The following is a 144,179-nucleotide window of genomic DNA, read 5'->3' on the forward strand; positions in this document are numbered from 1 at the left end:
TTGAAATTTGAAGCACATTACCACCATCCTCTCGCTAAACAACTTGTAGACCAATAATAATAATAATAATAATAATAATAGTATTGACGTGGCATTGATCCATTATTAATGCCGTGCGCCTCGGTAATAATAATAAGCCGCGTTTTTCTTCCTTCTTCCCAAGATGCACAGTTAGATATATAGATATATAGATAGATAGATAGAGAGATTAGATGCAGTGTGCTTGTTTTGCAGTGAGTGCTGCAAGCAGTGGTAATAATAATCACTTCCTATATTTGGTCCGCTGAAGCCGAACCGAGACCTACGTTTTCAGGCGGACCAGAGTTCGCCTGTTTGGTCCGCGGACCGAGTTCGACGCGCATTCACACAGACCCGAAAAACCGGACTATCGAATTCTGGTCCGAAAGTCCGGACCAAACAGCCCCTGTGTGAAAGCGACCTTAGACCTTTATTTCAGCTTGTAGCCACTAGATGTCGCACTAGAGCACCAGTGTGTCATTTATTCAACCACGTGCATTCCATGTGGGGAAATGGGAAGTAAGGAGGGGATTATGCACGCAACCATCAGCGTATTTAGACCACTATCAGTAGGGCACGTGCCCTACTGATGATCATCTGTGCCCCACTGATTAAAAAAGATTTTTTTTTTTTTTTTTTACAAATGTTTTTTATTTTCCCTTTTTTAACATGATCAAATGATCATTTAACATGATCAAATAATTATTATAATATTTTTTACTTCGCTTTGAAATATTATAGTGAAATATTTTGCACTGCATTTATCTTGTTGAAATCCTCCAACAGGCTCTTTTTTGTAAGTTGACTGGTTTGCACACCAATAATACAGTGCAATAATAGAATAGTAGAATAGATAGTAAAATTATGCAATAGAATGGCCAGAGTAAAATAGTGCTACAGTACAATCAACAGCGGGGTGTATTAGAAGGCTATGAAGAGGTACGTTTTTAGCTTATTTCTGAAAATATTAAGAGATCTAGCTTCCCTAATGTCCATAGGTAGTGTGTTCCATAACTTTGGTGCATAGTTAGCAAAGGCTGCATCCCTGATTTTCTTTAGACTGTGGCTTGGAACCTTCAATATACCAGTGTAGATGATCGCAATGTTTATACTTTGTATATAAGGAGGAGGACCTTGAAATCAATTCTAAATGTTACCAGAAGCCAGTGTAGGTTACTTACTTGTAACTTCGGGTTTGATCCAAGGAATAAGTTGCCCCATATTGCTCTGTAACATTTCTCTTTTTGTTATAGGACCGACTAGTAGGATTTCAGTTTTGCCCTCATTTAATTTTAGGAAGTTGTTCGTCATCCAATTTGTTTATTGCTAAGAGACAGGCGGAAATGGAGTTTATAGCTGTGTGATAATTTGGTTCAGCGGAGATGTACAATTGTGTGTCATCTGCGTAACTATGGAAACATACATTGTGCTTTCTAATGATGTCTCAATGTTCAATGTTCAATGCAAGTAAAGCACTTTAAACTTTAAGTATGACTAAATGCTTTCTTGACTATATATATATAGTAACTGTTCCAAAATGCATAGATTTCTATGTATTTTAGGGGTTTGGGTGGCTAGCTCTTTTTAATATAAATGTCAGATTGTTTTATTTATTTCATAGATTTCTATGCATTTCAGGAGTTTGGGGGGCTGGCTCCCCAAAATAATTAAATAACATAACCCTAACCTAACCCTAAAACCGAAATAAAGTTAAAAAAAAATAGTTACAAAATCCACCCATTTTCGCCCACAAACTGGCCAAAACCGGCCAAATTTTTTTCATTGTTTTTGGTGCCCTTCTGTGCCCTACTGAAGTGCTGGGTCTAGATACGCCCCTGCACGCAACATGTAATTTTTTTTTATAAATGATCATTTAATGAATACATTTTTTGGGGGGGGAAAGCAATCGTTTTATTCCACACCTTTCTAAAAGCTCTGTGGATGTATTTATCTTTTAAAATGATTACGTACACATTTTTATCTATAGCACCTTTAAATTAAGTGTGACTTGGACCTTCTTTAAGTTTCCCTGAGGTATTCTAAATGTTGTATCATTGTACAAAGGAGACAGACTTAAACTACTTTCCTATTGAACCTCATCCCAAATATCACCCGTTTGTATGATTGAAGACTCACACAGTTAGTAGTAGATAGAGGGGGGTATCATGCACCCCTCCGGAAATATACTTCTAGAAGACTTTCTAGAATGGAAAAAAGGTGAAAAAAATTATAGGCTATGTTAACAAGTTGTCAGTGTCCCATGTATCATATGCAAATTAAGGACGCAATTATCAAAAAAATTACAAAAAACAAAAGTTTCATGATTCTCAGCCAATATTGCAGATAACTGAACAAATGAGGTGTCTAGACCCATGTTTTGAGGGTCAAAGATCACAATAACACTATCCCTAGAGTGATCACATGTTTCTATGTAATTTGCCTATGCAAATCTGTGCAGTCAATGCAAAATAATCACATTTTTACCAATTAGTTGAGTAGGAAAGCGGATACTATCATGCACCCCCTGGAAATATATTGTTAACCAGTGTTTCTAGATTGGAAACAATGTGTAGACAATGATAGGCTATGTTAAAAATCTGTCAGTGTCCCATGTATCATTTATATGCAAATTAAGGACACGATTATCAAAAAATCGCAAAAAGATCAGTTTAATATCTCTCAGCCAATATTGCAGATAACTGAACAAATGAGGTGTCTAGACTCATGTTTTGAGGGTCAAAGATCACAATAACGCTATCCCTAGAGTTATCACATGTTTCTATGTAAGTAGCCTATGCAAATCTGTGCAGTCAATACAAAATAATCACATTTTTACCAATTAGTTGAGTAGGAAAGCGGATACTATCATGCAGCCCCTGGAAATATATTGTTAACCAGTGTTTCTAGATTGGAAAAATTTGTATAAAATGATAGGCTATGTTAAAAATCTGTCAGTGTCCCATGTATCATTTATATGCAAATTAATACCGCCATCGTCAAAAAACTAATGTCGCTATTTCAGCCAATATTGCAAATAACTGAACAAGTAGGTTGTCTAGACCCATATTTTGAGGGTCAAAAATCATAATAAAACTATTGCCAGAATGATCACCTGTTTGTGGCTAGCTAGTATGCAAATTAGTGGCACCTTTACAAAGAATAAAGCATTTTTACCAATAAAGACGCATCATATTGTAGAGATGACTGAACAAAAAAAGATGTGGACTCATGTTTTGAGGGTTAAAGATAGTAATACAATTTCTGAAGTGGTCACATATATCTCTGGCATGCTTATATACAAGAGTGCTGCTTTCAATGCCATTTCTGACGTAGGTCTACATGTATGTAATACGGTAAATACGTCCTCTGTTCTGGATATCTTCTTTGTTGACACAACATTCAAGTATTTTTTTCTATTTGTATTTTGTGCCCTAAACTACTAATCATCATCATCACTAAAACAATTGTCAAAGTATATCTCTTCGATCTCCATCTCTTCCTCTGCCTCATCACTCGTACTCTCCATCCTCCTCATCCATGTTATTTTTTGTTATATATACTGATGATCCTCCTCTACCATGTCAGCATGACCAACCTCTCCATATAGTGATGATCCTCCTCTACCATGTCAGCATGTCCAACCTCTATATAGTGATGATCCTCCTCTACCATGTCAGCATGACCAACCTCTCCACATACTGATGATCCTCCTCTACCATGTCAGCATGACCAACCTCTCCACATACTGATGATCCTCCTCTACCATGTCAGCATGACCAACCTCTATATACTGGTGATCCTCCTCTACCAACATGACCAACCTCTCCATATACTGATGATCCTCCTCTACCAGCATGACCAACCTCTATATACTGATGATCCTCATCTACCAGCATGACCAACCTCTCTATATACTGGTGATCCTCCTCTACCATGTCAACATGACCAACCTCTCTATATACTGGTGATCCTCTACCATGTCAGCATGACCAACCTCTCTATATACTGATAATCCTCATCTACCATGTCAGCATGACCAACATCTCTATATACTGATGATCCTCATCTACCATGTCAGCATGACCAACATCTCTATATACTGATGATCCTCATCTACCATGACCAACATCTCCAGATACCTTGATGAACCTTCTCCGCCAGCATGACAAGCCTCTATATACTGATGATCCTCATCTACCATCTACTTGGGGGGGATGCGGACCGGAGGGGGACTTTCGTCTTGTCCCCCATTTTCAATTCATGATACAGCACAGCTTGAATACATGCACACCCTGATAAATAGTTTTATTTGGTTCTAACTAGATTTAATCTATTTTTTTTTATCTCTTGTTTTTCATCTCCTGGGCCCTATTCCCCGTACCTGGCTAACTGAGTTAGCCGGATAATTTTCAGCATAGCTTGACTTAAGCCAGACATTTCCGTTCCCCGACGTCGGGTTTTCTAAGTCGCTATGGCAACAGATCGAAAAGTTTGAACCTGCTCCGGAGCAGGGTTTAGTTCAGTTAGCTGGATGAACCATGGCCACACCCTCTCAAAGAAATGCCAGCTCGCTTCCTGAAATAATTATCACAGTGTAGATCTGCATTATACCATTCTGAATTATGTTTTTGGGCTTCGTTTTCCTAGAGGGGGCTTTTGAAATGTTAAATAATAGACCTAAAATGCTGATAATAAATCATATTCAGCCTATAGATTTACTTTGTCCTAAATAATGCACGTCATAGTTATACGGATACGGCGCTCGGAGTCGCGATACACACTGCATGTGGTTATTTTAATAACGGCGCATTGCAAATGTGAATCCCGCGGGGATATTTTTAATGAATGAAACCTATCGGGCGTTTGGCTCTGATTTGTTTCATATTCTCTGCTGTGGATGTATTTGCTTAACGGAGCGCCCGGATTGTGTTTCATTCAAGCATAAATTGAAGTGTCTATGCGTGGACTGTGGATTATGAATTACAAGGAATCTGAATCTGTGGATTGTTGAATTGTATCACTGTCACGTTATTGTGATATTGTAACTGGGATTAATCAATTCAATGCATGTATGGATTATGTCCGAAACAGATTAAAACCTGATTAATAGTGAAACTGTATAGCCGGCTCCAAGCCTCTGACACGTTATTTCGGGGGTTGCGCCTTGAAAACTGTGTTTATATATAAAGTACATGATACCTAAGTCGAGCGCATACAGTACAGATATCCTCATAAGCATCTATTAATTCGTATCAATTAGATACTCTTTGGGTTTGTTATCTACTTATTCTGAAAGAGTTTAACTAATTATTTTCGCTAGCAATAGATCTCATTCGATTATTCATTCCATTAAGCCTACTGCCATCAGGCACATTTAAAGAAATATAATCTGATTGATTGGGGTAATGAGGGACTTAACATTAGCCTATAGATTATGCATTAACAAGTCGGAGAGGCTATTGAGCTGTACTGTATTGTACCCATTCTGCAATCTGTTAATAAAGTTTTAAATCAATCAATCAATCAATGCCGTTAGAAAATCAGGATTTCTGCGCTCGACACCTGCTGTCTTTTCAGGTGAGGCGGCCGTGCGCAATGATCCTGAGTATCAAGTCTGGTTAGAATTAACGAGACTGAATCCACCTTCGAGGAACAGGGAAAGCGCGGATTCAAACATCAGGTTAATTGAATCTGGATAATGGGACTTTTGATCGACTTAGTTGAACCAGTTACGGGGAATAGGGCCCTGTTTTACATTTCTTTTTATTCTATGATACATGTTTTTCTCTTCTTTTTTTGTGATCAAATATATATATATTTTTTCAAACATGAAACAACAACACAGTGCTCCCCTGTGACTCCACGTTCACGGTCAGTAAGGCAGGCTGTTCGCCCCTCGTCATCAAAACAAATCCCAAACCGCTGAAATCAACGCAAACTCTCCTTGCGACAGGGTTTATGGAAAATGTGGTAACATGATAGAATAGAATAGAAATCCTTTGCCTAATGATAATTAGGCTACCAATTGTTTCGGTAATGGTCTCATTTGTTTACTGTAATTTTACCAAGTTATCACAACCACTCTGACAATGATATGTATTTTGACGAATATTCTCCTCTTAGTAGCTTTAATTTGCACATAGTAGGGTGTGTGAAGTTCCATCTCTGGAAACTATATTAAAATGTATTCCTTGTAAACCTCTGGGTTCTCAATTCCATAAAGTCTTACAGCAATCCTGTGCATATTTGACTTTTGTTGCAAAAAAAATTATCTGGTTATGTTTTCTGAAATTATCATAGTATTGAATGTTTATAAATATGTGATATGTATACTACTGTCCTGTGAGGTCCAACTGTTACTGTATCGTGTGTCAGTATAATAATAATAATACATTTTATTTGGAGGCGCCTTTCAAAACACCCAAGGTCACCTTAACAGGGCATAAAAACAGAACAGTCAAGATTAAAACAATGATCTTGGTAAAAGTGTCAGTGGAGTTAAAAACAAGACAATGTAAACGTATGAAATATGAAACAGTGGTACACAGGGTGCAGTTATAGTGAGTATGCCCAGTAAGCAAGGCAGTTAAAAGACAAGGTTAAGAAAAGAATAAGATAAACATAGTATAAAAAACGGTGAAGTTAAAATAACAGACAAACAAACAGCAGGGGGTATTGGGCAGTGATTATAGTGAATATGCGAGTTTGAACAGATGCGTTTTCAATTGTGATCTGAATGATGAGAGTGAGTCTGACTGTCGGTGTGGGGGCAGGGAGTTCCAGAGTCTGGGAGCCGAGCAGCTGAACGCTCGGGCACCCATGGTACTGAGGCGTGAGCTGGGGATGGATAAGAGTCCAGTAGAGGATGAGCGGAGGGTGCGGGAGGGGGTGTAATCTTGGAGGTCAGTGATGTAGGTGGGGGCTAGATTGTGGAGGGCTTTGAAGGTGAGTAAGATGTTTTTGAAATCAATCCGGTAGTGCACAGGGAGCCAGTGTAGTTGAATGAGGACGGGGGTGATGTGGTGGGATGAGTTTGTGCGGGTGATAATCCTAGCAGCAGAGTTTTGGATGATTTGGAGTCTGTTGATGAGTTTGGTGGGAAGGCCGGTGAGGAGAGCGTTACAGTAATCGATCCGGGATGTGACAAATGAGTGGACCAGGGTTTCTGTATTTGATTGGGACAGGGATGGGCGGAGTCTGGAGATATTACGGAGGTGAAAGAAGGCAGCCCGGGTGGTGTATTTGATGTGTGGTGCAAAGGAGAGGGAACCGTCCAGAATGACACAGAGGCTTTTGACTTGGGGGGAGAAGGGTACAGGGAAGCCGTCGATGGTGATGTTTGGAACTGGGGTGTTTTGTCATTTGGTGAGGGTGGATTTCGAGCCGATGAGCAGGGCCTCAGTTTTACTGCCATTTCATTTCAGGAAGTTTCTGCTCATCCAGCTCCTAATGTCCTCAAGGCAGGTGGTGAGGGAGGTGGGGGGAAGGGCAGTGGTGGGTGTGGAGGAGATGTAGACCTGTGTGTCGTCTGCATAGCAGTGGAAGTGGACCCCATGGTGACTGAGGATTGTGCCCAGGGGAAGGAGATAGATGGTGAATAGGAGGGGACCCAATACTGACCCATGGGGGACACCCAGTGAAACAGTTGAACACCCTGACTTGTGGGTCTTGAGTTGAACAAACTGTTGTCTGTCAGTGAGGTATGATGTAAACCAGGAGAGTGCGACACCAGTGATCCCAATGCCAGCCAGGCGGTCCAGGAGTATTGGATGGGAGATGGTGTCGAATGCCGCACTGAGGTCGAGGAGGATGAGGATGGTGAGAAGTCCAGAGTCAGCTGCACGGAGGAGGTCGTTGGTGATTTTGACAAGGGTGTTGTGGGCGGAAACCGGATTGAAAGGGTTCGTGGAGATTGTTTGTGTCGAGGTGGGATTGCAGCTGTGTGGCAACCACCCTCTCAAGGGTTTTTGAGATGAAGGGAAGGTTGGAGATGGGCCTATAGTTATTTAAGTCGGCTGGGTCAGCACCAGGTTTTTTGAGGATGGGGGTGATTGCAGCCAGTTTGAGAGTGGGGGGTACGATTCCAGAGGCGAGGGATGAATTTATTATGTCCGTGATCATGGGTGAGATTGATGGCAGGCAGGCTTTGACGAGGGTGGTGGGAAGAGGATCGAGCTGACAGGTGGTGGTTTTGGCTTTACGGATGAGCTCTGAGATGGTGTATTCTGATGCTGGGGTGAAGTTGGAGAGGGAGCTGATAAAATGATGGCCGGTGGTGATCATCCAGGGTGGATCACATGGGGAGGTGCATGATGAGGCCAGCTGTAGGTGAATGGTATTGATTTTGGAATAAAAAAATCGCTGAAATGCAGTGCACTGCTCAGTGGAGATTTCTGGAGGGAGGGTTTGAGGTGGGTGGAGTAGGTGGCTGACTGTGGAGAAGAGGACTGTTGTTCCCTTTACCAGTGCTGATGAGGTTGGAGTAGGAGGAGGATTTGGCAGTGTAGAGAGCGTTCTTGTAATGGTGGAGGTGGTCAGAATACATTTGGGTGTGAACTGAGAGACAGTTTTTTTTGCACAGCCGCTCCAGTCGACGTCCTGTGGTTTTGAGCTGGCGGAGGTCAGAGGTGAACCAGGGGGCGGAGTGGGTAAATGAGACTGTGCGAGTTTTCAGGGGAGCCAGGGCGGTGAGGGAAGAGGAGAGGCAGTTGTTATAGTGATTCACCAAGTCAGCAGGGGATGGGGGAGGGCTGGGGTAGGAATTGATCAGGGTGGTGAGATCTGTGAGTTTAATATTTTTAATATTTCTGAAGGAGATGTGCCGTTGTTCTTTGGTTTTAGAAAGGGGGGCCTGAATGTCGAAGAGCACGGCTTTGTGGTCGGAGATGGGGAACTCAGTGACAGCCAGGTTAGTGGGAGTGATACCAGTGCAGCAGAGTAAGTCCAGTATGTGACCTTTGTTGTGTGTTGGGAGGTTGACATGTTGTGTGATGTCTAGGCATTCCAGGAGTGAGGTGAAATCATTTGCAAAAACATTGGATGGGTCGTCAATGTGGATGTTAAAGTCACCCACGAGAATAACAGTTGGGGACTGTATCTGCACCAATGTCACCAAGATCCGTCGCTCAATTACTGGACATTTAATGTAATGCAGGGAAATAACAGTGATTTGATTCTGAAATATTATAAAGCTGTGCTTGATTCATTATTTGTTTGGAGCAAATAATCAAGACGTGTTTGTTCTCTTGACTCTTTAATAACAGGTGATTATTCACTGCTGAACAAGACATTCTCTTGACTCTTTAATAACAGGTGATTATTCACTGCTGAACAAGACGTTCTCTTGACTCTTTAATAATAGGTGATTATTCACTGCTGAACAAGACGTTCTCTTGACTCTTTAATAACAGGTGATTATTCACTGCTGAACAAGACGTGTTCTCTGACTAATAACATGTGATTATTCAATGCTGAACAAGTCATGTTCTCTGACTAACAGGTGATTATTCACTGCTGAAACAAATCTCTTTTCTCGAATGGGATAAAACAGCATTTGGTGAAATAATATCAAATAAATAATTGTAACAAAGCACCACAATATTGATCAAAGGCATGAATGTTGCTGCATGTGATGCAAACGACATTCACTCTCCAGCATACTGTATACAGCTAACAGTTGTAGAAAAGGAAAAAAAACATGTAAAAATAGGATCAGAAGCTAAATCAAAAACAACCACCACATAAAAGCAATACAAGCACAAAGGTGCTGTTTGTAAAGGAGGAACCTTTTCCCTTTTAAAACACATTTGGACTTTAAGCACTTCAGCCTATGGTCATTATTTTTGTTATACTATTTAAAAAATGAGAAATATTGCTGTAATTAACTCTCTCCTTCAAAGTGTTCGCTTTCGCTGGGTCATGCAGATAAAGTCATTACTCAGCTTCCATTCTGGAAAAGCACCAATGATCAAAAATCACACTCAAACCAGTGACGGAAATACAGGAAACAAAACTCAATGTGTACTGAGAACAGACAGTATTCTGTGTTATCTGTACCAAGAACAGACGGTATTCTCTGTTATATGTACTGAGAACAGACAGTATTCTCTGTTATATGTACTGAGAACAGACAGTATTGTGTTATATGTACTGAGAACAGACAGTATTGTTATATGTACTGAGAACAGACAGTATTCTCTGTTATACTGAGAACAGACAGTATTGTGTTATATGTACTGAGAACAGACAGTATTGTGTTATATGTACTGAGAACAGACAGTATTGTTATATGTACTGAGAACAGACAGTATTGTGTTATATGTACTGAGAACAGACAGTATTCTCTGTTGTACTGAGAACGGACAGTATTCTCTGTGTACTGAGAACAGACAGTATTCTCTGTGTACTGAGAACAGACAGTACTTTGTTATCTGTACTGAGAAGAGAACAGACATTATTGTATCTGAAGTTGCTACTGTAAGAGCACAGGTCTACATGAGGGGCAGGGCTTGGCTGGGAAAAACACTAGTATTAATGACTCTTGTCCTCCGCCTGCAGATGTCTAGTAAGTAACACCAGGTGTTTTTTTTTCTTTCTTTTTATTGCTGGTCTTCTCTAAACTAAACAATACTACTCAAAAAATAAATGTGGAGGCTTAATTTAAAGATCAGAGCATCCTTGCTTGTCAATGCTGAATTTAGATGCATGGTTACCGTAGCTTTTCAAAAGTAAAAGTCAAGTATTTTTTAAAGCACCTTCAAAGTGCATAGTAAAATATTTTCCAGGAATTTGTAACTTTTGTAATCATAATAGTAAGAGTAAAATGTCTCAGATCAGTAACCAGTGAAATACATTCAAACATGTACCGTATTTGTAATTCAAGCTATATTTTTTGCATCTATGTCTAACAGTGGAGGGAAAAAGTGGGCTCGGGTATTATGAGAAATGTGTGAAAAGTATTATTACTGTATGGGAAAGTGAGCTGTACATTTATTAATTGATGGAATAAACACTTCAGTCATAAAGTAAAATGGCAGCCTAATGGGTATCGAGTGTTGCTGATGTGGAATTACCCCAAAGGTTCAGCTAGTTAGTGATGTCAGCCAACGCCAGTAATTCCCACTTATTTGGCCCCAGAGCCTCATTAGCAAGGTTTCCTCTCCTTTTCCCATGGTGCAGAGCAATGTTTAACCCTTTCACTACAGAAGGTTAACCTTTCACTACCACACTACAGAGGTGTGGTAGTGAAAGGGTTAACCTTGAGCCGTACTGTATTGTACCCATTCTGCAATCTGTTAATAAAGTTTTCAATCAATCAATCAATCTGTAGTGTGGTAGTGAAAGGGTTAAACCTTTGTCATGTGGCGGTGAAAGGGTTAACCTTCTGTATTGTCGCAGTGAAAGGGTTAACCATTTGGTAGTGTGGCAGTGAAAGGGTTAAATGTGCATGCTTCCAATATTTTATTCAACATGCAGACCACTTTGGCAATGATTGGACCGCAAGGTGTGGAAGCATGGCCTTTGTCTAGCTGCGCCCCGTTATCAAGTTATTTGGTTCATTATTTGGTTATTTTTACATACCACTTATGCATGTGTACTTTGGATATCTACCAAATTTGGCATTGATAGGAGAAGAGGGGAAAAAAATACCAGTTTACAAAAGAAAAGCAAAATGGCAGAACATTTTATATTGTGAATAATGGTCCAAAAATCTGTAGAGGACGGTTTGATGTGTAGCGAGTTTTAAGACAGTGTAGGAGTTATGGCTTTTTAACATTTAAATAGTGTCTCCTGATCATAGACCTCTGCCTCTGAATGTTTAGTAAAAAAATAATACATTTAAAAAAGAAAATAGGGGGGGTAAATAATTAATAATACTTATATTTAATAATATCATTATTATTAAAATAATATTTTAAGATGGTGGTCCCCAAATGTTACAAGGGTAAAGGGTTTAGCAAATAAAGTAAAGAGATTAAAGTGAGAGGGTTCCCATCTACACAGTACAGCCCATCAGAGGACAAACTCAAAACACAATGTTGCTTCTTCCTCATTTGAGATTAAATGGTGGCATCACCAAAGAGGTTCATATTTAGGAAGAGGGATATCAGCCGCCAAACTGAATAAGAGGCGATGTCCTTACTGAAAACTCAATGCATGTCATTCAAAATGAATGAGGCGATGTCCTCACTGAAAACTCAATGCACGTCTTTCAAAATGAATGAGGCGATGTCCTTACTGAAAATTCAACGCACGTCTTTCAAAATGAATAGGAGGCGATGTCCTCACTGAGAACTCAACGCACGTCTTTCAAAATTAATAGGAGGCGATGTCCTCACTGAGAACTCTACACAGGTTATTCAAAATGATTAAGAGGCAATAGCAATCAACTGCTTAATTATCAGGGATTTCAATATTGTAAATTATATTCTCAATCTGATGTAAAAACTAGCCAAAACGTTAGCCTTGTTGTCTGTTAATCGCCAACGGTGAAATATGTCACCATGCAACAAGAACCCCTTTTAAAGAAGATCTGTTTCAATATGTTTCTATGCAGCCAGCAAGTTTCATGCCTCGGTTCCTCTGTGTCTCAGTTTTAACAACCACATCTCTGGGTACTTGTTAGTGTCACTTGAGGAAAGGTCATGGGGTCACCAAATTCACTGTGAATCAAAGTAGAAAGTAAAGTTTAATAAAAAGCATAATAAATAAGAATAAAACTTGACAATTACAATAGGTGCCACACACTTTCAGTATTTGGACCCCAATTGCACCATAAAAAAAAAAAAAAAAAGCACATCACTCATGAGGTCTGGTGCTACTGTAATTGATGTTGCATGAAGAAAGGCATTTGAAATAGAAGCCACTTGAGCCTGAAAGAAAAGGATGAATGTCAATAGGTTGGTGGAAACGCTCATAGTAAACTTCACGATCTGACATCGGTGTTGTGAATGAGGCCTATTTTCTTTCCTAAAGTTGAGTGTTCTGTAATGCTGTCAAACATGACGTCTAGGTCAGGGGTGTCAAACTCATTTTCACAGAGGGCCACATCAGCATTATGGTTGCCCTCAAAGGGCCAAAGACCGTATAAATGTTAATGTAATGTAAAATAAATGTAGCTACTCATTTACATATTGTTAAACATGTTGTTTCTGTATTTATTACTTATTCAAGTTATACATATTGCATATGCATTTGCATAGATGTAAAAATATATGTTAGCTTATGTTATTTTAACAAATAATTTTAGTTTATCAGAACCCCATATTACTCCATCAATCAATGATCAAACCATTCAAGTAAATAACAAAGAAGAATATCATCAAATACAAGCTATGACATTAAGTTTGTTCAAAACCTTTTTGTCACAGTCAAGAGGGGCAGAACTAACACCTGTGAGCTGCAAAGAACACGTGGGACAGATGTAGCAGATGTTACAAAAACAAATGGCTGCACACAACCTTGCAGAGGCCATACATCCAACTAATGGAAGATAGTTTAATTAACTTTAATTAACAGATTGCAGAATGGGTACAGTACAGTACAGCTCAATACACACAATTGTTAAGGGGATGCAGACCAGAGAAAGACTTTCGACTTGTTTACATCAGGGTCCCCCATTTTCAATTCGTAATGAAATTGCTATTATGTGTCTGCATGAACACACAACTGTAACTGTACTCAAAAATAACAAAATAAGGGTTGTCTCAGTTCACAACTATATTGGTCAAGTTTTGGGTGGGACTTGTTTGCGTCCCTACAGCTTCTTATTCAATTGAGCGAGATGCTCGGTTATGTCACACAGCCAGCTTGCATCTGACAGTTCAGACAATATTTCTTCAACCCTTTGTTACCTATTCCGCCTGGATCTTTTTTGTATTTTGGGCTGTAAAATTGTCAAAGAATGTCTGAGGAGTAAGTGCTTTTGGCTTTTTTCCTTTGTTACTTCATCAATACCTCAGATGTTCAACACACATGTATGTGTAAGAATGTGTAATAACTAAGGCTGTCAAAGCTTTATTAACGCATTAACCCACAATTATTTTAACACCGCTATTTTTTAACCCAAGATTAATGTAAAAAAAAATATATATATATACATTTTTTTTAACCAGAGCTCTTGGGGGGCCACATCAAATGACGTGGCGGGCCGCATTTGGCCCGCGGGCCGTGAGTTTGACACCTATGGTCTAGGTAAAACAGCCCTGTTTGGCGCTTTGTTTACATGTTGTGTTTTGGTCTGATGTGTGAGTAGGAGTTTGAGTGGGGAGAAGGTTGCTACTGCTGGCCACACCTGCAGGCTGGAGAAATTCAGTGTAATAAGATGCTAAACTCCAACCAACACGTCGGATCAAAACAAAAAATTTAAACAAAGTGCAATACCAAGCACTAGGGCTCTTTTGTCTAGAGGTCGCTATTTTAAGACATTACAGATTCTACCTTTATGGAATATGGATATTATGTCTTTGCCCTAATGGTCGCGCGGGAGGAAAGGTCACAGCCAGGGTCACTCAAATCAATAGGGTTCTTTCCCTAGGGATCATGAATGCAAATGTGAAAATATTCAAATGAAAGCTATTCGAGAGATACATTCATTTGTAAACTGAGTTTGGCCTCATGGTGGCGCTAGAGGAAAGGTCACGGGGTCACCAAAATCAATGGGGTTTTTCTATTGAAAGCTACTGGAGTTCACACATAAGTTAGCATCTGCAGCATTAACACTTTCACTGCCACATGACAGAAGGTTTACTATCACACAACCGACGGTCGCCAGTAAAGGGTTAACCTGTCGTGTGGCAGTGAAAGGGTTAACCGGCTGTCGTGTGGCAGTGAAAGGGTTAACCTGTGTATTGTCGCAGTGAAAAGGGTTAACCGTTTTGGTAGTGCGGCAGTGAAAGGGTTAACCTTTTGCTATAAAAAAAAATCACAACAGATTTGAACAGATGAGATGAGTAGGACAATGTGAAAGAGGTCCGGTAACCACCATAGCCTCAATACTAAAGTTTCTCTGTGACAGTCAGGGAAATTCTGTGAAAAGACCTGTACTGTACCTCACTGGCCGCCACGGTTGTCAATCACACTCATGTGAGAGAGAAGAGAAGATCAAGACAGAAGACGCAGTGCACAACAACAAGGTATATACTGTAACTATGAGAAAAGCTTATTTCAGTGTTAAAAGGGATGTATTTGTGCATTTGATCACAATTTGGCATCCCTCGCTCCCTTAGTATCCACAGTACAATGATGTTATAATTCAGTCACAAATTGCTTATTGTGGAATATGAATGTCATACGTATAGTTTTTCCAGCTTCAGCTGTATCAGTGTTTTAGGTCACCCTCTCGGAGCACAGGCAACTCTCAGTATGCTGAGGGGGCGTGGCCTTCTGTTCACTTGACAAATTGATTGGCCCATCAGTCACATCTAGCTGCTCTGATTGGCCCATCAGTCACATCTACAGTAGCTGAGTGACAGGACTCTGAGCAGGAGGAGTAATATATATACTATAATACATGTTTGATACTACTACTGTGCTGCAGAGTCCTCTCACTCAGCTAGATGTGACTGATGGGCCAATCAAAGTAACCTGTGTATACTATGCAATATTTCAAAAGGTATTTGAAATGTTTTGATTCTGTTGATATCCAGGGGGATAGAGATCAAATAGCTTTAGTCATAAACAACAGCGGCTCTAACATTTTGGGTAATTCTATGTCAACATACCTTGTTATAAAAAAAAATGTGAGAACATTGAAAAACACAATTTTCATTGTACTGAATCTTTAACCACACATGGTTGATGTCTGAATTGATGTCACCCAGCAGTAAGATAGAAGGGCTTAGGACACTGAGGCCAAGGATCATAGACGGCTCGCTCAGGACCTCCAAGCAGACGTTGAGTTACAGGTCCTGGAGGATGTTAATTGCATATATTTTGCAAGTCTATGTCAGAGTGTTGTATGTTAACCGACTCCTACCCCATTTAACATCACTACATCAGTACACAAGGTGTAAGGTCTTGTATTACTTTTACGTTTGTCTTGCATTGTTGTACCCCACTCACCAGTTTTGCATTGTCATTGTATTGCTTTAATGTAAGACACTTGGAAAAAGTCAGTAAAGAAATGTAACCATATGGACTAAGTAAGGTAAGTTCAGAATTCTTTTTACATTTAGGCCCATTTTCTACTCAGCGATGGATGTGTTTCATCTGTAAATTCCTCTCAGCTCAATCCATACTGTGCTTCACACTAGACACCACTGAAGTAATGGGAACACTTTTGTCCGTTTAACACATTGGAAAGTAGGAAACAGGGCTAGATGTTCAAAATTGAACATACCATTTACCCTTGGGGTCATTTGAAGCTACTGTATATTATTATTATAATTCAAGCAGAGGCTTAAACGATGAATGAATAAATTAATATATTTGCATGTTGATATATTTTATTAAATTAATTGGGTCACCTGAATATCTGTCTAGCTTACAGCCAGCCAATCGGCTACTGGGGATTGCGTAGCAACATTTGAATACAAACAAGCACCCCATGGCTATATAATGCCCATTTGCTCAGTCTATGTTTGATTCGTTTCATTCAGCAAACCATAATGATGTCTACACTACACGGAGTAGAGATGCGCACCTGCCTTCTGGATCCCATGGCTGATACACATCCCTTCTGGGTTTGGAACATGCCTGATGCAACGTCAAAGATCCCAAGGTCTGCAGCCACAACTCCGCTCTGGTATGGGGGTGGATGCGTTGGCATAGAAACTCTGGCCTCAGGTTCCCCCCACCTGTCTCTCAACAAGGTCAAAGAGCCGGACAGACATTACACAACATGGTATGATGGGGGATGTAGTACATCTGGTGCCCAGCACACCATGGCCAATAATAGACCACTGCACTTCCGCGTTACATTGAGCTCATTGAGGAGAGGGCAGGGGGAGAAAATTAATGAATGTGGATGAGAGCCTTGACATTAAGTGGTTGTAGCTACGGCTGTGGGGGTGCTGGATACATGATCCAATAGACCTTTATACGCCTGCGTCTCCTGAACACGGAGAGACCAATCCCAAATCGATGGGCACTTTCTCTGCCGAGCTATAGTCACTTTTTCGCACCTACTCCCGAACAACGCATGCGCAGATTGATGAACCTAGACTCTGTGGGCAATCTGCGCATGTGTAGTTCGGGAGTAGGTGCAGGAAAGTGACTATAGCTCGGCCGCGAAAGTGCCGACCGACTTTGGAGTGGTCTCTCTGTGTCCAGGAGACTCAGACGTATAAAGGTCTATTAGATAATGTCTCCAGCACCCCCACAGCCGTAGCTACAACCACTTAACACATTGACCGCCGGGCATTGTGCCCATCTCATACCCCTCTGCCACCGTTAAAAGCCTATGGAGATGTTTACCTTCTTTGCAGGGCTATAACTTTTTAAATTTGATTGCTATATTGACATTACTATGGCCCATTCAACATCGATTATCTATCGTTCAGGATGTGGGAACGTTATACTTTTTCATTCATACATTGTTGTGTTAATACCTTCGAGAATATAAGTAGGTTTTAAATCTTTTCTGCTGTAATTCCAAAAACGCTAGTTATAGGCCCAAACACAGATTATCGATTGCCGTTTCTTTCCCATACACGCTATATTAAAAAATTCAAATGTATATGATTGGTATACATTATTAGTAAGGGAAATATATGGAAATCTGCAAACTAAATCCTTACCAATCAATTTCTTCACTAATGTGTTTGTAAAGGTGTGTAGTAAGATGTATTAAAAAGTTGAAGTTGAAATCCTGTATGTTTTTTCGTAACAACTGCTCAAAGTCGAGGTACCGAATACCGATTTTCGAAAAATCTAAAATGTTCTGTTTGGCCTTGGGTAACTTGTGAGGGGTCAAACTAGGGGGTTTTCATGATTCTGAGTTGATTGCAATAATTTATTTTTCATTAAAATCATTCCTTGGTTGAAAAAAGGCCACGCCCACTCTTATATTTATATTCTAAAGTAGCTTTATTTGTAGTTACAAGTAGTTACAAGTGCTGATCACTTCAGGAGTCAATCTCTGAGTCTTCTCCAGACTCACCACCATCATGGCCACAATTCTTGCATGAAATTCCTTTACAGACTCCACATGCTGAGATGCACTTAACGCCATTCCTCTTGCAGCTGCACCGCCGGTTGCTGCAATCTCTGTTACAGTTGCAGCTTGTGAACTGCAGTAGCTCCTCAGGAGCCATGGGGTCTAGTGTTGGGACTGGCTCATAGCCATGTACACCTAATGTCCATCCATAGTCACTGGGGTTCAGAGACACACTCTGCTGACCAGAGTGTATCGCCCGGAGTGAGGAGTAGCTGGTCTTGTGTCACAGAAGAGGCGAGGTCAGTAATGGGAAGAAATGTGATGGTGTCCCTGTCCTTGTTCTGTTGGTGAATGGAAGAATCTTCACTTCAGCTCCTCTCAGGATCTTAGCTCTGTCAAGTGCCTTCAACTTCACTCACAGCTGCTGTCGTCTGGGGATCTGGCAAAGATGGTGCTGGAGAGGTGACTTTGATCCAACCCACTGCATGGAAAGGAATGTTTCCCTGAATAGAGACAATTCTTAAATCTATATTGTCTCCGACAAACTGAGTGAATACATTGGTTGTTTCCCCAACCTCCATGACCACCCGATTGTGATGGCTAGATTCACTTCCACTGGCTATCGTAAATGATAGATCCTCAAGGTCAACCGCAACCTCATCATTGATCTGCTCATCAGTTTCTTCCACAATGGTATAAAGAGTATCTCCATTCCTGTCATTAAGGAAGCAGTATTTGTAGTTTTGTGTCTCGGAATACGACTGTGTATCCCAGCTGGTGTAACTTGTTGAGCATCCATTTTGACCCAAATCTATGATCAAGTTGTATGGCAAGCCCCATCTATGGCAAAACTCCTGATCGAGGCCGACAGGCCTTTATGAAGTTCTGCCCCCAAATGGCTACCCTTTCGTCGGTCTTCACTATTAGCCTCAGGAACATCTGACTCTGGATGTGTTAGGGCAGAGGTTGGCGGAGCCCAATAGCAGAACACAGGTGGAGAGAGAATGGAGCGTTTTAGGTTGGCTTTAATGTTTACCCCCAAGCAGACAGGTTTACAACATCAGAATGTGCAACAGGTACAAGAATGTGCAATGGACGAGAGCAGGTGCACTCCTTGTGCAGCACAGGGTGTCCAGGTGGGAGGTGTACCAGAGCGGTGGTCCTGGGCACAGAGAGAACAAGATTAGGACAAGTTATTTCAACAAGGATAGAGTAGCAAGGCTAGGGTTTGTTGTCGTACCTAGGAAGTTAGGTTAACACTGTGACGAGGGTAGAGCAGGATCCGTGGGCTGAAGTAGTAGTTCGCTGACGAGGGAATCCATCACAGCCGTGTCAATTAGTGTCCCACTGGCAGCGTGGGAATCCTGGGGTCGGATGCTGCCCATACAAGGGTGTGAGAGGATGAGGGGTGAGGAAGGCTCTCGCCGTGACTATAACAGGATGTCAGTCATACTGTGTGCTGTGGGATATGACTTTGGGTCTAGATCGACCATGGCGATGTCGTTGCATACAAACTTTAGTGCAGTCTTTTATGATCCGAGTCTTCTCATCTCCATGCTCAAGATTAGCATGATGCTCTCACATAATGTTGTCTGTGTCATCTTTGAGGCAGAGCACATCTGCCCTTCTCTCCTGTGATGTGAAATACAAGGTGTCATGGAATTTATCTTGGAGTTTCTTCTTTAGCCAATACTTTGAATAGAGGCTCTTATCTGGTGACAGATCAAACTGCTGTAGCTTTTTGTGGACTTGGTCAAGAGTCATCACCCCATGCTCGCGTTCTGAGTCTAACCAATCACAGAATTCAACAAAAACAGCCTCTCGTTCCTCATCAATTTCTTCCTTTGTCCTCTATCTTCAGTCTTGGAGTAATGGCCACCTGTCTCAAAAAGAGTTTTGCAGCGCAAATGGTACAGGGTTTCTTCTGCCACAAGGTCATTGATCCCTTCCAGACGTCCAACAACTTCAGTGCCCCAGTCATCCCCGCAACTCTGTGCTGTCTTCCGCAAGCTTGCCTTCAGTCTATCGGCAGTCCAATTATCTGGCACTCTGTATCTCTTTCTAGCTTCCTCTGGAAGTTTTGTAGATCTGTGCAGGTTGGTTGCAAAGAATGCATACATTCTTGTACAGAAGCTGAATGGACCATGAACTTGTAGAACTGCATGCAGAAGCTGCACTGAAGTCAGAGCAAGTGCATCTTCTCTTCTTTGCCGACTCTTTCTCTGCCTTTAATGTTTGGCCTGAGTTCTTGGTGACTTCAACAAATCTGTTGTATAAATCATCTTTACACTTTGTGGTACCTGAGTCTTCCTATGTTCTGAGCCTCCTTCAAACGCTCCAAAATCTTAGCATTTTCAACTACTTGTGCTTGTTCCAAAAAAGTAGGGTAGCCTTTAGGAGTTGGCTGTATCAGCCTCTGAGCTGGTGTCTCCGGGCTTTCACAGATGAAACAATTTAGCAAAGGTGGAGTCGAGTCCATCCATACTGCAGCTAGACTAATATGTCCTACAAAGTAGAATAAACATTGTATTATTCAGTCATAATATCATTATTTTGTGACATTAAAGACAATATCATGTACAGTAGATGATTAACATTGTAATAGATATTATTGCAAAGGAAAATAGAAGATCTGCTTCACAGTAACGTTAAACACAAAAGATCCTGTCGGAGACAATACACCACTGTAACCTAATGGGCCAGAAAGCTAGCATTCAAGAAAATAAAATGATCATAAGATTCAGTTTGAGGTGTGTAATACATCATGGTAGTTGGATACAATCATGGAGTAATACATCATGGATTTCACGTTAGCTAGATAACCATGTTGTTGCGCCTAATGTTACATAGCCAACAAGAAAAGTTGACAACTAATCATGGAGTAATACATCATGGATTTAACGTTAGCTAGCTAACCATATTATTGCGCCTACTGTTACACAGCTAAGTAAGAAAAGTTGACAACTTGTACAGTATGTTACATTTCATTACCAAAGTAGTGACATGAAATATTTCAAGTAAAAAATGTAGATAATACTTACATATCAGGCGTAAAAAGCAGTCTGTCCATGATCAAATGAAGGTTGCAAATGGCTTCAGCATGTTAACTCTAAACTTCCTCACTCTGAATGCCAACCAACTATAATAATAATAATAATAATAATAAGTCCTAAAAGGGCAAATAGTAAAGTAATCAAACCATTTTTATGCTAGCAGCGGAAAGGCATTGTGGGGGGGTGGGGGGCCGAGCGGGAAAGGTGGGCATAGCCATTTTTCCACAAAGGAATGATTTTAGTGAAAAATAAATGATTGCAATCAACTCAGAATCATGAAAACCCCATAGTTTGACCCCTCACAAGTTACCCAAGGCCAAACTGAACATTTTAGATTGTTCGAAAATCGGTATTCGGTACCTCAACTTTGAGTAGTTGTTACGAAAAAACACAGGATTTGAACTTCAACTTTTTAATACATCTTACTACACACCTTTACAAACACATTAGTGAAGAAATTGGTTGGTAAGGATTTAGTTTGCAGATGGGTCAAATATCTGATAAAATGCCCTTACTATATGCTTCATCATGCGTGGAGGAAAGGGGGGGGGGGTCGTTTATAATTCCTTGATCATCAGTAACGGCTTTATGTAGTATGGGTGATATATTGATCAGATGGTTTGCAGTGAAATGAATAAACAATCGGGCTGAAAATAACGTTATATTCCCCTTACCGTGGGCCGATGAGACTGGCGGTGAAAGATCCCAATTATTCTATGCTGATCGCCTAGGTCCATTTCCGGTTTGTATGGCGCAATAAATGCCGAAATCATATCGATTATTAAGTTTAGAAAGCGATTCATATGTACTATAGCTTAATTGTTTTCAAACCTCCCTTTTTGATCTTAAACTAGTTTTAAATGCAAAGAAAACTAAATCCATGATGTTCACAAGGGCTCGCTCACAGCCAGTGAATCATGTTCATATCGTTACGCTAAAGGGAGCAACCATAGAAAATGTTTCATCCTACAAGTATCTTGGGCTATGGCTGGATGAAAAGCTATCTTTTAAAGTGCATATTGGAAACCTCACAAAGAAACTTAAACTAAAACTTGTTTTTTTCTTTCGCAACAAACGATGCTTTTCTTTTGAGGCCAGAAAGAAACTTGTTCAAGCCACATTCCTGTCTGTAATTGACTATGGTGACATAATATATATGCATGCTGCCTCTTCAATGCTAAAAAAGCTAGACAGTGTGTATCATGCTTCTCTGCGCTTCATCACTAGTGCCAAAGGGCTTACTCACCATTGTGTGCTTTACCAAATGGTAGGATGGACCTCTCTGTACGTACGGAGGAAATCCCACATGTTTGTTTTTATATATAAGGCCATCATAGGGAAGCTTCCCCGTTATCTTTCCAACCTAATTAGCTTTGCCTCTAGCAGCTACCATACCAGGTCCACAAGATGGCTACTTTTAAAAAAACCGAGAATAAACACTGAACTAGGAAGAACGGCTTTTTCAAGCTTCGCACCTTGGGCATGGAATGGGCTACAGGACCATATCCACTTAGATACCCTGGTCTCCCTCTGCGAGTTTAGGTCTGTATTACATAACTTCCTACAGGAAGAGTGTCGCTGCTTTCTCTAGTCGGGTCCCAGCTGCAAAACTGCAGAGTTACTGTATTGCCCTGTATTTTACTGTCGTACACTTTTACTGTTATGTAGACTGTTCTGTTTTGTGTTTTTATGTTTACGTGTGATGTATTGTGTATTGTGTACATGCACTTTTATTATGTTCTTGTGTGATGTACCGCACATTTTATTGCTGTCTGATGTTTTCGGGTGTTATTGCTGTCATCTTGGCCAGGTCTCCCTTGCAAAAGAGATCTTGTATCTCAATGGGACTTCCTGGTTAAATAAAGGTTAAATAAAAAAAAAAAATAGTGTCTGTCAGGAGTCCCGTAGCGAGATGTGACTGCCGGAGGAATTTCCTCGATGCACCGATGGCACTTCCGGTTTTTGCGAGTGTAACTCGCCCGACCATCCACCAGGCGGCGGTATTAAGCCGTTGCAGTCACATCTAGGGTCCCGCTAGGACATCGGGGGTTGGGTGGATGAATTATGAATGCCATGGCGAAAAAATTAAACATTGATCTCAAAAACGCTGTACAGCGATCTTGGCAGACAACGCATGGCGGGCAATAACGCTGGACAGCGTTTTTTGGCGCTGGATGTGTTAACACAATGGGGACCAGCCACGAGTTAACTCTGGTTTTGGTGCCATGCGTTGTGGACCAGAGCCATGAGTTAACTCGTGGAAAGTTGTTATTGTTTTATTCCATATTAATCACCGTATCAACGTCCCCGATCGACTCTGCAGATCTACCCGCATATGCGTTTTCCGCAACATGCAATACCGGCCAGATCCTCTTAGGGGCGCCATCGCTCCACTGCAGTATCATTGAGGGCGAATGGGAAAAAATATTCTTTTACTGTCTATGGGCGTTTCATATGAGCCTGGATCCCAAGCGAACATCCTCCACCGTTGATCACGGTTCGAAGCGCAGATTTCAGCCTGGAATAATGGGATTTTTGATCAGCCAATGGACATATCGATCTACCAGATGCCGATGAATAATGGGGAAATGCTGCCGGCGATCACATGGGCTGACGGTAGGACACTTCACCCAAATTACAGCCGGATCAGACATTGTTGTAAAACGCAAGCGATCGATCAGTGAATGTGGCTACTTGAACGCACACTGTATTGCTAATCGGCGTCCCCCGCCGCCCCCATTTCATCCATAGATGCTCTGTAATAGTCCGGATGATAAGCAGTTTGTTTTATTTCATTTGTATATATACAACAGAAATGCCGTTCGATATAACGTTACTAGCCTTTAGCCCTATAAATAGCTTTCCAGAAAAGATACGAGACGAAAACTGCGATAAAGCTTATATTCACAACGCTATAAAATGACAACCAACCGATGGATTTTTATTTTCTTTAAGCCATTATGAAGGCACGGTTTATGCACTCAAGTGACAATGGACAGATAGCAATACTATAAAGTATATATATAGCTGTCCAAAAGTACATCTGTTTGTTTACAAAGCGTTGTTCTCCAGCCACATAGATGGCGAGGCCCGGTCGTCAAAGTGTTAATGGCAAGGATCTCATCCACATTCATTCATTTTCTCCCCCCACTCTCTCTGCCATGATTTCAGAATACCGGAAGTGTTGCGGTGGCACATTCCCCCATTCGGAGGGGCGATCATACAGAGAGGAGGGGAGGTGTTACATTATGCAAACTCAACAAGCCATGATTGGTTTGTCCCCAGACCAGAGATTGAGCACCTTTGCGCTGCTGACCAGCGTTAGTTGTACCATGCAATGCACTTCCAAAACATATGCCACAATATGGGATTTTTTTTATAGAAATGATAAGTCTACAGGGATCCATCCGTGGTCATGAAAGAAATTACACAGGCTCCATTTGACCCGATAAGAGGATATCCCTCTTAAGGTTTTATCCTTGAAGCTGGCAGTCCTCCTAGCTGTCATTTCAGCTAAGATAATAATGGATCCATGTACTCCATCAGTCTCTGCTGATAGCATGCTAATCAGGGATGACTTAATAAACCACAAACAGATATCTGTACATAAGAACGGCAATAGTTCCTTTAAGTTGAGGGTTATTACCTTGGATGCCTTCTTGCCCTCATCTCATAGCAATGAGGAGTCTGGTCAGAACAACATAGAGAAGGTCCACTCTAAACAGAGACTGTCTCACTGGTCAGAACAACAGAGAAGGTCCTCTCTAAACAGAGACTGGCTCACTGGTCAGAACATAGAGAAGGTCCTCTCTAAACGGAGACTATCTCACTGGTCAGAACAACAGAGAAGGTCCTCTCTAAACAGAGACTGGCTCACTGGTCAGAACATGGAGAAGGTCCTCTCTAAACAGAGACTGTCTCACTGGTCAGAACAACATAGAGAAGGTCCTCTCTAAACAGAGACTGGCTCACTGGTCAGAACAACATAGAGAAGGTCCTCTCTAAACAGAGACTGTCTCACTGGTCAGAACAACATAGAGAAGGTCCTCTCTAAACAGAGACTGGCTCACTGGTCAGAACAACATAGAGAAGGTCCTCTCTAAACAGAGACTGTCTCACTGGTCAGAACAACATAGAGAAGGTCCTCTCTAAACAGAGACTGTCTCACTGGTCAGAACAACATAGAGAAGGTCCTCTCTAAACAGAGACTGTCTCACTGGTCAGAACAACATAGAGAAGGTCCTCTCTAAACAGAGACTGGCTCACTGGTCATAACAACATAGAGAGGTCCTCTCTAAACAGAGACTGGCTCACTGGTCAGAACAACATAGAGAAGGTCCTCTCTAAACAGAGACTGTCTCACTGGTCAGAACAACATAGAGAAGGTCCTCTCTAAACAGAGACTGGCTCACTGGTCAGAACAACATAAGAGAAGGTCCTCTCTGAACAGAGACTGTCTCACTGGTCAAAACAACATAAACAGAGGCTCACTGGGTTGCAGATGCAGTCTGGCATACTCCAGTTTTGTCCAGACTCCACCGCAATATGTCAGAGCACACTGGAATACAGCCATCTCTATGTCAGTGGTGCCAGGTGCGGGAGTCACTGTGGAGAACATTATGCTTGTCAGCATCACGGTCCTCGCCTTGTCCCTTTGTTAGGTTTTCATGTGACGTCTTTGTCCTTTTCGCATTATGTTAGAGACTACGAAAAAGTTAGGGCGCATGATAGGCTACTGATTTGGTGCACTAGTATTCAAGCATTGAACCTGAACATTTGAGTGTTATTTGCTACACGGCCAACTTGCCTCAATTTACTTGCTACGGCATGCAAGCAATCACTGTGTGGAACATGTCCTGTAGTTTACAACCAGGAAATGTCCCAAGTGAAGTCATAAATAGTGGGGAAGAAATCTATCCATCGAAGAAGAAAAAAAAACAACAGCAATGTTTAATTTATATCAGACAGTGAAGTTAAGCAGAGTTGAAGGAACATCTTGCGCTTTAGCGCCTCCACAATCGGAGGTCAGTGCTCTCAGAATACTGTAGGACAATATAGTAGAAACAGTTCTATGGGCCACTTCTAAACGACTGAACCCAAAGAAGATACTGGAGCACACAAGTCACTTTACTATTTTATTGATAAGGTGTAAGCGATGCGATGCACACTGCATCTTCTTCAGAGTCAAAGAAGACAAGGTTTGCACCTTATAAATAAAATTGAATCTATTGGCCTCCAGCATGGCTGTGTGATGAGAGAGACTGTTTACCAGCCATGCTGGAGGTGGAGTCACCACTGGTGTCTTCACATGTAAAAGGGCCTGCCTAGCACACAGCGTGTTTATCAATCAAGTTCTACTTGAGCTGACATCCTCTGTTACAAAATCGTTATTTGCAAAATATTGTAAAATTATATTTCTCATTGCTCAGTATTGCGTCAATCTGGAATGGGGCTATGTTGGGAGACATGATTTTGCCTAAAATAAAAGTTTACACAAGGTTTGGTATACATGCCGATTTAAATTCCATTGCACTAGCGAAATTGGGCTAACCGATGACTGATGTTGTGTTCAGTATTTAGGCTACACATGTTGCACTGTTTAAAAATAAGACTCTGTGCAGCCTAGGTGATCATGCAGACATTAAGACGCTCTTAAAAATAGAAGCTCTTAATGTCACCATGAATGCATTTATGACTGTTTCTGTCCTCCTTAACAATATGAGTACATTCTAATGTAAGTCTATGCCCCTAACCTCAACGTCAAGTTCATTGTACATGTAACTGCACTTGACTATTACATCTGATTCAGATTCGTACGTATGTTAGCAATTCTTAATGACTAATTGTCTTGTCAGCACTCTGTACTGGGCTGAGGCAGTTGCTCTTGGGCAGAATGGCCTAGCTTGTGCTTGAAAACATTGTCATAAGCTGCAGCAACATTCAGAAGCTATATATTTTATGCAAATTGCACTTTAGAGTGACTTTCTTTTGTGTTGCATTTATGAGTCTTTTGTACGGCCACAGGAGGAAGCCATCGTGTTAGAATCAGATCTTGACCAGCGGCTTCATGCAGCATTTTTGTGAGCAGGAAGAGAGGAGGCTACGGTGGGACTCTAGATACAAGAGAGTCAGACTCACGTCTGTGAAGCCCCACCCCTCTGTGTATCTTATCTGGACCCCTGCTCTATGTTTCAGTGTATCAGTTCAGTAACAGCAGTGCCACATTGCTTAACAGTCAGACATGGCTCAAATGTTTTAATCTATTGTGGACCTGATGGGTGGGCTTTACTGCATCGGGACTGTTCAGAGTGTCAGGTAAAATAACAAATGCCATTTGGTGGACATGATATCCAAAGTGCCTTACAGTACAAGGAGTACATACATTTTAAGCATAGGTTGTCCGGGTGGGAATAGAACCACTAACCTTGGCAGTGCCTTGCTCTTCTCATGATTAGGATATACCGCTGGTAAGTTGGTAAGTCAAGTAAGTTGTGAAACACAGAAAAGCATAATAAAATTGACTCTGGAAGTCTAAAACTTTCTGGCACTCGTCACAGCATCCCATGTGATAAACCCCACCCATCGTGCACCAAACACCTAGTGAGGCTAAAACAAAGTATACAGTATTTGCAAATACCATTAAAGCCCAGATCTGCTTAGGAGTTCCTCCTCGAGAACATGCAAATTAACAATCCAAGCCAAAACAAAAACTAAAACTAAAATACAATCTCTGGTTTTGACATATAATGGTAAAACCTGACATGTAACCAGGGCGGGGAGACAGTAGGACATAGAGGGGATAACAGAACAGTGCCATCTCTCCCAGACAAGGGGAGAATCTTCACATTCCGGCAGGCAAGAACTGGAGCGGAGTGGATGGGCAGCCTTTATTTCTTCCACACGGTGTAGAAAACCCACCTGGCAATTGCTTGTTGAGGAACAGACACAGTTATGTTGTGGTTGAATAATAAAAAAAGGTGGCTTATATAAAAACCACACTCAGAACAGATTTGGACAGTTTCTTTGTCCTTCGACCTGACAACAACGATATGTTGTCCATAATGGTTTAGGCTGCCCTAGAAAGGCAAACAGCAGTAACTGACAGTTTTGACAAAAAAATGAAAGATTCCACTGAAGTAGGCTATGAATTTAGAATTTAGATACTAAAGATAATTAACTTTGGAAGTAAACGTTTGTAGAATTAGTTTCTGATTATGTATTTGTACCATACAATGCCTTAGAGCCAAATGCACTTTCAAAACAAATGCCAAAAATGGATTTCTTTTTATTATAAAGTCTCCAGGTATCTGTCCGTGGTCCTGAAAGCAATGACACATGCTCCATTTGACCCAATAGAGGATATCGCTCTTAAGGTTTTCTCCTTGAAGCTGGCAGTAAACTGAGTTTAAGTGGGTTTAATTCGCAACACATTCGGTTGCTTTGTCTCAGGGACCCCAATCTGAGAAGATTTTAGTAGTTCGATGTGATTTAGTCCAGAATTACATCTAATGTAGCTGAAGAGGCAGCAGTGATGCAAGTAACACAGATCAAAACAGTCACTCTTACACAGTAGCCTATTCTCTCACTGAGCTGTGAAATTGTGAAATTAAACTGTATTCACTGTTTTTCTACTGAGACCTCTTTAAGGAACCCCTGGGGGTCCCAGGATCCCACACTGAGAAGTTGAACCACTGCAATATACTACATCCCTGAATGTAAACAATACAAACATGACCTCATGTGAACACATATGCATATAGTGCATATCATACATAAAATGTAAGACTTTTTAAGACCACTTTTGAACAATCAGGAAACACCTGAAATTAAAAACATATTTCACAGCCATACTGGCAAGAAAAATGTATGAAAGAAAATGACCATGAAATAAGTAATTCCATATGAATTGTTGGGGGGGGGGGCTGATTCACTGTTCATTCAGTTAATACAAATAAAGCTAATTCAAAATACAATTCACCGTTCATTCAGTTAATAAAAAATAAAGCTAATTCAAACTACAATTCTCCGTTCATTCAGTTAATAAAAATAAAGCTAATTCAAATTACAACTAACTAACGACAGAGCAGTCATTATTTCTAAAGAACGGATAGTAAAAGTTGAATAATCTTTTAAAATCTCAACTTGAAAGTGGATTGACCCCAGAAACAATACTCTTGTCGTTATGAAGTGATGTTCATCTGTGAAAAGGATACAGCTCCATGTAGGAGGGAACACACACCACCTGCTTGGAGAAGTCCACGGGGCAGGACAGCTTCCCCAGCTGTGCCTCATACTGACTCAGTGCCTCAGTTAGGTTTGCACAGTTACCCTGAGGAGCCAAAGCAGAAACGGCATCATCAGACATCTGTAGGTAATTATACCGCTGGCCGGAATGGCTTACTACCATTAGTGTTTTCTCGCTTGCATATACCGCCGTGGGCAGTGTTGGAAAAGGGATGTATGGATGAGAATGTGGATCCGCTACGCTAGTATGTGATCAATCCATCAAGCTGCGCTGCACTGTTACCCATAGTGCTAGCTTTGAAGTGAAGCACTAAGGAAATATAACAATAGTTATTACTTAACTCTAGTTGTATGAGTGAGCAGCTTCAAAGCTGCACGCCAGCCAACTTATGAGTCTGACCTGGGTTTGCTGAACAAGTGAACCGAGGTATGGTGGTTAATAGGTGGTAATATATACCCTAGTGGGTGGAGATTTATGGGTATATGATTGGCTGGCTGGCAGTTCAGGGATTTGCCCATAGTGCATAGCTTTGAAGTGGCATGCTAACTCATATAAATAGAGTTAATAACTATCGTTGGCCTAATTTCTCAAGTTCATCCGTCTCCCTATATGTGCGTGTTGCTACGGAAGCGTATGGCTGCCACACCAGAAACAGAAAAAAAATATCAGTATCACGTTATAACGGGATAACTTATTGTTTTAACATAAAACGTTTCACGATATAACGTGATAACTTATTGTTTTAACATACAACTTTTCACGTTATAACATGATAAGTTGGTATCACGTTATAACGTGAAACGTTTTATCTTAAAACAATAAGTTATCACGTTATAACGTGATACTGATCATTTTTTCTGTTTCTGGTGTGGCAGCAATATGCTTCCGTATGTTGCTGTTCATCATCATCTTGAATACAACTTTGGCAGCTGGCTGGTCAAGATTTAACATGAATTTATTTTCACAGCAGTTTAATAGTTGATTTAGAAGCCAACAGGTCAAAAACCTGCCTCACCTGTGTGAAGTATTTCCCACTGGGTCGCAGCACTTTGATTGAGAGATCCAAGATAAGACTCAGGAACTCCCATGTGGAATCTGAGAGATGAAAAAGATTCAGCTTCAGACAAATGAGACCAGAAAAAAAAGTTCTTCATTGAAATGTTTTTGAACCTTTAACATTAGTTTAGTTTAGTTTATTTATTTAGCACATTATTTAAAAACAGTGCTAGGAGGGAACAAAGCCCAAAGGGCTTGTATAAAGTTCCACTCCTGTCCCATCAATGTCCATAATCAAATATGAACGTAATACGTAAACATGGTCAAGAAAAGAACACAAAACAAGATTAGAGACATAAGGCAAACACTATAATGAAAAATGGAAGATAGACAAGGATAGATATCATGTTCAAAACACATCAACAAGAGCCAATAACAAAAACAAACAAAAAAAGTACAAGAAAGCAAAGGAGAGGAGAATAACATATGAAAAATATATAATGAAGAAAAAGAACCAGCAATATTGGTAACACTGTTACACAGGACTAACTTAATACGTTGATGATTCATGATGAAATTAAATGGCCGTTTAATTGCTTTCTAAAGACGGATAAGGAGGTTGTTGACCTCAATGATAAACTTAGTGTTCCAGAGTTTAGGACCTCTAAAACTAATGTTGAATTGATGGCTAGATGTCTGACAGAAAGGTAAGTGGAGTTGATTACTATGCTTTGTTGGATATGAGTGAATTTCTGATGAAAAAATTAAGAAAATATGGCAAGTATCAGGAAGATCTTGCCTATTGTTTATGAACTTATATATGAATGAGCATGTTTGAAAAGCATTTAGTTTGTCAATTGATAATAGTGAATACTTCCTGAACAGAGGTGCAGATGGTTCATATCCGTTAGACTGAGAAATCATCCTGAGGAACCTCTTCTGGATTATGACTAATTTGTTGAGATATGATGGATACGTAGCAGCCCAGACTATATTACAGTAGTTAAGGTAAGGAAATAAAAAGCTATAATACAAGGTTAGATGGGCAGAGGGATGGATCATGGGGCAGACCCTTCTCAATATACCAAGCATCATCATAGATTTTTTGCAGCCATTATCAATGTGGTTATGCCAATTTAAACCTTCATCTACAATAACTCCTAAGATCAGTGAGTATATTTACATTAAAGTGAATTGTAGCAGCAAAATAATAGCAAAAATGGGCAATATAGGTGGATTTATAGACAAGATATAGATGCTGCTCTTTTGCAATACAGGCAAGACATAATTATTGGCTTGTTCAGTTGGCTTGTTCAGTTGGAAAAACTCAAATAACCAAATCAAACCCAATACAACCCTCAGCGCCACCCTGTCGCAGCAGGGAAATAACTGTAATACAGACAGTATAGGTGCATCTTCATCAGACCCAACTCCATTTTCTTTTGTAAAACAGATCAACACTTTGAGTGTTTCCAAATGAATGAGCCACGGAAATCCAAATAAGCAAATACGATTTGTCCTCAAATCGCGCAGCACACGTCCTGGATTATAAACCCCCATTGACTTTGCATTGCAGTGAGAGGGGAGGTGTGGCCAAAGTAGCATCCTATACATAAGCAGCTCATGTAACCTGAGCCAGCGGACCGGCAGATCTCAGCTCTGGAGTGGAGTCAAACTTCCTGCTTATCATCATAAAACCTCCAGAAGAAAAGTCAAATACAGAAGTGTTGAACACTGGCAGTATTCCACTGTATAAGCCTTTCACTACCACACTACATAGAACCCTTTCACTAACAACAATACATAGTTAACTTTCACCTTTGACTACCGGTATATATATCGACTATAGTGATGTATATTGACTATATATATTGACTGTACCTTCTTCTGGCGCTGTGGATATGGGGACAGCAGTGAGGTCATTGATGACATAATCAAAGGTCCTTCCCTCCTGTACGTACTTCTTCAGCACAGGAACACAGTCCTCCACTAGAACCTGCAGCACATGACAAGATGAAAATACAACATCAGAGGGCTGTGACATCATCACCAGGCACGACCAATGTGTTTCCCCTTATTGTCCAGAAAAACCAGACATGTGCATAGTCCACAAATAGAGATGTAACGGTATGAAAATTTCATATCACAATTATAGTGACCAAAATCAGTATAAATGTTCAAGAAGTACTGATACAAACTGAAGTACCAAGTAACTAACATTTTTATTTTATATATAATTACTAGGGATGTCCGATATTATCGGCCGATATTGGCATTAAAATGTGATATCGGAAAATATCGGTATCGGTTTAAAAAAAAAATAAATAAAATTACATTTATATAACCTTTATTTACCCAGGCAAGCAAGTAAGAACAAATTCTGATTTTATTTATTGTCAAAAGTATGCATAATGTTGTGTTAATTCCACAACAAGAGATATGTAATGTTAATTACCTGCAATTATTCCATTTTTTTGGGGGGGGGGGAACCCTGCATATATCGGTATCGGTTGATATCGGTATCGGAAATTAAGAGTTGGACAATATCGGTATCGGTAAAAAAGCCAATATCGAGCATCCCTAATAATTACTATTATTATTGGTGTCGTTACATTATCATTACACACACACGTACACTCTTCTGTGTTGCATTTGAATATGTGCAATGACCCCATGCACAATTGACATAAATACAGATGAGTCTTAACCTGCTGTCGTGTGGCAGTGAAAGGGTTAAGAAGACAGCATAGTAATTGCAGTGACATAAATACAGATACGCCTTCTATGTAGTATTTCTCATATTGGAAGACTTCGACAACTGCTGGATTTTAAATGTGTTCCTGATTTTAAATGTTTCATTGCAAAACAAACCCATGTTGCATGCTGCGCGTCTGACCGTGTCTTGGCGCGATGCTAAACAGTCTAGAGTAGACAGTGTTTACTGTGTTTTTCAAAGTGCGGTAATCAAACCCAGTTCTAATGATAATAAAAATTTGAACAGTTATACGTACCGTCAGGGGATTTTACCGTGGTTATCATTAAAAACCGGTAACCGTTTCATGCCTAGCCACAAACACACAGAATCCTCAATGACGCCTTTTCACCATGCCACCTAATCTGGTCCAATTGTTTGGCTAACCAATTAACTATACAACCTTTTTAAATGGTAACTAGAAGCCACACATGATGCTTAGTGAGAATAAAGTAAAAAGCGGCCTGGGAGGAGGAGAGAAAAATGTGTTTCTGACTAAATGACAGCCATATTGTTGTGTCACTTTCAAATTGATGACAGTGGTTGGATGTCACAAAGTAACACATTACACATGTTTGTGAGAACAGCACCTCCATGTGGTGAAATGAAGAATACTTCACAAGTATTTGAGTCTTGGAAGTATTGATTGATTGAAAACTTTATTAACAGATTGCAGAATGGGTACAGTACAGTACAGCTCAATACATACAATTGTTAAGGGGATGCAGACCAGAGAAAGACTTTCGTCTTGTTTACATCAGGGTCCCCCATTTTCAATTCATCGTAACATATATGACATACATGACATACAGATAGACAGTACTGCTACATCTATACATTTATGACATACCAGATTTGCAATTACAGTACTGTTTGATACAAAAAGAGTCCAGAAAGAAAAAGTATATACATTTGACGTAGAAACTGTACATTGGATTGGGTAGGTGGGGGTGGGGGGGGGACTGTACATTGGAGGTGGTTGGGGGGGGGGGGGTTGGGTAGGAGTGGGGGGGGGGGGGGGGGTAGGAGGGGTGGGTGGGGGACACTGTACAACTGTACAAACAAAACTGTACATTGGATTATTGACAAGACCATACTTGGTAATTTACTGTACATTGGAGGGGGTAGTGTTCGGACATTTACAGGGGCCAGTTTCGAGTTGCAGTCTCCCTTAGGTGTTTTTTGAGAGTGTTTTTGAAAGTGGGTAGTGATTCACATTCCTTTACAGCTTTGGGTAGGGCGTTCCACATTGATGTGGCATAATTGCGAAACGTGTTTAGTCCCTTGTTTGAGCCGAATCTGGGTTTAACATGATTTGTGGAGCTCCCTCTGGTGTTGTGATCGTGGTATTCACTGACCTTTGGGAAGTATTTTGACATGTACATGGGTACCTTGGTCGTGTAGTGTATCTTGTAGACCAGGCCCATTGCAAGTTGCTGTACTCTGTCGTCTACTCTAAGCCATCCTAGGTTGTCAAAGTGGGCAGGGGTGAGGTGGGTTCTAGGAGTAAGGTCAAGCAGTAGTCTGACCAGTTTGTTTTGAGATGTTTGTAATTTTGTTTTTAGCGCCTTTGAGGTGCTTTGGTACCATGAGGTGCAAGCATAGTCGTAGTACCCTTGAATGAGTGCTCCTGCTAGAGTCTTCAGGGTATTCTTGTTTACCAGTGAGGAGATCCGGTACAAGAATCGAGTTCGTTGGTTGACTTTTTTTATTACATTGGATGCCATTTTGTCACAGGAAAGATTTGCCTCTAGGATGGAACCCAGGTAGGTAATATCTTCTTTCCTTGTGACAATATTGTCACCCACTGTAACTGAGAAGCCGTCGGTCTTGCTGAGTTTGTTATTTGAACCGAAGAGAATGGACTCTGTTTTGCCCATGTGTAATGATAGTTTGTTATCAGCGAGCCATATGCAGATTTTGCCTAGTTCTGAGCTGAGGGTTTTTTCAACCTGTAACTTGTTCTTGTCAGAGACCAGCAGGGCTGAGTCGTCCGCAAACAGGAACAAGTTGCAGTCACAAGCTGACGACATGTCATTTGCATAAATTAGGAACAGTAGCGGACCTAGTATGCTTCCTTGTGGAACACCACAGCTTACTGTGAGGGGGGGGATAGGGTACCGTTTATTCCATGTTTGTCATGACCCTTGTTGAGCACTGGGACGATATATAATTAAGACACTGTATGAATCTACATCATACAGTGTATTGATTATCAGCTTGATTTTATACTCAACATGAGGGAAATCTAACCTTTAATTGTGTTTATATTGCTCTTAAAATTGTAATGTTCTTATCAAGAAATAGGCTAATATATATATATATATGCCCCAATCATCTCCCATAGCTTCAACAGCCAGCAGTGGTGGGAAGTGTGTTTACATTCCTGATCACTCCAATATCCAGACCACAAGAGTAATGAGTGACCAGAATGTCTTGTTTCATTACACAAAGTTTCAGAAGTGATTTTGGATTAAACCAAGTTGCGTAAAAGATGCAGTGATGAACGGTCTTTACATTTACATTTAGTCATTTAGCTGACGCTTTTATCCAAAGCGACTTACAAGTTCTGTACGACAGGTCATCAGGAAGGATACAACTCTATCAGCTGAGTAACAATATTCATCAAAGTGTTGCGTGTTACAGTGTAGGTTAGTTTATTAGGGCAAGTGCATGACAGTAAGGTTAGTTAGGGTTAGATTTTTTTTTTTAATTTCATTTCAGATAATGGTTGAAGAAGTGCGTCTTTAGTCGACGGCGAAAGATTGGACGGGATTCGGCTGTCCTAACTGGGGTGGGTAGTTCATTCCACCATTGTGGGGCAAGGACTGAGAATAGGCGGCTTCTCTTTGATGACCCTCCCGGAGCTTGGATAGGAGTAGGTCTAAGGTGGCCAGAAGATGCAGAGCGTAGGGGTCTTGAGGGTGTGTAGTTAGAGACCATTGACCGGAGGTAGGCGGGAGCGGTTCCCTTTGCCGCACGGTATGCTAGGTCGAGGGCCTTGAAGCGGATACGTGCAGCAATGGGGAGCCAGTGCAGGTCCCTAAGAAGTGGGGTGACATGGGCCGACTTCGGTAGGTTTGAGATCAGGCGGGCCGCTGCGTTCTGAATGAGTTGAAGAGGCTTGGTGGCAGTGGCCGGGAGGCCAGCTAGCAGTGCGTTGCAGTAGTCGAGGCAGGAGATGACTGTTGATTGGACGAGGAGTTGGGTGGCTTCTTTTGTCAGGAAGGGGCGGATCCTTCTGACGTTGCTCAGGAGGAATCGGCAGGTTCTGGTTGTCGCTGCGATGTGAGCAGAGAAGTTCAACTGGTCGTCGAGGACAACACCAAGGTTCTTGGCGGTCGGGGACGCGGTCACAGCTGCATTCTCGACTGTGATGGAGAGGTCGGTCAGGGGGGAGGATTTGGCCGGCAGGTGGAGCAATTCTGTTTTGCTTAGGTTCAAGGGAAGCAACAGGTTTTTAAGTACACAGGTGGAGTTATGCTATGCTTGCTAATTATGGTACAGTAGCTAGCAGTGTTATTAACAGAGATTGTCCGAAGGAGCAGTCTGCTAACAAAGATATTACATCAGAGAACAAATATATTCACAAAATAGATCACCATTCAACTTTATTGAACTGCTGTGTGACCAATAAATAAATATCTATGATTACTTCCCCTAACTATTTCTCCATTTTGAACCACCAGAAAACGTGGGAAAACAGTGATTTTGCACATTTTCCAGAAGTACATTCCCTGCCAGGTCTGTAATTGTAAGTGGAAAATGCACTACAGTTGCACCAGAATAATAATATATTTTAATAATGAGCTCTTGCATGTTTTTGGTGAATAATTTAGTACAATTTGAATATCATCTGAACATTTACATTTAATAATACAAAATGTAAATGTCAATATTAATATTCTCTGCTCACCTGATAGACACCTGTCTATTTCTTGTAGAGACTTGGCAAAGAGATCTGGAACAGACCCATCTCAATGAACTCTGTCCGCCGAACTGTAGCTCCATTAGCACTCCACGGCTATCTGGTCGTGGAGGTGGCCTTGCGTTGGTCCATAAAACTTCTATTGCATGTCGGACAGTGAACTCTGAGTCCTTTCAATCCTTTGAACTACAAATCACCATAGTTGGCAGAGCGCATCCATTTTATTGTATTTTAATTTATCGCCCTCCTGGCTCCACTAGTCTTTTTTTAACCGAGTTTACTGAGTTACTTACATCAGTGATTAAGCTGGACAACGTGCTGGTCACCGGTGATTTTAATTTTCATGTTGATGACGTCACATCAAAGGCTGCATCAGATTTTCTCGCGATTACTGACTCTTTTAATTTTGTTCAGCATATTTCGGGTCCTACTCATGTAGCCGGGCATACTTTAGATTTAGTTTTCTCACATGGGTTAAACATTAAGAATGTCAACCTCCAGGATTTCCATCTGAGTGACCATAAGTGTATACTTTTTGATGTTTGTTTTAACTCTGATGTGCTCCCTCATAACCAGATGACGCACAGACGTATAATTAAGCAAAACTCTGCAGATACATTTTCAACATTATTTGACTCTGATGTTCTGTCCAATTGCAACGAGTTAGAGTCCCTTGTGCAGTCTTTTCATGACCAATGTTCCACTATTTTGGACATAGTTGCTCCTTTTAAATCCAGACCTGCCTCCCGTACCAATTCTACTCCCTGGTTCAATGAGTCTATCCGCAGTTTTAGACGTCAGTGTAGAAAGACAGAGCGTTTATGGAAAGCCTCCAAGCTTGAAGTCCACAGGTTACATCTCAAGGAGCTATTGGTCCAGTTTAATGACATGATAAGGGATGCAAGAACTGCATATTTTGCTAATCTAATATCATCCAACAAGGGAAACTCAAGGGTTTTGTTTGAAACAATCAATACTATTGTTGCTCCTATGCCTCCATGTGTACCTGTATATTCTTATACTGACTGTAATAACTTTTTGAATTATTTTGTGGATAAGGTCAGTGGTGTTAGAGCAGGCATCTGCCCCTCATCCCTTTCTGACAGCCTTCCTACCACTGTCTCTCCTCCTCTCACGCTGCTAGACTCGTTCTCTCCAGTCACCTTAGAGCAGGTTTCTATAGTGCTGCACAAAACGAAACCCTCTTTTAATCCCCTTGATGCTGTTCCCTCATCCCTGATTTTAGAGGTCCTTGACTCAATTGGTCCCACAATTCTGTCAATAATTAACCGCTCTCTGGCATCAGGTTCTGTCCCTAGCCTTTTTAAACATGCCATAGTTCAACCTCTTTTAAAAAAGGCTAACCTAGACCCCTCTCTTCCTGAGAATTACAGACCAATCTCCAAACTACCTCCGTGACGCGTTCAAGGATACAGACTGGGACATGTTTGAAGGAAGCGCCAGTGACGTCAGCGAGTATGCTGATACCGTTGTAAGCTACATAACAGTGGCAGACGGCATTGTCCCCACAAAGACGGCGCGGGTTTTCCCAAACCAGAAACCTTGGGTGGACAGCACTATAAGAACAGCCCTAAACTCACGCACCACGGCTTATAACCTGGGCAGAGAGTCAGGAAATATGGAAGAATACAAGGCTTCAGTCTACACTCTGCGCAAGGCTGTTAAACTTGCTAAGAGGACATATGCTGAGAAACTGGAGACACAAATGGCACAAAACGACACAAGAGGCTTGTGGAGGGGACTGAAGACAATAACTGACTACAAAGTCAGCGCCCCCGCAATGGGGAGCGACGACGCCTCTCTAGCGGACAAACTCAACTCCTTCTACGCTCGGTTCGGTGTAGACAGTGTCGCCGCTAGCCCTCTGGCTAGTGACGTCACTGGCGCACCGGCTGTTGTGGAGGGGGGGGGGCAACCGCGGGGGGGCGGGGGCGCTCTCTCGTTGTCGGAACACAGTGTGAGAAGAGCATTTATGCAGGTGAACACCAGGAAGGCTGCAGGCCCAGATGGTATAACAGGACGCATACTTAAGTCCTGTGCAAACCAGCTTGCCCCGGTGTTCACCGCCATATTTAATCAATCCCTGGCGGAGTCAGTAGTCCCTGCCTGCTTCAAGATGTCTACCATCATCCCTGTACCGAAGAAACCCTCCCCAACATGTCCAAATGATTACAGACCGGTGGCACTCACCTCTGTGGTCATGAAATGTTTCGAGAGGCTGGTCAAGGACCACATTTGTGCCTCTCTCCCCAGCGATATGGACCCTATGCAATTTGCATACAGGACAAACAGGTCCACTGATGACGCGGTCTCCCAGGTACTGCACAGCACTCTCTCCCACCTTGACCGTCAGAAGGGGGGCTATGTGAGACTGTTGTTCATTGACTACAGCTCAGCGTTCAACACCATAGTCCCCACCAGACTGGTGGACAAGCTGATCGAGCTAGGCCTGAGCTCCGCCCTGAGCGCCTGGGTACTGGACTTTCTGAGTGAAAGACCCCAGGCGGTCAGGGTGGGGGGTCAGACCTCCAACACCATCACCCTGAGCATCGGGTCCCCCCAGGGCTGTGTTCTAAGCCCCCTGCTGTACTCACTCTACACACACGACTGTGTGGCCAAGTTCAGCTCCAACTCCATTGTGAAGTTCGCCGACGACACGGTGGTGGTGGGGCTGATCTCGGACAACGACGAGAAGGCCTACCGGGAGGAGGTTGAGGTACTGGAACGTTGGTGCCAGGACAACAGCCTGCTCCTGAACATTGGTAAAACCAAGGAGCTGATCGTGGATTATAGGAGAGGACAGCGGGAGACACACACACCACTGAGGATTAACGGGGCTACCGTGGACAGGGTGAGCAGCTTCAAGTACCTGGGGGTCCACATCTCAGAGGACCTGACATGGTCAACACACATAGGCACAGTAGTAAAGAAAGCGAAGCAGCGCCTCTACCACCTGAGACAGTTAAGGAAGTTCAGAGTATCGGGGAAGATACTTCAGTCCTTCTACTCAGGAGCTGTAGAGAGCATCTTGACCGGAAACATCACTGCCTGGTATGGGAACAGCACGGCACAGGACAAGAAGGCCCTACAGAGTGTGGTGCGCTCAGCCGAGCGTACCACGGGTATTGCGCTACCTCCCCTGCAGGCTCTATACAACAAGAGGTGCAAATCCAGAGCCTGCAGGATAATGAAAGACCCCCACCACCCCAATAACAGCCTGTTCCAGCTGCTGAGGTCAGGCAGACGCCTGCGAATTCTAGAGACTAAGACGGAGAGGCTTAGGCTAAGCTTCTTCCCCCAGGCCATCAGAGCCTTGAACAATGAACATCGAGAGACACAGAAACTGAACTATCCACACACAAGTACATACACGACACGCACGCTGAGCACGCTCACACACTAGCAGCCACTTTAACACTCATGCCGCACACACGCACACTTATGGCCAGAGGAAAGGCCACTTAAAATAGTATAACATCAGGAACAGTGTATTGCACTACTAAAGCTAACTAGCATGTCCTATATGCTCTGTAAATACTAATGTACAGATACCGAGATGGCACACCATGTACCTGTTTATTGCACTGTTTTATTGGATTCTATTAATATGTTGTACCACTGTATTTTATTGGATTCTATTATATGTTGTACCACTGTATTGCACATCGTCGCGGGCAAGACCAGCCGCATTTCATTGTATACCTGTATGCCGTGACAATTAAAACTCTTGAATCTTGAATCTTGAATCTTGAAACCTCTGCTGTCCAAGGTGCTGGAGAAAATTGTGGCTGAGCAGCTTCTCATGGTTCTAGAAACCCATAATCTGCATGACCCATTCCAATCAGGCTTTCGGAAATTTCATTCCACCGAAACAGCCCTTCTTAAGGTTACCAATGACATTGTAATGGCTGCAGATGATGGTAAACACTCACTATTAGTTTTATTGGACCTCAGCGCAGCCTTTGACACGGTTGATCATGTGGTTATGGTGCGTAGGCTCAATGATGTGTTTGGGATCTCTGGGTCAGCACTGAGATGGTTCTCATCTTACCTAGCTGATAGAAGCTTTTCTGTGTCAGTGGGTCAGTTCATGTCGGACTCTACCCCACTGTCCTGTGGGGTTCCGCAGGGTTCTGTGCTAGGGCCAATGCTGTTCTCCCTATATATGTTTCCCCTAAGCCAGATTATTAAACGTTTTAATGGAATATTTTATCAATTTTATGCGGATGACATCCAATTGTATTGTTCTTTTAAGCCCAGTGAGTGTAATCGTTTTTGCATTATTAATGAATGCATCGATGCCATCAAGAGCTGGATGGCTGATAATTTCCTTCAGCTTAATGCAAGTAAGACAGAAGCCCTCATTATTGCTCCCGACCACATCATCCCCATTATAAAAAATTCTATTGGACCCTTAGGTCAGTGTGTCAAACCTCATGTGAGGAACTTAGGTGTAATTTTTGATGACTCTCTGTCTTTTAACAGCCATGTCAACCAGCTCACACGGTCATGTTTTTATCAGCTCAGAAACATTGCCAAATTAAGATTTGTTGTTTCTAGAGCTGAAATGGAAATGATCATCCATGCTTTTATTTCATCACGCCTGGACTATTGCAATTCAATTTTTACCTGTCTGGATAAATCTGTGCTAAACCGCTTGCAAATCATTCAAAATGCAGCGGCAAGGCTTTTAACTGGGACAAGTAGGCGTGCCCACATCACCCCCATTTTATCCACTCTACATTGGCTCCCCATTAATTATCGTGTCCATTTTAAAATTCTTGTTTTAACTTTTAAAGCCCTCCAAGGTAGATCCCCTGTGTACATTTTTTATTTACTGCGCCCCTACTCCCCCAGTCGTGCACTTAGGTCCTCCCACCAAAATCTCCTGGTTGTCCCACGGACCCGGTTAATAACAAAAGGTGACCGGTCCTTCCAATTTATGGCCCCTACCCTTTGGAACACCCTCCCCCTTTCTATGCGTTCACTTGACTCCCTATCCACTTTTAAGGAACAGTTGAAAACGTTTTTATTCAGACAGGCTTTTAAATAATTCCTGGTTGTATACGTTGTTTATTTATTTATAATTGTTGTTTTGTTTTTAGTTGCACTCATATTTAGTTATTTAATTGTAACTATGCTTACGATGTGTCAGAATTGTTTTATGTGTAGTGCGTTCATCTCTATGTTGCTATGTTTTACTTCTGTGAAGCACTTTGTGATTTTATCTGAGAAAGGTGCTATACAAATAAAGTTTACTTACTTACCTGATGACAATATCAATAATATATGCTCACCTGATGACAATATCAATAATCTCTGCTCACCTGATGACAATATCAATAATCTCTGTTTACCTGGGCCCTGTTCCTCGTACCTGGCTAACTGAGTTAGCCGGATAATTTTCAGGATAACTTGATTTAAGCCAGACCTGTCGGTTCCCCGACGTGCGATTTTCTAAATCGCTATGGCAACAGATCAGAAAGTATGAACCTGCTCCAGACCAGGGTTTAGTTCAGTTAGCTCGATAACCTGCATGGCCACACCCTCGCAAAGAAATCCCAGCTCGCTTCCTGAAATAATTCTCACAGTCTAGATCCCATTATACCATTCTGAATTATGTTTTTGTGCTTCGTTTTCCTAGAGGGGGCTTCTGAAATGTAAAATAATATACCTAAAATGCTGATAATAAATGTACCTTGTCCTAAATAATGCAGGTCATATATACGGCGCTTGCGAGGTGCGATATACACACTATGTGGTTATTTTAATAACGGCGCATTGCAAATGTGAATCCCGCGGGGATGTTTTTAATTAATGAAACCTATCGGGCGTTTGGCTCGGATTAGTTTCATATTCTCGGCTGTGGATGTATTTGCGCCCGGATTGTTTCATTCAAGCATAAATTGAAGCGTCTTCATGCGTGGATTGTGGATATGAATTACGACGTATCGGAATAATTGAATTGTCACTCACACGTTATTGTGATATTGTAACTGGGATTAAAATGTTTGAAGAGATGCGCTGTTTGATTTGATGACATGGACGTGACTTGAGAAAATGAATGAGCAATTCACGTTTTGATGAATTTGAGAAAATGCATTTATCTGTTCAAGCACTGTTAGTGTTATCTGATGATGAACAAGAAGGTGATAAACATGAGGTGTCACTGGTATAAACCAAAGGTTAATCAATTCAATGCATGTATGGATGATGTCCGAAACAGATTAAAACCTGATTAATAGTGAAACTGTATATAGCCTCCCTCCAAGCCTCTCTGACACCGTTATTTCGGGGGTCACGCCTTGAAAACTTTGGGAACCATGTATTTATATATAAAGTACATGATACCTAAGCCGAGCACATACAGTACAGATATCCTCATAATTTATGAGATTATATTTCTTTAAATGTGCCTGCTGGCAGTATAGGCTTAATGGAATGAATAATCGAATGAGATCTTGCTAACAAAAATAATTAGTTAAACTATTTCAGAATAAGTAGACAAAAACAAGCCCAAAGAGTATCTAATTGATACGAATTCAAATATAATCTGATTGATTGGGGTAATGAGGGATTTAAAATTAGCCTATAGATTATGCATTTAACTTGTCGGCGAGGCTATTGAGCCGTACTGTATTGTACCCATTCTGCAATCTGTTAATAAAGTTTTCAATCAATCAATCAATGCCGTTCGAAAATCAGGATTTCTGTGATCGACACCTGCTGTCTTTTCAGGTGAGGCGGCCGCGCGCAATTATCCTGAGTATCAAGTCTGGTTAGAATTAACAAGACTGAATCAGCGTTCGAGGAACAGGGAAAGCCCGGATTCAAACATCGGGTTAATTGAATCTGGATAATGGGACTTTTGATCGACTTAGTTGAACCAGGTACAGGGAATAGGGCCCTGATGACAATATTAATATTCTCTGCTCACCCGATGTCAATATCAATAATCTCTGCTCACCCGATGACAATATCAATAATATCTTCTCACCTGATGACAATATCAATAATCTCTGCTCACCTGATGACAATATCAATAATCTCTGCTCACCTGATGACAGTCTCCTTTCAGGTTGTCGAGGACGTTGCCACACGTCTTCCTCATATGTGTCCTGCACCCGTCAATCACCATCTGGTCAATGTACACACTGTGTCAAGGCATCACAACCTTAAAACCAGCAAACATACATCTGAAAGAGTTAAAGGGGAATCATGCCCAATCTAAGAATTCATACATATGTATTTGTTATTCCTATGGTCTCAGACAGTGCAAAAATATGAGTGAACACAAACACTCATCTAACTTGTGATGTCATCAGATATAATGTCTGAAGCTGCTCCAGAATTAATTGGGAAAGATGGTGAAGGAGACACAGATTAGTAGATGCACTCATCGTCTATGGAGCAGCTCTAGACTTTATACCTGATGACATCACAGGTTTAATCTCATGTCTCTGGTTCCTGGCTTTGTTAGAGAGTAGCTCATGTTCACTAATATTGATCGACCTTTTGGAATTCTTGGAAAGGTGTTCCCCTTTAATTAATATTAATTTAGTCACAAAAAGCTTATTGTGAAATGTTAATGTCAGGAGTGTAATTGTTTCAGTATTCAGTTTCGTTTCTTATATTTATGATCAGTAGAAATGCTGATGTCTGACCAGCAGAGCTAAAAAGCTGTTTTCATGTAATGGAAGATGTTGTACTACAGATTCATATTAATGTTTTGTAAACATTTTATATAATAATCTCATGTCTCATAATCTCATGAGTCACAAGGTGGCATGACACTTAAATCAAGATTTCATTCATTCATTTACAGATATCCTTGATGATTTTAATGGATGACTGCTGTACAAAGTTACATGTAATTTTTATTGTCAAATAAACTCAATCAAGCCATGAGTCAAAGGATATTTCAACCATGGTGATCATTTTTGGCTTGAGTTTGACAGCCTCAGCAAGGATTCCTCCATCACCTCCTCCTAATATCAGCACCTCCTTCCCTGCGTAGTCCTCCTGCCCGCTGCCCATGATGGCCTGGGTGTAGGGCAGGTCACTCTCAGCCAGGTCTGTCAGGGTTAGAAGGTGTAATCTGTGATGTACTGCCTTTAATCTTTTATTCTCGTAGATCGCTATGAGCGCATTTCATTGAGCTGATGACTAACAAAACACAAAAACTGCAATGGTGTAAAACATTCCAAGTCAGATAATCATGAGATCATCAGTCAGATAATTATGAGGTCATCAGTCAGATAATCACAAGGGGGTAATCAGGCAATCAGTCAGGTAATTATCATGTCATCAGTGATCTAATCATGAGGTAATCGTGAGGTACTGTAATAGATCAAATAATCAATCATGAGGTAATCATGAGTTTGTAATTCCGATCTTATGCTTGCTGTTTTAACTATTGTGGTTCTCTTGAAGTGGCATTTTGAATGGTAACTGGTCATTTTAAAGTTTTAACATTGAAGTGAATGGGCACTTCTGCATCCCATTGCATCAAACTCGACCAATATGGCAGCAAAGTGAATATGGTGAATTGGACTAGACTCAGCAACATCCTCTGTATCCACAATCCATCAGATGAATGAATACTGTATTCATGTTTTCACATTTCTATTAGTATCAAACATTATTTTAAGTTGCATAAAATGTCTATAATATAACAAGTACGTAAAGAGAATTACAGTAATCCCATTGTATGTTATCCTTTACTGCCAAACCCTGTAACTTCAAATTATACCATAGCTAACACATTAAATGAATAATCCATTATATTCCAGAGTCAATGGAAACATAGTTGGGAGAAAATAGATCATTTTACAATAAACATTTATAAACATAACAGCAATATCCTGTAGAAAATGGGCACCCCGTTAATCAAAATCTTGCAGAGAAATGTAAATATGTTTTTCTTATCAACTAATTTAATCAATTGAACTTATGATTATGGCATTATAACCGTCATTAGGAAGGTCTGCTGTGCAATATAATTTGTATGTGGTGTCTGATAACAGATGTTACACATTCACCTTGTATTTATCATTAATTTTTTTTAATTTTTTTAAACTAGCCATCTGCTGTCCGTGAAGATGCAGTATATTCTCGAATGGCCCAAATTCTCATTCCATCTTTTGACCCCGCCTCATCCAAGCCATTGAGTAGTAGTTCATGTTTTTAGTTTGATGAGAATAGTGCCACCGTGAAGCTAGATGACTCAGAACTTGACTCGGGACTCTTGCAATGATAAGGCAAACATTTGTCAAGTTTTGTGGAAATCAGACACAAATGAATTCACAAGTAACAAATCACTTCCTGGTGACACATTTGAAGATGTTCCCAGATTCCACACAGCAAGTTCGGTGAGAATCATGTGAACATGCTATAGGGGGAGTAGGGAAAAGAGTATTTGTCCCAAAAGAAAAAGCTTTATAGGCTTTTTTATGTGTTATCCATGAGTAGCCACATCTCTGGGTGTCAGTTTCATACTGATGGATCAGGATATACACCATTTAAAAGTTCAGTCTGATGGTGGCACTAGAGGAAAGATCATGGGTTAATCAAAACCAATATGCTTCTTCCTCTAGGGGTCATGAATGTGCAGCAGCACCACACAGATGGTGTACTCATTGAATACTCAGTCAGTCATTGAATGAATAATAAATTAATAGATCAATAAATATGTGTACATAGTTTACAATAGAATACATATAATTAATTGGTAGCCTGCATCTCATCAATTCATTATAATTCAATTACCTTGTTTTACTCTGAAATCTAACTGGAAATAATCTTTATATATATTTAATATTTTGCTTGAGCTTGGGCAATAAAGACGTGACATGACTTGAGACTTGTTACAAATATACTTGACTTGGCATTGGCCTAAATTAATTGAGATTTGACTTAAGCTTTAAGACTTAAAACCAACTCTGGCATTCACCTTATACACCCTGCCCACTTCTGGCACTTCTGAAATAGACTTTAACAGAAATGAACAGACTTCTAAAGCTTCTAGACTTCTAGATACAGAAGCTCATAGGATGTTGAAAAGTTTAATCTGCGAGCTGGCAGAGACCCTTTTGCCTAGCAATACAAGGTGAATATACAGCTGCAAGCATGCATTAATAAAGTCAACATTTATTTTTGTACCAGATATTGTAGTGCTATATATACTTACTAACATCTCCATTGAGGATTAGGATATTTCCAAACTGCCGAGAGTGTAAAATCTTTATGTTTTGGTATGCAGAATCTTCATCATATACAATCCGGTCTATATCATACTCCACCAGCCTGCCATCAGCTGTGGGCCAGTAGCGGTCCACCAGGGCACCGCGGGTCAAAGCTGGGAGCCTTTAAGGAAAGTTGAGATAAAAACGTCATTAATTAATAATAAATAATGGTTGTCAGCAGCAGAAACATAAGACAGAAACATATTCAGTTACACAGCTATGTATAAACTAAAGGAACAATCAAGATAAGCTTAAAAAAGCTATTGTTCACACCTAGTACCCGACTGCCAAGGTGTTAATAATGCAGCCAAACTTTAGATTGGATTTTCTCTGACAGAGGGAGACTTGTGCCTCATACTGTAATCTCTCATTTAATCCCAAAACTATTTAAAATGAGTGACATGGATGAAATCGTGCTTTGTATGGGGGATATGTGTTGCCAGATTAGATTGAGAAACCATTGTATCCCCTTCATACATTATATTTAATTATTCTTGCACATCCTGACAACAGAGAGTAAACGTACATCTTCTCAGAGCCTGTGCGCAGTCAACCTCCGATGGACAAAACTACCCAAATTAAAGAAATATTCCTGCAAATTTGAATACCTTTTTTCACAGCATAATATTGGCATTTATGGGATTATGTCCAATAAAAAGCTGATTTGCATGATCACATGGCTTTGTTTAGAAAGTTTAGTGCGCTGTAGTAGTGTAGTGTGAAAGCTAACCAAACAAAAAAAACAATGTTGCAACTTCACCCCTGAATCACACGGGTCTACCGAACTATAGGCGTGAAAGCGATCTTAGAGCACACTCCTACGCAGACGTTCCACTCCTTATGACGTTCCATACTTGTAACATATTGAATAGATAATACTATATTAATTGGCCAGTTACCTTTTTTAGTCTACATTATAAAAGAAACACCAAAAATGAGTTAGATTTATTATTATTTTTTAAATATAATTTCACTTGACAGCATCTGTTCAGCCATGGTTATTCACGGTGTCCATGGAAACAATGATGAACGCAGACATAAAGGTTTGGTTTCCTTACCAAGAAAACATTTCTGATAACTACATGTTTTTTTATTTTATTTTATTTTTTAAATCTTTTAGCTAGCACAAAAGGTATATGAAAGAGTCTCCCCTTTACAGACATGCCCAATTCATTAGTCCCATGTGGTTTTGGGCCAAAACCATGTGTTTTTTCTTTGCATGCAGTACACATTTCTAGCATGATTTATTTTATAATACATTTTTGGAATGGATTGTATTTGTCATAATTTTCCATAGTAGCACATATTTAGAGGTGGTCAGACTGGCTTTGTGATCAGAATCCTACCCTTTACTATCAAAAAAGCAATTTTGCCCCGTCCTGCACAAAAAAAAATTCATCTGAGCCGCAAAACCTATTTACCCTTAAAATGAAGATAAGTGTATAAAGTTGTATATATAGTATTACTGTATATAGAGAGGGATATATGCGCATATAATAAGGCATATATTATTGAAATGTGTTTTCTCTAACGAACACATCTAACGTCACAGTGACCAATCGCAGCCACTCTTATTGTCTGGGACCAAATACGGCCACGCCCCATTCCCAGTAAAAAGTGGGAATCTCTAGAATGGGTTTCAGGCGATGCTGTATACGGAAGTGACTCTCAAGGTGACGATTAGACAACACTTTCTGTTGTCAGTAGATGGCAGCATTGGTTTAAAATTAAAAGGTGAAAATGTTGAAAACTACATGAATACATTTCCCAAGAGCGTTAGCACAGGTCACATGTCACTGGGATGTGTCCATTCTTCGATGTGATCTGAACAGCGGTAAACTATTACTGCGACCTCGGTATAGCGACCGTGAATGGTAAACTAATTATCTTAACAAAAGTGTACTGGTAGCGTTACATACGTTGTCTAAAGGGGGACATATGGTATAATTTAAGATTTTAATGATAATCGGCATATAAAGGACAACACAAAGCATTGTTAATTTGTAAGAAACCTCAATGAAAACGGTAATATTCGCTATTGTTATGAAAATGTGCTAGAATCCTATAAAAATGTGGACGCATTTGGTCTACGTTCCGTTACAGGTGCAGCTCGATGAATTAGAATATCGTGGAAAAGTTATTTCAGTAAAAGCGAAACTCAGATTATAGATTCATTACACACAAAATGAATTATTTCAAGCCTTTATTTGTTTTAATTTCGAGGATTATGTCTTACATCTCATGAAAGCCCAAAATTCTGTATCACCAATAATGTTTTTTAAATACATGTATTTTTCTTTTGTATATAGAAATGTCGGCCTTCTGAAAAGTTCATGCATGTTCACTCAGTACTTGGTTGGGGCTACTTTTGCACAAATGACTGCATCAATACAGCGAAATATGTTGACTTTTCCATGATATTCTAATTTATTGAGCTGCACCTGTATATTTCATATTGTTTCATACATCTACTCCAGTGCGCCGTCAGACAGATTCCGCCGTCAGATGTGTTGCTCACGTGTATTGGAGAGAGGGGCGTTTGTGGAGAGCACTAGGTTGCAAGGGTGCCCTGAACAACAGACAGATGGACTACCCTGATGACCGAAAGCTATATTACTGTCACTTGCCTCTACATAACCAAGGACTGGTGAGTCACCACTGTGGTGTTGCTAACTAGACGTTTGCCGGATTGGCATACGGCAGACCTTGCGTAAAGCCATTCCCCCTCCCTGGATAAAAATCCAGCTGACTGGTGGAAAGTCAATGGGGGGAGATTCCACAGGCTGGCAGAACTGGCAAAGATGGCATGCCAGTACCACTATATACCCGCAACATCGGTACCATCCGAGCAAGAGTTTTTGGACTGATTGTGACCCGACTGCATGCGCTCCCGTCTGACACCCCGGGACCATGTGAATCAGTCTGAGACATGCTATTTATGTTCTATGTAGGCTATCTTATTGCAAAATAATAATAATAGCCTCATTAAAAATACTCTTAGTGAAGTTGGTTGTTTTCAGCATTTAATTTAGTTAGGCCTATGGGACATTTTCATCGAAATAAGTAAATTTTTCATTTTGGTTTATTTATTAAGTTAATATAAAACAGTGTTTAGAATGTTTTTGAGTTTGTTAAATACATGCTTTAGATTTTTTTAAGTGGCGAGTGATGTATTTTTGTTGTTCACCAATTTCTCGCCACATATCAAGCATACAGGTAAGGCTGCATCGTTAGTAGTGAAAGCAAATTAATCTGTCCACGCTGAATTAAACCCTCAATTTTCCTCCGAGACTTTTAGAGGGTTGCCTACCCCTGGTCACTGGTCTAGATACAACCCAGTCCCAATATCCATATCAGCAATGCAAGGAGATGGAGAAGAAAGGCAGGAGAAGGGAACACCAACACAGAGTAAATACAACCCCAGGAGACGCATAGTGGGCATTTTCAGGATAAGGACAAGTGGACCCCTTGCCACTGGATCCTCCATACATGATTAGTGATTACTTTCATTCATTCATTTTATTTTGTTTTGTACATGGGGGCACAGTTCATCTTTGCACAATATCACCAACATTTTTTTTTACATGATACACCCATGGCCGAAAATGAGCAGGATGAAGAAAAATTATCTTTCCTGCCCCCTTCCAAGCTTCATATTTATTTTAACATAACGGTCAGCTCAAGTGCACCTTACAGCTTCATACCATATACTACTAATAATAATATAATAATAATAATTACCATAATTATAATAACAATAATAATAATATTGCTAGATACCCCAAAAAAATTAAGAAAAATAAAACCTGCGTCACAAGCCTCAGATGCATGGAAATGAGAAAAAATAAATAAAACAAAAAATAAATAAAATCAGATACAGAGAAATGTATACCTGCTGTTCATATGTTCTAACATTTACATTCCAGCAGAAGCTTTAAAGGCAGACGTTGAAACCTCAGCCACCATGCTACACCAGCTGATCAAAAGGATCTGGGAGAAAGAAGGAAATGTACCAACAGACTGGAAGGAGGACGGGCTCATTGCTATTATACCCAAGAAAGGAGACCTTAAGAACTGCAACAACTATCGTGGGATTATGTTGCTCTCAACACCAGGCAAAGTGTTCAACCGCATTATCTTGGACAGACTGCGAAAAGGGGTCGATGATGAACTGAGAGAAAACCAAGCCGGTTTCAGGAACGGTAGATCGTGCAGTGACCAAATTGCCACCCTCAGGATCATCATCGAGCAATCCATAGAATGGCACGCACCTGTCTGTCAATTTAATAGATTTTGAAAAGGCATTCGATAGTGTAGACTGCGAGCTGCTTTGGAAACTCATGGCACACTATGGAATCCCAAAAAAATACAGAAGCATAATCAAGAACATGTATCAGGACATTAAATGCCAAGTGTTACATGACGGATGTGCACGAGAACACTTCAAAGTGCTCACCGGCGTGAAACAGGGCTGCCTACTTTCCCCCTTCCTCTTCCTGCTATGCATCGACTGGATCATGAGACAAAGCACAACCAATAAGAAGACTGGCATCCAGTGGAGTCTAACGGAGCACCTCGAAGGCCTGGGCCCTCATTTATCAACAATTCTTAGAAAGTGTTCTATTTTCGTACGTAAGCACAGAATTTAGAATGTGTGTACGCACGGAAATATTGGGATTTATCAACCGTGCGTACACGGGTCCTATGCACACTCCGTGTTGATAAATACCTCTTTGTTCTACCGTCAATGCTCGTGCATGATTATCCATATATGGTAATGAAACACCCCCCATGGGATGTGAAATAATGGACTGACCCGAGCGAACTAGGAGAAACTCCACGAGAGATTGTTCACTGAGGCGCTGTCGGACCAAGAAGACACAACCCGTGTTATGGGATAAATAAAAGGCTGGCGGACTTTGATGTCAGATATCAACGACTCCCTAAGACCATTGCTGCAATTCTGCCTGGACAACTCGAAATACTAATAAAGACTGTTCATGAACCACTGTTTGGCGTTGGTGTGTCATTATAACCATGCTGGAATATGAATGCCTTTATTCGTTTTGTTCGATTGGCTACCGGGTATAATATGATTTGTACTAGAGGCATACAATCTATTTTGTTGTCTGTATTAGGTAGCCTATATGAATTACATATAATAGCAGCCATAGCCTACATTATGCAACAGTAACATGCGCATATATAATAACACATGGCACAGCACTGCGAAGCCTGCATACAGTAAACTAACTTGATCATTAATCTAGCGGTTGTATCTTTACGCTTATTATGAAAACATTAAATAATATGTATAGGCTATAGGCCGTCGCTTTGCATTAATAGCCTATATTCTCAAATGGCATTTAATGGCTATCCTACTACTCGCTATCGGACCAGTATACCTTATATCATATCATATTCATATTCATATCATAGTTTACTCTATCAGCCTACCCAGCATGCAATACGTTCTTTGTTAGAACTCAACTCGTTATTATTTTGTGCATAGATTGCAGAAATACGGGAACGTTTTGATTTATATTAAAAGGCTTTGACATTGTAAAACTAAATATGTGGAATTCTGTAAGCAGAATACAAGTCATATCACCCAATACGATATATGCTCTGTATCCAGAGCATGTATGCTTTTCATTAATTTAAGACACATTTATTGCAAGGGTTTTGTATACACAAACTCAACAAATAACCTCTGTTCTCATTGCAATGCGTTTTTTATTCTTTCTTATGTAGGAAGGGGGAAGAACACTATATCATGGGTGTTTATATGACTTGTATTCTGCTTACTGCTTTGAAATTCCACTTGTTTCGTTTAACAATGGCAAAGCCTTTAAAATATAATCAAAACGTTCCCGTATTTCTGCAATCTATGCGCAAAGTAATAACGAGTTGAGTTACGCGGAGTGCAGTCAGTGCACCCCTTATATTCCGATAACGCTATATAAACCATGCTGCATTCATTCAGAAGGAAATACCTATTATTCCAAATGCTATTTATAGGGTTTTGACCATAATTACACTACTGTACTGTTGCTATTTTACAATGAACTATAATGAATTACGGGGGTCATACAGAACACGTCAGTCAAACTAATGAACGCAAGCTTATTTCCGCGTTGAAACTAATGCATGAAACTGATGAGAGCATATGCCGTCCGTCTGCAGTATAATATTCTACCGCCGGGCGCCAGGTACGCATGCCCTGAGCTGTGCGTAAATATACGCACAAAGTCAAGCACAAGTTCAAATTCATAAGTCCCACACTTTGCTTAGAAATGATCGTACGCACGGGTTACGCACATATATGTGCGTACGCAACGTTGATAAATGAGGGCCATGGACTTTGCGGATGACATCGCACTACTCTCACACAACCATCAACAGATGCAAGACAAAACCCAGCTGCTAGAAACAACTGCAGCTGGACTTGGGCTCAAAATAAATGGACCAAAAACTAAAGAGTCAATAATAAAAGCACAAACCCCATAACCATCGGGGGCCAGACACTGGAAGAGGTTGAGAAATTCACATACTTGGGTAGTGTTATAGCTGTGGATGGCGGGACTGAGGAAGATGTAAGGGCAAGAATAGGAAAAGCAAGAGCAACATTCAACATGTTAAACAAGATCTGGAAAACCCGAAACATCAAACTCAACACCAAGCTCAAAATGTTCAACTCCAACGTCAAATCCGTACTGCTATATGGCTCTGAAACCTGGAAAACCACCACTAACATAATCAATAAACTGCAGACCTTCATCAACCATTGTCTGAGACGTATCCTCAGGATCTTCTGGCCAAACACAATCACCAACATCAAGCTGTGGGAATGCACCAAGCAAGAATCAGTGGAGGTCCAGGAGAAAATGGAGCTGGATTGGGCACACACTTCGAAGACACACAACCACAATAACTAAACAGGCATTAACCTGGAACCCACAAGGCAAGCGAGGCAGAGGAAGACTCAAAAACACCTGGAGAAGAGACACTGAGCAGGAACTCAAGACGAGGGGACTGACGTGGAAACAGCTGGAGAGGATGGCTCAAGACAGATGGGGGTGGACACTTTTCATCAATGGCCTATGTTCCGAAAGGAATAAAAGGCCTAAGTAAGTAAGTTCATATGTTCTCATTGTTCTGTCTTTAAAAGTCTTTTTTAGTTGGAAAATATTTTTATATTACTTACATTATAAAGAGAATTTCAGAGTTTGACTCACACCACTGATATACACACACAGTAACATCTGTTTTAGGGTTGTCCGTGCACACTGATGTTTAAAATGACATTCCCTTCTATGCTCTGTGATATGAGGACCAACCTGTTTTGTAGATTGGCTGGTAATGCTTTACTTTTGGCCTTGTGCATAACTACTAATGTCTGTAACTTAACTAGCTTCTATCCTCAGGTCATCAGGATGCTAAATGACAATAAAACTATGCAACAACCATCAAATACACTCACAGCACACACATCGACACGCACACACTCACTTTAAACTGCAGCAACCACTTTACACACCTAACACACTTTATATTTATTGGTAAAGAATTTGCACTACAACTCATACCTCATTACTGTAAATTGTACCTAAATTGTACCTCATCCCATTTCTGCATTGTACTGTATAGTATAGTATATAGTATTGTAACTCAGTTACTTTTCTACTCTGCATTGTATATATGTATATATTGAACACTTGTCTACGTACTTGACTTCTATTTTATACTTATTATACTTATCTATTTTTATCTAGCACAATCTCTGGAGCAAAACAGAAAGAAGCATTTTATATAAAAGTAGTATGTACTTCTGTATGACCACTAATAAAGAAACTTGAGCTCTTGCAATTTCAATAATCCAGAATTAATAAATAATGGCGTGTTCTCGATAGTCTGCTTTACAAATAATCCCAATAGCTCCCCTCTGTAGGAGATACAGTGGTTTTATATTACTCTTATAGGTGTTACCCAATACTTCCACACAGTAATTAATATAAGGCAATGAGTGCACAGTACAATGTTCGCATTGCTTTGTTATCCAATACATATTTAACTTTATTCACAATAAAAAATACAAGATTTTTTTTCCTTACGTGTGCAATATGAGGTTTCCAGGTCAAACCTTCGTCCAGCAATACTCCCAAAAAACGCAGTTCTGTAACCATTTCAATATTAACTCCATCTATTGACAATACAACATTTTCCTCTTTTTTTCTTTTGCGAAAGATCATAAACTTTTTTTTTTCACATTTAATGATAGTTTATTACTTACCTTTTAATTCTCCTAATATTGCCATGTAGCAGAGTTTTTAACTTCTTTTCCAGTGCATTCAAAAGCTGTGGGGAAACGATTGATACCATTTTAACATCATGAAGCTACATAAACTGCATGGTAAATGCTACATCATGAAGCTACATATAATTGCATGGTTACAAGCTATCTGGCTGCAAGCTAGCCTAGCTGTTGACCAAAAACACCCCCCCAAGGGTCTTAAGCTATGCTAATGGTCTGTATCCACTTCCATTCATTTGTGCTAAGCTAGGCTAACTTGCAGCCAGATAGCCTTCTACTGAAAGCACAGAGAGGAAATTGGTATCCATCTTCCTTTCTGACTCTGTCTTTTCCCATAAAGTCCATGTGTTTCTTTAATACATACAGGGAGAGTTGTGTACTTATCTTCACTTACATTGTCTATTTGTGCAATGTTATCATCTTCACAACACTGCAGGTCAATGGTTATCAAGCCATGGGAATGTACACGCAGAACGACAAACCTGAGAAGGAGAGAGAGAAAGAGTGAACATAAAGACAATAACACACTAGATGTGTGAACAAGTGTGAATCAACAATAGCTGTGAGCGCATTTTGTATTCACACACACCCTCTCACAAACACTTGATCTCCACACCACATCTCAGCCTCCTAGGGCGTAACAGTCGTAACTGTGGCTCCTAGAGGGTGGGGACACTTCTGTGGACCCGGACCGATCAACCAACCAAGCAACTATAACAACCAACAGAGCAAGTTATAATGGTTGCAGGTTACCCCCCCCCCCCCCAAATAAAACCAGGTGTACAGATATAATAGAGGTGCAGTCTGTCCCCGATTGCCTTTTGAGTGTGCTTATTTCTGAGGAGATAAACCATTTACTTTAACAAATAGATTGTGTTTTTTGGGACATAATATTCTCAAATTGTGGTCCATGGCTTGTATCTATTTGGAGATCCTTGACATGAATATTTGCGACCCCTTGTCCTAGAGATTTTATTTTCTTGTGGCAGGAGGACCCATGCTCATTAAAACAAACATATTACTACTGTTGTCATCTGAGGACGAACCAGAGGTAGGCCCGTGACTCATTTTGGTTCCTGACCCACAGCTTTAGAAACCAGGCCCCAGTGGACGGCCTGGGGCAACAAAAAGGTAGAGCATTTAGCCCTTATTCATTCAGGCTTAGGCTGAAATGAAGCCCAGCCATGTGCATGTAGCACTCCCTACACACAACACAGGAAGCGCCAAAGCCCTCGGATCAAACGCACAAAGCCACTTAAGGCCCATCTGCTCATCTATACACAGCAAGCCATTGTTGGGGAGATGAAACACTTAACTGGTCACAAACTGTTTTTCTAAATGATGTCTGCATGCAGGAACACACCTGGTGTTTTGACAAGGGAGCCTGGTGAGTTGAAAGGGTCAAATTTTTAAAGGGCCCATTTTTTAAATACCTTGCATATTTCTATGAAAGATTTTCAAAAGCAAAATGCTTTGGGAGGAATACATTCTAAATCAAGATTGGTTAAAAGAGGTATGTGCATGCATTACTTAAATTAAAACATTCAGACAAACAACCAAAAAAGTACATTTGTAAATCTAACAGCCAACATGCTGTATACACTATACCCTGCGTGAGTGTCTGTCCGTCTCTCTATCAATCTCACAAACTACTGGGCTAATTTGGATGAGATGTTTCTCATATGCTGACTGCAAACCAGGGACCTGGATTCTAGACTATTTTTCAGTTTGGTCAATGACAAGTAGTACATAGTAGTAGGCTTGGGCGGTATGACGGTATACCAGGGTATTTAGAAATCCCGACGGTATTGAAAATTAATACCGTCCGTCACAGTCAAAATCACAGATGCGCTTCAGTTTCTATAACAGTGAAACAGAGTTTTGAGTGTAGTGCACACACGCGCCAGCAGAGGGCGAGACCAGTCTAGTGGAGCGAGTGGGTCACAACGGTGTTCACGTTTTACGGTAATGTTGCGACAGTGCTGTGAAAATACCGTAAAGCGTTGTGAAGAGAGTTGGTGTGTGTTGTTGTGGAGCAACTGGTGGAGCAAGCAAATAATATGTCTCTTATTATATGTGAACTAAAGAGTACAAGGTTTACACAACAGCCCCCACCCGCCTTTTTATTGTATTTGTACCGTCCTGTACTATCCGCTGTCAGCTGTTTATCTCTCTCTGTGAGCTACTGAGCTTGAATAACTAGCGTTAGCTCACGTTAACTAGCGTTAGCTCTGCGGCTAATCTTAGATTACCCTGAACTAAATCAATGACTAGGTTATAAAGCATTCGAGTAGTTTTCAGTTTGAAAATCAATAGAAATGAGCGTTGGATTTCAAACTTAAGAACAACAAGCAGGTGCACAATTCATCCAGGATTTCTTTCTCTACACCCCTGCCTACTACTTCACAACATTTTAAAGAACACAACAGCATAGCTCCTAGTTAACCAGCATACCGGTAGCCTGCATTACTTTGAGACCATGGCCACTGCTGGAGTCTGAGATGATCTATACACAGCAAGCCATTGTTGGGGAGATGAAACACTTAACTGGTCACAAACTGTTTATCTAAATGATATCTGCATGCAGGAACGTGCCTGGTGTTTTGACAAGGGAGTCTGTGAGTTGAAAGGGTCAAATAACCAAGGTTAAAATACCTTGCATATTTCTATGAAAGATTTTCAAAAGGAAAATGTTTTGAGAGAAAAACACCTACCTACAGCCACAAATATAATTATCACTGTACGTGGAAGCTTATGGAATTGTCAATCAGCTGTCAAGAAATCTGACTTCACTACTGCCTACGTCGGCCATAGTCAAAACCTCCAGATTCTGGCTCTCACTGAGACCTGGATAACGCCTGATAATTCATCAACACCGGCAGCCTTATCTACAAACTAAACTCCTCAAAAAAAGTTATTTTGGGAGGCGGCCGGGTAGCATAGTGGACTAAGCGAATCCAGCTGCCGTGGTACCTCCGGCTTGGTCGGTCGTCCATACTGACACAATTGGCAGTGTCAGCAGGTGGGAAGCCGGTGGGGTGGGTCCTGGTCGTTGTAAACAGCGACTCCTACAGGTCGGTCGGGGCGCCTGCTCAGCGAGGAAGGGATCTGGGTGAGGTAGTGTGATCCTCCCACACGTTACACTCACCCAATGAGAGTCCTCACTGTCAGGTGAAAAGAAGCAGCTGGCTGACTGCATGTATCGGAGAAGACATGTGATAGTCTTCAACCCTCCCTAGACCGGCAAGTGGGGGGCAAACGACCAGGAAGAGAGGGAAGGGAATTGCCATAACAACAAAAAAATTGGGATGGGAGAAAAATACAGAAAAAGAGGGAGAAGGGGGCGGCTAGGTGGCGCAGTGGGCAAGGCGCTCGCCACCAACGCAGGAGATGCTGGGTTCGAGCCCAGCTCTCGGCATTGCTACCAGCTTGGCTGGTCGTTCATACTAATACAATTGGCAGTATTAGGGGGTGGGAAGCTGGTGGGTGGGGATCGGACGTTGTGGACAGCGACTCCTACAGGTCGGTTGGTGCGCCTGCGCAATAGAATCAGGAAGACAGACCCGCGCCGCTGAGAGATCATGCTGTGCAGGTGAAAAGATGCGACGGCTGCCTCCTCGAGTACCGGAGGGGACACGTGATGCAAGGCTTCGTCCACATTGCAGCTGGCTTGTGGGAGGCATGGCCTAACAACGTTCGAGACAGGGGAGGGTAGAATTGGACAATACGAAATTGGGGACGGGAGAAAAATAGAAAAATGGGGAGAAAAAGTAGATAAAAAAAAGTTATTTTGGTAGATTATTCCTCCCCTTTAATAACACCAATTGGTATTGTATTTTATATTGTTGGAAAGCCTGATTAGTCACAAAGCAAGCAGCTCCTTGGATCTCATATTCTCCCGTAACTCCTGTAGCATTATTAACACCACAGTAACTCCCCTTCATTTATCTTACCACTTCTGTATATCCTTCTTACTAACTCTTATGCTTAAAGGGGAAGTATCTTACTATTTCTTTCACTATTTGGGCAATTTTACACAATTCCCGTGAGTCTATGGAACACATCTGTAAGGTTCTTTTAAATAAAAATCATTGTTTTGTATTTCTAATAAAGTTCTGTAGAGCAGCAATTTCTACCCTTCAAGATTCCAAGCTGTTTTTGGCTGGGCTCTGCCCATACTCGCAATGCGCTGTATGACAAGTCACCCACAGTCTGCACTGGCAGACAGAGAGAGATAGAATAATAATAATAATAACTTCGTTTTATATAGTGCCTTTCAGAAGACCCACGGTCGCTTTACATAGGGGGGGGGGGGGGGGGGGATGACAAATTAACAGGGGGGGAGATGACAAATTAACAAACATAGTGGACAGACACAACATATACATATAAAGTGAGAAAGTTAGGGGTTAAAGACCAAGTTGAAGGGGAGCTCCAGTAGCTCACCGCGTACCTCGAACGCTATTTCGGCGTCGGGGACAACCGTGCTCGTCACGGATCTGGGGTAGCAAGTTCGACTCCCGGACAAAGCCGTAACTTTCTCAGAGTGTCTTTCCCCCCATCTGTACCCCCATTCAACCTGTTTCTGTCGGTCACACTTGACCAGAGAAAAAGCAATAAACGCAAAAAGAACCAGCGGAATGGTCAAAGTTTAAAAAAAAAAAATACCAAGTTGAAGAGGTGGGTTTTGAGCAGTTTTTTAAATGAGTCCAGAGTTGGGGCGGTGCGGAGTTCTGCGGGGAGGGAGTTCCAGAGGGTGGGAGCTGCCATACTGAAAGCTCTGTCCCCGAACGTCCCTAGTCTGGTTCGGGGGATGGAGAGCTGACCAGTGTCCGTGGATCGCAGGGACCGTGACTTAGTGTAGGGGTGGAGGAGGTCAGTGAGGTACTGAGGTGCCAGGGCGTGAAGGGATTTGTAGGTGAGCAGGAGGGTTTTGTAGGTGATGGAGGATTTGATGGGGAGCCAGTGGAGGTGGATGAGGATGGGGGTGATGTGCTGCCAGGGTTTGGTGCGGGTTAGAACCCTGGCAGCTGAATTTTGAACATACTGGAGAGGGAGACTAATTAATTTTGCAGCAGGGGGCATAATCCCACGGGACAATGCATTGGTAACTTTTTTCAAATGACAATATATACCCCCGTGTATATTTTTGCACGGATCAGAATACGAATATATTTTGCAACAGGTTGACGTGACGATACAGAGTGCTGATACAGAGAGAGCGAGAACGAGCGAGCGAGAGAGAGATATAGAGAGGAGAGATCGGTCAGAGATTGCGCGTGTGCGCTAGGGATGTGCATCTCCATCACTGAGGCCGATGCGATGCGCATCTCGATACGTTGCCAACGATACTAGTGATGCACGATATATCGGCCGCCGATATAATATCGGCCGATATGGCCGTTTTTTTACACAATAGTTTCAAAATATAAGTCATTTCTGAAAATAAGTTACAAAAGTAAAAAAATTATGCGTTTTGGAAAATAGCTCTTTATTTGATTATCATAAAAAAGGGTTTTCTATACAGAGATATCGACATCGGTAAATATCGGTATCGGCCAGAACAGCAATATTAACACTTTAATCGCCGGAAACGCCGAAACTCGTCATTGCCCGCCATGCTCATTTTGCCGAAGACGCCGTAACACGTCTTTGATATCAATATTTAAAAAATCTGTGATCAAAAAGCAGGGTAGCCGGACCAGCACTCACAGGTTCAATGTTTTTTAATGGCAGCCTGAATAAATAGCAGACATGCAGGTCTGCTATTTATTCAGGCTGCCATTAAAAAACATTGAACCTGTGAGTGCTGGTCCGGCTACCCTGCTTTTTGATATACTGAACTTTATGGGATTACAGCACCCAGTGTGAGAACTTGTGAGCGCGGTCTAACTTGACTATAAAAATCTGTGATCGAAATCACATTTCTCTCCCGGGGACCTGAGATATACTGCTGAGCTCCACTCAACTCTAACGGTTCAAGAGCGCCATCTGGTGGCCGATCGGCAGATCGCCCAACAGGAAGTCATGTGGATGAAGTGGTGCTGCTCACCCATATTTCGTCCGGGCACTCGCTATCATTAGCAGGACTCCATCTTGACACAGTGAACACCGATCGGTGCACATAACTCGATAAACAACATGATTTGGACGTATATACTATTATACAACCTGGAAATGGATCGGATATTTCGACATCCCATAATAGAAAAAAAATCTATTCCACGCTCATCCCCCAACGGCGCGAGGAAGATACGGTGAGTTTCAGCGTTATTTTCTAATGTCTGCTATACTAACTGCTCTGATGATCATATGACCCACACTAGATGAATGATATAACGTTGCCCACGGAATTATAAACGACCCCCCGCCCATCCGGTCAACATCAGATCATACGTAGTAACTTCTAGAAGTACCTCCAGTTGAAATTTTTTATCTGGCACCGATCGCTACCAAACTGTATTTGATCATCAATATAATGCATTTGGGGCTATAAATCAAAGTTCTGGAGAAAGCTGCAGAAAACGATAAAAACATACTTATACTTTAGACCAGGGGTAGGCAACCCTAGGCAAAGTATAATTATTTTTTTTTTGCTCTGAAATATTATAGTGAAATATTTTGCACTGTTGTCGCATTTATCTTGTTGAAATTCTCCCACAGGTTCTTTTTACTACCACATATTTAATTGAGACCCTTTATTTGTTTATTATTTCAATTTAGCTGGAAATACATTGCTACATCATTCAGTAACATTTGCATACGGTCACCATTGTGACCAGTGGGATTAATCAACACATTTTATTATTTATTTTTCTATTTCATTGAACATTGCACATGTTAAAAGCAATTTTTTTACTCAAAATGTGAGTATTACCAAGTCAACTTGTGTTCTTAAAACAATGACAATAAACATAGTTTTATTAGGTTGAAATAATGTGGTTGTGTACTTATTACTATGGATTGAAAACTGAAAACCTTAATGCACAGTAACTGAACTCAATATTTTTAAGTTTTTACAGTGTAGTCTTGCGATCAATCAAAACTTATTTACACGATATACCTCACATTCACCCTCCATTCACATCCTGGTGTTCTCCATTAGGCCTGTAGGTGGAGCTATGACAGCACACGTACAGTACACACACCGATGGTGTGTGATGTGTCCAAAAATGAATGGGCAAATGTGAGTGAAATGGTCGGTCACACTGTATGCAGCTGTTTGTCTGCAGCTGTTTGTCTGCATTGCATCCCCCCCCCCCCCAACTCAGATTTAGGGTTGATACAACCATCATAATAATATTGTTAATAATAACAATAATGATGTAATAATGTAAAAATTATCATAAAAAATACCTGATTATGAGAAAAAAAAATTACGATGCATGGAATATTGTTGAGGCACACTAGTTACAACTATATTTCAAACAGGCACTCCATGTAAAAAAGGTTGCTGACCCCTGCTTTAGACCGTATTTTAGTATGAATATGTGAATGAAAAAGTATAACGTTGCTACACCCTGAACAATAGATATAGGACATTGAATGGGCCATAATGTCAATTTAGCAATACAATTTAAAAAGTTATAGCCCTGCAAAGAAGGGGAACTTCTCCATAGACAAATAGAGCTGGCTAGGGATGGTAAATTATGAATTTAACCATGGCGATCAAAGTGTTAATAACTGTTATCGGTATCGGCCACAATTTTCACATCGGTGCATCACCGGGCGATGCGATGCGATTCACCCCCGTTGAGATACAGTTAACTGTTCGATACGATTTGATTCAACATAATGCGATTCGGGGCGATACGATGCGATTCAACACAATGCAAAATAATGATACAATTCTATGGTATGACAGAGGATTTAGTTGTATTCCTTATTTTGCAGCTTATATTATTATTAAAAATAAAAGAATCCCCCCCCCCTTTTTTTCTGTATCGTAATTTTCTCGTCTGTATTGCTGTTGGCAATAAAGTAAACCAAAAAAAATATATAAAAATAATCTACTCTAAGACAATTTATATAAAAACTCTTGGGTGCCTAAGACTTTTGCACATTACTGTGTTTTCTATTCACTTTAGCTAAAAACACACACAATTTATTAGGGCTGTCTTAAATGCTTCGAAGCTTCGATTCGATGGCACAAGCTTCGAACATTAAAAAAAAAATCGAAGTTTAAAATTTTTTTTTTTTAAATTAAAAAATATATCAATTTTTTTTTTTACTTCGATTTGTGTGTGTGTGTGTGTGTGTGTGTGTGTGTGTGTGTGTGTGTGTGTGTGTGTGTGTGTGTGTGTGTGTGTGTGTGTGTGTGTGTGTGTGTGTGTGTGTGTGTGTGTGTGTGTGTGTGTGTGTGTGTGTGTGTGTGTGTGTGTGTGTGTGTGTGTGTGTGTGTGTGTGTGTGTGTGTGTGTGTGTGTGTGTGTGTGTGTGTGTGTGTGTGTGTGTGTGTGTGTGTGTGTGTGTGTGTGTGTGTGTGTGTGTGTGTGTGTGTGTGTGTGTGTGTGTGTGTGTGTGTGTGTGTGTGTGTGTGTGTGTGTGTGTGTGTGTGTGTGTGTGTGTGTGTGTGTGTGTGTGTGTGTGTGTGTGTGTGTGTGTGTGTGTGTGTGTGTGTGTGTGTGTGTGTGTGTGTGTGTGTGTGTGTGTGTGTGTGTGTGTGTGTGTGTGTGTGTGTGTGTGTGTGTGTGTGTGTGTGTGTGTGTGTGTGTGTGTGTGTGTGTGTGTGTGTGTGTGTGTGTGTGTGTGAACTACCCATCCCAGTTAGGACAGCCGAATCCCGTCCAATCTTTCGCCGTCGACTAAAGACTCACTTCTTCAACCATTATCTGAAATGATAAAAAGAAAAAAAAAATCTAACCGTGACTAACCTTACTGTCATGCACTTGTCCTAATAAACTAACCTACACTGTAACACGCAACACTTTGATGAACATTGTTACTCAGCTGATAGAGTTGTACCCTTCTTGCTGTCTTGTCGTACAGAACTTGTAAGTTGCTTTGGATAAAAGCGTCAGCTAAATGACTAAATGTAAGTGTGTGTGTGTGTGTGTGTGTGTGTGTGTGTGTGTGTGTGTGTGTGTGTGTGTAGGTGTGTGTGTGTGTGCGCGCACCTTGTAGAATTCCACACATAAGAAAGAAAGATACTGGGATGAATAAACAAAATAGGAAATAAAATGTAGAAATGCATGCAATACATAAATAAATATGAATCTCCATATATGAAATATAACATTTAGATAAGGTGCTACTGAGATGTTTTGGTGAGTTCTTTGTTTTTTTGTGGAAGTTGCCCTTCTTAAAAATGCATGAACATTCACTGATAATTGGTCTGTAGTGGAGTCTACAAGGTCTACATTGCCGGACCATGTAGAATCCGGACCTTGTAGACTGAAATAATTCTGTGCATAGTTTAGTCTACACAGGCCATATTTCAAAAAATCTAAATCTTACTTCATTCATCTTAAACATTCTTGATTTGGGGGATTGGTAGTTCCCATGAAATCTGAAGTTGTTCAAACGACAACAGCGATCCACCTTGAATTAAATCACACAGCCGAGTGAAACCTTGTTGGATGCGTCAGTCACGAAAGGGGCTACTTAATTAATTAATCCAACCCACTTTATTTATAGAGCACATTTAAAAACAACAACGTTTACGAAAGTGCTGTACAAGTCCCACAACATAAGATAAAAAAATGTAAAAAAAAAAAAAAAAAAAAAAAAAATCGAAGCTTCGAATTAAAATCGAAGCTCGGCCCCGAAGCTTCGATTGCCAAAAAAAGCTTCGAAGGTCAGCCCTACAATTTATATATACACACTACTGTGAGACAATAATAATCATACACAAAGGGATAATGGCTTATAGCAGACTTAATAATTTTATAATATTTCAGATAATGAAATTAAATGTCAACTATCCAGTTAGTATTTATATTGTAACTTTTGGCTTTTAAATCATTGAACGTAGGGCGGCCGGGTAGTGCAGCGGACTAAGCGTCTGTCTACCACCACAGAGATAGTGGGATCTAATCAAGCTGTGGTGCTTCCGGGTTGGCCGACCGTCCATACTAACACAATTGGCAGTGTTAGAGGGTGGGAAACCCGGTGAGGGTGGGTCCTGGTCGCGTGTACCGGTTCCGCAACAGTAAGTGACTTCCGGGTAGGCCTGATTGGCCCCGACAGGCACGTGACGCGGCAAACTCAGGACGCGCAACGAGGCTGCTGAGAGCTGTCGCGCGGAAATAGGCTGTCTATTGCCATTCTCTAACACAAACTCTAACCTTAACCAGCTCCTTAACAGCGCCTAAACTTAACCGTTCTAACCTTAACCAACTCCGAAACAATGCCTAACCTTAACCTTAACCTTAACCATGCCTAACCTTAACCATAGAAAGAATATTGCCATTCTCTAACACAAACTCTAACCTTAACCAGCTCCTTAACAGCGCCTAAACTTAACCGTTCTAACCTTAACCAACTCCGAAACAATGCCTAACCTTAACCTTAACCATGCCTAACCTTAACCGGCGAAAGAATACACGTTAAAAAAAAAATCATGTTAAAAAAAATAAATTCGATGGGATTCGAACTCGTCAACAACGGACCGCAGGATCGCAGGACCGCTGCTCTGCGAGGTGAGCTAAAGCGCTGAATGAAAGTCATAGCGGATTTGGACGGTTACATCATTCCGCAAGCTCTGCCGCGCGGCAGAGAAAGTTGCGCGTCACGTGCCTGTCGGGGCCAATCAGGCCTACCCCGGAAGTCACTTACTGTTGCGGAACAGTTACACGCGTCCTGGTCGTTGTAAACAGCGACTCCTACAGTTCGGTCGGGGCGCCGGCACAGCAAGGGAAGGATCTAAGAAAGGTAGTGTGACCTTCCACACATTACACTCTCCCAGTGAGAGTCCGCGCTGACAGGTGAAAAGAAGCGGTGGGCTGGGTACACGTGTTGGAGGAAGCATGCGATAGTCTCCGCCCTCCCGGACCGACGGTAGGGGGTAGAGTGCGCAACGACCAGGAAGGGGATTGGGAATTGGCATAACGACTAAACATTGGGATGGGAGAAAAATGGAAAAAAGGAGGAACAAGATCATTCAAAAGAAAAAATATCATTGAACGGAGAGAGAGAGAGAGAGAGAGAGAGAGAAAGAGAAAGAGAAAGAGAAAGAGAGAGAGAGAGCGCGTTTGAGTTTGAGCGTTCTGATGTGCCGTAGTTGACCACACCATGATGGCATTTTGTCAACACAGTTGGAACCTGGAGGAAGCAATATAAAGAAACGAATTGCCAATAAATGTGAAGTTATCTTTGAACCTCTGTTGTCAAGCCTCGTCAATATACCCCCCCCTCCCCCATTTCTTCACTAATGGAACTGGTGTTGCGGAGTCACGTTAGTTAGTTAGATAGTTTAGCGTTAGCTGAGCGGCTAACAGCGGCTAACGTTAGCCAGTTGGTCCATTCAATTCATGTCTCCTCGACTTCCACTGTTTGTTGTTAACACTTTCAGTGCCCATGACGTCATATGACGTTTTATGAGCCCAATGCCTGAATGCCCACGATGTGTATTAGCGTTTAATTTTTTTATTAGCGATCCGATTTCATATTTCATCAACCGAGTCTCCCGTTCGTACAGCAGTTCCTCCAGCAGCTCAGAATGGAAAAAAGCGCCCCCTATCGTCTATCCCTGAGTAACTGCACGTCAGTCGCTTAGACTGACCTGGGATCAGTCGATATGTAGAGGCGGAGCCAGCTGGCACCTTGAGCTGGCAAGCGGTCTGCTCAACATGGAAGTCATCGCGGGACTGGAATCAGCCTGGAATATATATTCACAGTAACCAATCGATAGACCGTAGTGATGGATTTTTGGAATGGCGATCAGGAATTGGAATGATCTTTTTGGAGAACATCTGATCTGAGGTAAGGAATCTATTTTACCAGTCTTGGGATAATCAGAGTTGTATTCGCTGAGATATCAGCGTTTGCCCTATGTGTGTGTGTGTGTGTGTGTGCGCGATCGCTGATGAGGAAATCAGATATCGATTTTCAGCTTGCGGCCCCAGCGTGCATACATATACTATCGATAATCTAGCGTTTATTTGAAAACGATTCATAAATAGGCAGAAAAATGACAGTTTGTGTATTCTAGAATATTCCAGTACAGGGCGTTTTTCATGGAATCTTTTTATTTTCCTTGAAAACTAGGGCTTTTCAAAATGCTATAAAATTAAAATGAACCGATAAAAAAACAATCCGCTTCGACAATGTTGACTGGAAAACGAGTCATTGATAAGCGACGGGCAGATTAGACACATAGCCATAATTTAAAACATAGATTAGGCGTTATTAACGCTAACATTGAAGTGGATGGTGGGCATTCAACCGGTAAATCAAGGTTAAGCTTGGGCTCTGAAAGTGTTAACTGTGCTCGCCTTCCGTAGTAGCGAAGCAAAGATAGTCTCTGCTGCTGAGTGCTGACAGAAGTGGATGAGAGGAAATTATATGAATGAACCGATGCAATAATGCTACAATACCGCATACAATAATGCATCGCGAGTTCAACCTGAATTGTAGCCGATGTGCACTTTTTCAACCGGTGCACTCGCATTTTGAACGTTAATGAATCTTAACATCAGTAGTGTGCGCGCTTCGAGTCACGATGCAGGGGGACTCGGGGGGGAGATCTCTCTCTCTCTCTCTCTCTCTGTCCATTGCTGTCGGATGCAGTGAGAGAAGAAAGATAGGTCCTGAGAGCGGCCGAGAGGAAGTATAGAAAGTAGGGGTGCACGATATTGATTTTTTTGACCCCGATATCGATACAGATAACTTTCTGCTCCTCAAGGTCGATACCGATACTATATATATATTTATTGTATTATAATTTTTATTTATTTATGTATATTCCTGTAGTTTTGACCTAACCAGATTTATCATGACATGAGCGTTACTACTATGAACAAAACAAAGCCAAGAGAACAGTTTTGACTCTTCAAATAGTGACTATATTTATTTTCCAAATAAATATAATTTGAGTCAATCACAAAATTCACAATTAGTCAATGTCATTAACAATGTGTTTCCCTGAACAATGAGTGAACTAAAAAACCAACAGGTATTGTGCTTTGTCAGCAGATAAAACATTTGACGCTATAGGAGAGGAGACTGTTGTGGTCTTGGTCCATGAAACAACTATTACTTGGCATTTATAGGACAGCACGCCTCAAAAAGAATTAAATAAACCAAACAAACATCACAGGTCCATATGTCCGTGGTGAAACTTACGTGCTGTGATTGCTGGCTGCTTTGTCACGTGTCTGGTGCGCCCAGCAATCACAGCGCTCCTACTGTAAAATGAGGAAGCAGCCATTTTAGCGAAGGCTAGCTCAGTGATTTTTTTACTAGTTTATAAAAATGATTTAAAATGTTTATTAGCAACGCCGAGCTTTCAAACCCTGCAGTGTGTGTGTGAAACCCTTATGGAACGCAGGGTACCTTTGAAATTTATATCGGATATATTTTGGACCCACCGCTAGCTTTTAAGCAGTGCTTGTGGTGCAAATTAACCTGGCTACTACGGAGCAATAAGTGACTGCGTATTCAACCAAGGGTTGCATCAGTCACGAAAGGGGCTAAATTTGCAGCAGCTTTAGCTGCTTGCGCGTCGTTGTAGGCTTTTAACACACCATCGTAGCGGTGGTGATGTTGCAGGTGACTTATTATGTTGGATGTGTTATAGCTTGTTGCCCTTTTCCCTCCTCGTGGAACTTCTGCATTGCATTTGTTACAAATCGCAAGCGAACTGTTTTCCTCTGACACTTTGAAAAAGTCCCACACTACTGACGCCATCTTTGTTTACTATCCGCGCTGCTTCTGAAAGTTACGTGACTATGTCACAGCCAGGCATGAGAAAGGGAGAGCTGGATTTGTGAAAAACTCCCTCTTCCTAAACCACACGCTATCAGTCGTACCACAGTACTGGCAACACGGGAGGAGCCTACAGAAAAAACAAACGCCCTTCATCCCAATCCACCCACACCGCATTTTTTTAACCAAAAAATATATTATATATTATCGGAGCTATCAATAATTTAATCGGGTTTATCGGGATGACGTCATAATTGCTGATATAGGACCGATAATTATCGTGCATCCCCAATAGAAAGTCACGCCTCACTGGTGACATCACCACCTTTTGTTAGCTTTCTCCAAAACCATTACTACTGCCAAAGCGTCCTTCTTTCACCATAGGATCGAGGCCTCGGCTAAGAACCTTTGCAAACTGCATGACACCATGTCCACGAGCCCCGACAGAGGCTCTTCACTTAGCAAAAGCGAAGGGCCTCTCCTCTGTCCCGATTCTCCTGGATCTGACGGCAGCCTTCGACACAGTCAACCATCAGATCCTCGTCACATCCCTCGCAGCACAGAGTGGCTGGCTCTGTGCTGGCATGGCTGACATCCTACCTCGACAACTGCTCCTACCAAGTATCATGGAGAGGGACCCTGTCGGCTCCCCGCCCCCTTCGGACCGGCGTCCCCAAGGGCTCATTGGACCCCTTCTCCTCTCCCTCTACACCAAATCTCTGAGTAACATTTTCACGTCTCATGCCTTCTCGTATCACTGCTATGCCGATGATACTCAACTCTTCCTCTCCTTTCCTCCCTCAAATATCCATGTATCTGAGCGGATCTCGGCTTGTCTGTCCGACATCTCCGCCTGGATGATGACCATCCACCCCAAAGTGAACCTAGTGTAAGCAAAACAGAATTGCTTCACCTGCCGGCCAAATCCTCCTCGCTGACCGACCTTTCCATCACAGTGGAGAATGTTCCCCGTGGCCACGTCCGGCCACTTCTTAGGGACCTGCACTCGCTCCCCATTGCCGCACAAATTCACTTCAAGGTCCTCAACCTGGCATATCGCACAGACGCGCAGTGAAAGGAATAGCTCCCGCCTACCTCCAGTCAATGGTCTCCAACTACACACCCTCAAGACCCCTACACTCTACATCCTCTGGCTGCCTCAGACCCACTCCTATCCGAGCTCCAGGAGGGTAATCAAAGAGAAGCCGCCTATTCTCGGTCCGCGCTCCTCAATGGTGGAACAAACTTCCCACCAGTCAGGACAGCCGAAATCTGACCAATCTTTCGCCGTCGACTAAAAGCACACTTCTACAATCAATATCTGAGTTGAATAATTTTTTTATAAAAACCTTACTAGGGGAGACAGTGGCTCAGGAGGTAGAGCAGTCGTCTGGCAATCCGGAGGTTCCCAGTTCGATTCCCGCTCCTCCCGGGCAGCTTGTCGATGTGTCCTTGAGCAAGACACTTGACCCCTAATTGCTCCCGATGAGCAGGTTGGCACCTTGCATGGTTGCCTCCACCGTGGGTGTGTGAATGTGTGAATGAATGGGTAAAATGTGAGTAACAAATTGTAAAGCGCTTTGGATAAAAGCTCTATATAAAAAAGCAGCCATTTTAGGGGCGTAGCGGAGATTGCGCTCGTCACCAATGCAAGAGGCTGCGGTCTCGACTCCCGGAGTCAGCATTGCCTTGGCCTGATCGTCATACTAACTCGTTTGGCTGAGTTAGGGGGAGGGAAGTCATGGGTGGGAATCTAGCGTTGTGGACAGCGAAGCCTACAGGTCAGGTCTGGGCGCTTGCTCAGCGGAGGCAGGACTTGATGAAGGCAGCGTGACCTCCCACGCGTTAGGCCTCACCAATGAGAGTCCTCGCTGCCAGATGAAAAAAGAGTCACTGGCTATCGCCGCGCGTGTCGGAGGAAGCGTGCGGATGACTTCAGGGTTCCCTTGTACCGACCAGTAGGAGAACATGCGCACAACAACCAGGCAGGGGAGGGGGGGGAATTGGCACAACGACTAAATTGGGACGGGGAGAAAAACAGAGAAAAATCGGGAGGAAAAAAATAAAATAAAATAAATACTTCTTACTGTCCTCCATCATTCACTCTTCTATACTAATATGTCTCTACTACTATTCACTAAACACTGCAGCACCCAAGTTTCAATGCTGTTTGATCATCAGTTAATATCGTTACTCAGCTGAAAGAGTTGACTTGTCGTACAGAACTGGTAAGCTTTGGATAAAAGCATCAGCTAAATGACTTAATGTAAATGTAATGATGGCGAAACAGAACTAGACAATCCTCCTGCTTCCCTCAAGTCACTATTCTCTATGTTGTTTTGTATTGATATTGTGTGTCTGAGTCAAATCCAGCACAAAGGAAGCCTTTCCAAACTTTAACATAGAGTTCTACTAATGCTTTAACCCAGGGTTAGAAATAAACTTTATTTTTTCAGGGCTTTTTTTGCCCCCCTTAATTGATTTTCGGGGGCTTTTTTTGTATTTCGGGGGCACTGAACGTTTATGATGAAAAAGGTTATTAAACATCCTTATCATTTAAAAAATACAACTCAATTAACACTTTAAGGACCAGCCACGAGTTTATACATGTTACGGTGCCATGCGTTGTGGACCAGAGCCACGAGTTAACTCGTGGCAAGTTGTTATTGTTTTATTCCATATTAATAACGCTATTAACGTCCCCAATCGACTTGCAGGACCTACCCGCATATTTGATTTTCGAAACATGCAATACCGGCCAGATCCGCTTAGGGGCGCCATCGCTCCACTGCAGTATCATTGAGGGCGATTGGAGAAAAAAATGTACCGTCTGTGGGCGTTTCATATGAGCCTCGATCCCAGCCGAACATACTCCATCTTTGATCACGTTACCGAACGCAGATTTCAGCCTGGAATAATGGGATTTATGATCAGCCAATGGACATATCGATCTACCAGATTCCAATGACTAATGACGAAATGCTGCCGGCGATCACATGGGCTGACGGTAGGATACTATTACCCCAAATTACAGCTGGATTGGACAGTGTTTTAAAACGCAACGTGATCGATCAGTGAAAATGGCTACTTGAACGCACACTGTATTGCTAATCAATAATAGTAATCGGCGTCCCCCGCCGCCCCCATTTCATCCATAGATGCTCTGTAATAGTCCGGATGCTACGCAGTTTGTTTTATTTCATTCGTATATATATACAGCAGAAATGGCGTTTGATATAACGTGACTAGCCTTTAGCCTATTATCTAGCTCCCCAGAAAAAAGACGAGGCGAAAACTGCGATAAACCTTATATTCACGGCGCTATAAAATGACAACCAACCGATGGATTTTTATTTTCTTTAAACCATTATGAAGGCACGGTTTATGCACTCAAGTGACAATGAGAATGGACAGATAGCAATACTATAAAGTATATATATAGCTGTTAGAAAGTACATCGGTTTGTTGACAACGCTCGGTCCTCTGGACTATAAATCGCCACGGGACTTTGGTCGTCAAAGTGTTAATGACCTCATTTTGTGGCTGCGGCTGTCCTGGTGGTGCAAAGCGCTGTATTTCTTTACAGTCTTCGTCCCACCGACAAAAACATCCACGCAAACTGCTCCTTGCACACTAACAGCCAGGCAGATTTTTTACCAGCCAAAATGTCAGTACATTTCAGGTAGATAAGGTATTACGTTCAAGTAGATAAAGAATACACACTTAAATAAGAGGCCAGAGTAACATTTTAAGCAAATTATTTTAATATATCGATTGATGATTGATTAATCAATACAAGTCAATCTTAAATTGTAACCTAATGTAACCTAACCTAATCATCAGACTCCTCACTCTAGCCTCTTTGCAGGATTTAACAGAACATAATAAAATGTGAAGGTTTTGTAAACCTAACTTAAACCTCCTCAATCATGTCCTCATCAGAGTCCACAATTTCATTGATTTACTACCGATGACTGTGGTGTTATGTTAATGTATGTGCGTTATACTACAGAGTGTACAGGCCACCATACTCTGGGTCAAGGGGTAGGTATGGGAGGGGCGAGAGAGATACGGAGTTAAGCTAATAAAGGATACTCACAACCACAGCAGAAGAAGACTCACGTATTTGTACTGTGAAGTAACACGACAATGACAAACGTGTTGTTTCGGTTTTTCTTTTTGACATACTTGCGGCACACGGAACAGGTTAACAACTCACCACTGTCTACAGCCCCCGCATCAGCCTAGCCAGTCTCTTGAAACGATCTTCAAACTTCCACTGCTCTGGAAACTTTCTTTTGTCAGGTGGTCCGACTCATCCTTTTCGTCTGAGAAAGCCGCGGTGGGTTTTCTTTTTAGCGGCCGGCTTACTCCTTCCATATGGTTCCACATATTTATAACCCATTAACGTTATTAAGCTAACGTTAGCTAATCGGGCGTAACGTTACAGTGCAAGCAGTGTAAACAAGGAGAGATTAAGGGCTGCAAAAAAGGCGACTGTCCTTTATTTTACATGACTATTTTGTTCAAATCTGCCCGCCTTTGGCGCTTTGCGGGTGCTTATTTTGTTCCCTGTATATATAATTGGTAAACTGTCTGGGCTTTTTGTTGCCCTATATACAATATATACATAGAAATATATAATGTAGGGTGGCTACGTGGTGCATTGGGCAAGGCGCTCACCACGAATACTGGAGACTGGGCTCGAACAGGAATGCCTCCCTGTTCGAGCCCAGTGCTCCACATTGCTTCGGCTCAGCTTCTTCCCCCAGGCCATCAGAGCCCTGAACACTGAACTCTACACACACAAGCACACATGAGCACACACACAACACACACACTGTACACGCTCACACACTAGCAGACACTTTAACATGAGCTGCACACGCCCACACTTATGGCCACTAAGGAAAGGTCACTTTAAAAAATAGTATAGTATAACCGGAGATTGTATAAATTAGCATGTACAGAAAGACACTACCAAAGGACCTAGCATGTCCTCCTCCATACTCTAAATAACTTATGTACATATAGTATACCGATATGCCCTACCATGTTACTTGTTTATTGCACAATGTTACTTGTTTATTGCACAATGTTGATTCTATTATATGTTATTTGCACATCGTTGCGGGCAAGACCACCCGCATTTCATTGTATACTTGTATGCCGTGACAAATACATCTCTTGACTTGACTTGCTTTCAGTTTAGCTGGTCGTCCGCACTAATACACATTGGCAGTATTACGGGGAAGGAAACTGATGGATGGGGATCGGGCGTTGTGGACAGCGACTCCTACAGGTCGGTTGGTGCGCCTGCGCAGTAGAATCAGGAAGCGACGGGGGCGGGGCCCCTCCAAAGCCCAGACCCCCCGACGCTGAAAGATCGAGCCGCGCAGGTGGAAAGATGCGACTGCTGTTACCTTGAGTATCGGAGGGGACTCGTGCTATGTATGACTTAGTCCACATTGCAGCCGGCTTGTGGGAGGCATGAAACAGCGTTCAAAGACAGGGGAGGGTTGAATTGGACGATACGAAATTGGGATGGGAGAAAAATAGAAAATGGGAGAAAAAGTGGATACAAATATATATATATATATATAATGTTTTTTTTTTTTTTTCAGCTACCTGATTATGACAAAAGACATGATTATGGCAAAACTAACTTAAATAATATTATTATTAATAATCACTATTATGGGTCCATAAAACATTTATTCAGCACTTTTGAATGCATACATTAACCCTTTCAGTGCCAGCGACGACATCTCGTTTGATCAGACCCCCCATTGAGTGCCGACGACGACAAATGTTGTTTGTTTGCCGTATTTTTTTTTATTGGCGATTTGAATTCAGATTTCATCAATCGAGCCTCGGGTTAGTGCTGCAGGGTCTCTCTGAGCTCAATTGGGAAGATACCGCCCCCTATCGTCTCTCCCTGTGTAACTGCACCCCATCAGCTCAGACTGATACAGGGGGAGTGGTTAGTTTGCTCATTTAATTTTTCCGTCAAGGCATCTGAAGAGACCAAGTGATCGCCGGCCCTCAGAACAGCGACGATTATGTATTTGTAAGTACCAACACTGTAATCAATAAGCGTGATCGATATTTGGAATGGCGATCAGGAATTGGAATAATCTTTTTGGATAACATCTGATCTCAGGTAAGGAATCTATTTGACCAGTCTTAGGATAATCAGACCTGTTTTCACGGAGATATAAGCGTTTGCCCTATGCCGTGTGTGGCTGTGTGGCTGTGATCGCTGATGAGGAAATAAGATAATCGATTTTTCAGCCCGCGTCTATAGCGTGCATAAGTACACATATACTATCGATAATCTAGCGTTTATTTGAAAATGATTCATAAATAGGCCGAAAAATGACAACGTTTGTGTATCCTAGAATATTCCAGTAAATGCCTTTTATCACGGAATCTTTATATTTTCCTTGAAAACGAGGGCTTTTCAAAATGCTATAAAACGGAAATTAACCGATAAAAAAACAATGCGTTTCGACAATGTTGACTGCAAACAAGTCATTGATAAACGACAGGCAGATTAGACACATTTAAGAGAGAAAATATGCGTTCACAACGCTATCATTGAAGTCGGTGGTGGCATTTAACAGGGTTTACCATGTTCACCAGTGGTAATCAAAGTGTTAATTCCCAACTGACTGCTGAAAGATTGTACAATTTTCTCTTTGCATACAACTAAATGTGCATTAAAGTCAAGTGCATTTTCTTTTCTCTGTAGGATAACTACAACAAAGTGCATTCAGAACAAAGCCAAGGTGCTTTAAAACTGCATAAAGATCTGCACATAGCTTATAGCAGACTTAACGATGTTACTGTAGTGGCTACAGTAAGCATTTTATATAAAAGTACTCTGTATTTTTGTATGACAACTAATAAAGAAACTTGAACTACTGTCATAATTCACGGCGTTCTAGCCTACACGGAAGGACTGTTGTATTTACTACATCTCCCGTGACTCTTAGCGGGGGATGACGTAGCTTAAGAGAGACGAGTGAAAGAGGAAACGGAAGCGTTGTTAGCTAGCTTAACGCTAACGTTAGTTCAAAAGGTTTTTAACCGCGACGGGCATATAGTAATGGCGAGGATATAAAGCATGTTAAAGACGCATTTATTGGACGCTATTGCACGCAGAGTTTACATAGAAACAGCACGACTCCCGAGTCCCAAGAGGAGTTATCACAGGCTGCAGAACGCAGGACTGAAGAGCTCACGTTGCCGCGTTTTGATTACGTCATCACAACAACACGATAGGTAGGTTACGAACGTCCCCGTTCTTTGACATTCGGTGATATATTTTCGGTGCTAAAACCCTTTCGGCCGAAAGCCGAAAGTGCCTTTTTAACCATTTTCGGACAATAATTTTCGGTGCATTCCTAATAGCTATGGATCTAATAACACTGTCGACTGTCAGTGAGTTGCTTCTGGTCAACATGCAAAAAACTGATTGTTTTTTCATCCGTACATTTAGGTTTTATACCGTTTTGAATATGAGTATAGTTTGAGTGATTGAGTAATTCCAGGAAAAGACGAGAAAAAGGCATTTTAGTGTAATCCAGTTATCACGTTGTAATTTTTCAGCTGATTATCGAATCATCCTGAAATCAATGCTAGATTATAATTTTTTTTTATCATCATTATTATGTCTCCTCGTGCATACATTAAATGGCCCTCGTAGCCCCCCCCCCCCCCCCCCCCACTGCAGCCAACGGTAAACAGCCACACACGGTCCACACAGATAGCTTTGATCGCGGGAGAAAGAAATATCAGATCAACGCAAGATTTTATATATAGTGTTCTTACCTTGTCTCTGATGTAATGCAAAAAAAATTATCCAATTATCTGATCGCCATTCCAGTTATCCACAGCGATCCTGTCCCCGACATTACCGAGCCTTACACATGAACGGGCGGGCGGGGTTAGTGTTCCATGCCATCATTGTAAAGGCCTGCCTCGCCTGAGTATTTAAACCCCACCCCCACGGCTCAGAAAATACACCAGACCGTTTCCAATGGAGTGCAATAGCTCCGCAAGGCAGTAGAGGGCGGTGTTGACCGTTCACATTCACCAGGGTATGCAGAGGCTGCAGCCATGAATTATGAATAGATATAGCGAATAAAAGAAATAGCGATCACAGTGGCGGTATTCGATTGGCGGGCAATAACGAGTTAACTCGTTCTTGGCAATTAATGTGTTAAAAAGAGGGATGAACACAAGGTTGAATTTGAGTGATTTTTGCAGCTCATTCCAATCAGTGGAAGCAGAGGATTGGAATGACCTGCGCCCATAGGAGGTACAGGCCTTGGGAGGTATTAGGTGTATTTACTGAGAGGACAGGGTGTGGTAAGGGTTCTGAGATATGGTGGACAGATCATTTGGCACCCCCACCTCAGTCACTCAGAGCTCCAGAAACATGGGAAGCCTCTGCTCCATGGTGAAACCCAATGTGAGAAACCTTGGGGTCTTATTTGACTCAGATGTCAATTTTAACTAGGGATGCACCGATCCGATATTGATATCGGATATCGGCCCAGATATCACAAAAATAGCTGGATCGGGTATCGGTACATTTCTTTTTTTAAATATCGGATTATTTTTATTATTTTGTTTTTTTTATATATAATAAGAAATAAAATAAGAAATAAATAACAATTCAGTACATTTATATCCATGTGTTAATTTGTTACATTTAGTTTCACTAAGTTAGGAAAGTAATGTTTTAAGACAAGCCTTGCACAAAATAATGATCCCAGTCTCTTCCACAAAGTGAGGCATCCAGTTTATTAATTGATCAATGGGTATTTACATTTAGTCATTTAGCTGACGCTTTTATCCAAAGCGACTTACAAGTTCTGTCGACAAGTCATCAGGAAGGGCACAACTCTATCAGCTGAGTAACAATGTTCATCAAAGTGTTGAGTGCTACAGTGTAGGTTAGTATATTAGGACAAGTGCATGACAGTAAGGTTAGTTAGGGATATTTTTTTCAGATAATGGTATGGGTATTGGATCGGTACTCTGTATCGGCCGATACCCAAAGCCAGGTATCGGGACTGAAGTCGGATCGGTGCATCCCTAATTTTAACCAGCAAGTAAGATCAGCAGTACAGTCCTGTTTCTTCCAACTGCGCATCATTTCAAAAATCAAGTCCTTCCTCTCCCCCCAGCAACCTTCATAAAGTCATCATCATGCTCATTTTCTCACAACTGGACTACTGCAATTCCCTCTACTCTGGTCTTCCGGACAAAACCATCTTCCCCCTCCAGCGCGTTCAAATGGCTGGTCTCAGGCACCAGAATGAGTGACCACATCTCATCTCCCAAGTCCTGGTCTCTCTCCATTGGCTCCCAGTGAGGAAGAGAATCAACTTTAAAACTATGCTATTCACCTACAAAGCCCTCAATGGTCTCGCTCCGGCCTACATTGAGGACCTCTTTGTCCAACCAGTCAGCTCCAGGTCCCTCAGATCAAATGACCAACTGTGTCTGAGGGTCCCCAAACTGGTGACAAAGGGTTTCCGGGCCTTTGCAGTGATGGCGCCGACACTGTGGAATAAGCTCCCCTCAACATCCTTTTCGCTCTGGATGATCACTGAGTTACTTTGCTGTTGTGTTGTGTGTCTGAGGTGTTCTTATGTTCTCTGTCTGTCCGTCTGCCTGGTTCCCTGTCTCCATTGTCCTGTCCATTTAGTAGTTTTCTTTTTTTCCCCGGGCTGCGCCCCGGACCGATGTAAAAATTGGCTGGGGGGCGCATTATAAATGAAAATATCATATCATATCATTTGTAAATGAACGTAAGGTGTGTAATGATGATGTTGCATGATGTGTGTTGAATGTGGCAGCAGTAATGGGAGGTATAGCATAGTGATATAGTCGGTCAAGGCATTTAAGAGCAGATGTCTGCATAGTCAAAGATGTGCTTACCTGCCCTTCTTGCCAACAAAAGTAGCGAGGTATCCATGACCCTCTGTTTCATGTACTGCCTCTGTCATTTCCTGCTCCTGGAGGATGGACTGTAAGCCACGCACCGTAGCAGCAGAGTCGACTAATCAGGAAAGAACAAACACAGAGGAAACACAGTGAGAAAATAAAACTAATCAATAAAAAAATTATTTTAATCAATCTACATTTCAACTGGAACATTCACTGGGGCACGCCCTAATTCTCAATGATGTTAAGCATATAAGGTTACAAACATAATAATAAATACATGAATAAATAAATACAATATACAATAAGTGCAATCATAAGAGTTTGTACAATCAGTTAAAACAACTGCAGATTATGGTGGAATGGTTGGTGATTAAGGATTTAAACTGATCAAAGGATACCAAAGTATTTAGTTTTAGAGTTTGTTGTATGATGTTCCACATGTCAGCAATACAGAAGCTAAAAGCAGAAGTCCAGTACAAATTCTAGGCGCTTTAAGTGTAAGCCGATCATTGGAACTTGTACCATAGGGTCTAGATGTCCTCTCCAACAGAAGTTAAATAAATTGGGCAGTCTCCAATTATGACTATTAAATATACATTTCCATTTAATTTCAAATCTTTATTTCAACTTGTAAGACACTGAGGTTACCCTCATTTACAGTGATGACGAGCTTACAAAACAAGACATACATATAGTCACAATAAATAAGAATAAACAATAAAAAATCAGCTAAGACAGTTACAAGTAGACAGTAGACACACAGTGGTCAAATATCATACTTTTAAATGCAGCAAAAGAAATAAGAACCTTCAGCTTCAGAGTCAGTTGGAGGACATTCCAGGTGTTGAAAGGAAAAAACAGTTTTTCCTATTTCAGAGCAAACTCAAGGAACCCTACGAATCAACCAAGTAATTTGAACGTGTAGAATAGGTTCCAAGATTATATTCCCAACAGTGTTGTGATATAAGGGGGAAGATGCGGCAACATTTTCAAGCATCCTTACATAAAAGGTTGGCTACGTCTGTCTCCGTGTTAAAGTTGTGTATCTAGACAAGTTTCTTGTTTGTAAACATAATGTGTTTACTGTTTGAGCCAATCAGCAATACCCGCTGAATCATGTGCCCGAGTTGCCCCCTACCTGTGTTGAGCTGGCCGTTGGTTTAAACAGAATGAATAGATGCATACAAGAAATATAAAATATATATATATATTCATTAAAAATAAGAAATTCGAATTTTGATTTAGAATTTGAATGTTAACGTAACGAACGAACGTTCGAACATTCGGGCTCAGCCTTAGCGGACAATAATCTTTACGAATGGATGTGTTGAAAGCATCATAACGACTCATTCAAAAACGATTCTGTCACGTCACGTGGAATGTGTTAGTTTCTTACACAATGTTGGATTATGTAATTGGTGGGTCATGACTCATGAGTCATTGTGGAACAAAATAAAAATCGCGCAAAGTCTGTTGTTAGATGCCATTCGTCAAAAGGACACTCATTTCACTGTTAATACAATTTCCAATCAATCAATCAATCAAACCAATAACAACCGCTCACTTCACTGTTAAGACAGCATGCTTTGAAGCAACCTATTCAAAATATAAATCACAGGACAAACTGCACTATAACCGGGAATGTTACCATCAATGTAAATAAACCATAATCACCCTACAAAAACAGTACTGTATTTGTAAATCTGGTATGTCATACATGTCTAGATGTAGCAGTACTGTATCTGTATGTCATATATATGTTATGATGAATTGAAAATGGGGGACCCTGATGTAAACAAGATGAAAGTCTTTCTCTTGTCTGCATCCCCTTAACAATTGTGTGTACTGTATTGTACCCATTCTGCAATCTGGTAATAAAATGTTCAATCAATCAATCATTCCAATAACAACCGCTAACTTCATAATTCATCTGTATCGCAACCGAATCACGGATTTCGTCGAGGCAGGTAGCATTATGTCGGGGAAAATGAAATGAAATAAACAAATGTGAATTAAAGAAGTTAAAACGAAGTTTAGCCTATTAAATTGTTTTAAAAGCCTATAGCAATGACGTATTTTAACACGACTGGCTGAATTGCAACCGTGTACAAGCAAAACTTAAAACTTAAAGACTGTAAACGGCGACTAACCTGACTGCATAAACGCAACGTCCATTATGCTTCAATTAATGTGTGTTTATTGTATAGCAATAAGGTTGGATGAATTCAGCAATTGTATAAAGATGTAAGCACTGTCTATCTGTAATACAATTTTCAATCAATCAATCCCATAACACACGCTCACTTTGAAACAGAGCTGCTTCTACACACGGAGGCAACGTCTCTTCTTTTTTTGGAACTACTTTTTCTGCGGATGATTGTCAATAAATCTTCAATTAATGTGTGTTTATTGTATAGCAATAAGGTTGGATGAATGCGCCAGTTGTATAAAAGCCATTACACCACACGCAGTTGTGCGTTATGATAATTAGACCATGCCTAGGGGTGGTCGTTAGACCCCCCTAGGCATGGTCTAATTATCATAACGCACTCCTGCGCGTGATGTAATGCTTAAATAGTTTGTGAGTGAGTGAGTGAGTGAGTGAGTGAGTGAGTGAGTGAGAGTACGGTAGGTATTTATTTAGACAACAAACATATACACATGAGTATTTGCTTTGTCAGAGATAGAAACGAAAAGCCGAGACTTATTTCCATCGTTGTCCCTGGAGTAAGTGAGTGAGTGAGTGTGAGAGTGAGTGTGAGTGTGAGTGGTGAGAGAGATGAGGAAGGGGCAAGAGAGAAAGAGAGCTGGGAGAGTGTGTGTGTGTGTGAGAGAGAGAGAGGGGTGGTGAGTACTCAGCCCTTGTGTGGGTGAATGTAACAAGTTCCTAACAAGTTCTCTTTCCCCTATTATTTCATGCACACTTTATTCATCGTTTTAAATTATTATTTTCTTTTAACCGATTCGCGGCCAACCACGTATATATACGTGATTGGGAGCCAGCGCTTGACGGCCAACCGCGTATATATACGCGATACGATTTTATTTTTTTATTATTTAAAAATTGTCCTCGTTCTTTTTTCGTTTTTCTTCCCTCCCAATGTTAGTCGTTATGCCAATTCCCAATCCCCTTCCTGGTCGTTGCGCACTCTACCCCCTACTGTCGGTCTGGGAGGGCGGAGACTATGCTTCCTCCGACATATGTATTGTGTACCCAGCCCACCACTTCTTTTCACCTGGCAGCGCGGACTCTCACTGAGAGTGTAACACGTGGAAGGTCTCTTAGATCCTTCCCTCGCTGTGCAGGCGCCCCAACCGAACTGTAGGAGTCGCTGTCCACAACGACCCAGACCCACCCACCGGCTTCCCTCCCGCTGACTCTGCCAATTGAGCCAGTATGACGGCCGGCCAAGCCGGAAGCAACGCTGACAGCTGGATTCAATAACAGTGTCTCTTGCGTTGGTGACGAGCGCCTTGTCCGCTGCGCCACCCAGCCGACTTGTTTTTGTTTTTATTCCATTTTAATATTCTGGATGTTGTCAAGGAGCTGTATTTTGGCTGGAAAAGGTATATTGGGATTCTGAAAGTGCAGTACCGGCCAGATCCTGGTATTGGCGCTGTCTCGAGAATGCAGTTTCCCCTGTTGCAGACCGGCCGGGTGTCACTTTTTTTCCGCTCCGGGTTAGCTTTTATGTTAGCCTAAAGCTATGGCTTCACCAGATCGCCTGGAATACTTTTTGCGACGCCGAATTCAGTATGCAGTAAAGGAATATAGCATCAGCCAATGGACATATCGATCTACCAGATGGCGATCAAATAACTGGGAAATAATTTTTTATTTTTGGAATCCAACCGGCCACAGGTAAGAGCGATTTGACGTCAATTTCAGTCTGATCGGGCCTTGTTCTCATAGGCATCCACCCGGTCAGCGTATGATGTTGCAATAACAAATGCCGTTATTGGTAGGTGTAACTGAGGGGTACAATTCCCTGACTGTATTGATAAGTATGGTATCATTAAACCACTACCGCTTTATGTACTTTAATTACTGGCCATACAGTACATGATATCTAAATATAATGAACACTTCCCACAATGAACCGGTTCTACACAAAGTTGTCTTTAAGTATTTATTGCAGCAAAAGGTACATAATACTTCTTTATTATACTTTGAATGCACTTGTAAGGCAAAGGAATGTGCGTAGGCAAATCAACAATGAATGTCCATTCTCTGGTTACGCAGGAGGTAATTATACAACCTGAATCTTAGGGAATTATATCTATGGTACACTAGTAATATATAGCGGGAGATACTGGAAGGGTCCCCCTGGTTGTAAGCCAGCAGGGGTAGAGGATCTGTCGGTAGTAGAAAGTCTGGTCAACGATGACTAAGGAGACTCCAAGTACAGGAGACGGTGCAATAGCCTCTTGATCCACAGACGAATACAGCTGTTCTCCGTAGACTGTAGCTCCACAGTGAAGAAAGCTAGCCGGCCTCAGGCTCTCTGAGGCGCCGACTCGACTTGGCTCCTCGCGGGGTAAATCCAACACGTGTAAGCGTCTGCGATTCTCCGATCCATAAATCACAGGACCAAAGCAAATATAATCCAGCCGCAAAGGGCTATGTAGTCGTCGGGTAGATTAATCCAGTGTACATGTCCACACGGTTCTCGTCTAGGTCTCCTCGGGTGAAAGCGCCATGAAAGCAGCCCAGCCTGGATAAGAACTCTAGCTAATACGAGGAAGCGTTGGCGATGCTGGTCACTGTAGAACTTTAGCCGCACGATACACTATACACAAATAGACTATTACTGACTTAATAGAAATATGTCGCACTCGACGGTATAGCGCCAAACTCTGACAATTCAGTTATTAATTCGCACGCGGTCTCAATGCTCTATTCTGGGGCCAAACAGGCCATACTTCACCGCACGTTGTATCGTGGGTGAGGCTTCAACTTATTGGGTAACTCTTGACTTCTGACTAAGTAAGACTAAGTGCTTCTGTATTCACCTGCGCCGTATTTATACGCACGGTGAACAAACTAGTGCCAACGACATTTCTGTCTCGTATCCCTGGGCAAGGCCGGGCATGCACAGACATGTCTTGACGGTGACTTTGAACCTGACTCCGGAGGCACGGCTCTGGCGCCTGTGGACCGCTGTCCAATAGGAGAATGAAATATTATGGTCTGGGCTAAAGGGATATTCCGTGTATATGTACAAGGAATATACAAGGGATATCAAACGATATACAAATACTATGCAATATATATCAATAAATAAATATATTCGGTTTAATCTGATCCTTTGTAACAGTAGGGATGCCCCGATCACGTTTTTTGCCACCGATACCGATCACCGATCGTCGTGAGCCATATCGGCCGATACCGATCCGATACCGATCGTTTTTGATTAAAAGAAATTAAAATTTATATTAAATGTTTTTTTTTTTTATAAAATATATATATTATATAATTAGACTTGTACTTGTATTATCTGCGAGACATCGCCACCACGCAACAAGCTCCACTGTCTGTGTGTACTCTAGTAGCCTCCAGCTACAGCCAGGATTCTCCGGAGCTGCAGCTGGACCTATACTCCAGTAGCCTCGAGCTACGGCCAGGATTCTCTGGCACTGCACCTGGACCCTATTGGTATAACGTTACTTAACTGTGCTCAGCAAGCCCTCAGCTCGAATACGCATCGAATCAGTGTTATAAGACATTGATCAGATGAGATGAGAGCTACAGGGCGGTAGTCGTTGAGGCAAGCAGGCTTGGATTTTTTGGGTACAGGGATAATAGTGGACTTCTTCAGGCAGGTGGGGATGACAGCCTGTTCTAAGGACAGGTTAAATATGTCAGTGAATACTGGGGCCAGTTGGTCGGCACAGACTTTTAGGACGCGGCCGGGGATGCCGTCCGGACCTGCTGCCTTCCTGATATTCACTTTTTTAAAGGTCCGCCTCACCTCATGCTCTGTTACCCTGAACACTGCGCCTCCATCAGCAGCCGACCCCCCCCCCCCCATTGCCGAGGCTTGTGAGCTGGTGTTGTTATTACCAGCATCAAACCTCGCATAGAAGGTATTGAGGTCGTTTGCTAAGGAGATGTCATTGTTCAGTTTGAGGGAGGCGCCTTTGTAGTCTGTCATCGTTTTGAGCCCCTGCCACATAGCTCTAGAGTCAGCTTGTTCAAACTGGAGTTCAATTTTATCCCTGTAGCGCCGTTTGGCCTCTGACACTGTCCTCCTTACGTTGTGTTGCGCCACCTTGTGGTCATTCATGTTGCCTGCCACTAGGCCGTCATTGTATGCTTTGGTGCGCTCTCTCAGAGCTTCACGGACGGATTTGTCTACCCAGGGTTTTTGATTTGGGTAAACTTTCATTTTGGTAGTGGGGATTGTTTCTTTCACCCTAGTACAGACATAGTCCAGCACTGTCTCCGTGTAGGCATTAATGTTATCTGTGTCGCGGAATACAATCCAGTCTGTGTTGTGGAACACTGACCGGATCGTGTCCTCTGACGTCACATCCCATTTCTGCACCTCTCGCGAGACTACGGGAGTACTTTTAATTCTTTGTCTGTACTTTGGTGTAAGGAAAATGGATGCGTGATCTGACTTGCCAAAGCCACTATCAGAATGAGCCTTGTAGCCACCTTTAAATTGCGTGTAACAGTGATCTAGGATGTTACCGCCTCTGGTGTTGCAAGTCACATGCTGGTAGAAATCAGGCAATACCTTTCTCAGATTGGCGCTATTGAAATCTCCCAGTACTAAAATGGCGGCGTTAACGTTCGTCGCTTGTATATTATTTACCTCGTCGTGGAGTCTGGAGAGCGCGGCGTTGTTGTTGGCTTGCGGTGGAATATACACTCCGACCAGGACGATCGCCGTTAACTCCCTCGGGAGGAAGAAAGGACGACACTTGATGGTTATATATTCCAGTTCTGGGGAGCAGTAGTTGGATAATTCCTTCACATTCGTTGGATCACTCCAATTTTTGTTAAACATGAAGGCAATACCTCCACCACGTTGTTTACCGGACTCTGATTGTGTCCGATCCTTCCTATGGATAAAGAAATGATCCGTTGGTTGAATCGCGTGATCTGGAACCTCCGGTGTTAGCCAAGTTTCGGTGAAGCAAAGGACATTGCAGTCCCTAACGTCTCTTTGATATTGAATCCTTGCTCGGATGTCATCCAGTTTATTGTCTATTGATTGTACATTGGCTAGCAATATACTGGGAAGTGGTGTACGGTGTCGTCTGGATCTCAGCCTGTTTCGGATCCCAGACCTTTTTCCTCGACGTCTTTTCCTGGGGTCTAGGAACAAAGGATCCGGTCCTAGTCTCCGGAGGATTTCTTCCGGCCATTGATGTGGTTCGGAAAGTTGATCCAGCGAGTAATCCAGTTGGTAAGTTTCCCGTAATCCAATGTCAATGATTGACTGACGGTCATACACATATAATGCACCAACAGTTGGTGCAAATAAAACTCCTAATACTATAAAAATTAACAAAATAGAGCACAGTCTCGTCGGAGCGATCAGAAAGGCAGCCATCACAGCAGCGCCAAGTCCATAGCCATGAAGTGCTTTGAGAAGCTAGTAAAGGGCTACATCTGCTCCTCCCTCCCCATCAACATGGACCCCCTGCAATTTGCATACCGCCCCAACAGGTCCACGGAGGACGCCATATCCCATGTGCTGCACACAGCAGCATCACACCTGGACAAGAGGCAGGGGAACTATGTGAGAATGCTATTCATCGACTACAGCTCGGCATTCAATACCATAGTCCCCTCCATACTCATAGCCAAGCTCAGGGACCTGGGCTTGGGCTATGACCTCTGCCAGTGGGTCTTGGACTTCCTGACTGGCAGACCCCAGGTGGTGAGAGCAGGCAACTGCACCTCCTCATCCATCACCCTCAACATAGGGGCCCCCCAGGGCTGTGTTCTGAGTCCCCTCCTCTACTCCCTGTACACACACGACTGTGTGGCTCAGCGGAGTAGCAATACAATCGTCAAATTTGCTGACGACACAGTGGTGGTGGGCCTGATCTCTGCCAACGACGAGAGGGCCTACCTGGAAGAGGTCAAGGTCCTGGCGGGATGGTGCCAGGAAAACAGCCTCTCCCTGAACGTCAGCAAAACAAAAGAGATGATTGTGGACTTCAGGAGGTCGGGGGTCAAGGACTACAGCCCCCTCAGCATCGACGGGGCACCGGTTGAGAGAGTCAACAGCTTCAAGTACCTCGGAGCCCACATATCCGAGGACTTGAAATGGACCATACACATTAACAGTGTGGTGAAGAAGGCACGACAACGCCTCTACTTCCTCAGGCGCCTAAGGAAGTTCCAAGTCAGCCAGAAGATCCTTAAGAACTTCTACTCATGTACAATAGAGAGCATCTTGACCGGCAACATCACCTCCTGGTTTGGGAATAGCACTGCAAAAGACCAAAGCAGACTACAAAGAGTGACACGTTCAGCCGAACGCACAATTGGAGGGGGGCTCCCCACTCTCCAGAACATTTACAACAAGCGTTGCAAGGGGAAGGCTAAGAGAATTATTAAGGACTCGAGCCACCCGAACAACTGCCTCTTTGAACTGCTGCCGTCAGGCAAGCGACACAGGAGTCTCAAGGCGAGCACAGAAAGACTCAGAAGTAGCTTCTATCCCCAGGCCATCAGGCTGCTAAACGAACAATGAATGAACACTACACAACAACAACCACCAAACACACATAGCACACACATCCACACGCACACACTCACTTTAAACAAACACACTGTAGCACCCACTACACACACTTTATAGCACACACCCACTTTAAACAAACACACTGTAGCACCCACTCCCCACACTTTATATTTATGGATGAAGGATTGCACTACAACTCGTACACCTTACTGTAAATTGTACCTAAAATTGTACCTCATCCCACTTCTGCTTTGCACTAGATAGTACTGTACATTAGTACACTGCATAGTATTGTGTATTGTATATTATATGGTAACTCAGAACATTGTACATATGTCTATACCGAACAACTGTGACCTCATTCTTCTTCTAAATTCATGCTATATTATGTTATTATGTTATTTGATACTATCTTGTCTAGCACAGTCTCTGGAGCGTAACAGTAAGAAGCATTTTGTATGAAAGTATTCTGTACTTCTGTATGACAACTATTAAAGAACTTGAACTTGATATCAGGAGCTATCTGTAGCTACTGCTAGCCGGATATATAACGTTAATACAACGCCTCAGTGAATTATTTAGTTCAATGGGACATTTCGTTTTTAACAGTGAACTAACTTGCGCTAACGTGAGCTAACAGCTAACAGGTATCATACCTACCTACTATACTTGCTAGAGCGTTTGTTGATGTCAGGAGCTATCGGTAGCTGGCCGGCTAGATACCGTTCGGTTAGACAATGCCTCATCATGTATTAAACTAAAAGTGAATAGTTGACTGGGTCATTTTGTAACGGTAGCTAAGCTAACGTTAGCTCAGGGAGACGCCAACACGCCGTCCTCCCGTGTCTCACTAGACTAGACCCGTGTTTACATGCGTGCGGGAGGGGCTGGACTCGAGAGCAGACGCCGCACCACCGGTGTCTGAGACAGAACTCAGCGACAGCAAGTGAGATTGGGTTTGACGATCGGTGAAAATAAAACATTATCACCGATCACCGATCGCATATTTATACTAAATGCACAGTGTTGTGCATTTATAATCAGTAGCTTAGGCTACATAGTAGGCTAATAACAGCCTATTCTAGTCTAGCAGGTGCTGGTATAGACTAGTAATGTTGATTTTCAGTCATCTATGACATTTTTGACTAGATATATACCGTATATCTAGTCAAAAAATGTCATTATATGTCATATATGTCATATATTATACGTCTATACCAGCACCTGCTAGACTAGAATAGGCTGTTATTAGCCTACTATGTAGCCTAAGCTACTGATTATAAATGCACAACACTGTGCAATATTACACTTACTGTAGACTTCTGTATATTTGTACTGTATTCCTTTTACTGTATATTTAATTCTATCTTATCATTCTCACAACACAACACCCCCTCTAATGGAACATTCCAGGTGGATGTGCGTTGCGTCACACTCCGTGGCCAATCTGCGCATGTGCATGGGGAAATCGATGCTTAAAAACGGTCTTTTTCGCTGCCAATTTAGTTCTGATCGATTAGGAATCTCTCGCGCCGTGTTCAGGAGACTCAGGCGCATACAAGTCTATTCGATCATGTCTCTAGCACCCCCACAGCCGTATCTGCAATCACTTAATGTCAAGGCTCTCATCCACATTAATTCATTTGACCCCCGCAATCTCCTCCCCGATTTCAGAATCCAGGAAGTGTTGCGGTGGTCTATGACAGGTGACAGAGAGACATGTGACCTGGATGTGAGAGGAGGTTTATGGCAAACGGCAATAAAGAGTTGTATTTAGGAGAATAACAGCTGTGATGTTTTCAAATAGAATGACCATGCTCATTCAATCAATGACATCCTCCTTTAGTTTGTATATGATCCAAGTCTCAGTTAGAGGTGGTCTAGGTCTGGTTAGGGGTTAGAGTTAGAGGTGGTCTAGGTCTGGTTATACTGATCCGATACCAGTGCACTGCATAGATAAAAAAAAAAAAATTATATTATATAAATTATAAAACTTTTTTTCTTTTCTTTTTTACAGCTACTGTTTTATATATCGTTTTTTTTAGTAATGACTAGAAAGAAGTAATGGTATTTATTCAACAACAGTGATTGTATAGATTAGTATTAGTATCATTAATTGACAACTAAGCTCAATGAGTTCACCCACGGAAAGGTTGTTGGCACATTGGTGCCGCACGGACGTTATATATTGTTGTACTTGCTACCAGAAGGCTCCGTTTAGGTTAGCTACTGTAGTAGCAGAGGCTCTGTTGTGATTTTTAATGCAAAATAAATATTCAACATTCTCTTTTGAGACTCCGCCTCAGACTCTTATCATTTGGCACTAAAAGCTAAACATTGTCACCGGTATGGCTGTCTGCATTATGTCATTAATTGTGTGCGAGAGGTCGATCAGTGACCACTTAGCGTGAGCTAGCCTAGGTTAGCCACTAGCTAACGCAAGCTAGATGGAACTACAAACAATGTAACATTACTGGTGAAAAAGTGATTTACCTTGGAATACTCCTTTGCCAACTTGCTGTACTTTGCTTGCAGGGCTGCAGCTGGATTATGAATAGTCCCAACTTTAGCCAAGGTAACGTTAAGCTAAAACTAGCTTTTCAAATAGCTCTTCAGCTAATGCTAATAACAGAGCTCCCCGTCACACTGCTCTACTCGGGACGATGGCTGAAATGTTATTATTTTGTCTCGTCTGGTTGAAGAGAAATTTCGTCCTGGTTTTTGTAAATTGCATTTTGTGTCCTCAGTTGTGGTCAACGATATTTAATTAAAGGGGAACTATCTTATAAATGGCCTTTTTGAGTGTTTAGCATTGTTTCCTAGCTATGTGAACTTATATTAATATGATCTATGTCTCAAAATTCTCATATTGGCGCATTCTTCCAATTCTCCTCTCACAATATTCACCCTCACTGAACTGAGTCGTTTGAAAATGTGCCTATATGTGATGTCATATAGTCACTGCTGCATGTTAATGTTGAGATAGACGACGACGAAGCGCAGTGGTTTAGGTGGCACCTGCAGCCCAGGCTCAAAACAGCTCGAAATCTTGAGGTAGAAAAATGCTGTTTTTGAGGACTTGATTAGAAATACAAAACAATGAATAAAAAAAATATATATATTACAGAGGTGTTCCATAGACTCACAGGAATTGTGTAAAAGTGCCCAAATAGTGAAAGAAATAGTAAAATAGTTCCCCTTTAACTATTTAGTCACGTTAGCGTGACATGGTTTTCAATAACGTGACGTTGCGTCTCGTTGTCGTCATAAAAAAAACCTTCGTTGACGAACATCTTTCGTCATCATTTTAGTTGACAAAATTAACACTGGCTAGACAAACCTAGTTAAATAACCGTAGTAGTATAGGCAGTTGGAAGCTAAAGCTTTTTCAAACCATAATTTTGTCTCCTTGTATCATGTATCATTATGTGTTATTTATATCACTCAGGTTCATCTACAAATTCTTATAACGTATCTCAAATGTCAGGGCGCCCCACATTAATACACATGCTGCATAATCGCAACGTCCTGGGTTCGAATCCGGCCCAGGACATGTGTTGCATGTCCTCCCCCATCTCTCTCCCGATTTCTCTCTGGCTTATATATAAAATATATAAAGAGAAAGCGCTCAGTCCATTTTAATAAAATATATAGAAAAGAGAGTTCAGTCCATTACAATAAAATATTTTTTTGACAGTCGAAAATTAACAATCTTTGACTTTATTAGAAAATAGATAACGATGAACTGAACAATTTGTTGTTTTAATGTGCAAAATAAAGCATTGTCAATAGCTTCTATGTGTTTTAGACATGTGCAGAATCACTTTTATTTCGAAAAAAACAAAAGTGGTAAGTAAAAGTAGCCTAACGGTGAATGGTTTCCTAATCTTTTCCTCCCTGGCTTCCTGCGTTATATATTTTAAAGATATAACGTTTGTGGGGGAGAAATAAACGGAAAACGTTGTGCATTTATGGCTGCATATCTGTACAGCAGTTACCAAAGTCTGTGTTTTAGGATTATTAGGAGTCAATCACATGTACGTCCTTATCGGCACAGATCAATCCGTCAACCTATATTAGGAATATGAAGTTATTTTACCAGCACTATACATTCATAGAGTAATAAATCCATTATGTTATCCATCCAGTTATTAAAAGTGCAACACAAAAGCAGTTACTTTGGTAGATTTCATTCAGTACCCAAAACTAGTGTCAGGTTTTAAAAGACCTGGGGGTGAATTCACAAAGAATGGATTGCGCGCAGCTAATAGCACCCGTAACCAATGTTCCCTCAAAAAAATATTCGGTCTGTCAGCAAACACTCAAACCTCCTGAGCAGACATCAGCAACTACATCAGCAACTACTGAGCAACAAGTCACCTGCCGATTAACCGGTTAGTTGATAAGCGGCAGTTTGTAAAAAATCTGATCATCTTAATTTCCATCAATGTCTAACATAAAAATCTATACATTTTGCTGATACACAGAAATAATACAAAAAGACATTATATTCCTTAATCAAATATTTATTTGACCATTGATTGACGATACAGAGCAAAGTCCTCCCTCCCTCTCTCACTCTTCTCTCTCTCTCCCTCCCTCTCCCTCTAAACCTCTCACCTTCCCTTCTGCTTCATTCCTCCTTTCTCTGTTAGTCAGATACACATCAGAAAAAAGTAACTTGTTTCCAGACTAGTGTTGTCACAATACTGGAATTTCTAACTTAGATACGATACCTTGAAAAGTATCGATATTCAATACCATTTTCGATACCACGGGGGGAAATGTTAAATCTTAAAATGTAAAAATATATATATATACTGGTATATATATATATATATATATATATATTTTTTTTTTAACTAAATTTTGCTTTTGTTGCTGGTCGATTCTCATCAGCTTCTCTCTGGTACTATAAGATAAGATACATATAACTTTTAAAACCCTTTGTTTATCTTCAGATCAGACATTTAAAAATAACTAAATGATCTAATCTTAGAAATTAAGTAAAGTTTATTGTACTGCGTGTTAAGCTTAACAGATTGATTGAAAATTGTATTAACAGATTGCAGAATGGGTACAATACAGTACGGCTCAATACACACAATTGTTAACACAATGGCGCCCGGCCACGGAGATGTCCATGTTTTGAATCCAACGGTTGAGGACCAACCACGGACATGTCCGTGGCAAGGTTGTTTTGGCTTTTATTCCATTGTAATAACCTACTCGATGTCACCGAGCAGCACTGCAGAAGTACCCTACTCTTTGAATTCTAAAAAGTGCATTACCGGCCAGATCCTCTTAGGGGCGCTATCTCGATAATGCAGTGTTCCCTGTGGCAGAAGTTGTCTTGTTTTTTCTGGATCTCCAATGTAGTTTTCTGCTAACATGAAGCTATGCCTATAGCCTGTAGCTTGGAATACGTTTTGGGACGCGGATTTCAGTGTGCAGTAAAGGAATATATGATCAGCCAATGGACATATCGATCTACCAGATGGCGATCGATAACTCGGAAATCCTTTGGGGGATCCAACCGGCCCACGGTAAGATCTTTTTCACGTAAATTACATGCTGATCAGGGCTTGTTATGATAGCCATCCACCCGATCAGCGAATGTGGCTACTGAGGCTAACGCGGTTATTGGTAATCAATAATCAGAAACGACGTCCGTCCCCCCCCCACCCTTTCATGCATTCATGGTGGACCATCATACCGATCATATGCAGTTTGAGTTTTAACTGTAGCTTCTGTATATCCAAAATGCCATTGGATTTAACGTTAGTAGCTAAGCGGCCTGTATCTCGCCTTCCAGGAAATATACTAGTCCAAATCCCTTATAACGCTTATATTCAAGACGCTATAAAATGAGAACGTATTGATGAAAAAAAAAAATCTTTAAGCCATTTTGAAGGGACGGTTCGTCGGTTTATGGTGTCAATTGACAATGAGAATGGACAGATAGCAATACTATAAAGCAGTGGTCACCTCAGCAACCCGTCGATATTTGAGACTTTCCCTGTAGATCTTTCCCTGATTTTTTTTTTTTTTTTTTTTTTTTTAAATAAAAAGAAATTCCCTGAGTCCACATTACAGTTCTACTTTTGATTTGATGTGAAAAGTGATGCTGCACTTAGCACTGACTGCACTTAGCACTGACTGCACTTAGCACTGACAGAGAAAGTACACATTACAGTTCTACTTTATAAAATGCTAATTGTAAATATGTTTGTCAATGTTAATAATATGAGAAAGTCCACATTACAGTTCTACTTTTGTTTTGATGTTAAAAGTGATGCTGCATAACACTTAGCACTGACTGAGAAAGTCCGGTATTACAGTTCTACTTTGACATTATAATGTTGGACTAAAGCATTGCATGTAATTAGAATACAGGCAAATAAGTCATTTAGTTTAAAGTACAATCTTGGCTGTCTTTTTCTCTTAACGCTTCAATAGGTAGATCTTGCCTTCACAAAAAAAAAGTGATCTTGGGCTTAAAAAGGTTGGTGACCACTGCTATAAAGTATAGATTTAGCTCTACAAACAGCCCCACGGACTATGCAAGTCTATTATGAAATGCTGGTCGTTTAGAGTGATATTAGACGGATCCAAGTGGCCGCGAAAGTGTTAAGGGGATGCAGACCAGAGAAAGACTTTTGTCTTGTTTACATCAGGGTCCCCCATTTTCAATTCATCATAACATATGACATACAGATAGACAGTACTGCTACATCTAACATTTCACATCCATCTATACACTTCACAACATACTTCGGTTTTTTTCTTTCACTGCCCAACCCAGTCCAACCCAGCATCTGTCACTGCCCAGTTCAGCCCAACCCAGTCCAGAATAGATCCCTCTTTCATGTTAATATGTGTTATGCTAATATTGTGAAGAGTAGAGACACTGTTATTAATGTTTTATGCTAATAAATATTTTAAAGAGTAGAGACACGGTGTGATTATTACTATGATTGAAAATCTATTTAGACGAAGACATACAAAGAAGTAATGATCACAATTAGCGATTTTTTTTTGTCTGGTAAAAAAAATCAGATACTCGCCAGTTGGCTGGTAAGCCAAAAAGTTAGTTTCCTCCCCATTGCAAACATGACACCAGACTGGTGGAACAGCCAGTGGCATAGAGAGGCAGTTGCTACTGACTGAACCAATGTGCTGTGGGAGCTTTTTAACCAGCTGTTGTTGCATGGCCATTTTTTGGAAATGTATATTATTTAGGCAGTAATACAACATGTTAGAAAAAACTTGCACTGTACTCATGCCTGTGCATTCATCGTGAACGCACTTCAAACACTTTTGTGGAGAGCATCATCAAAGTAATCTTGCCAGGCAGCTCAACGAGAAAATTAATAGTGTGCAAAATGAAAAGATAAAATACATATTCAATAACAGAGCACCATTATCTGGAAGATGAAAAGCTTCTAAACAAGGGCATGTATATCATACATTTCTGAATTTGTTCCTTTTTTAGTGTCCATTGATTTTGTGAGTTTACGACCAAAGGGAAGTTAGGGCATCAGTGCAGAACAGGTAGGGCTCATTTTACTGCACAGCACTGGTAAGCATGACTTCCGAATTGTATCAGGCAAAAAATATGCTGTAGCCAACACTGTGCTGCAGTCATCCATCAAGCCATTAGGGCTGACCCCTATTAGTCGATTAGTTGACTAATCGGTCGAAAGGAGCCGTAGTCGACTGGCCAACCTCTTAGTCGAATATAAAAAATTAAATAAAAAGTATAATTTTTTCTTTTTTTTGTATCATTCTTTCCAAAAGAAAAATTAAAAATATACTTTTTTTTGTCGACCAATAGTCGACTAACGGCAAATTTTGGCCAATCATAGTCGACCATCCGAATCCTTAGTCGGGGACAGCCCTACTAGCTATATGAGCTGTAGCTAACACTGTGCTGCAGTGACCTATGAACATAGATTAGCTGTAGCTAACACTGTGCTGCAGTCGTCTATCAAGGTATAGATTAGCTATAGCTAACACTGTGCTGCAGTGACATATCAAGCTATAGATTAGCTGTAGGGATGCCCCGATCGATCGGCCAGCGATCGGTATCGGCCGATATTCAGTATAAATATGAGATTGGTGAATTCCGATAATGCTTTATTTTCGACGATCGTGAAAACCGATCGAAAAACATGATCCAATTCTTAGCGGAGATCTCACTCGCTGACTTCTCTCTCAAGCACACAGAGTTGCAGTGCACTGCCCCTCCCCCTCCTCCTCCCCTGCCCCTCCCTTACCCGTGTCAACAAGAGTCTCCGGCAGTCTGCTCTAGTCTAGTGCATGAGACCTCCGTGAGCTAATGTTAGCTACCTAGCTAACGTTACTGTTTAAACTAAATGACCCAGTCAACTATTCACTTTTAGTTTAATACATGATGCATTGCTGATATCAACAAATGCTCCAGCAATAGTCAAGTGCATGATACCTCCGCTAGCTCGGTAGCCAACGTTAGCTCACGTTAGCTCTATATGAAATGTCCCAGTAAACTAAATAGTTCACTGAGGCGTTGTCTTAACGTTATCTAGCCGGCTAGCAGTAGCTACAGATAGCTCCTGATATCAATGTCTTATAACATTGATTCGATGCGTATTCGAGCCCTTGGCTTGCATCGCAGTCACGAAAGGGGCTAGCTGAGGTAGGGCTGGGCGATATGGCCTAAATATGATATCACGATATTTTCTGACCTTTCGGCGATACACGATACACATCACGATGTTTTTCTTTTTTCCCCCAAACAATTCATTATGAGGCTTACCAAGACACTGAAGACAGTATTTGAGTTTGCAAGCTAACATTAAAGACTAAATAAAATACCCATGCATTTAGCATTTTTATATTATATATTAGATTTAGATTATTGGATTATTAGATTATATATTGCATATATTTAGCAATGAGATATTATATGATTTAGATATGAAATATGATTCATTGAAAATGGGGGACCCTGATGTAAACAAGACGAAAGACTTTCTCTGGTCTGCATCCCCTTAACAATTGTATGTATTGAGCTGTACTGTACCCATTCTGCAATATGTTAATAAAGTTTTAAATCAATCAATCAATCAATCAATAAATAGCATTTTAGCATTTTTATGAAACTACTGTATATTTGTATGTCTCTAAATGTTTTGATGAATTGAAAATGGAGGACCCTTATGTAAAAAAGCCGAAAGTCTTTTTCTGGTCTTCATCCCCCAGTCCACTGTTGTTGTATTGAGCTGTACTGTATTGTACCCATTCTGCAATCATTAATAACGTTTTCATTCATTCGATCATTCAGCCGGCAACAGCATAATTTTGATTGACAGTCGAGTCTGCCAATTACGTCACACCGATTGAACCCGCCCTGCTGTTCTTAGCACCAATCGGCAAGCTCTATGCGTTTTTTACTTCCGCAATTGATTTTGACGAGAGCTGAGCTCAGCTCAATGACAACAACAGCTCCCTGCGGCAGACGAGTGATTACCAGCGCACCGCAGCATGACTAAACAAGCCATAATGATTTTATTGCAACGAATGTTATAATAAAAGCCTTTCCATACATCTGTCTGATTGAAAACTTTATTAACAGACCGCAGAATGGGCATGCACAACTCCGCACGGGCTGAGATATGAACAGTAACGCTTGCTATCTATGTCGTCATCGGACGTTGCTATGTTTGGGTAAATACGCTAATGTTATTGAACGTGTAACTAACTATATAACGTTAATGCCACAAAACGAATGCCTTTGTTAATAATAATTAGTAACTTTGATGCAGTAGTGTGTGTGGGGGCGGCGTTGTTCAAAAGTTTGAACGGGTGTGGACCAGATTGACGCGACACAATCCTCTTGGGCAAAACATCACGATATCCACAATACGTTAAAAAAGTGTATCGTTAATGAACTGTACCCGATATTTATATAATATCGTCATATCGCCCAGCCCTAAGCTGAGGGCATGCTGAATGTGATTTGACGAAAGCAGAGTATACAAATAGAGTCCAGCTGCAGCGCCGGAGAATCCTGGCTGTAGCTGGAGGCTACTCGAGTACACACAGACAGTGGAGCTGTTTGACTTGTTGCGTGGTGGCGATGTCTCGCAGATAATACAACTACAAGTATGATTATATAATATATATATTTTATAAAAAAAATATTATATTTAATTTTTTTTTATAAAACCAAAAACGATCGGTATCGGTCGATATGGCTCATAGGCCATCGGTATCGGTGGCAAAAACGTGATCGGGGCATCCCTAATTAGCTGTAGCTAACACTGTGCTGCAGTCACATATCACGCTATACACAAGATGAAGCTAACACTGAGCTGCAGTCACCTGTCAAGCTATACATTAGCTGTAGCCAACACTGTGCTACAGTCACCTATCAAACTATACATTAGCTGTAGCCAACACTGTGCTACAGTCACCTATCAAGCTATACATTAGCTGTAGCCAACACTGTGCGACAGTCACCTAACAAGCTATACATTAGCTGTAGCCAACACTGTGCTACAGTCACCTATCAAGCTATACATTAGCTGTAGCTAACATTGTGCTACAGTAATCTATCATGCTATAAATTAGCTGTAGCTAACACTGATTTTGTGAGTTTACCACCAAAGGGAAGTTAGAGCATCAGTGCAGGCAGGGCTCGTTTTACTGCACAGCACTGGTAAACACGACTTCTGAATCGTATCAGGCTATAAATTAGCTGTAGCTAAAACTGTGCTGCAGTCATCTATTTGGATATAAATTAGCTGTAGCTAACACTGTTCTGCAGTCACCTATCTGGATATAAATTAGCTGTAGCTAACACTGTTCTGCAGTCATCTATCTGGATATAAATTAGCTGTAGCTAACACTGTGCTGCAGTCAACCTATCAAGCTATAAAGTAGCTGTAGCTAACACTGTGCTGCAGTCATCTATCTGGATATAAATTAGCTGTAGCTAACACTGTGCTGCAGTCAACCTATCAAGCTATACAGTAGCTGTAGCTAACACTGTGCTGCAGTCAACCTATCAAGTAGCTGTAGCTAACACTGTGCTGCAGTCACCTATCAAGCTATAAATTAGCTGTAGCTAACACCGTGCTGCAGTCAACCTATCAAGTAGCTGTAGCTAACAATGTGCTGCAGTCACCTATCAAGCTATCAAGTAGCTGTAGCTAACAATGTGCTGCAGTCACCTATCAAGCTATCAAGTAGCTGTAGCTAACACTGTTCTGCAGTCATCTATCAGGATATAAACTAGCTGTAGCTAACACTGTTCTGCAGTCATCTATCAGGATATAAACTAGCTGTAGCTAACACTATTCTGCAGTCATCTATCAAGCTATACATTAGCTGTAGCTAACAATGTGCTGCAGTCACCTATCAAGCTATAAAGTAGCTGTAGACACTGTGCTGCAGTCACCTATCAAGGTATAAATTAGCTGTAGCTAACACTGTGCTGCAGTCATCTATCAAGCTATAAATGAGCTGTAGCTAACACTGTTCTGCAGTCATCTATCAGGATATAAACTAGCTGTAGCTAACACTGTTCTGCAGTCATCTATGAAGCTATACATTAGCTGTAGCTAATGCTGTGCTGCAGTCAACATATCAGGATATAAACTAGCTGTAGCTAATGCTGTGCTGCAGTCACCTATCAGGCTATAAATTAGCTGTAGCTAATGCTGTGCTGCAGTCATCTATCAAGCTATAAACTAGCTGTAGCTAACACTGTTCTGCAGTCATCTATCAAGCTATACATTAGCTGTAGCTAACTAACACTGTGTTGCAGTGACCACACGGGACATCCGGGTACCTAGGGGGTTACATCTTACTGGCTAGTTAGCATTACAACACATCCCGACAACTCTGCGGCACGGTGACAGTAGAGACAGCTAAACAACATAAACAAGTAGGCGTAGCTGACGTCAAGGCAGGCTAACAAAATACGGCATAGATGTTTCAAATGTGTTCACAGAATATCACAAATACGTAGTTCCCGCTGAGCCCCGCCTCTCCCTGTGCATCTAAGCTAAACGATGTGCTGCAGTGCGGTGTGGTAGTGCCGCGGTTGGTGGTGCAACTTCTTACCAGGGGCAGAGAGGTTGAAGTCAAGGGTGTAATGTCGCAGTGCCATGTCTGAATGAAGCCGACAGCCATGCCTGGAATAGGCGACCGGAGAGAAAACAGTGTGTGTCTTGCAGAGACAGTAACAGTTCAGTTGTCCTAGTATCTAGGTTTGAGGGGGAGTGTTGCTAGTGCTACACGGACAGCCTTCCGTCCTCTCTCCGCCCCGGGGAAGTCCAAAATGCAGCGCCCCTGGTGGGCAACAGGGCACATGTCAAAAATAACTGATGGGAACTACAGTACGGGGCTTAATAAAACAGACCAGAATAGAAATGATATCACTTTGAATTCATCTTTTTAAATAACTATAATCTAATCACGTTACTGATTTGATTGATTGATTGATTAATTATTTTATTTCCATGTCATTGATTGATTGAATTGATTGAAAACTGTATTAACAGATTGCAGAATGGGTACATTACAGCACAGCTCAATACATACAATTGTTAAGGGGATGCAGACCAGAGAAAGACTTTCGTCTTGTTTACATCAGGGTCCCCCATTTTCAATTAATCGTAACATATATGACATACACGACATACAGATAGACAGTACTGCTACAGCTATACATTTATGACATATCAGATTTGCAATTCAGTAGCCTACTGTTTGTGATACAAAAAGAGTCCAGAAAAGAGAGTATATACATTTGACGTAGAAACTGTACATTGGAGGGTAGGTGGGGGGGGGGGGGGGGGGACTGTACATTGGAGGTGGGGTGGGGGACACACTGTACAACTGTACAAGCAAAACTGTACATTGGAATATTGACAAAACCATACTTGGTCATTTACTGTACATTGGGTTGGGTTAGGACATTTACAGGGGCCAGTTTCGAATTGCAGTCTCCCGTAGGTGTTCTTTGAGAGTGTTTTTGAAAGTGGGTAGTGATTCCTTTACAGCTTTGGGTAGGGCGTTCCACATTGATGTGGCATAATTGCGAAACGTGTTTAGTCCCTTGTTTGAGCCGAATCTGGGTTTAACATGATTTGTGGAGCTCCCTCTGGTGTTGTGATCGTGGTATTCATGCATACAAAGTGTCTTACCCTCGTGGGTTAAAAGATTATTAGATTACGTTTAATTTCATAACCTACAGATTACAGCTCAGTCTTAAACAAAGTATTCTGCCTTCTCTCCAAAGCTTGGCAAATCAAATTAGTATATGTTTCAAGTTCACGTTTGTTTATTCATTGTCATAGTGAAATACAGAATACTTTATCATGAAATGCTTTTTTCTGTATGCTGGGAGTGTGCTAGATAAAAAGTATAAAATAGAAAAAGTCAAAAGTACATAAAATAAAGTTTTCAGTCAATATACATACAATATACAATAATACAGAGTAAAAATAGTAACAGTGAGGTACAATGCAGAAATGGGATGAGGTACAAATTTAGGGTAAGGTGCAGGGGGTGGCTACTTGGGCTCAAGCCCCAAATGTTTTCTGAAAAGCCCTGAATCTATTTTCCAATTTCTTTTTTTATTATTATTATTTTTTGACAATTAATCATTGTTACATGAAAATATGTTTGCACCAGATTTAGCAGAAGCTAATTTCCATCTGTAGTCTATCCAGCTGCTAACTGTATTTGAGTGAGTTAAGTCTTGGTGTTATGGTAGACTCAGACCTAAGCTTTAAATCACAATCAACAAGTTGACAAAAACATAATTCTTCCACCTTAGAAAGATAGCTAAAGTACGGCCATTTATAAATCAAAAGGACGCTGAAAACCAGATCCATGCCTTTATCTCAAGTTTATCTCGACTATTGTAATGCACTCCTTACCGGCCTCCCGAAAAAATACGATGATAACTATTTTATTGCAATGCACTATTGCATTATTTTATTCTATTTTACTAACTATTTTATTGCACTGCACTATTTTACTTTGTATCAGTGATAATCAAACCGTAAACAAAGACGCATATTAACACTTTCAGCGCCAGATGGCGCTGTTTACTGTTACTGTTGAAAGGCCAGTGCCTTTTAACATGGGGATACGTGGCTGTGTTTGCAGGCCTAAAGCTATATTATATATTATAGCTATGGATCTAATAATATAGTCGATTGTCATTGAGTTTCTTCCGGTCAAGATGCAAAAAACAGATCATTTTCCCATCCATACATTTCCGTTTTATATCGTCGTGAATATGAGTGTAGTTTCAGAGTGGTCTGGTGTAATTTCCAAAATGACAGACACCAAGCCACATCATTTCAAATGGAGTGCAATAGCGGCCGCAAGGTGTTAGGCGGCGGTATTGGACTTTTGAGATCTCAGACCCATCCCCAGTGATAACACAGGCTGCCGGCATGTCTTTATGAATGGAAATATCGAATAAAAGAAACAACGATGAAAACCCGACAATACTCTGGTTTTCGGGGGTCCTGGCGCTCAACGTTCGGCGAGTTAACCCTAGATCTTAGATCCTAATATGAAAAACGATGTGATTTAATGTTCTATTTCTTACCTTGACTTTGTCTATTTTACTGCTATCTATTTTATGCTTTATGTCTGCACTTTATGCATTGCTCTTGATCTGCCAATGTTGTGCTCATTTTATGCCTGTCTTTTTGTACTGCTGTGAAGCACTTTGAGCTGCAATTCTTGTATGAAAGGTGCTATACAAACACAGTGTATTATTATTATTATTATTATTATTATTATTATTATTATTATTATTATTATTATTATTATTATTATTATTATTATTATTATTATTATTATTATTATAAATTATTATAGTTTGCTTCATTAATTAAAGGGTGTGAATTTAAGTGTTCTCTAGTGCCTTTTGTCCGTGGTGGTATAAGTTAAAGGTTGTGGTGTCGAAGTAAAAAAAATCCGATTACTGATTACTGTCATTTTGATTACTGTAGTTTGCCTGGTATGTAGCCTTGGTTAGTGGCTGCCCCACCAATGTTTTACATATAAAAACGCCACTGTGCGTGCGTGCATGTGTGTGTGTGTGTGTGTGTGTGTGGGGGCCTCCACAAGAGTCTGGCCCAGAGGCCTCTGAATTCTTAATCTGGCCTTGCATTAACCCCATGTAAACTTAGTTGTAGTTTGAAGAGCTAAACCTATATTTTATAGTATATCTATGGGTCTAATAACGCTGTCGAGTCTCAGTGAGTTGCTTCCAGTCAACGTGCAAAAAACAGATTCTTTTTTTATCCGTACATTTCCGTTTTATACCGTTTTGAATATGAATATAGTTTGGTTGCTTCTGAGTAATTCCAGGGAAAAGACGCGAAAACAGCGTTTTTGTGTAATTCAATAAACATGTTGTCATTTTTCGCTTGATTATCGGATCTTCCTGAAATCAACGCTAGATTATCATTATTATCCTTCCTCGTGAATACATGAAATGTGCCCTGGAGCGCGGCGCGCTCCCCCCCTCCTCCTGCAACCCAACGGAAAACAGCCACACACAGATAGCTTCAATCAATCGCGGTAGAAATAAATATCAGATCAACACAAGCTTTCATATATAGTGTCCTTACCTGGAATCTGATGTAATGCAAAAAAAAAGAATCAAATTTCTGATCGCCATTCCAGTTATCCACAGCAATCCTGTCTCCGACGTTGTTGGGCATTGCACTTCAACGGGCGGGCGGGGTCAGTAGTCCAAACCATCCCTACAAGCGTGTGTTTTGCCTGAGTGTTTAGGACCCGCCCCCACGCCGCAGCTCGGTAGAGAAAAGAAACTAACCCGTTTCTAACGGGGTGCAATAATGGCCGAAGGCGTTAGAGGGCGGTATAAGACCGTCTGCCAGCTCAGACACACTCAGAACAGTATGCACAAGGTGCCCCGCTGAATTATGAATGGCAATAGCGATTAAAATAAATACCGTGAGAAAAACGTCGATCTACGTTTCTGTGACGTAGCCGGCACTCAACGGTTGGGCGACAGAAACGTAGTTCTACGTTAACGGCACCCAACGTGTTAAAGTAAGTAGAGGGGCAGTCTCCAGCCTTCAATAGGCTTAGAATAAGTGTGTCGTCTGAAAATGTCAGGACATGATTGTTATGCTGACTGCTGCTACACTCATTGGTATACATACAGTGTAAATAGGAGAGGGGAGCTCACCGCACCTTGAGGCACCCCGGTGCCTCAGAATTTGACCTCAGAGAGTGTGTCATTCACCTTGACTTGTTGTGTCCTGTTGGTAAGAAGATAATAGAACCATTTGAACTCTCTTAAGCCTACAGGCCCCTCCTGGGGCCCATTTACCACTGCTGCTTCTCTTTACCGTCACTCTTCGAGTATTTGCGCTATCAAAAAAAGCTCAGTGTCGTTTGAAAGCCAAGGAGCTGAGCTTTTTACATATATGGCTTATTACGGTACTCCAAGAACTCCAGGAGTAATTGAGGAAGTAAACACAGGTAGAATTCTACCTGCTTCAAGGTCAACCACCAAGGTCAAATTCCGCACTTACTCACGGCACATTCTTTGACAATTACACAGCAATAACAACTACATATACCCAGCCGGACTGTTTCAGGCTTAGGTTTAAAAGGTTTATCCCCATACTCATAAGCTTCTGTACAAGCAGGTAGGGCAAACAGTATCAAACGCAGAACTGAAATCTGCAAATACCACCAGAGCGTAAGCCTTGGGATCCTCGAGGTGCTTACTTATTAATGTGAGACACACTGATTACAGCGTCCTCTGTGCTGTGTCCCTCCCTGTACGCAAACTGGTTTGGGTCGAGATGAGGGGAGATTACAGGTTTGATCATATTTACAATAACCCTTTCGAAACACTTCATGACCACACTTGTTAATGTAATGGGCCTAAAATCCTTGTTGTCAACTGGACATGTTACTTTAGGAATAGGAATGATGGTAGACTTTGTCCACAGCTCAGGGACTGTGTAACTCTCAATAGAACGTTGGGGCACCGAGCCTCCGTTAGCTCGGCTGCACACTGCTTAAGCAGGAAGGAGGGCAAGCCGTCTGGGCCCAGAGATCTCTTGCTCCTGCCTTTGTGAAAACTGACTGTACCTGTTTTGGGTACATCTTCACACAATCAACAGAGACAAATTCAGGAGAGTCAAGCGCCATCAAAGGAGAAGTGTTCTGTGCATCAAATCTTAAAAAAGAAGTAATTAAGTTCATTAGCCCTGTTCCCGTAATTTAAGGTAATTAGCTGCTTTTTGTTAGAGTTCATGTTCATTGTTTTCTTCATAGAGTCCCACAGAGTTTAGTTGTCCATAGATCTGAAGCTCTGTTACATTTTAGCTCTATGTTTTTTCCTGGCATTTCTTAGCTTGTTGTAAATATTAGTGCCGCACCTAGGGTTTCTTGTCTCTACCTGCACAATTTTCTGACCTAATTTCCAATCAATTGTTGATTTAATGAAGAAAAACTGTGTAGTGTTACATATACAGCTGTGATATATATAGGGGGCGACAGTGGCTTGGGAGGTAGAGCAGTCGTCTGGTAATCTGGAGGTTCCCGATTCGATTCCCGCTCCTCCCGGGCAGCATGTTGAAGTGGCCTTGAGCTAGACACCTGCTTAACTGCTCCCGATGAGTAGGTTGGCACCTTGCATGGTTGCCTCTGCTATCAGTGTGTGAATGTGAGTGAATGGGTCAAATGTGAGCAACAAATTGTAAACATACAGTATGCACAATTTACCATTTATATGTAGCTACTAGCAGAGTGTTACAACTGTGAGGGTCATCAAAGATTAGCCGCCTATTTTCGGTCCTCACTCCACAATGGTGGAACGAACTTGCCTCCCTCTTCAAGACCCAGCCCTCCCAGCGGCCGAGAGACAGTGTTCCGGCCACCACTGGGCTCGGACGTACACGACGTTTGAGGGGAGTGCACCGTGATCCACCAGCAGACGGCCGCCCCTCTTCCCATGCTTGCGGGGCCCATCAGAATCACGGACTGTGTCCCCTGACAGGCATCGCACGGCACCCCCCAGACGTTTTCTGTCCCGGAGCAGCAGCAGGTCGAACCCGTCCATCTGAATGAATGAATGAATGAATGAATGAATGAATGAATGAATGAAAACTTTATTTAACAGATTGCAGAATGGGTACAATACAGTACGGCTCAATACACACAATTGTTAAGGGAATGCAGACCAGAGAAAGACGTTTGTCTTGTTTACATCAGGGTCCCCCATTTTCAATTCATATCGACATTTATGACATACACAACATACATGACATTTATGGCATAGGGACATACAGGTATTTAGTACTGATACATTTGTGACATAAACGGTATTCAAATATACAGCACTGTTACCCATAGATCCTGACAGAGTATAATACATATTATGGGGAGGGGACTGTACATTAGGAGGGGGTGGGTGGGTGGGAGAGAAATATACATACGGTGGGGAGGAGACTGTACATTTGGAGGGGGTGGGTGGGTGGGAGAGAAATATATATACGGCGGGGAGAGAATATATACATGCAGTGGGGAGGAGACTGTCTATTAGGAGGTGGTAACGTGACAGGGGTAACGCAACAGCAGAGGCGGAGGCGGCCGCCAGGTCGTTTCGAGGACTTTGTGTAAAGTAAAAAAAGAAAAAAAAAAGTTAAAAAATGTGTTGTTATACTGGTGATGGCATGTTGTTGATGTGTCTCTCGGGGCGAGAGCTCAGAAGGAGGGGGTAGTGTAATGTTCTGGGTTTTTGTGTGTCGCTCTATAGTGGTATGGTCTTAGCTGGGGGTGTTGTTTCCCCCGGGAGATATGGGAGTGACAGACCGTATGTTAACGTTGTTGTTGTGAAGCTAGCGTATTAGCAAGTAGCTGTGTTGTGTATGACAAGGGAAGTATCAACCTGTAAAACCCCATATTGAGCTGGAAATAAAGCACCATACACAAAAGGAAACTCCTCATTCTTCCCTACATTACTGCATGACAGATCGCTACAATAGTGTTACATATACAGCTGTGATATGTAGCTAGCAAAACAGTGTTACATTATACAGCTGTGATATGTAACTAGCAGAACATAGTGTTACATACAGCTGTGATATGTAGCTAGCAGAGTGTAGTGTTACATACAGCTGTGATATGAAGCTAGCATAGAGTAGTGTTGCATATAGAGCCAGGGACCAGCAGCCTCCAGTAGTGTGTCCAGATTAACATATTATTAACTCATATTATGACCATCAAAAGGCAAATTGTCCCACAGAACAAGCATTACCAACATACCCACAGAACAAGCATTACCAACATATTCCATAAACCATAACCAAATAGAAACTAAACCAAGTTGAACATTTCAATTTATTGAGCTTTTAATTTTTTTTATTTATTATTTATCATTATTTAATAATAATAATAATAATTATTATTATTATTATTATTATTATTATTATTATTATTATTATTATTATTATTATTATTATTATTATTATTATTATTATTATTATTATTATTATTATTATTATTATTATTATTATTATTATTATTATTATTATTATTATTATTATTATTATTATTATTATTATTATTATTATTATTATTATTATTATTATTATTATTATTATTATTATAATAATAATAATAATAATAATAATAATAATAATAATAATAATAATAATAATAATAATAATAATAATAATAATAATAATAATAATAATAATAATAATAATAATAATAATAATAATAATAATAATAATAATAATATAATAATAATAATAATAATAATAATAATAATAATAATCAAACTAGCCAAGGGCCATTTGAAACCCATTTGAACATTTATAATTCAAACAAACCCAAATTTACATTGTAAAGTAATAATGCTGAAAGTGTTACAATGTACATTTAAATCCTGCTAAAACATGGCTCATTGGGGACAGGGTGGAGGTAGAACATGGACCCCGATGCCATGCTGGATGTGTGATTCTGTGGTTTGTCTGAGGCAGCCTGAAGTGGCCTGGTCTTCTGAGGAAGAGCAGCCCTGGATGTTCAGGATCTAGCAGGTTTCTTGCTAATATAAGAATATCCATATCTATAATTCTACCATTACATATCTATCTGTTTATCCGTCTATAATTGTATCTACTGTAAATTACTTAAACAAGTGTGTACAATCAACTGTTATTTTCTGTTGACCCTGTATTCTATGTGTGCACACAGGGAATGCCTTCAAATTCCACACAACAGACGAGAGTCTGTATTGAGCTCAGTTGAAATCCATTCCCAGCTAGCTGCAATACCTATTTCTTTATTTGGTCTCTCGTGTCAGTCTTGTCTTCTGATCCTATTTCTGAAGAACCATGTCCATTGGTCTATGGACAAGATAAAAGTCACTTGTTACTTCCTCCTCTTGGCAGAATGTAGAAGGTCTGCCCGTTGCAATGTTCAATTTCCTTGCAATGTCTCCTGTCTGTAACTATTTGTTTGATTCACTTGAAATAAACCGTTGAAAGATGTTTCTACCTTTCATTATTGAATGCTTGCATTCTTTCATTTATTTGCATTTATTTTAAATTTGTTGGACCTTATGGTGTTCTTGTTCTGTTCTTGACTTATTGTTATGTTTCTTCTTGACTTGTTTAAAGAAGACGTGTACGGCCCATGGGGACATTAACGTGTGTTGTCGGGCCTTACAAATAAATTTGATTTGATTTGATTTGAATATTATTATGATAACCATGACAATTTGGATATTGAATATAGTCAGATATAGTCAATTTGGGTGAAGGCCCGGCTGGATTATTTGACTATTTATACGTGAGGAATATTTCACAATTTGGATGGAATATCCCACAATGTCCTGATCATTCACTCTGGCAGCAACAATCTGATAAATATAAGTGGCATGGAGCTCATCACAGAAATTAAGTGGGACCTACAGCACTTCCACCAGCAGTTCTCCTGAATGAAGTTCATCTTTTCAGCAATCATCCAGAGATGGCGGTGGAGGGCTGCCCACTAGCCAGGAAGGATCAATAAGGCCAAGATATGAATGAACAGGGTGATGGGTGAACAGGGTGATGGGTGAGCAGTGTGATGGGTGCATTTGTTAAGAGGTTTGGGTGGTAGCATAATTTTTCTATAATACCTCTGTATCAATAGTAGTATTGTTAATAGTGCTTGTTGGAGCACAAGCGTGTCTGTATAACTGATTCTGAGTTGTGTTCAATAAACGTATAGCTATGCAGCTGAATGCATTACTTGTCCATTTTGTATGACACAGAACAGAATGAAACAACCTCCATGGGCCGGTCATTTGCTATTTCTGAGACCAGCCTGGAATGTTAAAAATGTTTTAGCAAAGGTAGCATGTGACTGACTGCTGGGATTTTATATACCCCCCATGGATTATAAATACTGTTGGAATAACGTGAATATAATATGCCTTGGATTACTGCATAACTGAGAAGCAACTATGAACATTTGGATATTATTGACTAGTTTATTATGTGATTGGGCTCAGCTGTGGACAAACGATTGTGTGGGAAGAGGTCTTGGGGATTGGTCGATAACCGACCCCCCAGCTTCCCATAGGTGATGAGGACATGGAGATACACCTGGGCTTTATAATGGGAGCCCATAGTCAAGATGGAAGACCATTCCTGGTGGAAGTCTCAGATTGTGCATGCACGTACTTCCTTATATGACATTCAGTTGCATCCTCCAACTTCATCCTCCACTCATCCATCTTCTCCTCCACTGTGGGTGCAGAGGTATACTCATCTGGGGCTCCTCGACGCACCATCTCCCCCCAGTTAAGTGCATTTTGTGTGTGGTTGGATGTTAGACTGGAAACAGCAAGCCACTGATAGGAGTTTCCTCCCCATTAGTTGACATGGACGGAACTGACACAGAACATCACACATTTACGAATGTACCACAACTGTCTGCCTCTGCCCAGTACATTTTGTTGGACCAATATACCATGTTGGTTGGGCTCTATATACCGGAGCAGTGTTGGTTGGGCTCTATATCCCAGGGCTGTGGCATTCAGTAACCTTTTGCCCTTCCCCACTCCTTAGGCTGTCTCCCTACATTTGTCCCTTTCCCAGTTCCACCATTCCATACCTGTTTTTTTGTTAGGTAAGTCCACTGTCATGTAGTATATTTGTGTTCCTAGTGTATTTTCCTTTCTCTTCCCCCCTGTCAGCTTGCTTGACATATTGTGGTTCATTAGGTTTAGCAGGACATCTTATTGTGGTCATAGCAGCAGCACTGTGCGCTCCTCTTAATGCCTGTTGCAGAGCTTTGTGTTGCATGCCATTGTGTCATCACAGGCATTTGACTGAGTGCATGTTTTGCATGACTGTGACTACCTGTAACCAGTGTGTCAGAATTGAGTCATATATATGTCATATATAAATGTCAAGATATTCCATGTCTCGAGGAGCCCAGGGGCCATTGTGTCATCACAGGCATTTGATGCCTCGGGGTCGCTGGGTCTCTCAAGACAATTCTCCTGGGTTGTAAAGATAATAAAATTATGGACAACTATGGACCAAGCGAGCTGATAACATAATGATACAGGTTTGTGTGCAGTCATATGAACGGGTATATAAGGGGAAATATGAAATTATAGGGGGTATTATAGATGAATATGGATATATATTAAACTGGACTTTGAAGAAGTCTTTATTCATTGCACACATTAACAATGTCGTCATGCAGTGACACATGCGATGGGCGGCACACACAGATTTGGGTCGCCGATGAAATGTTCCTCTCTGCGTTTGACCCGCCCAAGGGCAGCCGGGAGCAGACATGGGCTGCTGCGTGGGGCCGCGCCCGGGGACCAATCCAAGTGCTCCTGTCCAGGCACGTGCACACATAGAGCCCAAGGGGTGCTTTAGCACCTGCCTTTTTGAGCCTCATAAAAAACCCTTAAAAAAAAGAAATAATAATAATAATTTTTTTATTTTTATTTTTTTACCGTTACGCATATAGACTGCCCTTCCAACTGAAAAATGTCAGGATAGAATCAAAATATTAGGTAAAGAGAGAGAGATGCCCCATATTCCATTGCAGTTTGCACGGCCTCCTCAGTGTGCCTCTCCACGGACCTATATATTTTATGCATAGCGTGGGTGGTGATGATGATGATGATAGAAGTCCGATGGGATTTGGGAATCTCAAATACAAATCGGGATTGGAATAAAAAAGGCATTTATATTAAACAATACAGAATATACAGCACTTCTTGGGGTCTGTAGGGTAAGCACTCATTCCCTCCCCCCTGAACATTTATGGAGATGTATGGGCCTTTTAAGTCAGTGATAAAAGTGTCTTTCAAGGATAAGTGAGCTCCTGCACTGATTATTATAGTTCAATATTCAATATTTGATCACCAAAACCCCCCAAAAAGCATAAAAAGCCCCCCCGCCCGAAAAGGGCCCTTAAAAATCGGGTTTGCGCGCTACACACGCTCGGTTAAAAGACACACAGGTATAGTGCCCTTTTCAGTCATTGAGCACCTGCCCCTCTAAAGTCCTGTGCACGTCCCTGCTCCTGTCCATCTTCACCAGGGACGCGACAGCGTTAGCGATCTGTTCTGCATGTTTTTCCATTGGGTTTATCTTATCGGGAGGGGAAACCCTTGCGAGCACAGGGAGAACATGCAAACTTCACACAGAAAGTCCCGGGAGATACCCCACATGGGTAACTGTCAACCTGGTCCCCAAGTGGGAATCGAACCCTGGACCTTCTAGCTGTGAGGCGACAGTGTTAACCACTACACCACCGTGCCGCCTTCTAGAGTATATATGTATTGTGACAGACTCTGGGGTGTTATGAGCTGTCACCAGATTGGATTTAACAAAATGCACACGGCACACAGTAGAAGCAAGTTTAACAGTTTTAATGCTGTTCTGTCTGTCTGTCTGTCGATCTCCCTAGCATTTAATGCTTTTTTTCCTTTTTTGCTTGTGCGCGCTGTGTGCACCTGCAAACAGTGCTGTACATGGTTCTGAATTCATACAATACACACACCCACTACTAGGCTACTACAGCGAGCCCCACTCATTTAATATATAGTGCAAATTAAGTGTTCCACGATTTGATTAACTCTGACTCATATCATGCCCTCGCTTGCCAAGATAAAGCAACATCTCAACAATAGGTTGTGATCCGGTGGTATGCCAGGGACAGCCCGGGCAGGGCTCACTGTGGCTGCAGCCAGGGGTTGGGTCGCTGCTGCTGGCAGCTTCTGAATTACTTTGTTTATCTTTTGCCTTGAAAAAAGACTGCATATCCATTTAGCTCAATGACCGCTCCTACCAAGTGTCATGGAGAGGGACCCTGTCGGCCAGGGTGTCCCCCAGGGCTCGGTCCTAGGACCCCTTCTCTTCTCCCTCTATACTAAATGCCTTCTCGTATCATTGCTATGCCGATGATACTCAAGTCTTCCTCTCCTTCCCTCCCTCAGATATCCACGTCTCTGAGTGGATCTCGGCATGTCTGTCCGACGTCTCTGCCTGGATGACGACCAACCACCTCAAACTGAACCTAAGCAAAACAGAATTGCTCCACCTGCCGGCCAAATCCTCCCCCCTGACCAACCTTTCCATCACAGTCGAGAATGCAGCTGTGACCGCATCCCCGACCGCCAAGGACCTGGGTGTTGTCCTCGACGACCAGTTGAACTTCTCCGCTCACATCGCAGCAACAATCAGAACCTGCAGATTCCTCCTGAGCAACGTCAGAAGGATCCACCCCTTTCTGACAAAAGAAGCCACCCAACTCCTCGTCCAATCAACAGTCATCTCCTGTCTCGATTATTGCAACGCACTGCTTGCTGGCCTCCTGGCCACTGCCACCAAGCCTCTTCAACTCATTCAGAACACAGTGGCCCGCCTGATCTCAAACCTACCGAAGTCAGCCCATGTCACCCCACTTCTTAGGGACCTACACTGGCTCCCCTTTGCCGCACAAATCCACTTCAAGGCCCTCGACCTGGCATACCGTACGGCAAAGGGAACCACTCCCGCCTACCTCCGGTCAACTACACACCCTCAAGACCCCTACGCTCTGCATCTTCTGGCCTATTCTCAGTCCTTGCCCCACAATGGTGGAACGAACTGCCCACCACAGTTAGGACAGCCGAAACCCGTCCAATCTTTCGCCGTCTACTAAAGATGCACTTCTTCAACCATTATCTGAAATGAAAAAAAAATAATAATAATAATCTAACCTTAACTAACCTCACTGTCATGCACTTGTCCTAATATACTAACCTACATTGTAGCACTCAACACTTTGATGAACATTGTTACTCAGCTGATAGAGTTGTGCCCTTCCTGATGACTTGTCGTACAGAACTTGTAAGTCGTTTTGGATAAAAGCATCAGCTAAATGTCTAAATGTAAATGTTTGGCAGATAGGATTAGCAATGGTCCGTATACTATACAATGAGGAATTGATGAAAGGAACACATGATGAATGCCAATGTTTTAAAATAAACTTTGTTTATTTATACAATTTAGCTTAGACACAGGATATATATTGTAACGTTGCTTTGTTTTGCACCACGTTATTCACAACTCTCGAGGGAGATGTATTTCTCAGTTCAGGTCTTTATTCCAACTCTCAGTTACAGGCTGCAGTTCCATTGCCTTATATACACATTCCCATGCCTCAAGAGGGCGCACCCCAGGTGCTCCACCCTCTTATAGCCTCCCCAGGTTAGCCGTGCACTCTCGACTCTGTCAACCCGCGGCTGGCGCAACCAATAGCGTCGCCGCCAGCCCCGGGATGGCGGAGTGCAGAGTGACAGCTCGGCTAACCAACCAACCCAAATCCCAGGGTCGCTACATTACCCCCCCCCCACAACAAAGTCCCTCGCCCCGGGGGCTGAACCAAACCCACCCACAGTCAACAAACGACAACCACCAAATCCCATTGTTTCCAGGTTTCTCGCATCCTCCTGTTCCCAGACCGACAGAGAGACGCCCTCCCCAATAACAGAGGCGTCTTGCTTCCCACCCCACACAATGCTATGCGCAGCTACTGTAGCTACACGACGCTGCCGGTGGCTACACCTAACCACAGGGGGCGACGCTATGCTAACTGCTAGCCCCACCCCAATACCCGCTAAACACGGTAGCTAAATCTAACCTCCACAGTACACAGACCCACCCAGTACCCAGACCCACACGGTTCCCAGTACCCCGTACACAGTTCACAGTACCCGTACACAGTTCACATTACCCAGTACCCACAGTTCACAGTACCCCGTACACAGTTCACAGTACCCAGTACCCACAGTTCACAGTACCCCGTACATAGTTCACAGTACCCCGTACACAGTCCACAGTACCCCATCAGATAGTTCCATTTCCATCATGGCTCTACCAATGCAGAGTTCCATTCGACCATGGCTCTGTACACGACATAGTTCGCTGTGTGCTCCGCACCCTCGGCACATGTCCTCATGCCTGCCAGGCCACCAATGTCCTCGGCCAACCCCCGCAGCGGCTCCCCAGGTCTTCTGGTCGTCTACGCCGTCGAGCCCGCCATGTGCCATGGGCGCCGCCATCTTTGCTCACCTCCTGGGTCAACTCGGACCCCCCTGTCCGGCGGGAAATGGCACCCAGCGAAGCCTCCGTGGAACCCTCTCGCCTCCTCATGGCTCTCAACGTCCTCGTCCATGTCTCCTGACCACCCGCACGTTCCTTCCTCCTCTCCGTCCATGCCGCTGCACCTAGCTAGCCGCTAACTGCAGCTAAGCTAGACTTTGCTAAGCTAGCACACCTCTGTTGACTTTCTTCCGGCCACTCCTCTCCATCTTCTTCTTTCTCTTAGTCCTCCTTTGACCTGCCGCAGATATCGCATGCCGCTGCGCCTAGCTAGCGCTAACTGCAGCTAAGCTAGGCTACGCTAAGCTAGCACACCTCCGTCAGACTTCTTCTGATGCCGAGTGAAGCGTCTTCCTCTTCCTTCTCTTTCTTTTTCTTCTGACACCAGTGTAACGTTGCTTGGTTTTGCAGCACGTTATTCACGACTCTCGAGGCAGATGTATTTATCAGTTCAGGAGACCAGTGGCGGCTGCTGACCAAAATTTTTGGTGAAGCACAAATTATTATATTATTTGTTCAATTATATTTTTTAAACATCCCCCAATGTGTGTGGCAGTGGTGGCTGTGAGTTAAAAATATTGGGGAGGACGGGAGAGATAAACAAATGTAATAAAGAAGTACAGACACACAGTGTGCTTATGAAGACAGCAGACAGACACTACAGTTAAAGACAACAGGCACTAGTAATAAATACCTTGGAGTAACTCTTGACACACACGCCTCACTTACAAACATCACATCAATAGCTATAGGAAAGAGGAGGAGGAGGAGGAGGGGAGAGGAGGAGGAGAGGGAGAGGAGGAGGAGGATGGGAGAGGAGAGGGAGAGGAGAGGAGGAGAGGAGGGGGAGAGGAGGAGGAGGGGAGGAGAGAGAGGGAGGAGAGAGAGGATGAGGAGGGAGAGGAAGAGGAAGAGGAGGGAGAGGAAGAGGAGGAGAGGAGATGTTGGGTCCAGAACTGGTTGGAAAGGAAATTATAGAAGAACCCATAGCAAAGTTGTACAATAGAGCTTGTAAAATTCACGGTAAATTTCCACCCTGGACTACTGCACTCTCAGTCACAGTCACAGCTTGGGACTTGTTGTCATTTCGCCTGGATGTACAGAACGCATCACCAGATCAATCTCAGATGCACATCACTCAGCACTATACAGAGACCAGGCCACAGCGGACCAAAATAAATCGCTCGTTACCCACAGAAAGGCAGAAAGCATACCAACGCACGTAGTAAAATACAGCCAATTAATTCTTAATCAACACAGACCCGCCCCACAGCTACTAAATATAAAAAAAATTATTTCACTCACCATTGACAACGTTACTTCTTAGGAGGAAATAGTGTCCCTGTCCCTCCCATCACTTGTAAATGAAATCCATCCTTCGCTCTTTTCTGATGAAACGTTCAATGACCTCCTCTGCAGTTGCAAATCCAGCAATGCAACAAACAGCAGTCTTTTGTGATCTAATCGATCCTTCATTTGCATGAGGATGCTGACGAAATCCACTAAACATTGTTCTGTTGATGCATGACACACGTTCCATTTTCGGGACTCCGACTCCGACAGGTGGTCACTCAGACAGTCACCCAAGCGATTGCCAAAAAAATAAATAATAATACAAAAAAATAATATATATATATGTAAATTAATAATAATTATGAGTGAAGTACTGCCTCACGTGTTGTCATGGAATGACCTCCACTGCCGGAGACGACAGATGAGAGCAAAGTGCCGCGACATGCGTGACGGCCCGTCGTCGGGCCGTCCGATGCTTAAGAGGTAATTATGATGAGTATGTCGACACCTTTATTATATGACAGGAAAGGGTGAAATTGTGGTAGACATTATGTTACCCCCCCCCCCACACACCTACTATTGTTCTCCAATACTCAGTTTCTGTCTACCCTTCTCCCTTGATCAACCTGTTTATATGTTTCCCCCCCTCCCATTTCCCCCCCCCGCCCACACACCTACTAGGGCTGTCACTTTAACAAGAAATCATATTCGATATTCGTTGCAGAATTGTAGATGCCCCAGACCACCAGAGGTACCTTGAGGAAGAGAACGGTTCAAGATAGAGTACGTTTGAATACAAATGTACACACACACACATGTAAATAAACATACAAAAAACCTAGATGAACTCGATTTTTTGTTCATTCATAACCTTTGAACAATAGATTATATTTCTAATCTGTCAGCTGTTCTATATTGCACACAACATTTTCTAAATCCCATACACTCTAAATGTCCTAATTCCATGTAGTAAAGTGGTTGAAAATGCATTTGTTTGTTGAAAGGAAAGATTACTCAAAACATGTGCTGTGACATATGAAGAATAATCACAATAATACTCATGATAATCATACAGATATTTCATATCGTTTGAAAGCCCTAGTTGTTATCTTCAATGTACTATATGGTACTATATATGAAGTACTTTGAACATTAACTAACACATAATTCATCACAAACTCATGAAGTTCAAGTTCAGGAAGGTTTGGACTGGGGATGCCTAGGGATAAGAGGGCTAAGAGCTATTTTCAAAGTTTTTTTTACCATGGTATGTTTGGTATCATTCTTTTCAGCACAGTCTCATCTATATGACCTGACCGTTTGTTTTCATACTGTACATACTGTATATATAGTATAGACTATATACTGCATACTGTACAACACAAAACACAAAAACTATTTTAGAAGATGTGTTTTTCTACTATGAGCAAATGTAAACATGCTCCATGAAGCATTAGAAACCATGACAATGCGCCCTCAGGTTGCCTACAAACAATTATATGTATGAACAATTATTTTCTTATACCTCGCCTCATAATCCTCCTCTAAAACGGCTAAGATGTCACTTGATCACACCGGCATACTGGTGGACTTCTGAGAGATATTAAAATTAAAGACTAGAAATAACCATGACCAGTAATTATTTAGAATATGTGTTTTACCGTTTTATTATTATTATAATTATTATAATAATTATTATAATTATTATATATATTTTTTCTCTTTTTTTTTCTCCGTTCACGTTCAAATCTGGTGTTTTTATGTAAATTTGAAATTAAATTCGAAATTCGAAAATAATGTGACAGCCCTAACACATACTATACTACTACTATAGGCAGCCTATTGTTCTCCAATACTCAGTTTCTGTCTACCCTTCTCCATTGATCAACCCTTTTGTCCCCATCTGTTTTCCTGTCTCCCATGATAAATCACCAATGTCTTGTCTACACACTGAGCCCCGCCCTTTCTCTGTCATGTATAAATGTCAAGGTATTCCATGTCTCGAGGAGCCTGTTACGAGACCCCCCGGCCAGGGGCTCGCTCTCAAGCCAATTCTCCTGGGTTGTAAGCTAATGCAATTATGACAACAACTATGCAAGGTTATTTCCACCACAGTTGTGCGTGCCACCATTTTGGCGTGCCATTACCCCTGCTCAGCGTTGGTAGGCCAGGGTACCGCCCCAGCCATTCTACTGGCAGCTCTGGCCGTGTGGGGTCCCCCATCACCAGGCTGCACTATATTCAGACCGCAAGCAGTCCAAAATTAGGAGTTTTCCTACCCCATTTCTATTGTGTTTTTCACCCTTGTAATACATTTCCAAATAAAGAGTTCATCTGTTGTCCTGCTGTGTTATTGTGTTGGAAATCTAAAGAACTGAGTCCAGGTAGATTTCAACCAAGGACAATAGCTCTGCCACAATGAGCTCTGAAGATCTGAAATTTGCCTTGACGTAGGAAATAAATGTTGACCCACTTCTTTGACTCAGCTATGACATGTTCCACATTAGTATGAGCCACGCCAAAACGGCATCAACAATTTCAGATGGGGAAATGGTTTTTTGTTTCACTGTAGCAGCTGTTGTGGTCCATCTTTCATCTTATACATTTTCTGAAATCCTTGAACTATTTTCTGTTACCCAAGTGAAACATATTGTTTGACTATACAATATAAAATATCACTTGTATGTGACTTGTGTGACCAAGTCAAGAAATGTGGAGTAGCTGTCAATGGAAATACTGACAAATGACACATTCTGTCCATCAGGGTTTCACATTAAACAGCTTTAATCTCATATATTTAGTTAGTCTTTATTAAAAAAAATTTAACCAGGCTAATTGACTAAGAACATATTGCTATTTAACCAGGCTATTTGACTAAGAACACATTGTTATTTAACCAGGCTAGTAGACTAAGAACATGTTATTTAACCAGGCTAGTTGACTAGAAACACAGGCTAGTTGACTAAGAACACATTGTAAGAAGCGACTGTACTTGAGAGAAAAAGTCAAAATTAAAACTCTTGAAGATCTCCATCCCCTTCTGAAATACATGATAAAGACTCACCAAAGCCATAACCTCAAAAACACAACTGGACAAATCTACAGAATACTTCAAGAAAACAAAATTGAAGACTTAAGCTATATTAAAAATAAATGGGAGAAGGAACTGAAAACAAATATACCAGATAATGAGTGGAAAGATATCTTCCATTACATAAAATCACCCTTTTGGCAGGAGTATGCTTGGAAAATAAATATGAGGTACTTTAGATTAGAACACCATAGAATATATCCAAATTCACACAAAATAATCCTAGTTGCTGGAGGGAATGTGGGGAGAATAATGCGGACCATATATATTCTTCACATATAGAAAAATACAAATCTACTGGTCAGATATTTTACATATAATGGAACAGATGTTTGAGAAAGTGGGGTATCTAGAAAAACAAGATATACTGTTAGGAACACGCCCCAAAAACCTACAAAAAGAAGAATTATACCTTTTTATTTTATTTTGAGAGCTGCAGCACTTAAGCAAATAACAAGAGCTTGGAAAAAACTTGAATCTCCCAAAGTAAACAAGTGGTTAGAAACTGTAGAGGACATATATAGTATGGAAAAGGTAACTTACAAAATTAATAAGAATGAAAATATGGTGGAAAAAATATGGGGTTTATTTAAACTATGGAAAGGTATTAGATGACAGACAGATCAGGCGTTGAGATGAGGAGTTATATAATCGTACTTGGCATCGCGTCCCGCTCTTAAGCCATACCGAGATATACCTCATCTCATGTACCTACTGTACACCATCAACGAAAAACAAATACACCCACCACCTGCCAGGCCCCGCCCCTATAGAGGCGTACTATAAAGTACTAGGCGTGGTCACCACTCACTCTTCCTCTATTTAGTTTCCATCATAGCTGTCGCAAGTCGCCCTATGTAACTAGTGCTATGAAAAGATTAGAGAAATTGCGTAATGTTGAATGCTTACCGGAGGTTTGCTTACCCCTGGAATCTTCGGGGCATGTTTCAGCGACACGTCGGGTCTATTCTGATGTTCCCTCGTCTTGTGGCAGCAGATCGAGGAACAGCGTGCGAGGTTGGCTATCGAGCCGGCTCGCACACAGGTGAGCCCTGTGTCATCAGGCATTGATGCTAGTGTTAGTAATGCTGGTTTGTTTTGTTACACAACCATGTTGTGTGTCGGCGCCAGGGGCGGGATGGTTTGGTGAACGTTTCACTGCAGTGGACGGGTTCCAAGCGATCCTGGAAGCATGCTGCTAAACAACTAATGCTAACGCTAAATGCTAATGCTAATGCTAAATGCTAACACTACTGCTACACTGTTCTAATGTCTCCGCCGTGGGATGTTGCCGCTTTTCCCTCCTCTTGCCCGGTTCATCAATGAAGGTCAGTCGGTAGCTAATGTGGGGGTTTTGCTGAGTCCTATTTTACCCTTTTTACGGGTAAATGGGTTGACAACAGGGTGTGCCGTGGCTAGGTAGCCTAGCCAGGTAGCGTTAATCCTGTGCCCCGGCGGGGTTTGAACGGTGTTCCCACCCGGAAGCCGATGATTGAGGCTCGGCGGGTGGCAGTAGAGCTATACTACTGCAGGATGGGATTTAGCGGCGGCCTGTTTTGTGGCTCAGCTGACTGTTTTCTGTCCATAGTAGCGTTGAACGCTATGCTATAATGGGCTACTGTTTTGTTCTGTCTCTCTGCTACGAGAATGTCTGTCTATGCTACAGTTTTTCTCTTCTCTCAACCATTCATGCTGATGGTCAATCGGTGTCTATTGGGGGAGTAGTGCGGGGGGGGCTTTGTTTACCTGTTGTGAATATTATGAATGAATGCGGGACTGGTTCTCTCTGGTCCGCCTCCCCTTAACGTTGTGTACATGGGCTTGCTCATTCTACAGTATGTTCGTGGTGTTAGTTCTTTTATTCATTAACCCATTCATGGTGCACACCACAGTGGAGGTTGCTGTTTGCAACCACCACTGGTGCTCCATGTTAACGTCAGTCCTTTGCTTTTGACATATTGAAACAGTGCCCCGCCCGGCCGACGCCATGAGGTGGGTCGGCCTGGCGAGTGGCTGGTGGGCTGCTAAAGCCTGTACCGCCACGGTATGGAATTGGCAGCGATTAGTAACAGTGTTCGAATTGCTGTTTTTTCTATCAAAAAATGGTGTCTGGTGGCGGGGCCTTGAGGGCCAGCCGACGTCGACACATCACGCGAGGTTGTTGACGTTATTAGCTTTGACCTAGCCGCAAGCTATAACCGCTCAGGGTTCCCCTCTCTGCAGAGGATTTTGGTCTTCCGCTGGAGCGTGGGCGGTATTGTCCTAGGCCCCACACCGCCTCACACCGCGCAGCCAGAAGAAGAGAGAGCACGGCCTCGTCAGCGGCAATGACGAGGCCCTCGACAGGCGGCCATGTTTTCCCCCGCCAGAGGTATCCTGGGCGTTGAATCGTCAGGTGTCCACAAGGCCGACAGCCTTGGCGGCCGAGGGATCGGCCATGTTGGATGGGCTCGGCTTGAAAAACAAGCCGTCGCCGTCCTGCCGTGAGCAGCCCGCTCTCCGATCACTCCCTCCCCCAACACCAGCGGAAAAAGGGGGCTCTGATTGTTTCCTTTGGCTGCGGGCCGCATGCCTTCGTTGAAGCGCGGGCGGCCCCACTTTTCGCTTCTCATGGGGACAGGGGCTGACACCCAGTTGATGGCTGAGCCTGGGTCTGTCCGTGAGAATGTTGTGCTGTCAAGCGGCTCCCACACCATAAGCTGTGTTGGTTGAGCCTGGTGTTACGTCTGTCAACTATAAGTGTTGTCAGCAGGGGGGCTCGAAACCTTTTGAGGCACACAGTGCGGGCTTCCCCGGCCTCGCCTTCGCCAGGCCAGGTATCATGTTGGTGCCTCCCACTCCCGCGAGATCGGCAGTGGTCTGAAAAGAAGAGGTGCGCGTGATTTAGGTGGTAGTAATATCACTGCAGGGCTACGGTGTGTAGGAACCCATGGGGGCCTCACACCTTGCATGTCCGGCTGCAGAACAACTCCTCAGCATGTTCTGGAGGGGTGTTCAGTGGGGGAGCTTTTGTCACCTAGAACTGATGTCAGCTTCCCCCGTATCAAACCGGCCCTTTCTGTCGGGGTCCCCCCCCTTGGGTGCGATTGCCTCGTGGGTAGTGTCAGGTTCCGACCCGACTCCACGGAACGCTCTGCTCGCACGGGTCCAGGGTTGGCTACGCACAGCGGGTGGGACCGGGCCGCCTATCTACACATCACATATGGCTACAGCAGTACCATATGTCGAGGTGGATGGAGAGAACGCTGAGGCGGGGACTTGTATTTACACAACCCCACCCGTTTTCGGGTTTGGTACAGACCCTATTGTCAGGGTCACCAGCAGTGACAGCTCTGGTCGACGAGATCTGATCTCTGTGGACGAAGCAAGCCATCGTCGTGGCGTTTTCCTCCCGGTGTTCTCTGGTGCCTGAGAAATCGGGAGGGGGGGGTGTCAGACCCATGCTGGACCTGTCCCATGGGAAGGTTCAGCATTTTTTGGATCGTCTCCTACCTGTTGAACACTGTCAGGTGGGGGTCTGGTTCTCCTCCATAGACCTGTAGGATGCGTATTCGCATCCCCAATCTTCCATCCTAGGGCTTACCTACGCTTCCTTTGCAGGGTTAGCGTATGAGTACCAGAGGCTGCCGTTCGGTTTTTCTCTGGCTCCCCGCATCTTCACCAAGTGCGTGGAGGCCGCATTGGGGCCTCTGCGTCATCAGGGGTTACAAAGCGTATTCTGCCCTGACGACGTTCTGGTCCTTGGCGGTCAAGGTGGATCGTCAGGTCTCGTACCAGGCAGGTTCCTACCAGCCTGGGGTTTGCTGTAGACTGGAAGTAGAGTACTCCTCTTCCCAGTCAACGGGTGGAGTGCTATGGGCATCCCTCTCAGAGCGTGTTGTCGACACGCTCGGGAGGTTCCGTCCTAGGACGGTTACGGCACTGTCCGTGATACGCCTGCTTGGTATGATGGCATCTGCTCATTCCGTGGTCCCTCTTGGCCTCCTCTTCACCCCAGGAGGGGGTTACGGAGGTGGGTTTTCCAGTATGGAAATAGACCCGGTGAGAGGCAAGTGGAAGCGGCTAAGGTTCCCGTGTCAGTACTGGGGGACCTCGCCCCTGGGGATTGCCTGGGGTCCTCACCAGGGGGGTCCCCATGGGCAGTAGGCTGTCACACGTCACGTTTTTCACCAACGCCTCCCTCGCTGGAGACGCGTCGGGCCAACGCAGTAGGGGGCAGCTGGCAAGCCATGCTGCTCGGTCTGCGCTACGTTCAATGTGTTGATATTGAAAGCGGTCCTTCTGGTCCTCAAATGGTGTTGATCAGGACGGACAATACGACGTCAGTGTCGTATCTCGACAGACAGGGAAGAGTACGCTCCCCCCGTCTGCACCGGGCGGCTGACTATGGGCGTTCTCCATCTGCGCGGCCTGAGGGCTCTCCACATCCCCGGCAGGGTGAATGTGGGTACAGGTGTAATGTCGCAGGGCGGTCCTCACCCTGACGGGTGGGGATTACGTCCGGACGTAGTCAGGCAGGTCTGGGACCAATGCCGTGCCGCCTGGGATTCTTTTCCCCATACATCTGTTAGGTCAGTTGTTGGGGCGGGTACATTGAGGAGCGCAGGTCCTTGATCCTGATTGCGCCGGACCGGGGCGCAGCTGTGTGGTTCCCGGTCCTGATCCAGCTCTTGGTATCCCGTCATGGCCTGTTCCTTGGTCATCGCGGGCCCTCTCTCAAGCGCACAGGTCTCTGTGTTAGTTCCCTGTGCTGGGCCAGCTGCTGGTGGTGGCTGGTGAGAGGGTGAGTCTGGAGAGGATGGATCCTTCTATGGTTGGTACCATCCGGAACGCGCATGCTCCTTCCACTATCGCGGGTTACGCGGGTAAGTGGCGTATTTTCCAAGATTGGTGTATGGCCACCCTCTTGTGAAGCGTTTCCTGCTTGGCGTTGACACCTTAAGCCGGTGCAACGCTCTTTGGCTCCGAGTTGGGATCTTCAATTGGTCCTCGGTCGGTTGTCCTTGGCCCCGTTTGAGCCTCTTGAGCAAGCGCCGTTGGGACAGCTGTCGTTCAAGACCGCGTTCTTGCTGGCCGTCACCTCCGCTAAACGCGTGGGTGAGCTCTGTGACCAGAGTGCCTGTCTTTTCGTTCCGATTGCGGTGCCACTCTGCGGCCTAATCCTGCCTTCGTGCCTAAGAATATCCGGAGTTCCTTCCGCTCCAGGGATATTGTGGTTCAGGCGTTTCATCCGCCTCCTCACGTTAGTGAGTTGGAGGCGGGCCTTCACCTGTCATGTCCGGTCCGTGCTTTGGGAATTTACCTCAGCCGTACTCAGGGCCTCAGGGTTACTGATCAGCTTTTTGTCTGTCACGGTGGTTCTCGTGCCGGTAAGGCACTATCGAAACAGCGCCTGTCCCATTGGTTGTGCGAGGGAATTGCCCTCTGCTACACGTTGGCCGGGCTGGATCCCCCTGTGGGCGTCAGGGCGCACTCCACTCGTTGGGTGGCAGCCTCTGCCGCTCTGCTGGGTGGGGCCTCGGTGGAGGACATCTGTGCTGCAGCTTTATGGTCGTCCCCGGGCCCCTTCGTAAGGTTTTACCTCATGGACATGACCGGGGGTTCTGTCTCCCAGGCGGTTCTGGGGTCTGTGGCCTCTCCTGCTTCCCGTCCTTTGGTAGGGTAGCAGGGGTGTGTGGGTATGGGCCACAGTGTGTTGGGTCACACATGGTTCCGCCTGTGCTGTGTGTTCAAGGGGTTCTAGTTCCCTCTTGCTCGCACTCGGGTGGAGTTGACTGCGCCCCCCCTTCATTAGGAAGGATGGGGTGACGGGACTCCCCAACCCCTTGATGTGGGCTTACGGGTCCTCAGGGGGTGCATCTGTCTGGCCTCGCGTCCGCTCTACCCCATATCTCGGTATGGTTTAAGAGCGGGATGCGATGCCAAGTACGATTATATAACGAAGTTATATGAGTACTGGCTACGCGTCCCGCTCTTAAGCGGCCCTGAGTTCCCTTGGGGAATCTTTTCCTGAAAACAGGTTTTTTCCGAGGAAGAGTGAGTGGTGACCACGCCTAGTACTTTATAGTATGCCTCTATAGGGGCGGGGCCTGGCAGGTGGTGGGTGTATTTGTTTTTCGTTGATGGTGTACAGTAGGTACATGAGATGAGGTATATCTCGGTATGGCTTAAGAGCGGGACGCTTAGCCAGTACTCATACTCATATATACATAACCTCATTAAGTAACATGAAACAGTAATAGAAAACTAGAGTAGTAGTAGCAGTTTGACCTACTACCCAATTGTTGGGGAATATTCCGTAGGCCTACACCTATAATGAAAATTATAATCTAATAAAATCTGAGGTCACTAGTCTTGGGGTTATCATAGATTCAGAACTGAACTTCAATTCTCATATTAGCAAAGTGACGAAAACATCGTTCTTCCATCTCAGAAATATAGCAAAAGTACGACCATTTATTAATCAGAACGATGCTGAGAAGCTAATTCATGCATTCATATCTAGCCGGTTAGACTACTGTAATGCACTTTTCACAGGTCTCCCTAAGAAAACCACAGAGAGGCTTCAGCTAATCCAAAACTCTGCAGCCCGACTGCTAACTAGAACCAAAAGTCCAGTCTTAGCACATTAGTCCAGTCTTAGCTGCTTTACACTGGCTTCCTGTAACATTTAGAATTGACTTTAAGGTCCTTCTCCTTACATACAAAGCTCTAAATGGACAGGGACCTAGCTACATCGCCAACACTCTAATAAATTACACACCAGCAAGAACACTGCGATCATCAGTTGCTGGACTACTAGAGGCTCCCAGAAGCAGTCAAAAGAGGATCGGTAATGCAGCCTTTATCAACTATGCCCCAAAACTATGGAACAAACTACCCCAAAACATCAGGGAAGCCAACTCGCTAGACATCTTTAAAAGACAGCTTAAAACCTATCTCTTTGCTCAGGCATTTCACTGATAGATATCTGCTACCACCTAGTGGCAAGAGGAAACATCAGGGATATCCTGACACAAGTTGTATTTACCTGCACTATTCTTACCCTGCCTACTCTTATACACTGCCTATCAAATTCATGTGTCGGTTATTGCACTTTTTACTTCTTACTGATGACTATTTTTAAACTGAATCATTTTAAACTATTTTTATTATTTGCTAGATCCAAATGTGAAACACTGTGATTATTTGTATTACTGAATAGAGAGCCTATTAGGATGCTAGATCCTAATGTGAAACACTGTGATTTGCCATACCTTGCTATGCTCGCTCATGCCTGTATTTTTTATGTCGGTTCTATTTTATAATTTTTTGACTATTTTTAAACTGAATCATTTTAAACTATTTTCACTATCTGTGTTACTGAAAACTGTAAGCGGAGAGCCTATTGGGATGCTAGATCCTAATGTGAAACACTGTGATTTGCCATACCTTGCTACCTGTCTATCTTTTTATGCTCGCTTATGCCTGTATTTTTTACTGTTGTGAAGCACTTTGAACTGCAACCTCTGTATGAAAAGTGCTATACAAATAAAGTTATTATTATTATTATTATTATTATTATTTAAAAAAAAAAAACATTGTTATTTACCCAGGCTAGTTGACTAAGAACACATTGTTATTGAACCAGGCTAGTTGACTAAGAACACATTGTTACTTAACCAGGCTAGTAGACTAAGAACATGTTATTTAACCAGGCTAGTAGACTAAGAACATGTTATTTACCCAGGCTAGTTGACTAAGAACACATTGTTATTGAACCAGGCTAGTTGACTAAGAACACATTGTTACTTAACCAGGCTAGTAGACTAAGAGCATGTTATTTAACCAGGCTAGTTGACTAAGAACACGTTGTTATTGAACCAGGCTAGTTGACTAAGAACACATTGTTACTTAACCATGGGCTAGTAGACTAAGAACATGTTATTTAACCAGGCTAGTAGACTAAGAACATGTTATTTACCCAGGCTAGTTGAATAAGAACACATTGTTATTTACCCAGGCTAGTTGACTAAGAACACATTGTTATTGAACCAGGCTAGTTGACTAAGAGAACACATTGTTACTTAACCAGGCTAGTAGACTAAGAACATGTTATTTAACCAGGCTAGTAGACTAAGAACATGTTATTTACCCAGGCTAGTTGACTAAAAACACATTGTTATTGAACCAGGCTAGTTGACTAAGAACACATTGTTACTTAACCAGGCTAGTAGACTAAGAGCATGTTATTTAACCAGGCTAGTTGACAAAGAACACGTTGTTATTTAAGCAGGCTGACTAGAAGAACACATTGTTATTTACCCTGGCTAGTTGACTAAGAACACATTGTTTTGTAATTTAACCAGGCTAGTTGACTAAGAACACATTGTTATTTAAGCAGGCTAGTTGACTAAGAACACATTGTTATTAAACCAGGCTAGTTGACTAAGAACACATTGTTATTGAACCAGGCTAGTTGACTAAGAACACATTGTTATTGAACCAGGCTAGTTGACTAAGAACACATTGTTATTGAACCAGGCTAGTTGACTAAGAACACATTGTTATTGAACCAGGCTAGTGGACTAAGAACATGTTATTTAACCAGGCTAGTTGACTAAGAACACATTGTTATTGAACCAGGCTAGTTGACTAAGAACATGTTATTTAACCAGGCTAGTTGACTAAGAACATGTTATTTAACCAGGCTAGTTGACTAAGAACACATTCTTATTTAACCAGGCTAGTTAACTAAGAACGCATTCTTATTTAAGCAGGCTAGTTGACTAAGAACACATTCTTATTTAACCAGGCTAGTTGACTAAGAAGAACACATTGTTATTGAACCAGGCTAGTTGACTAAGAACACATTGTAATTTAACCAGGCTAGTTGACTAAGAACATGTTATTTAACCAGGCTAGTTAACTAAGAACACATTCTTATTGAACCAGGCTAGTTGACTAAGAACACATTATTTATTATTTAATCAGGCTAGATGACTAAGAACACATTATTATTTAACCAATGCTAGTTGACTAAGAAGAACACATTGTTATTGAACCAGGCTAGTTGACTAAGAACACATTGTTATTTAACGAAAGGTTATCCTATAACCTAGTTATATGAATACTGGCAGAGCGTCTCGCTCTTGCCATTATGAGATAACTCTTATCTCCTAGCACCTACTGTGCTCATGAACAAACAATTTGCACCCATGCACGTGACCAGGCCACGCCCCAGCGTCCTCCTATAAGACACCGGACATGGTCACACTCTACCTTCCTTGGAAAAAAAGGTTTCCAACATTGAAAACCCAACCAAGGGACCTCAGGGCGCTGAGAGCGAGACGCTCTGCCAGTATTCATATAACTAGGTTATAGGATAACCTTTCGTTATATTATCATACTGTCATCGCGTCTCGCTCTCGCCATTATGAGATATGGGGCAGAGCAGACGCGTGACCCGACAAGTGTACCCCCTGGAGCGAAAAGAGCTCCGGATATTCTTTGGCACGAAGACTGGATTAGGCCTCAGAGTCGCACCGCTATTGGCCCGAATAGACAGGCACTCAGGCCGCACCGAGAGAGCACACAGCTCACCCACGCGTTTAGCGGAGGTGATGGCCAAAAAGAACGAGGCCTTCAAGACAGCAGATCCAATGGCGCCTGCTCAAGAGGCTCAAACGGGGCCTCAGACAACCGGCCCAGGACCAGTTGGAGGTCCCACTCGGAGACAGAGAACGTTCCACAGGCTTGAGACGCAGAGCGCCAAGCAGGAACGTCCCACGAGAGGGTGGCTGAACAACGTTCCGCCCCCACACTCGACCATACGCCACTCCCCAGCGTAAGCCGCGGTAGAGGACAAAGCGCGCGCGTACCGGATAGCGTTAACCACAGAATAGTCAAGACGCATCCCCACCAGATTCACACTGTCAGCAGCCAAGCCTAGAGGCTGCCCCAGAACAGGAAGGCAGAACAGAGTTCCGCGTGCCTGAGAGAGGGCCCGCGGTGACCACGGAACAGGCCATGGCGGGGCCACCAAGAGCTGAATCAGGGCCGGGGACCACACAGCTGAGCCCCGGCTCGGCACGACCAGGACCAAGTCCCGCGCTCCCGACATACCCGCCCCAACAGCTGAGCTATCAGGTGTAAGGGGGGGAAAGCGTACAGAATCCCGGACGGCCACGGAATCGGTCCCAGACCTGCCCGACTATGTCTGGACGTAGTCCCCACTCGTCAGGGTGAGGACCGCCCCGCGACATCACACCTGCACCCACATTCACCCTGCCGGGGATGTGGAGAGCCCTCAGGCAGAGCAGATGGAGAACGCCCATAGCCAGAGGCCGACCGCCGCCCGGTGCAGACGGGGGGAGCGCACTCCTCCCTGTCCGACAATATACGACGCTGACATCGTGTTGTCCGTCCTGACCAAAACACACTTGCCCACCACAAGGTGGTCGAGCCGTTTGAGGACCAGAAGGACTGCCTTCAATCCCAACACATTGAATGTAGCGCAGACCTGGCAGCTGCCCCCTACTGCGTTGGTCCAACACGTCCCCCCCCCCATCCCATGAGGGAGGCGTCAGTGAAGAGCGTGACGTGTGACAGCCTGCTGCCCAAGGGGACCCCCCAGGGCACCAGACCCTCCCCAGAAGACAAGGTCCCCCAGTACTGACATGGGAACCTTCAGCCGCTTCCATATGTCTCCATATGTCCATTTCTATACTGGAAAAAAACACCTCTGCATCCTCCCCATGAAGAGGAGGCCAAGAGAGACCCCAGCAGCAGGCGCATCACGGACAGCGCCGTAACCATCCTAGGACGGAACCTCCAGAGCGCGCCGAGAACCCAACCACTCGCCGCCGCTCCGAGAGGGATGCCCATATAGACCTTGAGCTAAAAACCCAAGTACTCCACCTGTTGACTGGGAAGAGGAGAACTCTACTTCCAGTCTACAGCAAAACCCAGGCTGGTAAGACACCACCTGCCTGGTATGAGAACTGGCGATCTACCCTGACCGGCCAAGGACCAGAACGTCGTCCAGGGCAGAATACAATTCGTAACCCCGACGACGCAGAGGCCCCATTGCGGTCTCCACGCACTTGGTGAAGATGCAGGGAGCCAGAGAGTAGCCGAACGGCAGCCTCTGGTACTTGTACGCTAAGCCCTGCAAAGGAAGCGTAGGTAAGCCCTAGGATGGAAGATCGGGATGCGAATACGCATCCTACAGGCCTATGGAGGAGAACCAGGCCCCCACCTGACAGCGTCTAACAGGTGGGAGACGGTCAACATTCTGAACCTTCCATGGGACAGGTCCAGTATGGGTCTGACACCCCCCCCCCCCCCGATTTCTCGGGCACCAGAGAATACCGGGAGGAAACGCCACGCATCGCGTCCTCCTTTGGGACCACGACAATGGCTTGCTTCGCCCACAGAGATTGGATCTTTGTCGGCCAGAGCTGTCACTGCTGTTGTCCCCGACAATAGGGTCTGTACCAAACCTGAAAACGGGTGGGGTTGTGTAAACACAAGTCCCCGCCTCAGCATTCTCTCCATCCACCTCGACATATGGCACTGCTGTAGCCATATGTAATGATAATCCCAAGCGCACCCGCCGCCACTTGGCGCTGGTCCGCCAGGAACCGTAAATAGGTGGCCCGGTCCCACCCGCTGTGCGTTGCCAACCCTGGACCCACCAACCGCGCGAGCAGGGTGTCTCGCGGAGTCGGGATATCGAACCCTGACACTACCAACAAGACAATCGCACCCAAGGGGGGACCCCGACAGAAAGGGCCGGTTTGATACGGGGGAAGCTGACATCACACTGGGTGATAAAAGCTCCCCCACTGAACACCTCCCCGGCATGGATTGCTGAGTAACTGTGCTACAACTGGACATGCAAGGCGTGATGTCACCACACTGCCCAATAGGGTGGGTTCCTACACACCCTAATATCACGCCATGCAGTGATATTACTACCACCCAAATCACGCGCGCCTGCCTGACCACCGCCGGTCTTCCGGCCGTGGGAGGCACTAACGTGATACCCGGCCTGGCGAGGGCGGGGCTGGGGGAACTTGCGCTGCGACCCCAAGGGCCTCGAGCTCCCCCGCTGACAACCTTTGTTGTTGACAGACACAACACCAGGCTCACCAAACACAGACGCAGAATGTGTGGCGTGGGAGCCGCTTGACAGCACAACATTCTCACGGACAGACCCAGGCCTAGCCAGCAACTGGGTGTCAGCCCCTGTCCCCATGAGAAATGAAACGTGGGGCCGCTTGCGCTTCATTGAAGGCACGCGGCCCGCAGCCAAAGGAAACAAATCAGAGCCCTTATCCCACTGGTGTTGGGGGGGGGAGTGACCGGAGAGCGAGCTAGACACAGCTAGACGGCGACGGTTTTTTAGGGCGTGCTCATCTAATGGCGGCCGAGGGATCACCTGTTTTCTTTGTGTCCAGGGTACCTCAGGCGGGGGAAACACGGCCGCTGGTTGAGGGCCTCGCCACACCCGCTGGCGAGGCCGCGCCCTCACCTCTGGCTGCGCGGTGTGAGGCCGGGTGGCGGGTGGGGCCTAGGTCAAAAACCGCCCGCGCTCCTGCGGAAAGACCAAAGTCCCTCTGTGGAGAGGGGAGCCCTGAGGAGGGAAAAAAACGTCTCTCCTCCTCAAGGGGAGACTGATCCAACCAAGATGTCTGTAAACAACCGTTGACAGTATCCTAGCCCTCCCTGCGGTTATAGCTTGCGGCTAGGTCAAAAGCTAATAACCTCAAAACATCACGCGATGTTTCAACGTCGGCTGGCCCTAAGGCCCCACCACCGACAGCATTTTCGACAGAAAAAACAGCAATTCGAACAATGTTGCTAGTCGCTGCTAATTCTATACCGCGGCGGTATAGGCTTTAACAGCCCACCAGCCACCTGCTGGGCCGACTCGCCTCATGGTGTCGGGCGGGACACCATTTCCACCATGTCAGAGGCAAAGGACTGATGCCACCTGCTTCACAAGCACAGAGCACCAGTGGTGGCTGCAGACAAAAGACTACTACTAGTGAAGCACTGCCTCACTAGTAGGCATGCAGCAACCTCCACTGTGGTGTGCACCCATGAAGGAGTAAATGAATAAATGAACGAAAACTCCACTAACACACTGCAGAATGGGCTAGCCCATACACACAAATGTTAAGGGGATGCAGACCAGAGAAAAACACCAGTCTCGCACACAATTCATAGATTCACAAAAAGCACACCAGCCCTAGGCCTCAGCCCATCCACCCATGAAAATGGTAAACAAGCCCCCGTCAAAACTCCCAACATTAGACACCGATTGACCGTCAGCATGAATGGTTAAGAGGAGGGAAGACCTTTTAGTAAAGACAGCCCTCGGCGGGGAACAAGAACGGAGACCCAGCATTGTAGCATTAGCATTAGCCGCGCGCACTAGGATAGCTGGGAAAACACCCAAAACAGAGTCATGACGACCATGTTTTCCCAAATATCCTGCCCCTCGCGCCAATACACGACTCGGCTGTCTCACGGGCCAACGAGCAGTATCACAAATGCTAGCATTAATGCCTGGCAGCGCAGGCCCTACCTGTGCGCGACCTAGCCCGACAGCTAGCTGCCGCGCGACGTCCCTCGATCCGCTGTCACGAGACGAGGAAACCCCAGGACAGGCCCGATGCGCTGTTAGGATGTGGCGAGAAGATTCCAGGGGCTGGTGAATCTCCGGCGAAAACCCAACATTGTGTAATTTCTCTCTGCATTTCATAACAACTAGTTCATGGAGTGCACTGCAGCGTCCATGTTGGAAACAAAAAAAAGAGGAAGGTAGAGTGTGACCATGTCCGGCGTCTTATAGGAGGACGCTGGGGCGTGGCCTGGTCACGTGCATGGGTGCAAATTGTTTGTTCATGAGCACAGTAGGTGCTAGGAGATAAGAGTTATCTCATAATGGCAAGAGCGAGACGCGATGACAGTATGATAATATAACCAGGCTAGTTGACTAAGAACACATTGTTATTTAACCAGGCTAGTTTTATGAGTTGGCACACACAGCTTCAAAGCTGCCGAATCGTCTCTTTTCTTGTCTATGGTTTGCTGAACTAGTGAGGAATGAGGCTTTATTTAGCTATGGGGGTGTGGTTTAGTAAAAGTATCTTATATGAACATTTTGGTTATACGATTGGCTGGCTGAATAGGTAAACAGAATGTTCAGAACCAAATGGCTGGTCAGGATATTTCCCATAGTGCGTTGAAGCTGCACACTAACTCATTAAACAACTTAACATTCATAAGCATTGTTTTCTTTGTCAAACATGATTCAACCATTTCATGAGCAACTTAAAAGGGGCAGTTCACAGTTAAAAACATATTTTTCCTCTGACCCGGACCAGAGTATTTTCTACCAAAGTACACCCCCAAATGTATGACCGGTGTAATTTGGTAAAAAAAATTATCCTAAATGAAATGCTCACAACAAGGTCTGTGTGACAGGGTGCCATTTAGCTCATTATATTGGAGCGCTAGCAGACGGCATCTGCAGAATTTTGGATTTAAAAAGGAATGTCATGTATTTTATGAATGTATTATTCCTGTATCCCAGGACAATTCAGTCAATATGTTTGTGAATACATTATGACACAATGAAATGATGCTGGCCGCCTTCATTTCACACGTGCAGGACTTTCGCTCTTTACCTTCAAGCTTATTAAAATGCAAATTCTCCACAGTCAAAAGCATCGAAGCCAGAGTCCGCCCCTTCAAAGTCAAAGAAGTGTGGCGAGTCCAGTGCATGGCGGTACGTGTGACAGGCTCCATCTGGACCCACGACGCCACTGAAGTCTGCTGCGCCTGGAAGGTTCGGGACGTTTGCCTCTGCGTTGGCGTGAGAGCCACCGAGGTAGCCCATGGCGGTGGAAGCGGCGGCCCCGCCCATCAGGAGGTACACCGCCCTCACCGACTGGGCGTTGTTGGCGGTGCCGTGGCGCAGGCAGCCCACCGGACGTCCTTTGCGCCGTGATGTATGTGGAGATTTCCTGTCTGTTGTCAGGCAGAGTAGGTCAAGTCAAGTCAAGTAATTTATTTATAAAGCACGTTTAAAAACTCAAGAGCCAACCAAAGTGCTGTACAGTCAAAGCATAGAAATGCATAATACAAAAAGGCACAGCAGGCAAGAAGCAAGGCAAGACAGTACAATAAGAGAATAGGACAACAGTAGGCCAACACACGGATAGAGAGTGTAGCACAAAGTACAACAATACATACAGGGGATAGAAGAACACAAGAACAGATACAAGGGCGAAGGGGCAAGATAAAATTGCATGGGAGTGTGTGAGTTAGGGTGTGGAAAAATCAGGGTTTATTGAAGGCTAGGGAGTAGAAGTGAGTTATTAGACGGGACTTAGATGTCTCCAGCGAGGGGGCAGTTCTGATCTCCAGGAGTAGCTGGTTCCACAGCTTGGGGGCCACAGCCTTAAAAGAGCGATCGAGCGATCAAGAGAGTAGGTGACCGGAAAGAAAATTTGAGGGTCAATTAATTCTTCAGTTCAATAAATAAAAATGGCAGAGTTCTGAGTGAACCTTGAAGCTTTAGATGGGCAGAGATTCTGGGGTCATGACACCAAAAGATTGTTTAATCCACACCCCAACATGCAGGCAAAGACAAAACCACGATCTTCCAGCATTTTGAAACAGCTGACGGGTAGCGTTTACCTGTGAACGGTGAAAGAATAGCACTTGTTTTTCAATGTGTACATAATGTAAATATCTGTAGATGACAGCATCTACTCTGGCAGATCTATAGATCTTAAAAGCCAGTGTGTGTTTCCACATTAGATGGGGACAGAGCCACAGAGCAGGGTGTGTGGGTGCCAAGGTCGTCGGCAGAGGTGTTAACATCAACAGAGGAGATAGCAGGCCGCTGGTAGGGAAGATTCTGTCAGAGAGAGAGCCATTGCTATGGGGAGAGATAGAAAAAGGACGTTAGAGTGGGTCAGAGGTGACAGGAGACGTAGAGCCGTTGCTATGGCTCACAGCCGCTGCTAGGGAAATACACTTCATAGCTGGCGGTTCTTCCGGGTTGAGTCAGACTAGGAAACAAAGCTGACGTGTATAGACGTTGACAGAGAGACAGAGCAATAGCCTGGCCTCCCCTCCCCCCTCTCCTTAGCCTCGAGGTAGCGAGCTTCGGCTAACAGGGAAGGCTTTTGGCTAACCACTAGGCCTCAACCACCATCGGACTGATAACAGGAGAGACGGTAGAATTAAGGAATTCAATAGCAGTCAAAGACCTTTCAGAACTGGTACAGAAGCTATGTTTAGGGAAATAAACATCAACATCCAGGAAAGGTATCCTGTTTCCAGTGTGTCGTTAATTCTTCTGAGTCTAATGCATCACCGGGGAGAGAGAGGGTATCAGTCAGTACGATGAGTAAGAGATAAACACAACGCAGAAACTTCACGGAACCACAGGTGACGAGGTGATTACTGTCTGAGGACCCGATAATCTAACAATGGGCTCCAGCACATAGTAACACACTCACTTTTTTCAAGGAACAAAATAGTGCCAAGTGATAGCAGAATCTGAAATGCTGGACGACGGTGGTTTTGTGTTAGAAATAGGAACCGTTTTGCCTGCATGGTGTGCAGTGTGCTACACTGCTGGCAAGCATTTCATAAAACTTAATGTCTAAAAATCTAAACTATCCCTTTAAGAGTACATTTTTACTTATAAGGGTGAAAGGCCTGGCAGTAGGTTGTTAGTAGTGGAGGTATGAGTGGGGCTAAAACACGACTTAATAGACAGTGACAAAGGATCACTGTTTTTCATGGCTGCTTTTAGAAAGACATCAAACAGGTGCTATGTGGTACTAATGGATAAGGTGTGTTGGTTTTAGGTTCATAAAGGAATAATCTTGAACATTTTCATATAAATAAATGTCAGTTTTGCTACTTTATCACCAATTGCACCTATATAGCTAAAAGTGATTATATGCTTCTCAGAAGTCATCTAAATAGAACTGCAGGATATGTAGGAGGTACTTGGAGTCAGTCAATGAAGAGCGGAGAGTATCCTGTAATACCCAAACCAAAGTGAGAGGCAGTAATATGCTAATAGGCATATAGGACTTATTTTCTAATAGTACAGGCACCTGTTTGTTTCATGTTTATTCAGCATGGGCACGCAGGGAGGATGATATGGAATCTGAAAACAGAAAATACCTTTGGCTATTGTGGAATTTACCAAACTGTGTTGCAGCTATTGATGAGAAGCATGCTGCCATAACAGGATGCCAGGATAACTGAACGAGATTTCAGTTTGTGGTTAGAAGTGAAGTGATATAATTAAGATTCTTTGGACAACTGTCCTAACAGTCTGAGCCTGTCAGTGCCAAATACAAACTTTTGGATGGATGTTCTTGGACGTTCTCTTGACGTGAGCTCACTCAATATTTGTCCTGTAATGTTTTGTGTTTTCATAGGTTCTATACATGTCTTCTTACCTTTCTCCCGTAGTGAGCCATCTCTTTTAGGGGCCGGAGATGAGGCCTCTGCATCGCTGAGTGATAGAGTCAAAGGGCTTCTGTCTGGACTCTGGTCTGGTTGGATCAGTTCTCTGACATTCATTAATGGGGCTGGTACACTATGACGCTTACAGGAGTGCAGAGGTGAGGCCAGACTCTGGGAGAGAACGATAAGAAGGGTCTTTAAATAATATTACAAGGCATAACACTCATTACAATACACAACACTCATTACAATACATTACACTCATTACAATACACAACACGCATTACAAAGCATAACACTCATTACAATACACAACACTCATTACAATACATGACACTCATTACAATACACAATCATTACAATACATAACACTCATTACATTACAATACACAACACTCATTACATTACAATACACAACACTCATTACATTACAATACACAACACTCATTACATTACAATACACAACACTCATTACAATACACTCATTACAATACATAACACTCATACATTACAATACATAACACTCATTACAATACATAACACTCATCACATTACAATACATAACACTCATTACAATACATAACACTCATTACAATACATAACACTCATTACAATACACAACACTCATTACAATACATAACACTCATTACAATACATAACACTCATTACAATACACAACACTCATTACAATACATAACACTCATTACAATACACAACAACCATTACAACACACAACCTATTAAACACATTACTGTTCTTCTGCTAAATTAATGTAAATATGCAAAGGACCTTTTGTATTGTATGTCCAGATCTTCAACTAATATTTTAACATAAAAATAAAAATTTTGGAACCATAAGCAATTATTTTACGTATCAAAGATGATGTTGATTGATACAATCCATGTTCCAGTGCGTTCACACTCCTGTCTGTACAAGCTCACTATATCTACATTGTGTGCTCTGTGGAGTCAATTTCTGTGAGTTTCAGTCAGATTGTACAGACAGGAGCTTGACCCCATTGACTTTGCATTAGTTTGTGGCTCTAGGTTCGTCTGGCTTTAGAGGCCAGGAGCTACAGTTGTAAGATTGTGCTGAGAAATAATTCTACCAATCAACAAAATCATTGTTAAGTATAAAATAGGGCAAAAACCACAACTATCGCTTTAATACATTGGTTCCAAAAATAGGGTCTGGGGTGAGAAATATATTAAAATATGGGTACTGACTCACCTCTCTCACTTTATTCAGCATATGCAGCCACTGACTGTGAAGAAAGAAAAGCATCTATAATTGTTGCTATCTAAATCTGACATGTACTAACATGTGATAATGTTGCTATGTTCGTTTAAGCACGCATTCACGGTTGGTAAATGGACTGCATATATTTTAATCCAGGGGTGGCCAACCCGCAGCTCTTTGCCCGCCAATGTGTGGCTCTCTCCATTAAAATAAATAAATAAATAATTTCTTTATTTTCTTTTTGTTATTCATTCCATAAGACGTAGAATAAACATTTACAGACTATTTTTTTTAAATGGTTCATTTGCATGTTCTTAGTATCTGATTCTAGGGACATCTATGGATCTCAGGGAATGTATTCCCAGTGTCAGAAATATTGTGTATGTTGCTACTGTAGGCTTGTGTAAATTGTAATGAACCAAAGGAGAATAGCAATTCAATTATATATATATTCTTTTATCTATGACTGTGAATAACACCATGCTAAAATGTACCAGACCTGAAAAATCTAAGCAAATGAATAAATGATGATTAAACAGAAGGTTTTGTAGATACAGTACTGAATCCGGACACATGCAATTTGAAATATGATTATAGAATATCAGGCCTATAAATGACCTTATTATGGCCAAGTCGCACATCTATGGATCGGGCCAAATCTCCCCTTTCCAATGGCAGAGTTCAATCTGGATTTAGTATCACAAGTCGTGATTAATAACAAGTACAGTTACTTTTTTATAATGTAAATTTCTCCACAATTTTTCATCAGATTGCAACGCCGTTTTTTGCTAGACATTCACAGAAAGGTAGAGAAACTAATGTAAGGTTATGTATATAACCAAGTTCTATGAGTTATGGTGACGCTCAGCACCAGTTGCATAATATCTCGCTTCAGTGGATATGCACTGAATACATTTCAAAATGTACCTTTACATACCAACATCCGTCTGACCACACCCCCATCTGCTGCCTACATAAGCAGGGGTGGGGCTCATCTCCTTCCCAACTCATCTCCTTCCCAACAAATTTCACCACAATGAAAAATCAAGGGCCGCAGCGGCGTCCTGGTGCTGAGCGTCACCATAACTCATAGAACTTGGTTATATACATAACCTTACGTTCTATTTCGTTAGGGCTTACGCTCAGTACCAGTTGCATAACAGGAGCTGAGCGGGAGCCATAGCTCGACAAATGTAGCCCGCTGAGGCCCCCCACAACCATCAGACCGGGGAGGACCGAGCCCCCCGACCCTCCCTAATGGAGGATACCCCCCCTATTGGAGGCTTACGGGAGGGAGACGGATCCGACCGTGCGAAGAGGAACTCAAGCAACCCAACGCACAGGGTGAGCAGACCGTGGCTTGACCCCACGACTACACACACGCACAACCCGCATGCCACCCGGGAACGAACGGAAGGAACAAACCTCGTTACTGCCCCCAAAATCACGGGGTCAAGAGCAACCCAACCCTGTGGCAAGGCTGTAGCAGCGGAGCGCGAAGGAAGACCCAGACCCACCGAAGGGACTGGATCCCCTGGAAAAAGGGGGCCCGGAGAGGTCAATGACGCCAGGCATCAAGACCCCACCAGGCGGTCACTTAGTGACACCGCCCCCCACATCGCCAGCGTATTCGGATAAGGCCCCTCCAAGAGCGGGCCCTTTCCCCCCAATAGCACACCGCCTGGCACACTGACTCTGAAACACAGGCAGTCAGCATGGCCGTAAGCACTCAAAAAGGTTAACCAACGGAAGCAGGCAGCGCACCGGGGAAACCAGGCAGCAGGCTGTAACCTGAGCCTGGAGCACTGCGGACGAGACAGGCGCCAAAGGAGTCAGCTGAAAACAGCCCCCCCGGCGGAAGGGGCGTATGCTGGCGTTGTTGATCACCATGACAAAGCCTCCATTAAAAAAAACCCACCCAGAGGGGTCGAGGCAGAGAAGGCTGACATGATTGGCAGACGTCATGAACGTGCAGGGGCACACTCAACCGGGTAACCCGGGAGTAGGGATGCCCCGATCACGTTTTTTGCCACCGATACCGATCACCGATTGTCGTGAGCCATATCGGCCGATACCGATCCGATACCGATCGTTTTTGATTAAAAGAAATTAAAATTTATTTTATATAATTTTTTTTTTTATAAAATATATATATTATATAATTAGACTTGTACTTGTATTATCTGCGAGACATCGTCACCACGCAACAAGCTCCACTGTCTGTGTGTACTCTAGTAGCCTCCAGCTACGGCCAGGATTCTCCGGAGCTGCAGCTGGACCTATACTCGAGTAGCCTCGAGCTACGGCCAGGATTCTCTGGCGCTGCACCTGGACCCTATTGGTATAACGTTACTTAACTGTGCTCAGCAAGCCCTCAGCTCGAATACGCATCGAATCAGTGTTATAAGACATTGATATCAGGAGCTATCTGTAGCTACTGCTAGCCGGATATATAACGTTAATACAACGCCTCAGTGAATTATTTAGTTCAATGGGACATTTCGTTTTTAACAGTGAACTAACTTGCGCTAACGTGAGCTAACAGCTAACAGCTAACAGGTATCATACATACCTACTATACTTGCTGGAGCGTTTGTTGATGTCAGGAGCTATCGGTAGCTGGCCGGCTAGATACCGTTCGGTTAGACAATGCCTCATCATGTATTAAACTAAAAGTGAATAGTTGACTGGGTCATTTTGTAACGGTAGCTAAGCTAACGCTAGCTCAAGGAGACGCCGTCCTCCCGTGTCTCACTAGACTAGACCCGTGTTTACATGCGTACGGGAGGGGCTGGAGGAATGAGCAGACGCCGCACCACCGGTGTCTGAGACAGAACTCAGCGACAGCGAGTGAGATCGGGTTTGACGATCGGTGAAAATAAAGCATTATCACCGATCACCGATCGCATATTTATACTGATTATCGGCCGATAACGATCGGTGGCCGATCGATCGGGGCATCCCTACCTGGGAGTTGACTCTGCTCCAACATACCAGGGAATCAACTACCCTCTCGGTACAGACGGTGGTTGTTCCTATAACCCCTCAAGAAAAAACTCCAAAACACACCTGCGGGTATACACTGGCTATACCGCAGTACAAGTGTTTCAGTTTTCAAAAAAGGGTTATTCCAGGCCTACGGGTCGACGAAACATTACTTCGGACCGGGCCCGGCGGCTCGGGAAGCACAGGGTTACCAGAGGAGGTCCAAGACCACCCCAACAGCCCCCTCTTCGCCACGCGTGAGAGAGGAGCGAAAAGAATGGAGAACCAGCCCTAAGCACACCGCACTTGGTATTCCCAGGCGGTCTCCCAACCAAGTACTAACCAGGACCGAACCTGCTTAGCTTCCGAGATCGGACGAGATCGGGCGTGTACAGGTTGGTATGGCCGTAAGCCATTACGATAGTGCAGAGTACAACATGTACCCAATAAAGGGTCTCCATAACGCCTAACCCTGTGACACCCGGGCCAACCCGGCATTTTTCCCCCCGAAAAAAGCACAAGTCCCTCAGGGTACCAGAACAGCAGATCTGCATCCCCGGCGGACAACGGGTTAACTGACCTGGACCAGCGCGACCAGACCAGTCCCGTGTCCTAACCACGCCGACATGCCCACTCCAGAAGAGGGGGTAGGTATGCGTGTCGATCTAAAACATGAAAAGAGGGCGCCACCCAGACGGTCCCAATTGGACCGTGCTCAGTGGCCCACCCCAAAGGCGTGAGACCCCTCTACCTATGTTCTGATCTATTCCGTTAACATCCCCCAGATATGAACGAGAATTCATCGAGACAACCTAGTAAACTGGCGCTCGGAAGAGACAAAACTCCATCCCAGTTGCCCTATAAAAACGCTGTTTTAATAACAAGCAACCAAGGCGCACTTAGCCCCTGCGTGATTCTTTAACAGAAACACACCGAGCCAGTACTATGTATGCGTCGAGACCCAAACACATCAATGGATAGTCTAGCAAGACACCAAACATTGTTCCTCCAAGTCGCCTGGGAGAACGACACGGAGCCGTCGTGCTTCATGTTCCTTCCTCTTTTTATTTAAAAAAGAAAGAAACACAGACTGACATGAATCCCACGTGACGCAGCTGAGGGTATTTTTTTTTTACATTTTTACATCCCACCACCCTCGCCATAGGGAGGAGATGGAAATCCCCAGAGAGACTTCCCACGCGAGCCGTATAGATTGAAAAGAATATATTGCAACATTGAGCGTAATACTTGGGTTAGGGCTCTCGAAGGAGGAGGCACTGAACCAATACACACTCAATAATCGAATTGAATCGAATACACACACAATAGAGCAGAACTCCTTTTTGAAGTTCTACTCACCTTGACAATCTGAGGAGGAGGCTCTGAACTCTGAGGAGGCTCCCTCACAGGGAAGGAGAGTCCGAACTCACAGAAGGCCCGAGGAGGAGCTTCGTGAGGAGGAGCTCTGACAACTCCCTGAAACGGATCCATAACATGGACCTGAACAACTCACGGAAGTCTTACCAACAGAGACACGCTCAGTGACATACTCTATGGCAAGGGAATTTCTGCGGTGCACACGCCCAATTTTCCAGGGCGTGGGACCAGGAAACCCCCCCCCCCCCCTCTTACCCTGTAACGTGCCGAACAGCAACGTGACAGGAACCTTGAAGGACAGGAGGTTTTAACCCCTGACCAATCAGAAAAGGGGAGGAAAGGATTACCAGTTCACCCCTTTACGACCACACACCCATGATACGATGTAATGACAAATAGAGCATGACACAGTCATAATCTGCTACATGAAGTATCTAACAGCTTCACATAGCTCATGTGCTAACCTGCTATCTGATTTTTACTAAGGAAAAAACACAGAATAGAGAGGGCCCCCTTTAAGAGCCCCGGTACCAGACTTACACATGTGCTTCTGTGGCCAAACCTAACCCAGTTGTAGATCACAAGACACACACAACCCTTCATCACAACAAAAAATGGCAAAAGTACACTCTTGCTACAGAGGAACGCCGTTTTTCATAACGAGAGAATACAGAATCCTCGATTATGTATTGGCCACAGGCCTTGCTAAGCACACATGATAAGTGACCAAACAATCTTTTCTTTAGGAAAATATAGTTTCTCAAGCGGAAAGCACAACCCCAGCAATTAAGCTGAGGGTTACATCGTATCCCCACAAACACAGTGACACAATATATTGTAAACAACATGTCTGAGAGGAGGGTGGGGAAGCCCCAGGGAAACCGGGGGGATCACCCCTCCTTCCTTACCCTTGATACGACCAAGTTGAACAGGTAACCCTGTTAATATGTGAACACACTGTTCATTGTCATTACAGGCTGAGAAAAGAATTCATTCCTCAATCACATGTCACTAAGCATAGCTTTATAGGTTAATTAACCCCCTTAGTTGTGAGTTCACGTTACATGAACACACATGTTCTCATCACAACTAACCAGATAATTTTTACACATGTAAACAACAACCCGATTTCTATGGAGAGAGAAGCCATTACGATAGTGCAGAGTACAACATGTACCCAACAAAGGGTCTCCATAACGCCTAACCCTGTGCTGTGACACCCGGGCCAACCCGGCATTTTTCCCCCCCGAAAAAAGCACAAGTCCCTCAGGGTACCAGAACAGCAGATCTGCATCCCCGGCGGACAACGGGTTAACTGACCTGGACCAGCGCGACCAGACCAGTCCCGTGTCCTAACCACGCTGACATGCCCACTCCAGAAGAGGGGGTAGGTATGCGTGTCGATCTAAAATCAATTCACACACAACACGCGTCGTATCCTCAATGTATTGCAGCAACACACGTTTTGGAAAACATCGTTATTACAAAACAATTAGAAGGGAAGGAAAGAAGAAGTGTTTAAAGTCCGGTCGGGACCTTCCTACCCTGAGCGCAGGCCAAGAGAACTGCAATCTGGCTAACGGGACACCGAAGTTGAACACAGCATCTCCTGTGTCGGCGACGAGGGTAGCGTCGCTGCACCACCCAGCCGCTACGTTTCTCCATGTTGACGCAGTCCTCGCTGGCAGGGCTCCCGGTGTAGGTTCGACTAACATCCTCTGTCAAAGATGACGTCGTAGTCAGTGTTTAAGGCATGTTATAGTCATAGCAATGTTCAACAGTGTAGCATCAAGCTAACAGCCGCTCTTGACTGATAGCA

At 42.8% G+C, this 144,179-nt stretch overlaps 1 protein-coding gene across 1 annotated transcript; it reads right to left on the bottom strand.

The window, feature by feature from the left end:
- Positions 1 to 26,098: 26,098 nt before the first annotated feature.
- Positions 26,099 to 100,501, bottom strand: sms (spermine synthase). The gene is made up of 11 exons (XM_084320642.1): positions 100,319 to 100,501; positions 79,491 to 79,611; positions 56,063 to 56,150; positions 55,648 to 55,712; positions 47,300 to 47,475; positions 45,029 to 45,185; positions 44,168 to 44,255; positions 32,291 to 32,405; positions 30,429 to 30,508; positions 29,382 to 29,497; positions 26,099 to 28,086 (listed from the first exon to the last, which is right to left on the bottom strand). Exons 1-11 carry the CDS (start codon positions 100,362 to 100,364, stop codon positions 28,056 to 28,058), a joined length of 1,083 nt encoding a protein of 360 aa, XP_084176768.1. The 5' UTR covers positions 100,365 to 100,501; the 3' UTR covers positions 26,099 to 28,055.
- Between the last annotated feature and the right edge of the window lie 43,678 nt (positions 100,502 to 144,179).

This window comes from Notolepis coatsorum (genome assembly GCF_963971535.1).
Source record: "Notolepis coatsorum genome assembly, chromosome: 8".
In the NCBI taxonomy this organism is placed as follows: domain Eukaryota; kingdom Metazoa; phylum Chordata; class Actinopteri; order Aulopiformes; family Paralepididae; genus Notolepis; species Notolepis coatsorum.

Bases quoted from the DNA above. Each gene is read 5' to 3' on its own strand.
- sms (XM_084320642.1), bottom strand. From the start codon at position 100,364: ATGGCACTGCGACATTACACCCTTGACTTCAACCTCTCTGCCCCTG. The intron at 55,713-56,062 runs GTAAGTGAAGAT...GTTTCCCCACAG, and splicing joins ACATTGCACAAATAGACAAT to CTTTTGAATGCACTGGAAAA. The intron at 29,498-30,428 runs GTGAGGCAGGTT...TTGGCTCCTCAG, and splicing joins GTGGGAAATACTTCACACAG to GGTAACTGTGCAAACCTAAC.